The 121,896-nt window shown below is 37.8% G+C and overlaps 6 protein-coding genes across 15 annotated transcripts; 4 read left to right on the forward strand and 2 right to left on the reverse strand.

Annotated features, from left to right (window-relative positions):
- Positions 1-8,089: 8,089 nt before the first annotated feature.
- smu1a (SMU1 DNA replication regulator and spliceosomal factor a) lies at positions 8,090-16,947 on the forward strand. 2 transcript variants are annotated; one of them, XM_079839696.1, is made up of 13 exons: positions 8,090-8,211; positions 8,759-8,969; positions 9,079-9,231; positions 12,072-12,182; positions 12,323-12,451; positions 12,536-12,655; positions 12,738-12,854; positions 15,164-15,291; positions 15,364-15,490; positions 15,616-15,783; positions 15,894-16,046; positions 16,130-16,266; positions 16,372-16,668. In XM_079839696.1, exons 1-12 carry the CDS (start codon positions 8,186-8,188, stop codon positions 16,226-16,228), a joined length of 1,542 nt encoding a protein of 513 aa, XP_079695822.1. In that variant the 5' UTR covers positions 8,090-8,185; the 3' UTR covers positions 16,229-16,266; positions 16,372-16,668. The 2 variants fall into 2 exon arrangements, with proteins under 2 accessions (XP_079695822.1, XP_079695821.1); XM_079839695.1 differs by having other exon boundaries at positions 16,130-16,947.
- On the reverse strand, positions 16,825-39,568 carry elp1 (elongator acetyltransferase complex subunit 1). Its single transcript, XM_079839694.1, has 37 exons — positions 39,427-39,568; positions 38,668-38,847; positions 38,400-38,552; positions 38,226-38,307; positions 37,733-37,813; positions 37,528-37,613; positions 37,319-37,418; positions 37,149-37,239; positions 36,906-37,029; positions 36,721-36,814; positions 35,938-36,168; positions 35,616-35,786; positions 35,442-35,523; positions 34,438-34,593; positions 34,135-34,241; positions 33,891-33,994; positions 33,740-33,793; positions 33,525-33,630; positions 33,017-33,132; positions 31,380-31,453; positions 31,061-31,139; positions 30,769-30,848; positions 30,543-30,680; positions 27,421-27,506; positions 27,192-27,340; positions 24,651-24,774; positions 24,458-24,555; positions 22,717-22,918; positions 22,573-22,634; positions 22,406-22,468; positions 20,713-20,773; positions 20,515-20,628; positions 20,214-20,325; positions 19,772-19,899; positions 17,596-17,747; positions 17,170-17,242; positions 16,825-17,084 (listed from the first exon to the last, which is right to left on the reverse strand). Exons 2-37 carry the CDS (start codon positions 38,815-38,817, stop codon positions 17,017-17,019), a joined length of 3,951 nt encoding a protein of 1,316 aa, XP_079695820.1. The 5' UTR covers positions 38,818-38,847; positions 39,427-39,568; the 3' UTR covers positions 16,825-17,016.
- Positions 39,569-39,854: 286 nt separating this feature from the next.
- On the forward strand, positions 39,855-58,131 carry tbc1d2 (TBC1 domain family, member 2). Of its 3 annotated transcripts, XR_013818121.1 has the most exons (15): positions 40,074-40,205; positions 41,416-41,834; positions 42,528-42,672; positions 44,760-44,883; positions 45,935-46,044; positions 46,123-46,319; positions 46,417-46,797; positions 49,122-49,232; positions 49,515-49,687; positions 49,992-50,492; positions 52,469-52,589; positions 53,773-53,958; positions 54,134-54,255; positions 55,833-56,669; positions 57,816-58,131. XR_013818121.1 is itself a non-coding variant. In XM_079838310.1 (14 exons), exons 2-14 carry the CDS (start codon positions 41,424-41,426, stop codon positions 56,032-56,034), a joined length of 2,784 nt encoding a protein of 927 aa, XP_079694436.1. In that variant the 5' UTR covers positions 39,855-40,205; the 3' UTR covers positions 56,035-58,131. The 3 variants fall into 3 exon arrangements, 2 of the variants coding, with proteins under 2 accessions (XP_079694436.1, XP_079694437.1); XM_079838310.1 differs by having other exon boundaries at positions 39,855-40,205; positions 41,424-41,834; positions 55,833-58,131; XM_079838311.1 differs by having other exon boundaries at positions 40,104-40,205; positions 55,833-58,131.
- Positions 58,132-62,827: 4,696 nt separating this feature from the next.
- Positions 62,828-120,033, reverse strand: slc44a1b (solute carrier family 44 member 1b). 6 transcript variants are annotated; one of them, XM_079838317.1, is made up of 16 exons: positions 119,963-120,033; positions 103,237-103,326; positions 99,912-100,054; positions 91,193-91,329; positions 87,348-87,441; positions 87,081-87,250; positions 86,668-86,757; positions 85,081-85,247; positions 84,805-84,991; positions 83,916-84,084; positions 81,470-81,626; positions 79,990-80,073; positions 79,734-79,871; positions 76,813-77,049; positions 67,238-67,315; positions 62,828-63,040 (listed from the first exon to the last, which is right to left on the reverse strand). In XM_079838317.1, exons 1-16 carry the CDS (start codon positions 120,020-120,022, stop codon positions 63,017-63,019), a joined length of 2,025 nt encoding a protein of 674 aa, XP_079694443.1. In that variant the 5' UTR covers positions 120,023-120,033; the 3' UTR covers positions 62,828-63,016. The 6 variants fall into 6 exon arrangements, with proteins under 6 accessions (XP_079694443.1, XP_079694442.1, XP_079694445.1 ...); XM_079838316.1 differs by having other exon boundaries at positions 67,211-67,315; XM_079838319.1 differs by lacking the exon at positions 119,963-120,033 and adding an exon at positions 104,176-104,480.
- LOC307139380 (uncharacterized protein) lies at positions 104,560-106,150 on the forward strand. The gene is made up of 5 exons (XM_079838327.1): positions 104,560-104,670; positions 104,802-104,975; positions 105,072-105,275; positions 105,430-105,594; positions 105,697-106,150. Exons 2-5 carry the CDS (start codon positions 104,822-104,824, stop codon positions 105,807-105,809), a joined length of 636 nt encoding a protein of 211 aa, XP_079694453.1. The 5' UTR covers positions 104,560-104,670; positions 104,802-104,821; the 3' UTR covers positions 105,810-106,150.
- LOC307139375 (HMG domain-containing protein 3-like) lies at positions 106,869-113,324 on the forward strand. 2 transcript variants are annotated; one of them, XM_079838313.1, is made up of 18 exons: positions 106,869-108,545; positions 108,633-108,772; positions 108,892-109,096; positions 109,355-109,459; positions 109,540-109,730; positions 109,806-109,947; positions 110,136-110,777; positions 111,077-111,145; positions 111,250-111,318; positions 111,395-111,531; positions 111,607-111,726; positions 111,804-111,851; positions 111,929-112,012; positions 112,111-112,176; positions 112,664-112,724; positions 112,853-112,903; positions 113,125-113,189; positions 113,274-113,324. In XM_079838313.1, the coding sequence occupies exons 1-15, from the start codon at positions 107,936-107,938 to the stop codon at positions 112,682-112,684; spliced, it is 2,649 nt and encodes an 882-aa protein (XP_079694439.1). In that variant the 5' UTR covers positions 106,869-107,935; the 3' UTR covers positions 112,685-112,724; positions 112,853-112,903; positions 113,125-113,189; positions 113,274-113,324. The 2 variants fall into 2 exon arrangements, with proteins under 2 accessions (XP_079694439.1, XP_079694438.1); XM_079838312.1 differs by lacking the exons at positions 113,125-113,189; positions 113,274-113,324 and adding an exon at positions 112,999-113,043.
- Positions 120,034-121,896: the final 1,863 nt, after the last annotated feature.

Here is a 121,896-nt window from a genome sequence, read left to right on the forward strand (position 1 = left end):
TTTGAGAGACTTGTTGCACACCGCAGTAAGCTAGCCACTTAAAGTCTGCGGACCCTGTACAGGCCTCATTACGTATATACTTTCAATTTTAAATGTCTGTGGAGGAGCTCTGACCTCATATGTGGTACCATTTGAAAGCTTAGAGTCTCTACTTTCTGGAGACATGCATCACTTTGGCATTTGTTTTACACAAAGTAACTTATTTACACTAAATTACTCTGGTACCATTTCCGCCTGGATTCTGCCGACCCAAATTGAAAAGCGTCCTATACCCACATACATCTCTAAATACAAAATGTTGGTGTCATTTTACAGGAAACCCTTTAAAGTTACATAAACCACTGCTAAAAGTAATAAACATGTAAGTTGTGTTGTCTGAGCTGCCCCCCCCCCCCCCCCCCCCCCCCAAAAAAGAGATGCTTTTTGATTTTTTTGGTTATAAATTCATTTTTTTAAATGTGTAACTCAGGCCCTGTGTGCTCTAGCACCCTGCAGACAGTTGGGGCTGTTTCCACTATATTCCAGAAAAGACTGGAAAAAAGATTTGTGTGGATCATGTATGCAAGATTTATTCAAATGAATCTGAATGGAGGAATTTGACCTTTTTTATGTAATTTCCGTCTGCCCCATCCCCATATACAGTGGTATAAATGCCAGTGATGGAGTACTCGAGTCTGACTCAAGACTCCGTTCTCTGGACTGATGACTCGTACTTGGACTCGAGTCTCGAGGATATATAAAATCGGACTTGAGCATTCATCAAATGAATTACTTTGTTTCTGACTAAATAGGTTATAAAAATTTTATTTAAGATGTTACACTTTTCCTGTTCTGGGCTCCAAGACCGGCCGTGATAAATTTTTTCCCTCACAGACACTGCTACCGCTCGCTTTCCTTGCTTGACAACACACTCACTGACTGACGTCACTCAATTTACACCGCATTCTTGTGCATTATTCGCGGGCTGAATGTTGACATTTGAAAAATGCAGAAATATGTGCCCCGGATCGTGAAGTTCGCCTACAGATTTTGCATCTAATGCTGGAAAGAGCAGCGCTAAATGTTGTGTGTGTAATCGCAAACTTTAACAGACATCTGTCACGGATGCACCCAGAAAAGTATGCAAAATGCTTTCCATTGGCTAACATTAGCTTTTTTTTTTAAAAAACTATTATTGACTAATGCATATATGATAATAAACAGAGGAAGCTAGGGTTGGGCGATGTCATCACGCCTGCATTTATTTGATCAAAAATAATTTTGGATTGTTGGGGTTAAGGGTCCTCCCTTCAGATCCATTTTTATAAATCTTGATATCATGATACAGACAAAATTCTTTTTTCCACACTTTTCTGGAATTTAGTGGAAACCGCCCAAACTGTCTGCAGGGTGCTAGAGCTCACAGGGCCTGAATTACACACTTTCAAAACTGAATTTATAAGAAAAAAAAATCTAATAGCGTCTCTTTTGGGGGGTTATTACAGCTCAGACAACATATACTTACATTTAGCAGTGGTTTGTGAAAAATATGAAAAATCGTACATATTGTGCCTTTAATGAATGTTTATCTTGAATAGACAAAAGTGCAAACTCTGACTTCTCAGTTTTTGAGAAAAGTCCTGTAATCTGTGCCGCTGTAATGCCACACAGTTAAATCTGATATTTGTAAGAATGTGGGGGGGTTATTACAGCTCAGACAACATATACTTACATTTAGCAGTGGTTTATGAAACTTCAAAGGGTTTCCTGTAAAATTACACCAAACTTTGGAATTTAGAGACCACTGTATGTGGGTATGGGAAGCTTTTCAATTTGGGTAGGCAAAATCCCAAAAAAGGTCCTAGAGCTTAAGAGGCTAGATCGATGTTAGGCATGGTAAAACATGGTACTTGCTGTAAATCAAGAAAACAAGATTTAAACTTACTGTGTTGAGCTATAACAATGAATCGTTTTCTGTCAATGAATGTATCCAAACAGTTGCTCACCTTTCTAATAAAACACATAATATATTAAAGCGTCTTTGATGTTTCCGGAAATCGAGAGTAACGCGGGTGATGTCATCGATAGGCGATGCACGGACACGATCCATGTCCTGGTTAAATCGGCTTATTTCTCTGGATTTAAACATTCTTTGAAACATTCATATATATATATATATATATATATATATATATATATATATATATATATATATATATATATATATATATATATATATATATATATATATATATATATATATATATATATATATATATATATATATATATATATATATATATATATATATATATATATATATATTCATATATAGAATGAATATATATATTGAGTCTTCAATTGAACCACTTGATAACGTTCAGACTCTTCATTCTTACACATGACCTACTTTTAAACAATAAAGGCACTCAAGACAATGATCCTGATATGAGCAAAGCATTTGCTTGTGTCAGTGCTTTAGGCTTTTATGTAGGTGTTTAGATGACACAATAGTGCTTGTAGTTGATGATCAACACACTTTCTCTCTTTTTCTTTGTGCAATGAGACAGCTGCTTTATCACACGCTTAAAAACAAAAAACAGGCACATTTTTTACACTTGCAAGCAAAGCGAGTGCGATTGGCTATATGCAAAAGCTGCCAACATGATGCTATAATGTTGTGGAGGGTCGCAAGGTCATATGTGGTTGCTATTGTGTTCAGATTGGTTTTTAGTATGTGCATACTGGTCTAAGGAGGAAAAGCCAATTCTTGTGCCTAAATATGGCTCAATGTAAGTCTATTACACTTTATTATCTGCCAGGTGAAAATCATACGTTTGATCAAATGTTATTGAAGGGATAATTCCCCCAAAAAATGATTTACTTATCATTTACTCATGCACCCTTAGCCTATGTTGTACCAAACCTGTATGAGTTTCTTTCTTAAGTTGAACACAAAAAAATATATATTTTTTATTTTAGACATTACGTTTATTTTGATTAAACTTTATTAATTAAATAGATCATAATCATACTTTATCTCTAGAAAAAAGAAAAAGAAAAACCCCTGTAGAGCATGAAAGTGTGTCCTGCTGGAAAATCCAGCATAAACCATAAATAGGATTCCATGCTAATCCAGGCTGGTTTATACTGGTTAGTGTTGCTGGTTAGTGCTGGTCCAGGCTGGTTTATACTGGTTAGTGTTGCTGGTTAGTGCTGGTTCCAGGCTGGTTTATACTGGTTAGTGTTGCTGGTTATAGTGCTGGTTCCAGGCTCATGCTGGTATAGTGCTGGTGAACCTTGTGCTCATCTCTTCTCTTTTTTCTATTCTTGTTCTTTCTCTTATCTTCAGTGATTCCGCTTGTTAACCGCAGGTGTCATTACTAATGCTCAAACAGCATCTAGTGAATCTACGTTATTTCATTAACAGCAACATTGCTTCAGTTACTTTTGCTCTCTCGGGGCCATATGGAAACTGAGCAGTGTTTGTGTAACACTGGGGATTTTACTGTGCTGGAATCCAAACCAGCAAAACCAGCATCCCATGCTGGAATCCAAACCAGCAAAACCAGCATCACATGCTGGAATCCAAACCAGCATCCATGCTGGAATCCAAACCAGCAAACCAGCATCACATGCTGGAATCCAAACCAGCAAAATGGTAAATGGGCGTGGCAGTGGCTCAGTGGTTCATGTAGGTTGTCTACAAACCGGAAGGTTGTTGGTTCAATCCCCGGTTTCACCTGACCAAGTGTCGAGGTGTCCATGAGCAAGACACCTAACCCCAGCTGCTCCCCTCGAGCTGGATGGCGCCTTGCATGGCTGACACCGCCGTCGGTGTATGAGTGAGTGAATGGGTGAATGTGAGGCAAGATGTAAAACGCTTTGGATGGTCATGGGTCTGTTGAAAGCGCTATATAAATGCAGTCCATTTACCATTTACCATTACACCAGTGCACCAGCTTCCCATGCTGGGATACAGCAAACCAGCAACCAGCATCCAATGCTTCCCAGACAGCAACATAGTGTCGGCCCAGGTCCGGGCCACATCTGGTACATGTGGATTCAATGCATACCAGATGTGAGTCAGATTTGGGCCGACACTATGTTGCTGTCTGGGTGGATCCAGCAAACCAGCAGCCAGCATATGCTGGAATCCTAACCAGCAACCAGCATCCCATGCTAGAATCCCAACCAGCAACCAGCATCCCATGCTAGAATCCCAACCAGCAACCAGCATCCCATGCTAGAATCCCAACCAGCATCCCATGCTAGAATCCCAACCAGCAACCAGCATCCCATGAAGGAATCTAAACCAGCAAAACCAGCTGGAATCCAAACCAGCATCCCATGAAGGAATCTAAACCACCAAAACCAGCTGGAATCCAAACCAGCATTCCATGAAGGAATCTAAACCAGCAAAACCAGCTGGAATCCAAACCAGCAAAACCAGCATCCTTGCTGGAATCCTAACCAGCAAAACCAGCATACCATGAAGGAATCTAAACCAGCAAAACCAGCTGGAATCCAAACCAGCAAAACCAGCATTCCATGAAGGAATCTAAACCAGCAAAACCAGCTGGAATCCAAACCAGCAAAACCAGCATCCTTGCTGGAATCCTAACCAGCAAAACCAGCATACCATGCTGGAATCCAAACCAGCAACCAGCATCCCATGCTGGAATCCAAACCAGCAAAACCAGCATCCATGCTGGAATCCAAACCAGCAAAACCAGCATCCCATGCTGGAATCCAAACCAGCAAAACCAGCATCCCATGCTGGAATCCCAACCAGTATCCCATGCTGGAATTCAAACCAGCAAAACCAGTATCCATGCTGGAATCCCAACCAGCAAAACCAGCATCCCATGCTGGAATCCAAACCAGCAACCAGCATCCCATGCTAGAATCCCAACCAGCAACCAGCATCCCATGAAGGAATCCAAACCAGCAAAACCAGCATACCATGCTGGAATCCAAACCAGCAAAACCAGCATCCTTGCTGGAATCCTAACCAGCAAAACCAGCATACCATGCTGGAATCCAAACCAGCAACCAGCATCCCATGCTAGAATCCCAACCAGCAACCAGCATCCCATGCTAGAATCCCAACCAGCAACCAGCATCCCATGAAGGAATCTAAACCAGCAAAACCAGCTGGAATCCAAACCAGCATCCCATGAAGGAATCTAAACCACCAAAACCAGCTGGAATCCAAACCAGCAAAACCAGCATTCCATGAAGGAATCTAAACCAGCAAAACCAGCTGGAATCCAAACCAGCAAAACCAGCATCCTTGCTGGAATCCTAACCAGCAAAACCAGCATACCATGAAGGAATCTAAACCAGCAAAACCAGCTGGAATCCAAACCAGCAAAACCAGCATTCCATGAAGGAATCTAAACCAGCAAAACCAGCTGGAATCCAAACCAGCAAAACCAGCATTCCATGAAGGAATCTAAACCAGCAAAACCAGCATCCTTGCTGGAATCCTAACCAGCAAAACCAGCATACCATGCTGGAATCCAAACCAGCAACCAGCATCCCATGCTGGAATCCAAACCAGCAAAACCAGCATCCATGCTGGAATCCAAACCAGCAAAACCAGCAAAACCAGCTGGAATCCAAACCAGCATCCCATGAAGGAATCTAAACCACCAAAACCAGCTGGAATCCAAACCAGCAAAACCAGCATTCCATGAAGGAATCTAAACCAGCAAAACCAGCTGGAATCCAAACCAGCAAAACCAGCATCCTTGCTGGAATCCTAACCAGCAAAACCAGCATACCATGAAGGAATCTAAACCAGCAAAACCAGCTGGAATCCAAACCAGCAAAACCACCATTCCATGAAGGAATCTAAACCAGCAAAACCAGCTGGAATCCAAACCAGCAAAACCAGCATTCCATGAAGGAATCTAAACCAGCAAAACCAGCATCCTTGCTGGAATCCTAACCAGCAAAACCAGCATACCATGCTGGAATCCAAACCAGCAACCAGCATCCCATGCTGGAATCCAAACCAGCAAAACCAGCATCCATGCTGGAATCCAAACCAGCAAAACCAGCATTCCATGAAGGAATCTAAACCAGCAAAACCAGCATCCATGCTGGAATCCAAACCAGGGAAACCAGCATCCAGCAGGGTTATGTAATGATTTAAGACATTTCTCCTTATTTAGATCCTTTTTGGTATAAAGGGTTCTTTAATATTGATTAAAGAACCCTATAGTGTTCTATATAGAACCCAACCGAATCTTTTCTAAGAGTAAGGCTGCATGATTTGAGTTATCATTCATGTTTGTAGCGTAAACAGCCCATGATGAATTTCATTCCTAGTAGAACCAAATTAAGATTTAATGTCTCTTTTTCTTTCTGATGAACCATGGAAATAATACACCTGCCAGAAGGCCCTCAATAATGTACGAGTCTGCGTTCCCACATGCTCTTTTCTCAGGATATGAGTGGTGGGACTGTTATCAACGATGAACAGGCTCATAAGTCCAGAATAATATATAAGCTGGAAACAATACCTCTGGTGTTGGCTCCTAATAAAAAATGGCCCGCTTGTGGCCTTCAATCTATTTGATACCTATTGACTATACCTCAATATGCCTAAAACAGCTTTGTTGCTATGTGAAAAATGTCAGATCTCTGTTACTTTTTAGTCTCTGTGTTTAATGGCAAACATTGAAATTTGAATCAGCTAGAAGAACGAAAATACACTTAGGTGCAAATCACGCAGGTCTGTTTTCTGAGGTATAGGCCCAAATTGCACGTTAATACGAATGAACAAATAAAGTGCTATTTCGTGGTGGGCAATTAGATTTGCAGCAGTGAGCGGTTTATCTGGGCAGTTAAATGGCCATGGCGTTGTGCCCTCATAAGAGACCAGTATGTGAGGCGGATGCAGCAATAAACGCTTTAACCTTGGGAGACCTTCACTCACAGGGCGAGCTGGAATAAAGGCGTCTCTTTGGCTCTCTCTACAGGCAGACAGGGAACTGCAGCTCATTATGTGAACAGTCAGAAGTGATGCGTGGAGAGGATGGTAATGGCACACCGGCCCTAGGCAGAGCCTGGAATACAAAACATGCAATCACAGCAGGATTTTTCAAGTGCTTATGATCATTAGAGCCTGTGTTCAGATAGAGGACTCTTACTTCAGACTAATTTAGACTATGCTTGGAGGAAAGATTAAATGGCATGGATTGGATTGATGAGACATCGTCATAATAAACCATTTAACCCTAACCTTTTACACATGTAAAAGACAAACTGAGATATGTCAAATACTGTAGTGATTATACTGACATAAAAACATATAATAATTGTTAAGAGAGTTATTGAAATAATAAAAATATATATTTATAATTGTACAAATTTAGCCTACATGAAACAGCTCTGGTTTGCCCCACATCAAATTACAGGCAATTAGGATTGCTGTTAAAGAGATTGTTGTTGAAATTGTTTTTTAATCGCAAAATTGAGACTCAAATTTCATATTTAAGCTGCGTCATGTACCAGTGCAGTTGCCTTTGTTTCTTTTTTTTCTTTAAAGTAAGGAAGACATTTTTTTTTTTAAATGGTCTCATTTTTTCGTTAAATGAGTCTCTCACGGTGTTAATGAACTGCTTGGTTTCACTGAATAGCTTGATAAAACATTTGTTTATCAAATTAACATTTGTGAATATGAAATGTAATTGTATTATAATTTCAATCATTTCAAAACAAATAGTTTGTCGTTGTCTGTAGAATGTCTGGTGACGGATGTTTGTAGCCGCAAAATTGAGACTCAAATGTAATATTTAAGCTGGGTCATGTACCAGTGCGGTTGCCTTTGTTTCTTTTTTTTTCTTTAAAGTAAGGAAGAAATTATTTTTTTTAAATGGTCTCATTTTTTTTTGTTAAATGAGTCTCTCACGGTGTTAATGAACTGCCTGGTTTCACTGAATAGCTCGATAAAACATTTGTTTATCAAATTAGCATTTGTGAATATGAAATGTAATTGTTTTATAATTTCAATCATTTCAAAACAAATAGTTTGTCGTTGTCTGTAGAATGTCTGGTGACGGATGTTTGTAGCCGCTAGGAGTCGCTATTTGTGTTCAGTTCAGAGGAACTCACAGCCGTGGAGGAAGACGCGTGTGCCGTTCCTGTGTGTCTTTAGCTTCTGTCCGCACAGCAATATTAGCATTTTTCAATAATGTCTATTGAAATAGAGTCAGCAGAGTAAGTAGATTCAATCGTGTGTTTCGAAACCTCACATGCATGCTTACATTGTGTAATTTAACCGAGCACGTCTATTTTTGCAGGCTGATTTTTGCACTGTTTATGTGTTTGGTTTCTCTAGCTAACTGTGTTAGCATTATGGGGAGATTGTTTTGCACACAGTTTAGATATTAAATAATGTTTCTCTTTTATGTTTTGGTATTTAAAGTATTGAAATTCAGTCTGTTTAGTGTTTTGTCTGGTTTTAGTGGCAAAAACAGCTCTAGATTTCTCCGTTTTTATTTAGCCTAATTAGAAACAAACTGATCATATTTGTGGATATCATATGTCTTTTTTGCAATATTACAATAAAACAATATGCCTTTTAGTATTGTGTCTAGACATTGCTTTTCATTTGTTTATTTTTTTGGGGGGGTTAAGCATTGCTTATGACTTTCCAAACAAAACCTTTAGTTAATTTATCTCTGCACTTGTAATATAATATATTCATCACTCACCAAAGTCTTTCAAAGTAACTAAAATACATTCTTTTGTCATGTTTCTCCAGTGTGATCCGTCTGATCATGCAGTACCTGAAGGAAAACAACTTGCATAAGACTTTAGTGACACTCCAGGAGGAGACAACAGTGTCTCTCAACACGGTGGACAGTATTGAGAGTTTTGTGGCCGATATCAATAGCGGTCACTGGGACACTGTACTTCAGGCTATACAGTCCCTCAAACTCCCTGACAAGACTCTCATTGACCTTTACGAACAGGTGAGATGCAGAGAAGATCAGGGCTTTTTTTTATAAGTCAGCTGTAATGGTGTGGCTCATTTTGAGATTGGACACATCATAAGTGTTTTTTTTTGTGGTATTTTTACAGGTTGTTCTTGAGCTGATTGAGCTCCGAGAGTTGGGAGCTGCCAGATCTTTGTTGAGGCAGACGGACCCCATGATCATGCTCAAACAAAATCAACCTGAGCGATACATCCACCTGGAGAACCTTCTGGCTCGCTCATACTTTGACCCCAGAGAGGTAAGGGATCTGAAACTATGCACTGAAAACACCGGGTCATGAGCTGTTCATCTGAGCACTGTGCCACACATTGCTCTGAAACACAGCACAATATAACTAATTAATTAAAACGCAGCTTTTTGCAAGTGGTTAAACGCACTAAGCCTCATCACAATTTTGATTTTAGTTCCTTTGACAGATACTTTGCCAAAGCAGTGGTGCAAAACACAATGTTAGCAAGTTTTTATATTATGATAATTGTACAAATATTTTCGCTTTCTTATGAAACTGTGGCAGGTCACAGGCTTTCTCTTCAGGACACAATAACATTGTCGCTGTGCTAAATGAGTTGCAATGAGCAAATTCACATTCTCTATTTTAAAAAAAATCTTCAAAATGATGTATGATTTGTTTGAATTGGACAATAAAATGACCACCTGAGCTACATCTGTTTTGAAGTCGACAGTCAGCAAAGTCGGTTTTGAGCGAAATCTAGTTAAAGTTTTCTAAAGGTTCCAAAACAAAATCACCCAGCAACCTCACCTTTAAATCCCTGATAATAACACCAAATTTGACACACACCAAATATCTATAGGAAAATTATGTATTAAACTTTTTTCCATGATACCACAATTGTCTGATTAACATTAATGAAACAGATAGCCTATATATTAAGACCTACTGTACCGCAAGGACATAACATAATGCTACTTACTTACGGTAGATGTTTTCCCCCAACAGTAACCAAACGTTCACTTAAGACATAACAGTGTGAATACACCAAGACAAATAATTTGAAATAGTATAATTCTGTGTATATCGGGATTGCGCGCTGTCTGAGGCGTCTTTGTGCGCACTTTTCAGATCTGTCAGTCAATGCGAGTAAGATCATTTTCATGGACAAAGGAAAGGTACTCGTCTCTGAAAACGTACAAATTGCTATTTGGAGCATTGGGATTGCTAGCCGTGGGCTTAATGAACTAATATTTGTTAAAACCTCAAAATTGTTCAAAGTAGACATTTTCACTTGTTTTGCCTGTAGCTCGAAATTATCCTGTGCGCATTCTGACTCATTTTGCCAGCACGGGTCACACATTTATTTTCATCAATCATTACTATTGGTCACCCTTTACATTTGTCTAACCAATATCTAACCAATGAAAAGTATTAAATTACTTTTAAAAGTATTTTTTTTTAAGTATTAAAAAGAGGTTGTGACAATCATAATTCCATTGGATCCTTAAACCTTTAAACTCTATTGTGACTGAAGTATCGCTTACATTTTAGACCGTTTCTGCTTCTTTGCAATGCAAGAGTAAATAAACCACTGGTTGTTTGAATTTCAGTGTTTTCTTTACTCAAGAAGCACTATATATATATATATATATATATATATATATATATATATATATATATATATATATATATATATATATATATAATTTATAGGGTTGGGTACCAAAATCCGGTTCCAATATGGCACCGGTACTTATATAACCGGTATGTACCGGACCGAATCAGAACGCAGATTTCGGTTCCTCATTCCGGTGCCAAAATTCAAACGTGCTTTCGCGCTTTGGCTGGCACCATCACAACTCATGACAACTATTCAGTGTTTTCAACGACATCATGTTTATTTCAGGTTTCAGACATTTAAATGCTCATAAGTAGGCTAACATTACTAGCAAAAAACACACACTGATGTCTATGAAAGCGGCAATGACAATCCTTTCAGACGGTTATAATTTGACTAACGTTACATGTTTTATTCACATCAGATACATGCACATTATATAGTAACTATATTGTTTACTCTATTCTTCTTTCAGTTCACTGGTCACTTACTTTCATGTATTTCGTAAGACGAGAATGAACTCAAGTGTTGTAAATCTGACAGATCCGATTCTGAGGCGCAAACTAACATGGCGCCGCCCATTGCGCTTTATAGATCAACTAACACACATTCACTCACACATTTGAACATCAGATAGTTCTTGACACAGTTAAGAAGTTTGTGAATATTTTGAATAAAAAGAAAAAACGAAATAAACCCAATACAGCTGAGCTGTCAGCGCTATTGCGGCTGCTGTGTGTCATGTGAGAAACATGACGCGTCGTCATGGAAACATTAAGGCGATGCGTTCTAAAATATTTAGCCAGAGAATATGATCATATTTCAAAATAAAGCTGAAGCTCGAAGCTGGTTAGTAGCATACCAAGAATACAGACTAGGCCTACTGCTGTTATTACTGTTATTTAGAGTTATATTAGGCTTGTTGTAGTTGGGTTAGGTGGCTTAGGTTTTACTGTGAATTTGTAAATAAGTAAATTATAATTTGTAAATAAGTAAATTGTTTTGTATTTATTTATATTTATACATTTAAGTATACATTAAACTTTTAATAAATGGTTAAATTTAAATAAAAAATAAATAAATAAAAAGCCATTTAATGTCATCCACCTTGTTTTGTGGCCTTTTTTTTTTTTTTTTAAGTATCGGTTCACGCACCGTTTAGGCACCGGAACCGTTTTAAAAGTATCGGTTTGGCACCGGAATCGAAAAAAACCCAAACGATACCCAACCCTAATAATTTATTTATTTACCAAGTCACAGCAAATAATTGCTTAAATAGCCTGTGCATAGCATTTTATCTTTAATAACATGACATTTTGGCCAAATGACAAAAAAAAAAAGCTGACAGACCACATAGCTACAATAGACTTTATAACCTGTAAGGTGAAGGAAACATAATGTGATGCACTTACAGAAAAGTAGCAATTTTGGACATAGGTTTCCACCTGACAGCAACAATAGTCGCCTCCATTCTGAATGATTGCTGACCTGATATGTTTATTTTTAGGCCTATCCTGACGGCAGCAGTAAGGAGAAGCGTAGAGCAGCTATAGCTCAGGCTCTTGCTGGTGAGGTCAGTGTGGTACCGCCGTCACGTCTGATGGCTCTCCTTGGACAGGTGAGCAAAACTTCCCTTGCAACGGGATATTGGTGCATTAACCTTTGTCATATTACATACCCTGATCTGAGAATTACACTTAAAAGAATAGTTCATATTACTATATTTGATGGTAATTGTCTGTTTCTCTCTCTCTAAAGTCTCTGAAGTGGCAGCAGCATCAGGGCCTTCTGCCTCCTGGTATGACCATTGATTTGTTCAGAGGTAAAGCAGCTGTGAAGGATGTAGAGGAGGAGAGATTCCCCACACAGCTGGCCAGACACATCAAGGTACACTGACCAGCATCTGCCCTCAACAGTGACATGAGATGAAAGAAGATTTGTCACTCACCTCTGTTTTTTTTGTTTTTGTAGTTTGGTCAGAAGTCTCATGTTGAGTGCTCACGCTTCTCTCCTGATGGCCAGTATCTGGTCACTGGATCCGTGGATGGATTTATTGAAGTATGGAACTTCACTACTGGAAAAATCAGAAAGGTCTGTGAATCTACACTTCATCTGAATTTGTGATTATGGTTTATGTAAGTTTGTTAATGGATTATATGTCTCTGTTGGGCAGGATCTGAAGTATCAGGCTCAGGATAACTTCATGATGATGGATGACGCGGTGCTGTGCATGGCTTTCAGTCGGGACACTGAGATGTTGGCCACAGGAGCCCAAGATGGCAAGATTAAGGTCTCATACACACTTTATTGAAATCGGACAGATAAATAAAACCATCTTTATAGGGTTAAAAGGTATTTCACCCAAAAATGAAAATTATCCCATGATTTACTCTCCCTCAAGCCATCCTAGGTCTTTGACATTTTTCTTTCAGACGAATACAATCGGAGTTATATAAAAAAAAATGTCCTGGCTCTTCCAAGCTTTATAATGGCAGTAAATGGCAGGCCAAAATTTGAAGCCCAAAAAAGTGCATCCATCCATTATAAAATAATCCACATGGCTCTGGGGGGTTAATAAAGGCCTTCTGAAGTGAATCGATGGGTTTGTGTAAGAAAAATATCCATATTTAACACGTTATAAAGTAAAATATCTAGCTTTCAGCGGGCCGGCTTCCCTATTCAACTTACGGAAAAAGTGTAACTGGCACGATGATGACGTCGGATGTAGCGCAAGCGTTTTGAACTGTGAGAGGTGTTACACTTTCTGCGTAGAATGTCATATACACCTCGGATGGCTTGAGGGTGAGTAAATCATGGGGTAATTTTCATTTTTGGGTGAACTATCCATTTTATTTATTATTTTAGTCATCAATTACTCACCCTCATGTCATTCCAAACCCACAAAGCTTTCATTCATCTTTGGAACACGAATGAAGACATTTTTAATGAAATCTGAGATTTCTGTCCCTCCATTGAAAGTATATTCACCCAAAACAACTGTTCAAAACATTCATAAAGAGAAGTAAGAGATAGTAAAATAAATCTATATGAATAGAATGGTTATCCAAGTCTTCTGAAGAGACACAATCACTTTATATGGTGAGCAAGTTTATTTTAGGCTTTTTTAATTAGGTAAACGGAAGCTCAAGCATGCTTGCTTGATGCGCGAGAATGATTGAGGTTTATTGTGTTACCCCAACACGTTTGAGCTTCAACCAATGAGGTTTGTTCTCATGCGTCAATCAAGTACAGTTGAGCATCTGTTTATGTTCTCTGATATCAAAAATAAATACATTTTTGTTCTGAAGATGAACGAAAGCTATATGGGTTTGGAATAACACGAGGGTGAGTAAATGATGACAGAATATCACTAGTTACTAATATCTCTAGTTAATAAAGTAATTTGATTTCATAACTTGCATTACTTTAGCACTAGGGTTGGGTATCGAAACCCGGTGCCATTTAACTGTTGTGTAACCGGACCGAATCAGCAGATTTCGGTGCCTCATTTCAATGCCATAAGTTCAAACGTGCGTTTGCGCTTTGGCTGGTGCCAAGCCAGAGACGGACGCGCTCAGCGCTCGTCACATATCACAACTATTCAGTGTTTTCAACCACATAATGTTTAAGTTTTAAGTTTCAGACATTTAAATGCTCATGCTAGCATAAAATACACACTGATGTCTATAGCGGCAATGACAATAATAATTTGACTACGTGTTTTATTCATATCAGATACATATTATATAGTTTACTCTATTCTTCTCCCAGTTCACCGGTCACTCACTTTCATGTATTTCGTGAGACGTGGATACGTGTTGTGAATCCGACAGATCCGATTCTCTGAGGCGCAAACTAACATGGCGGCGCCCATCGCGCGTTATAGATCAACTAACACATATTTGAAAATCAGAATATCAGATAGTTTGTCATAGTTAACAAGTTCGTGAATATTTTGAATAAAAAAGAAATAAAACCGATACAGCTGAGCTGTCATACAGAGCTATTGTGGCTGCTGTGTGTCATGTGAGAAGCATGACGCGTCGCCATGGAAACAATAAGGTGATAAATATTTAGCCAGAGAATATGGTCATATTTCAAAATAAAGCTGAACCTTGAAGCTGGTTTGTAGCATACAAGAATACCAACTACTTTGCTGTTATTAATACTGTAACTGTTATTTAGTGTTAAATTAGGCCTGTTGTAGGTGGCTTAGGTTTTACTGTGAATTTAAGTAAATTGTGTTTCGTATTTATTTTTATTTACATATTTAAGTGTACTTTAAACTTTTAATAAATTGTTCAATTTAAATACTTTTTAAAGACATTCTTTAATGTAATCCTCCTTGTTTTGTGGCTCAAATTCTTTTTTTTAAAGTATCGGTTCAGACACCGGTATCGTAAAAAACCCAAACGGTACCCAACCCTATTCAGCACTGGCATTCAAACTATCAAAATTCAAACAAAATTTTGTGTGTGTGTATTTGTTTCTGTATTTGTTTATATTGTTTTTCATAAAATGTGATTTATTTTTACAGTAGGAAGGCGGCTGTATTTATTATTTTGAAGGATTGATTTATGGATTTTGTTGTTTGTCCAGGTGTGGAAGATTCAGAGCGGTCAGTGTCTGCGGCGGTATGAGCGCGCTCACAGTAAAGGCGTCACCTGTCTCAGCTTCAGTAAAGACAGCACTCAGATTCTCTCCGCGTCCTTCGACCAGACTATCAGGTGAGTATGTTATCACTGTCCTCTGCTTTAACCAAACCCACAGCAAAATTAACTTTTTTTTTTTCTCAACAGGATTCATGGTTTAAAATCAGGCAAGAGTTTGAAGGAGTTCCGAGGTCATTCTTCATTTGTAAATGAAGCCACGCTTACTCCTGACGGACATCACGTCATTAGCGCTTCATCTGATGGAACCGTGAAGGTAATGTTGTTAAAATTATTACCTAGCTAGTTCAATCTTTTTCTCAAATCTCTCAACTAAAGATCTCATATGTCAAATGTAAAGCTGAATATCTAACTTCTGGCTTTGCGTTTTCTTTCTCCCAGGTCTGGAACGTGAAGACCACAGAATGCACAAGCACATTTAAGTCTCTAGGCACCTCTGCGGGAACGGACATCACTGTTAACAACGTTATCCAGCTCCCCAAAAACCCAGAGCATTTTGTTGTGTGTAACCGATCCAACACTGTTGTCATCATGAACATGCAAGGCCAGGTGAGGATGTCAAGACTCCTGCTAATGAAACAGATGACAGTGTTGAAATGATTTGTGTCTGGCTGTGCATTATGAATCTCTGAGAAGTGTCCTTATGGTTTTTCCTGCAGATTGTGAGGAGTTTCAGCTCTGGTAAGAGAGAGGGAGGTGATTTTGTGTGCTGTACTCTGTCTCCACGTGGCGAGTGGATCTACTGTGTTGGAGAGGACTTTGTGCTTTACTGTTTCAGCACGGTCACAGGCAAACTAGAGAGAACCCTGACTGTAAGCCCTCTTATATATATATCACATTGAACATGCACAAAAGGGATTTGTAGCTGATTATTTGATCTGTGTCGTCTTCACAGGTTCATGAGAAGGATGTCATCGGCATCGCCCACCACCCACACCAGAATTTAATCGCCACATACAGTGAGGATGGGCTCCTCAAACTCTGGAAGCCATAACAGATGTGGCATCGACATGAGGATCCTAATTAGTTGGGGTGGGCAGGAGAATACAAATAGAATATTTTGCCTTTTTTAACCCTTTTTGTGTACATACCTGTTTTTTTAAGTGAAGTGGATAACTTTTTAGTTTTTTTCTACAGAGTCAAAATGGAAGTATCTGTAATTTATAGTAACAAGTTTTTGTTCTATTGATCCAACAATAGACCCCCCCCCCCGTTCTTTTCCTTTGTCCATTAAAACATTTGACCAAAAGTTGTATTTGTTGCATGTTGAAAAGATAAGAGCTGTAGATTAGAAAAATAGTCCAAACATCATGTGTGATTAATCTCAAGTAACATTTATAATCATAAAAATATTTTTTGTTGAAATACCATGAAAGCAATTTAAATTTCATATTTTTAATAAAATTAGTTTAATGGAATGTTTTTGCTAAGTGCTATGAATGAAGGTCAGTATCGTTTATTGCAATACTGAGGGATGAAATTAGCAATTATAGCCATTCAACATTACAGAAATATTAATAGCAGAAGTTAGTGTTATTTTTCCCACCCATACGAACTGATCAAATTTAATTTTAACCTGACAGAAAGAGTAACTTTGGATTTTGGGATTTAACATGAAACAAAACTGATACAAAAAAAAAAACATCACTGATTCTTATATACTGTAATAATTGACTGAACAATGAATCATTATACTAAATGATAACTACATACAAAAAATTTTTATAATCTTTATTTCTTCCATAATATATCATAAAACAATGCAAACATTTTACATGCGAACTATTTGAGAATGCTGAGTTTCCACTTGATGGTGTTTCTCATCTTGGGAGCAGTCAGGGCTTCAGCGTCTGAGGAGTGAAAAGGATAGTTGTAGATTTATAACATCACATGAATGAAACATCCTCACTGAAAGTTTACCCAGTTACTCTTTACCTTGCTGAGGCACAGCGGATCTCTGCTGCAATGATGCCATAATGCTATTGGCTGTTGAGTTAGGACCTGTGAGCTGGAGAGAGAAGAACCAAGTCTTTTAATGTACATACTTTATGCTTTCAAAATAATGCTGCTTCTCGTTACTTTTTTCACATGGGACGCGATTATCTAGTCATTGCTAACATTTCATTTGTAAGTAAAATTAACAACAGTCGAGAGCAAAAAAATGGGCTTTTGCAAATAAATAAAACAAGAGGTCGGAGAGAAAGCACACAAATGAGCATGTAAAACAATTACAAGTAACCAACATAGTAAATCGATTATTCCAATAACCTCAAGTTTCAATAACTTCAAGAAAAAACACTGCACTAAGCTGTAAAAGCTTTAACACAGGCCTGTGTGTGTGTGTGAGTGTGAGAGACTCACTGGAGTTTGGCCCTGCTGCAGGTTCTCACTCCAAATCTCTGGAAGGGCCGTGTCCATGAGCTGCAGCAGGTCACTGTACTCTCTCTGCAGGCTGCTGGCAGGACCGTCAAACTGGAAGAGCACCAGAGCTTTCAGCAGACTGTGAACTTCCTCTGCAGGGTCAGACAACAACAATCATCATCAGTGTGAATCACATGTACACAAACATACAGAATACAGCTCAATAATGAAAATCATCTCAATTCTGCATAGCTTTAAAGTTACACAGAGTGAAACTATGCCAAATTTAGCATTAAACTGTTATCCATACATTTGTTGCTATACACAGAGCCTACAACTAACCTTTAGGGGTCACTTAAGAAAATGTACTGGCCATAAATATTTTTAATTGGCCAAAACACCAACATTTTAGAATGAGAGTATAGTTCCTAGCCATATCGGTCTGGAAAATCACAACTTTTCATTTTCCGTTGGTCTTGGTACACGATGTAACTATACACATCACAACATGTAAATGGGAAAATGTTGGCGTTGTTTTGTCACTTATTGAGCAGTAGGCTAGCTGGAGCCATTTACCTCCAGTCTTTGTGCTAAGCTAGGCTAGCGGTGGGTGCGTCAGACAGAGATGGGGCACGCACGGAGATGAGAATGGGATGTATGCACTTATCAAACTCTGAGGGATACGGTGAATAAGCTAAAGTCCCAAAAAGTCGACGTGTTCCTTTAAGTAGCCTACTTTAAAGGATTAGTTCACTTTTAAATAAACTTTAAATAACCCAGCATATGTAGCATCACGAAAGACCTCTTAAAGGATTAGTTCACTTTTAAATAAACTTTTGCTGATAATTTACTCACCCCCATGTCATCCAAGATGTCCATGTCTTTCTTTCTGCATTCGAAAAGAAATGAAGGTTTTTGATGAAAACATTCCAGGATTTTTCTCCATATAATGGACTTCAATGGGCTCCAAACGTTTCAAGGTCCAAATGACAGTTTCAGTGCAGCTTCAAAGGGCTTTAAACGATACCAGACGATGAATAAGGGTCTTATCTAGCGAAACTATCAGTTTCTGTGAGAAACTGAGCAGTGTTTATGCTATTATTTTACCTCTTATCAGACGAACGTGATCATCTCTGAGCTCCGCCATAACTTCCGTGTTGCCTCAGATGTATACGTAGATACCTCATTAGCGCTTGCACGGATCAGTAGAATATGGCATCTACGATCAATATATATGACCACGCTCGTATTTTGACCTCACTTAGCGGAAGTTATGGCGGAGCTCAGAGATGATCACATTCGTTTGATAAGAGGTAAAATAATAGCATAAATAAATACGGCTCGGTTTCTCGCAGAAACTGATTGTTTCGCTAGATAAGACCCTTATTCTTCGTCTGGTATCGTTTAAAGCCCTTTGAAGCTGCACTGAAACTGTCATTTGGACCTTGAAACGTTTGGAGCCCATTGAAGTCCATTATATGGAGAAAAATCCTGGAATGTTTTCATCAAAAACCTTCATTTCTTTTCGAATGCAGAAAGAAAGACATGGACATCTTGGATGACATGGGGGTGAGTAAATTATCAGCAAAAGTTTATTTAAAAGTGAACTAATCCTTTAAGAGGTCTTTCGTGATGCTACATATGCTGGGTTATGAATTTAATAAGTGCTTGAAATAAAACAAATGGTGCTTGAAAAAGTCCTTGAAAGTCCTTGAATCTGGTGTTCATGAAAGAGTGGGAACCCTGAAGTAGGTTTTTCCAAGTACATCTAAGAGTAGTTTTCAGGGACAGAAATTAACATTTAAGCAATCAAATGTAAAATAACACTGTATAAATGAAAGTTATCGAGTCAAGTGCAGTGTGATTTTTCTTTATCCTTTGTTGTTTGATTAACATTAGCACTGTTCCAACACTGCGCGTGAGTAATTGTGTTCCCTTTTGAGTCTTCTTGTGCTTGAAAATTTAAATTGGCGTGCATGTGATGATGCAGCACTGGCCTGTCAACAGACCGGAGCATTGGTCCCGTTCGTTTACATTCATGTTTGCACAACATTGCATTGCTAGAATTCATAAAAATGTTCCCAGCCAACTGCCAATTGACATTTTCATATACTCGACAATGCCGTTTTTTACTCGCATTTGGTGCTTTTTTCAGTCTGTTGCGTATTCAGCTCACCTCTCATCTTATCAACAATGGTGATGATTTGAGTAAGTGCGTTCAGGAGGGCGATATCCTCAAATGGGCTTCCCTCCTTCAGACTGTGTTTCTTTCCTTCAGCTTTCCTACGATTCTTAGACGACCTCCTGCAGAAAAAAAATATCTCTACGTCAGACTTGAGCTGCTGACAAGTCGTGAGACACTGAAACATTTCAATGAGTGGTGTCAAACTCAGCTCCTGGAGGGCCACTGTCCTGCAGATTTGATCTCCAACCAGCTCTAACTCACCTGACTGGAAGTTTCTAGTAATCCTGAAAACCTTCATTAACTTGTTTAGGTTTCTTTAATTAGGTTTGGAGATAAACTCGCCAGGCATTTGCCCTCCAGGAGCTGAGTTTGACACCACTGATTTAAGTGACTGCAGTGTTTCTGTATTTGTGGTAGCAGTGATGTCACTCACGATGAAATGCGAGAGTTGCTGCGGGAGTATTTTGAGCCAAGATGGCTGCCGGTCAGGACACTGCTGGCCTCAGAGTAGAGTTCAGCATCCGCACAGTCGGCACCATCCTCATCTGAAATGGAACAGGAAGACACTGTCAGTGTACTGATGAACATTTCATGTGATTGAGGAATACATCAAAATATATGTACGCTACCATCAAAGCTCTTCATTAAACATATTCTGTAATATGTAATATTTTTTTCTTAAGGACACATCCAAAACATGATATAAATGGATATGATTAAAACTTCCTGTTTACCAAATAACTCAAGTCTGGCCTTGGCTTTAAGTTCTCGGACCACAGCAAGACGGTTTTTGTGGCGGATGAACAAAGCCTTCTGGGACTCCAGGAAGGACGTCTGACTACTGTAAGCTAAAGGCAACCAAGTACACAGTTAAGATGCAGCACAAAATACAATACAAAATAAACAGGTCAGTGCAAAATATGATGATTTACCTTCTAAAAGAGCAGACTTCAGATTGGTCTCGATGATGTCCTGTCTGTTGTGCAAATAAATCTGAAATAAAAAAAAGAAATAAAATTATGAGATGCATACATATATACATTGTAAACTACTGTTCAATAAGATTTTTAAATGTTTCTGAAAATCTCACCAAGGCTGCATTTATTTGATAAAAAAAACAGTATTATTGTGAAATATTGTTAAAATTTAAATTATCTGTTTTCTATTTGAATACATTTTAAAATGTAATTTATTCCTGTGATGCAAAGCTGAATTATCAGCATCATTACTCCAGTCTTCATTGTCACATGATCCCTCAGAAATCTTTCTATTATGTCTCATTCTAACATCTCATTCTAATATAATAAATTAAAGGTGGGGTCTAATGCTATTTCATGCATTCTGACTCATTTACACTCTTAAAGAGTTAGATTCTCATGCTAAACATGGCCAAAATCTCAAAAAATTAGTTGGACGTATGACAGTATTTCTGTGCCAAAAATACTCCTTCCGGTTTCTCACAAGTTTCAGAACATTTTTTTGAAGTCATAAAGTGTGATAAATCCTTGTATGTACACTTTTCCCGGAAAAGCGCACACACACGCCAACCAGAGCAGGAAAGAGCATGCCCATCGCTCGGGTAACGCAAGTCGGGAAGGCTTTTTTAACAATGTCACTAAAGAAGTGTGTTTTTGGTTGTGAGGGAAGAATAACCTTGCGTTGTTTTTCCAAGTGTGTTCCTGGCATTTTCGGCGACAAATGTTTTATAAGCAAGGCCTGTTGGATTTGCAGATAGTTGCAGGCGGCGAGACCAAGCTCAATCTTTTAAGATTGACCATTAGTCTGGGGAGTCTACACTGTATTTTCTACTGCACAAGAGGCGTGATCAATGGGCATAGTTTAAATGACTCTGTACGCAATTGGATAGTCCTTCAACCAATCAGACCAACGAGTCATCACTTCTCTATTCATCATCGTGTTAAACCCGCCAATAGCGCACCAGGTGGATAAGCCGATTTGTGATTGGTCCCTGCATATTTGTAACAGAAGCAGGGTAGAAGAATGTACAGATTTCCAGCCTGAACTGCAGGGCAAAATAAAAAAATTTTCCCAGTCTAGGCGGTGAGTGAAACTGCATCAAATGTCTGTGTTTTGTTGGCAAGCAGCACGTAAGTGCATACAATGTAAACACAAATGTATAGTGAATCAAAAGTTATCCATAATGCGATGCAGTGGCGTAACGGTTTTAAAAAGTGGGTGACTGGGGGAAGTCATGAGAAGTCATTTTTAACATGATAGTTTCGTCCTTAACTTTACATCTCCTAACTATAGCATAATACAATATTGTCAGTCCCGAGATTCTTCACATAGATTTGCATGAAATGCTTGTGTGCATTGGACGGAGTGGTCCAGTGGTAGAGCTAGTGTCCGACGAGCGTGTCTGAGGTTCGGTTCTGTGTGTGTGTGTGTGTGTGCACGTGATTCTTTAGCTCCATGCACGGCACGCCTGTATAGCTTATCTGTCTTTAATAAATAATTTATTTTCTTATATATGAAGGATGCAATACTACTCTGTAGGTACAAGATTAACATGAGATTGGCTGAAACTGTGTGTGTTATAAAACATTATAACCAAATAATAATAACGGTAATGGTAAAGACGGACACACAAAAGAACAGGCTCACCAATCTCAGTGCTTCTTCCCATGCAGCTCCCTGTATCAGAGCGGATATCGCCTCCTCACAGTCCTGACAACACACAGACATTAGCACACAGCAGACAGCATTCTTGGAGAGTCTTTTTTGAAGCAGAGGAGAACAGAACAATAATGACTAGGAAATATACAGTGTACCTTAGCATACTGCTCCAAACACAGTGCGGCTTCCGTGTGTCTTTTGGCCTCCAGAAGTTTCTCTGAAAACATCAGACGTACAAGATGGCTTACGGACATTCATAATCTCAGTAGGAAACATGGACACATAACAGAAATGTCTACCTGCCAGGTCTCGGGCGAGCAGTGACAGCTGCTCAGGTGGCAACGGGATGTGTGTTGCCACGGCGAGGGCATGTCTCCAGCTCGTGCAGCTGACGAAGGCCTGCAGGGCACGGGCCGTCTCTCCACATCTCCATAGCAACAGTCCTGCCTGCTCCGCATGCTGCTGCTCAACGAGATGCTCTGCATAGGCCACGCTCAGGGTCTGATGACAACACGGGGGTCAAGGGTCAAGATCATGTCAGCATTGCCATTTAAAGTTAATTGATTATTAAAAGTCATGGGGTTTCTATGCTCCTGTTTCTGAATGAATCTGATCTCTGTGTGCGAGTGACGTGTGTGTGTGTTTCAATGAAAGCAGCATGGTAATTAAACCGACTTGGAACTAAACCATTTCATTCCATACCTTCCAGTCAATCAGAATAGAGACAGAGCGACACGCGTCATAATCTGAAATCCACGCTCACTGTGGGGGGGGGGGGAATATAATGTATAAAACTGACGTTTGGATATTTGACTTAGCAGTGACTTAAATGTTTACTGCACACATAGGCATACTGAGTGTCAGGATCCCAAAATTGACCCATTCTTCCTGCTGATGCTTCACGTCTCATTGCCTGTATCCACTTTTGTCTCCTTAAATGCTTGTTTTTTTGAGTCGACAGCTTATAAAAACGTATTTCTGTGTTTTTTAGCTTGTTTGCTGTACACCCTGTCACATATCAGCTTTTAGACATTGTTCTGTTTTTTGTTGACAAGGAGGCAGCCTCACGCAATGCAAAGTCAATGGAGAGCGTTGGATTGTTTTCACCCCCGGTGTGGGCGTGGCCTAAATGCGTTCTGTCTCTATAAAGTATTCACACTAGTGTTGTCGTTTCCTAGTACTGGAATTTCCAACTTTGATATGATACCTTGAAAAATATCGATATCCAATACCATTTTCAATACCATGGGGAAAACTGCCATATATACCGGCATACAAATAATTTATTATCTCATAATGTTTTGATAGTTTGGGTAATTTTGTTGTAGTTTACAGACAGCAACAATTTAAATTGTTGAACTAGACTTACAAAAAAAAAAAAAAAGACAAGTAAATAGTAAGTAATATAATAAGAGGAAATAAACAAATTGCAAACAATAGCACAAAACATAAATTAAATAAATCAAATAAATCAAAATAACACTGGATATTTTTCATTGTAAAAATTTGATACAGATTAACGCTTCCAAATAAAGTCACACAAGTTATTCAGTCAAGAGCAGCGAGTGATTTTCTCTTCGTCTTTTGTTCTTCGATTAACATGACAGACAGCAGCCGGAATATTAGGCTGCTGTCACTTTAAGAGCTTATCCATGGATCCAATGTACTGAGAGTTATATTTGACTGTTTAAGCGCAATAAGCCAATTTAGTACTTGCAAGCTTGAGAGGCGGCTTTATGAGAGCGCCACTTATATAGATACGCATGCTTTGGATGTGAGTGCGAAATTTTCGTAAATGACTAAATTTATGTGCAAATTAAAATATTTAACTGGATTGAATGAGACGAGTGAATGAGATGAAGCAGTGTGTGAGAACTGCTGGTATTGGTGTATGGATACTGCAGAAAAGGATTATTGGAACGGTTTCAGATATTTCAGTCAAAATATTATTTTTGAAAACACTTATTCAGACAGACCATGGTATTGGTGGGACAAACCTTGACTAATGGACTTCAGAGAAAAACAAAATGTATAACTTGCCTTGTATTGCTCACTGTCTGAAGGATAGAGTTCAAGAGCATCGCTGTACAGTTTCTGATCTTTCACCAAGTTTAACAACTCTGTGAAGTGTTCTTCTCCTGGAAAACATGAGGCAGAGCAAGAGAAATGTACATTGAGACAACAGAGGATATTTGCTGCTGTATTCACTTGTGATGTCCTACAAGGCCCTTACCACACTTGCTGAGGTGATGTAAGGCCTTTCTGTATCTCTTGAGGTGTTTATCGATGGTGTAGTGCTGGTAGTTTGGCTCCAAGGTTTTCAGCATGTTCAGGAAGGGCAAGTACTCTTTAGGGTCCTACATGTTTGAGAAGAAGCCGATTAACCACTGCAAAACAGCATCTACAACAGGCGTGTGCTAAAACTACATCAATCTCATTATCAAAAAAAGCTGTTAACGCTGGAGTGCCTGTTGTAGTGTTACATCAGCTAATGCCTCATGTCTATTTTTAATGTGTTGTACATTCATTTTATAATATAAAATATGATATATTATAGGAATACAAATGTACTTATGTATATATGAAATTATCCATTTTATTAATTATTAATTTATTAAAATGTATTAGTCCATTTTATAATAAGAAATAATGCAATGTAATACAAATATGTGAAATAGCTGCTTATATATACACCAATCAGGCATTACATTATGACGACAGGTGAAGTGAATAACACTGATTATCTCTTCATCACGGCACCTGTTAGTGGGTGGGATATATTAGGCAGCGAGTGAACATTTTGTCCTCAAAGTTGATGTGTTAGAAGCAGGAAAAATGGACAAGCATAAGTTTGACAAGGGCCAAATTATGATGGCTAGACGACTGGGTCAAATCATCTCTAAAACTGCAGCTCTTGTGGGGTGTTCCCGGTCTGCAGTGGTCAGTATCTATCAAAAGTGATCCAAGGAAGGAACAGTGGTGACCCGGCGACAGGGTCAAAGGCGGCCAAGGCTCATTGATGCACGTGGGGAGCGAAGGCTGGCCCTTATGGTCCAATCAAACAGACGAGCTACTGTAGCTCAAATTGCTCGAGAAGTTAATGCTGGTTCTGATAGAAAGGTGTCAGAATACACACTGCATCGCAAATTGTTGTGTGTGGGGCTGCTTAGCCGCAGACCAGTCAGGCTGTCCATGATGACCCCTGTCCACCACTGAGAGCGCCAACAGTGGCACGCGAGCATCAGAACTGGACCAAGGAGCAATGGAAGAAGGTGGCCTGGTCTGATGAATCACGTTTTCTTTTACATCATGTGGATGGCCGGGCGCGGGTGCGGGTGTGTGTGGCTTACCTGGGGAACACATGGCACCAGGATGCACTATGGGAAGAAGGTAAGCCGGCGGAGGCAGTGTGATGCTTTGGGCAATGTTCTGCTGGGAAACCTCGGCTCCTGCCATCCATGTGGATGTTACTTTGACACGTACCACCTACCTTAGCATTGTTGCAGACCATGTACACCCTTTCATGGAAATGGTATTCCCTGGTGGCTGTGGCTCTTTCAGCAGATAATGTGCCGCCACAAAGCAAAAATGGTTCAGGAATGGTTTGAGGAGCCCAACAACGAGTTTGAGGTGTTGACTTGGCCTCCAAATTCCCCAGATCTCAATTCAATCGAGCATCTGTGGGATGTGCTGAACAAACAAGTCTTATCCATGGAGGCCCCACCTCGCAACTTACAGGACTTAAAGGATCTGCTGCTAACATCTTGGTGCCAGAAACTAGAGCACACCTTTAGGGGTCTAGTGTAGTCCATGCCTTGACAGGGCTGTATTGGGTCAGGGCTGTATTGGTAGTAAAAAAGGGACCAACACAATATTAGGAAGGTGCCAGATCTGAGTTATGTCTGATCGGTGTATATATTATATATTCATTATATTTATAGATTTGTATTTGTTCTTTTCTCATATATAATATAAATATCATATGTGAAAATCTAAAACATAATATAGTAATACTAATAATTGAAATGGCTGCTTATACCGTATGTGAAAAGGTGAATTGTATTCATTGTGTTAATATAATATATTATAATATAAATATCAAATGATGAATTGTATTCATTATATATTTACAGAATTTAATTTGTTATAATATTAAATAATGTAATGTAGTAATACAAATATTTTAAATGGCTGCTTATTTATGAAATGGTGAATTTTATTAATTATGCATTTAAAGATTTAATTTTGTTCATTTTAAAATATGATATGTGACCCTGGACCACAAAACCAGTCATAAGTCGCATGGGTATATTTGTGGCAATAGCCAGCAATACATTGTAGGAGTCAAAATTATTGATTTTTCTTTTATGCCAAAAATCATTAGGATATTAAGTAAAGATTATGTTCCATGAAGATATTTAGTAAATTTCGTACCATAATTATATAAAAAACGTATTATTAGTAGTAATATGCATTGCTAAGGACTTAATTTGGACAACTTTAAAGGCGATTTTCTTAATATTTGAATTTTTTTGCACCCTCAGATTCCAGATTGTATCTCGGCCAAATCTTATCCTATCATAACAAACCATACATCAATGGAAAGCGCATTTATTCATCTTTCAGTCAGATGATGTATACATCTCAATTTAAAAAAATTTACCCTTATGACTGGTTTTGTGCTCCAGGGTCACATATAATACAAATATAACAGAATATAAAATAACATATACTAACAGCGGAGATAAATCAGAGTGGGAATCTTCTGACTGACCTTCTGAGATTTTTCGGCCACCATGAGCACTAGGTCAAAATCATAGGTGCCGAGGGAATGCTCATACAGCTCATTTACATTGACAAGGAAGAGAAGATACTTCAGAGCTTCCTCTGCGCTCACGCTGTTGGAGCCGCTGGGTGCGTTCACTAAGCACAAAAGCACACAAATGTAACAGACACATAATCAAACATGTTTGTTTACTGGGCTTGAGTGAACTGAGGCTCACCTCGTAACTCATGGACCTTCTGTAGAGCGATTTCCAGTTCTGGTGTAGTTTTTCTCACGTGTGATGTAAGAATACATAAACAATATCTGTGTATAGATGAAAGCATCTCAGAGGAGAAAGAACAGGGCTTGGCATACACTGTGTGTGAAATGTGATCTAATCTCATTTGGATTCGAAAAAGGAAGTACAAGGACTATCCTATACTTCCTAAAATGTATTACAACATACAGTGCATTCAGAAAGTATTCACAGCGCTTCACTTTTTCCACATTTTATGCTGTTACAGCCTTATTTCAAAATTGATTAAATCCATTATTTTTTTCCTCAATTCTACAAACAATACCCATAATGAATATGTGAAAGAAGTTTATTTGAAATCTTTGTGAAATTTATTAAAAATAACAAATGAAAAAAAAAAAAAACACATGTACATACATACATTGAGTTCAGGTGCATCCTGTTTCCACTGATCATCCTTGAGATGTTTCTACAATTCCAAGACAGGATTGTATCGAGGCACAGATCTGAGGAAGGGTACGAAAAAAAAGACCTGCAGTATTGAAGGTCCCAATGAGCACAGTGGCCTCCATCATCCATAAAGTTTGGAACCACCAGGACTCTTCCTAGAGCTGGCCGCCCGGCCAAACTGAGCAAGCGGGGGAGAAGAGCCTTAGTCAGGGAGGTGACCAAGAACCTGATGGTCACTCTGACAGAGCTCCAGCGTTTCTCTGTGGGGAGAGGAGAACCTTCCAGAAGAACAACCATCTCTGCAGCTCTCCACCAATCAGGCCTGTATGCTAGAGTGGCCAGACGGTACATGACAGCCCGCCTGGAGTTTGGCAAAAGGCACATGAAGGACACTCAGACCATGAGAAAAAAAATTCTCTGGTCTGATGAAACGAAGATTGAACTCTTTGGCCTGAATGGCAAGCGTCATGTCTGCAGGAAACCAGGCACCGCTCATCACCTGGCCAATACCATCCCTACAGTAGTGCTGCAACTAACGATTATTTTTTCTGTCGACTAATCTAACGATTATTTTTTCGATTAGTCGACTAATCTAACGATTATTTTTCCGGGTTAATCTTATGATTCTTTTTTTAATGATTATTGTATTTCAAAGAGGGTAGTGAATTTGTATATTATTTTAACATGAAATCAATGAATGATGACAATATTAATTGTATTTCAGGAAGGGTAGTGTACATAGTATGCCATTTTATAATGAAATATATGAACACAAGAAGCTTTTTAAACATAATAAATAATGATACTATTCATCATAAAATGTATACAGAGTAGGCCTAATTAGGAAAAGTTGTTTACTATAGTAGTTGAGTATGATTTACTTATTGATTTGTGTCAATAGTAAACGAAAATGCACTTGTATTTATCTGCAAAAGGTTCACATACAGGAGCTTTGAGCATAGTTTTAATATAGTATAACTAGTCGTCTATTTTGAAGATACATGTGCATAAACAACGACTAAAGCTGCCAGAAGTTTTTGCCCAAACTTCAAAGACACATTTAAATGATTAAAGCTAGAGGCATATCTTAACTTTAATGTTACTTTAATCATGCAAACTACCTATATACAGCATGTTATTATGCATATGTGTTTGGGACAGAGAGGAACCAGGTCGCATTAACAGGAGATATATGCAGCCCATAATAAATAAAAGCACGAGACGTACTGGGGTCGGAGAAGAACCCCGGAAAATGTGACCGTCTGTTGCAATACACGCGCCACGGTTCAGCTGCGCGAGAGAACCATGGAGAGAACACTGGCAGCAGGGTTGCCAGGTTTTCACAACAAAACCCACCCATTCATTTCTCAAAACTAGCCCAAAACAAGCCCAATCGCGTTTCGGGGAGGTTCTCTGGTAAACATCGCGTTCGGGGGGTTAAATATGTGTGTTTTTTTTGCAGGGCTTCCTGCTAAAATTCTCATTCCCGGGGCTAAATATCACATAGTTGGGATCGCTTCAACCCACGGACATGAGACACAGCCCGCGGCAACAGTGTAGAAGTAGCCCAATTCCGCGGAAAAAAAACGGGACTTGGCAACACTGATTGGCAGTGTGAAAGCTCCCGCTCTCCACGCGCACAGCTTCTGCTCTGCACCTCGTGCAGTGTGAAACCGGCATTACAGAGCGAACAAAGCACAGTTTTACTCGGCTTCTGTTTAAAGTACTCCCACACTTTTGAATGTCGCGGTCTGGCTTTATATGATAAATGATCATTTTCACTATGCCCGGGAGCAGAAGCCGCCATTATTCTAGATCTTCTGTTCCATTCTAGAACGTAAATAATGTGCCGCCGACGCGTCGACGCATTTCACGCACGCACGACGCATTTCACGCAGTTGCAGCCCTACCCTACAGTGAAGTGGTGGTGGCAGCATCATGCTGTGGGGATGTTTTTCAGCGGTAGGAACTGGGAGACTAGTCAGGATTGAGGGAAGATGAATGCAGCAATGTACAGAGACATCCTTGATGAAAACCTGCTCCAGAGTGCTCTGGACCTCAGACTGGGGCGAAGGTTCATCTTCTAACAAGACAACGACCCTAACCACACAGCCAAGATAACAAAGGAGTGGCTATGGGACAACTCTGTGAATGTCCTTGAGTGGCCCAGCAAGAGCCCAGACTTGAACCCGATTGAACATCTCTGGAGAGATCTGAAAATGGCTGTGCACCGACACTCCCCATCCAACCTGATGTATCTTGAGAGGTCCTGCAAAGAAGAATTGGAGAAACTGCCCCAAAATAGGTGTGCCAAGCTTGAAGCATCATACTCAAAAAGACTTGAGGCTGTAATTGGTGCCAAAGGGGCTTCAACAAAGTATTGAGCAAAGGGTGTGAATACTTATGTACATGTGATTTTTTTGTTGTGATCCATTTTGTTTTTTATTTTATTTTGTTGTAATCAATTTGCAAAGATCTCAAACAAACTTCTTTCACGTTGTCATTATGGGGTATTTTTTGCAGTATTTAGGAACAAAAATTATGAATTTAATCAATTTTGGAATAAGGCTGTAACATAACAAAATGTGGAAAAAGTGAAGCGCTGTGAATGCACTGATACACTGTATGTAACATTTTATAACCGAGGAACTGACTTCTGTGGGTTGAGAGTCTCCATTGTGGACCGGAAAGCATCACAGATGATGTCCACCTTCTTTCCTCCTTTACCTGAAGCAGTACTGGGCGCTGAGCGTGAAGGACTTGGGTACATTGTTGTGGTTGTGTCTTCCTCTCTAAGAATGACAAAATATTTAAATTAATAGATAAATCCCAGAGAGAAAAAAAACACCAAAAGAGATTTAATCAATGCCAAAGACTTACTTGAGTTCAGTGAGGAACAGGTTGATGTGGTTGATGGAGTCAATCTGTTTCAGAAACATCTCGATGTTGTCAAGAAACACCTGGGAAAGGAATCATGGGATGGAGGTGGACGGCAGTGGTGTTATTCATTTAGTACTATTCTCTGAAAGGATTTGTATATGTATACTGCTGTCTACATAAAGAATTGCCTTCAAGGATAATAAAGTTCAGTAAGTAAAGAAATGCAATCTATGGTGTAGAAGAATGCCATTAGATGCTACTCTAAAAGGAAATGACATCAGAGGTCACTCACATTGGGATTGTGGTCATAAATGAGGTTGAGGTTGATCCTCAGCTTCCTCATGCACTCGAAAGCATCTTTAAATCTGAGACTGAAACAAACAACACATTAAAATGATTCAGTTTCAATCAAACCAGGCTAACAATTTATCCGTTCTTATTTATTTTTAATATATATTAATTAATAAATATATTTCACATTTTAAAATACCAATACAATACAATATATATTAAATACATTTTTCGATGTGGAATACAATTTTTTTTTAAAAAGACAAGTATGTTTTTGTTTATGTAGCACTGTCTGACGTTTTTTTTAAAATGTAAAATACCCATCAAGCCATTTTCTGAGCTGAGCAAGTACAAGAGCCCGATGATGGATGGTTTCCAGGTTCCCTCGTGGCATCTAAAAAACAACAACCAAATATATACTTAAACACACACCACCAAATATTCTGAAATAAATAACTAAAAACACGCATCCACCCACAACCACACTTACAGTACAAATTGACTTTTTTTGGAGAAAATGTGAATGGTGCTTGCCCATATAAACTTGACACCACAATGCCAGGATGCTGCAGTATGGTTACTAGGTGTTATCAGTTTTTAGCATGTTTCTATGCAGTTGCTAGGGTTTCTTGGCACTGGTACTAGTACTGGTACTAATTGACCTCAGTGCTGCATTTTACACTGTCGATCACAACATACTTCTTGACAGGCTGGAAAACTGAGTCTGGCTTTCTGGGATGGTCCTTAAATGGTTCTGGTCATACTTAGAAGGGAGAGGTTTTTATGTGAGAATTGGTGGCCATAAGTCTGAGTGGGCATCCATGACATACAGAGTCCCTCAAGGCTCAATTCTTGCGCCACTCCAATTCAACCTGTACATGCTCCCACTGAGCCAAATAATGGAAAAGAACCAAATTGCTTACCACAGCTATGCAGATAACACCCAGATCTACTAATCGCCCTATCGCCAAATGACTACAGCCCCATTGACTCCCTGTACAATGCATTGATGAAGTTAACAACTGGATGTGCCAAAACTTTCTTCAGTTAAACAAAGACAAAACTGAAGTCATTGCATTTGGAAACGAAGATGAAGTTCTACATACATAAAAGTAACTTAAAAGTTACTTTCCCTAGTAACTAATTACTTTTGATATTCAGTAATTGGTAAAGTAATTCAATTACTTTTAAAAGAAGTAACTAGTAACTGTAACTAATTACTAATTTTCAGTAACTTGCCCAACTCTGTTTATAAACAAGGCAGAATCGCGTGTGATTGGTAATAATGCGCAACGCGATTATAACAGATGCCTTTTGAGAAGCCCCGCAAAAAAGTGGCTAGTGGGAGTGACTGTGTTACACGCCACAGCTGAAATCCGCCCGCAAATGACGGGTTTTAAATGTCAAGCCCTGTTTATTAATCACTCAATGGCCTAAGACCTCAATACATTGCAGATGTGCTCACTGAATACAAACCTAGAAATACCAAGGGTTCACTCTAAGCAAGGAGAGCTTGCTTTAAGCCATTATGCCAGCCGCAGCTGGAACCAGCTTTCAGAGGAGATCAAATCTGCTCCAACATTAGCCATTTTCAAATCCAGACTCAATCACATCGGTTTAGCTTTGCATTTACTGAAGGAGCTCTGTGCTATGTCCGAACTGATTGCACTTTATGTTATATGTACTCTTTTTAAATATTTGTTTTGTTTTTATTTTATTTTTAACTGTTTTAATGCATTTGATGTCAATCTTTTATGCATCCTCTTTTTATTATTCTGTCCTTTTCATTTAAAGCACTTTGAATTGCCATTGTGTATGAAATGTGCTATATAAATAAACTTGCGGTGGCTTGCTCAATAGGTCCCCACCATCTATGACATTCTGATCCTTAGATGTGGCTCAGATCCCAAATCAAATATTTTCCTAAATAAATCATTCTAAATTACGTTCTGTTCACCTGCAGTATGAGTCTGGTGTCCTGGGGAACCACAGAAACGATACGAGAGCCTCTTTCCACCTTTCTTACAGTCTCATCATTCTGATTGGCATCTGAGCTCAGAGCTGTCTGCAGACCTAAGCAGGGACACCAATAATATCATGCGTGTATATTTACATTTATTTATCCCTATATTTAGATAAAACACTGTTCAAAAGTTGGGGGTCAGTATGATTTTTTTCATACGGTATGAATACGCGAACCGTTACACCCCTATTGATAATAATAAGAAATGTTTCTTGAGCAGTAAATCAGCATATTAGAATGATTTCTGAAGGATCATGTGACACTGAAGAAGAGTGGAGTAATAATTGCCCAATGCATTTTTGATCAAATAAATGCAGCCTTGGTGAGCATAAGAGATTTCTTTCGAAACAAAAAATCTTACCAACACCAAACTTAGAACAGTAGTGTATATTTATAAGATATATATTTACAAATTTAATGTCTTTGATGCGTTCTCATGTACCTTTAACAGAGATCATGCTGAGGTTGAGACAGTGGCACATATGAGAGTGTGTGGTGAGCAGGAGGAAGTCATCATAGACTACAAACGAGGATATGTTGGAAGCCACCTGTGGAAGACAAACCCTAATGAGTATAACACCCAAGATTTGCTCACTAACAGAACAAATGTATTGTAATTAATATCCTTGTTATCATTTTTGGGGTCCTCACACCTACCAGTGAGTCACCGATGTAGAGGTGTGATCTCTCAGTGAGGCCTATTAAATATTCCTATTAAAAGACAAATTCATATGAAGCATTCATTGTAATTTAAAGGCAAAGCATGACCGAAAAGTTAGTTCTGTCTGGAGAATATATCTATATTTACTTCTCCGCTGAGGGAACACAGCGCCGTCTGAACACAAGGCCGGGGAAAGTTGATGGTGTTGCCAGTAGAATCCTTCCATTCTGTTAGACTGAGCTCTGAAGAGTCTGTATTGAATATTCTAGCATTAATAGTCTTTATATTTGTAATTCAATTATTAATTTTCAAATTACATTAAAAATAAAAACAAAAGAGAAGACAAGTGATTAAACACAAATGGTGTAGAATAATTAATGAACTGACTGACCCATACAAAGTTTCCGGATCTGTCCATCTTCAAGTTGCAGGGCTACAGTGCCATTTCTGAGGCTGTGGCACAAGCTGATCACATGACCATCCACAGGAAAGTCTGACCTGAGAAATGACCAACCCCAAGAATTTAAGAAAAGGGGACACTATAAAAAGTGCAGTTAAAAAAATGCACAAGTTTTAACAATTCTCAGCCCCTGAGCTCATGTCTATGCTCGTTAGATCAGTCTGTCTCTGTGTGAGCTACACTGAATACAAATGTGAACAAGACCGGAGGAGTTAGTTATTTTAGCGGCAGTACCTGATCTCCAGCGTGTCCTTGGGGTCCTGGCTGTCTGATGGGGTGAGTTTCAGCAGGCGTGTCAAGCTTCCTCCGTGGGCCACAGCCAAAAACAAATCTTCACTCAACCACAGCAGCAAGCGCAGCGTCAGAGGTTCCCCGTGATCCATGGCGACCCTGCACACACATCTGCATCAGTACACCAAATACAGGATGCATGTCAGTTACACAGGTGAGCTCAATCAATCTGCTTGCCTGACTGAGAAAATGGCAAAAAAGAAATTACCAACAAAAAAACAACATAAAGCTCTACACAACCATGTCTCTGAGAAAACAGAGGAAAAGGCATTTAATATATATGTTTGATATTTTGCTCTGAGATGTTATTTCACTTAAATTTTAAAAATATACACATTTAAAATATACAATATACATTTTAAAATACACAATAAATGCTATATATTGTGCGCTACTATTCAAAGTACTATACTAAGTGTCATCGGCACATTTTTTAAAGAAATAAATACAAAAGAATGCATTTAATTGATTAAAAGTGACAATTTTGAACTTTCTATTCATCAAAGAATCCTGAAAAAAAATCATTAGTTTCCACAAAAACATTAAGCAGGAAAACTGTTTTTAACGTTGATTATAAGAAATGTTTCTTGAGCATCAAATCAGCATAATATAATGATTTCTGAAGGATCATGTGACACTGAAGACTGGAGTAATGATGCTGAAAATTCAGGAATAATTACATTGTAAAATGTATTACAATAGAAATTATTGGTTATTTTAAATTGTATGTTTTCTGTATTTTTAATAAATAAAGGCAGCTTTGATGAGCATAAGAGACTTTCAAAAAAAATAAGTATCTTACGGACCCCAAACTTTTACAGCTACATAGAAATCAAAGTCAATCAAAAAATATTCCTAATTCAGTGGCATCTTCTTGTTAAATAAAGATTGGAGAAACAAACATATGCAGAGCAGAATCCACTGTAACACTCAAAATCATCCTGTACCTGTATGTCTTTCTTAAGACTAATGGTTCTGAGATGACTTTAAAGCCAAGAACTTTTACACCTCCATTTTCAACTCCACCACCTGAATACAGGAAACACAAGTGAGAAATCCTACATAATATGATATTGACGTTTTAAATTCAGATACAAGTTTCAAATTTGAATGTGACTCACCTTCACCGTATACATAAATATGCCCATCGGCCGTGAGAGCTGCAAGCTCATTGGTCCTCTGGGCTTGAGAATGGAAGGTGACCAAGTTGACAGGAACAGGAAGCTGAAGTTCAAATGCACACATAGGTGGAGGGATCACACACTGGCGGAATGTAGTCACCAGAATTTTATCTGCAAAACACATGTTAGTTAAACACTGAAATCATTCACTTCACTCATCAATTGGACTAAAATGCCTTATTTAATAAAACAATTGAGAAATTATGCATTGTTTACAACATTTCAGAGCTTCGTGAAATTATTTAAAAGTTGGCACGCCCACCTCCATCAATCACGGCCACATTGGCGTTGTCATGGCAATCGTTGCCATGGCTACGCTGAGTGCTCCAGCCCCAGTCGTAGGTATAGCTGGCCCATCCTCGAGTCAGGAGGTGAAGACGCAAGGGCTTCTCCGGATCCCAACACACACACACCGGAGCCCTGAGGGGCTCATTGCCGAAATGCAAACTCTGCTTCAGATACCAGTGATAATTCCCAACAGTCCACAGCTGAACTGTGAAAGAAATAGGTCAGATGTTTAATACAAAACCTGACCCTTAAGTGGGGGCACAATTTAGCCAAAATCTTGTGATTATACATCAATATAATAAAACAATACAATAATAATAATTATTATAATAAACAAAATATTAATATATTATAAAAAACTACTCTAATATTTCATTGTAAGACAAAAAAAAAATAATAATAATTTTATATTACATTACAAAACTAATATTTATGGACGTCTGATTCTATTATTAACAAGCTCTTCTTAATACAAGCATGGGAATATGGTTGGAACATGTTGCTTTCCAAAATGCATGTTAAAGTGACTCAAAAAGTGATGATGTGAGACACTGAAAACACTGGTGGATATTAATAAGTAAAATGTAAAAACACTCTAAAACATGCAGCGCATATATTTATTAAATTAAATATGCCTTTTTGATTTGATATTCGCTCAAAGCCATATTGCGATTCCAGTTTTATTTTGATTAATCATGCAGCCCTAATCAGCACTGATTATCACTGAATATGCAAAGCAGTTTGATTTGCATCTTACTGTATGTGTTGGGATGGTTGTTCTCTCCAGGCTTCAAGTCCTCCATCCAAACACCTAGTACAGTAGAGTCACTGTTCCACAGCAGCTCCTTCACCTGAAAAACACAAAGCATTTTTACATTAATTCCCCATGATTTATAGCTTGAATCTTTAAAAAAATTATATATTAAAGGAGTTAATATCTACCAGGACCCGGTCCTTTCCAAAAGGCAGTGTAAAATCTCCATGCAACAGTCCGTTCTTTTCCATAAACACCACACTGTGTTTGTTAGGGTGTCGCTGTGTGGAAGCAATCAGGCTGCCAGAGGGTCTACAAGAAAAATACACTTCAGATCTAACAGCAATTTAACTGATAACGACGAAAATGACAGGTGAAAGTCGGGAAAAGGTCATAATTTCACAAGTTAAAAGACGTTCAGAATATCTTACTTCCAGCAGAGAGGGTGTTCCAGACCATTAACGACCTCGCTCGTGGCCTGCAGGACACATTCTCGGTTCCAGATACGAACCTTTCGAGCACCTGAAACAAAAATGTAGCTATACTTTAACAGTCACAAACTTTTCCATGAAACAACAACAGTAAAAAGGGAAATTCTCACCAGCCTTGGGACAAACAGCACTGACAGCAAAGAACTGCCCATCGCCACGCCAAGTGATCCTTGGCTTCCTGTCGTCCCACGCCAGGGCAGGCTGCACTTCCTGTGAAAGTGGATCAGAACTAGGTGAGAAGCAGCACGGTATCATACTTGCTGGCTGGAGTGGGTTGGTCTAGTAAAGCAGAACAATACTAAACAGAACAAAAACATACTGCTGCTTTCCGCTGGGCGGCTTGCTTGCCCTCAGAGCCATGAAACTGAGTCTCCTTCTTCCCCCAACCAACTGTGATGAACTTATCTGATGCACAGAAGCAAAATCACCAATCAGGTACTATATCTGCTCGTATGCAATGAACACAAGTCACCTGCATGAAAGCATGATATTACGCTTTATATGAAAACTACTATTGGCTATACCTTCGCCAAAGTCATCCTGATTGATTGCAACCTCAGTTATTGGCTCAAAATCCTTGGTCATCATGATAATGGTCTCCTGACCTGACATGCCATATGAGACACAATACGAAATGTCATTCAATGCACTTCTGTTTTGCACTTCAAAACAGAACTAACTGAGTTATACAGAAATATGATGAAAGGCCTGGTTTCACAGACAGGGTTTAGACTAAGCCAGGATTAGGCCTTAGTTCAATTAGGGCATTTAAGTAGCTTTTATAAACGTGTATTCGATTAAAAAAAAAAAACATTTCTGGTGTGCATCTTGAGACAAAACAATGGCACAGACATTTTAAGATATGAAGTTGCCTTCAGTTAAAATCGCTCAAACATGCATTTTGGTCTGGGACTAGCTTAAGCCTTGTCTATGAAACCGGGAGATAGTTAACTAAAGAAATATATAAATATATATATTATATTATGATTCTAAAATAACATTGCTAGAGATACAGACCTGTGGTCAGAGTCACCAACTCCTGGTCTGGGCTCCAAGTCATACCAGTTAGACCACTGTCCACACTGCCAACACATTCCAACTGTGTGAGAGAAATGAATAAAGCACAGTAAGAGCACACGTTTTATAAAATAATTTTAAATGTAAGAGCATTTAGATCAAATGAATGATCACCTGACTGGTGTTGAGGTTGTAGAGAATCACATCACCATTGGCAGTGGCCACACACACTGACTCCTGATCTGGAAGATCTTGTATCGCCACCACACGCCCACTGCCATCCACTGGGAGATAGTCATCTGTCGTCAATGAAACCTCTTTATAAACCTATGAAAGCATATTATAAGATTAATGGATAGCTATTTGGTAGTTGGTACTGGACACCAAGTCAGTCAGTCTCTCAATCTTCCGGGGTTCGAACTTAATTTTAATCTAGAAATACCTCTCCGGTCCGTGGGTCGTACTCTATAATGGCAAGTTCGGAGGCCACCAGCACTGTTCCTGCCTCGCTTCTGATGGAGAAACCCTGCGGGGATCCCGGGATAGGAAGATCCACACATCTGAAGCGCTGCAGCAGACTGAGGTTTCTCATTTTGGGTGGATGCCTTCAACAAGATGAGATCTGAAACAATTGTGCACCTTTTATATTACTGATTGAGTTGATTACAAGAAATATTCTAGCATAACAGAGTGACAAAGGCATTGTATCAACTTCATGAAGAGTCTCCTGGGATGCTTTTTAAACAGATAGGCTACTATGTATGCTAGATATTTGTTGGTCACTTCCCTTTACTAACAAAATAAAGTCTGTCCAAACTTTTGACTGGTAGTGTATAGCATGATAAGTATTACTTTATTCATGTAGCATGGCATTTACAATATAACTCGAGAAACTAGCATGGTATATGTGTAAAAACACGTTATACATCATGATTCTCAATAGAGTGCCACCAAACTGGGTAAAATAGATATGTTTAACTAAAGGTTCTTAGTTAAGGTTAGGTTAGCTTAGGTTCTTCTTTATAAAATAACTGATTTCAATATAAGAATAATGTAAAGGACAATAAAATGGAAAGTAAACGTTGATTTTCAGCCTGTCTTTATTATGGCACACAATCAAGTCAGTGTATGTCTAAAAGCAGTACGCAGCAATCGGTGCTGTTTTTCATAGTATTAAGACGCAACGATCAGTTACACTTACCTTGTTGTATTGTTATTCCTTTCTATATTAAGTAAATTATCACTTGAGACATTTCCATTCACAACACACGCACGTTGTTGTCAGTTTCAGCCTCTGTCGTCGTAGAAAAAGTGGCGCTGTGCGGTGACATGAACAGGCGCGCGCTCTACCGGCGTGGAGGAAACAGTCGAAGATTCAAATTCATTGCCACGAATCGGTTCTTTTGAACTGGACTCTTCAAAGAACCGCGATTCGGAACCTGGGTCATATTTATGGAGACCTATCTGGTCATTTTTTTCAATTTATTGTTAAAAAAAAAAAAAAGCACGGGTGTCCTAATTTCATGACTCTTAAGTCAGTTTGTTGAAGCTATAATTAATCTTTTATTAATATAATACAGTTTCCAATACTTTTTTGATTGGAAAAACAACAACAACAACATTATGGTTAGGTATTACGGGTAGGTCTCCCGTATATAATTACATGGCTGGATCACGATAGCCCTAACTGACTATTAAAAGTTTGCAGACTACGTTTCGGACAAGCTACACATGAAACGAGCAGTGTTTCAAAACTGGCAATCTTGACACGCCTGCCTAAAGACGCAATATACCCACATTTACATATTCCTGATGTGTGACATTTCCTGATTTCCTAATGCCGGCCGGGACTCTCTGTGAGAGATATGAATCATTCATGAAGTAAGTGTAGCGTGCGAGTTGTTTATATCTATAGTGCCATAGACGCGCCCAGGACAAGCACATGGACTAAAGAACCTTCAAAAGCTTTTTAAAGACAAGGTATGTCTTTGACTTTTACCTGCTGTGTGTAAATAGTGAACTTTGTTTACTTTCAGTTTATTTATCACAACTGACAGCGCGAACAATACACGCGTGTCACTAGCCTACCTCAGGTGTTGAATTACTTTACAATACAGAGAAGGGTAACGTTACCTTGTTTATTGTTTTATTAAGAACAACATTACCTTATATCATGTTTAACAGTCCATTCTTGTACATTAAAATAATTAGAAACTGTATTTTCTACTTGAATTGTATATAATACTGGTATGAACAGAAGCATAACCTGGAGTTGTAAATGCTGGTGATATTTAATCTAATGTGAAACCTTTCTATGAGGAAACTGAAATGGGTTAGCCTATATTGTGAAATGCGTTTGAGAGTGGTATTTGTAGTTCTCCATGCTTCTTTTTTATTATCCTCACCTTATTTTTTTTGTTTCTCTTGACCTTATTTATCAATGATAAGTGTAAGATTTAGTCAGTCAAAACAGTTTTAAGGCACTAATTTTGTCTCTGGAAAATAGGCATCTGTGACATTGTATTATGTTGAATATCACAGTTTCCTATTATTAATTAGGGATTAATGGACACATTAATGTTTTTAGATTTGTGGAGTAGATTGTTTTTTATTTAAGTAAAATTATTTTGTAATTAATGGGGTTGTTATTATTAAATTCCATGCTTAGATGTACATTTCAGGCACATATGCAATTCATTAAAACCTATTTTGAATTTAGTGTCGCTATTATGACACATCTTCAATGAAAATATTGGCAATTAATTAAGTCTTAGATTTAAGTTTCATTTCAAATCTATCTATCTATCTATCTATCTATCTATCTATCTATCTATCTATCTATCTATCTATCTATCTATCTATCTATCTATCTATCTATCTATCTATCTATCTTACATTTTGTGCTATTAGTACTAATTCACATATGTTTCTATTTATTTCCCTTAATAAAGTAATATGGCTGATATATCAACATCCTGCACATTCTAAATATGTTTAATTTAATAGTAAATGCACATTGTTCTTAAGCGGGGCATCTGCCCCTAATTGTTAATTTAGTGTATTAGTATAGTATACATATATTTTACTGAAGCTTTAAGTGACCACATCCTTCTGATGTAACTATGCTGATGGACATAGTTTAATTACTTGGAGAACATTTTGTCTGAAGTCACTTATTCTATTTGTTGAGGTAAACAGATGGAGAGCCAGGGAAGCTCCAGCACTCTACCTCCACCAAACATGCACGTATCTCCTGAAGATGAGTGTGTCGTTGCTGAGGAGACCCAACAGCAGACTTTGGGTCGGTCAGACACCAATATCCATGCTGCTCAGCCTGATGGGACCTCTGCCACCTTCAGAAGGACACCCACTCAGTCCGACAGTAAACTATGTGGCTACCTCAACAAGCAGGGTGGACCTCTTAAAGCCTGGAAGTCCCGCTGGTTTGCCTACGAGGAGAAGAGCTGTCAGCTGTTTTACTACCGCATGGCACAGGATATCAATTCTCTGGGTAAAGTGGACCTGTCTCGTGCCACGTTCAGTTACCCACTCCAGGGAGAGGAGGGAACCTTTCATATACAGACACCAGAGCGCACTTTCATTCTCAAGGTAATGGTATCAAATGGTTTGATTTGAAGTAACAGGCTTCCATAAACTGTGATTTTTGAATCAAAAACGGGGATGAGCTCCTTGGGATGGGATGGTAATTGGGACATGAGAAGAACATGAGAACTATACAGGGAAAAATGTTATTATATACTGTAATGGGAGGGAATATCTGGCTGTGTCAATGTCAATGTGACTTTCATGTTGTTCTATCTTCTGTTAAACATTAAGTGTTAAGTTAGGTTAAGGACCTGGGAATGTCCATAAAACATCTACTGGACTAAAATTAACCAACAAAAGTGGAACAAAGTTTTATGATTTCTAATAGCAATTCACGATTTAAATCATTGAAGATACTAAAGGCCAGTTGCTGTTCAAAAAACAAGCTTCAAGTGTATAAATGAAGGAGGAATATAAAGCCTTACTTCTTTCTTTTTTTCTCCAAAAAGCTTGTTGTTATCAGTAGGATCAAACAGTCCTTACTTTAAAAGGGCACAATGTTCACATGATTGCACTTCATATTACGTGCATCACATACTTGAGTATCAACAATGCTGAAATTAGGTCAGAGAGAAAAGGCTACTGGCGCTGCACATTTTGATAAAGTGTATTCTGAACCAAACATTTTTATAAATGTTTAAAATATGCCCACTTGAATATTAAATATGTGGTACTTCCTCCTCATTCTGTTTTCAGGCAGCTAACAGGGATACCCAGATGTACTGGTTGCAACAGCTGCAGTTGAAACGTGCCTTATACAGGGATCAGCATACTGAACATCAGTCCGTGCCAAGACCAGACAAGCAAAATGTGGCAAGCACACCATCAGCAAACTGCCCTGGTAAGACTTTGAGCTCTTCAGCGTAGTAATACAAGATCTTGAGGAAGGCAATTCAAAACCTAGCATTGCTCACATGAAAACTAACTAGCAGTTACGGCACCTTGGAAATTACAATGTTTATGAAATATGATCTGAGGGTGAATTTTCAGAGGAAAGTTTCGTTGTTTGTCATGTGATGCTAAATTAATAGAAAGTGAAAGATTACCAAGTCAGAACTCGAGGATTATTTCCAGAATGCTTGGAATCTGTGCACCTAAATAATGTTTTAACTGACAGAGGAGTTTCTTCACCTTCATTCAGATGATAATCTGAGTCTATTATATGTTACATACAGTATACTTGCTACCTACATTTGGTGTTCAAGATAACATCCCAATACATAGGCCATTGTTACTAAACAATGTTACTAAACCTGAGCATGAACACGGGACAGAGAAAGGAAAAGCCAAGGATAAAGGGAGGAAAGCACAAGATTAGCTCATTGGGAGCAGCTGAGAGCGACCAATCAGAGAGCACGTTACTCAGCTTGCTGCATTGTTTTAGTTTAGTCATCTATGATAGCCCAAGAGGGAGATTGCAACACCCCAGTCTGAAATTTTATTTGAAGAATGCTCACCAGGATTTTTACAGTCTCCCAACTATGTTTGCGCATGTATTGTCTAGCATATCTGTCGCATCAGGAGGGTGTGACAGGAAAAGAAATGTTAAGACTGGTAATCATCTGCAAACTTTAGCAATTCTGGAAAAGGGTGGGATGGATGTCGATATCCATCTTATTCACTATGCCGCAGGACAGCTATGCAACAAACTCTGGTTTGCAGCGCATATCAGTGCTGCATAGCACTTGGCTAACAATCTGGGGTTTGAACTGAACACAAAATGACTGCTGAGCTCAGTTCCCCTGAGCACTTAACCCAAGAGGAGGCATTTAAATGACTGAGCAAAAAGCCATTATCCACTCTCATCTGCTCAGAGAAAACTTTTCTATTAATATATAATGCTTTCACAGATCAGCACAAATCTAGAAGTATATATTCTTATTATAAAGTATCCCCAGAAATGTTAGATACATAAACGTAGAGCTGTGTGAAAACCAAACTTCTGCTGTCTGCCAGAGTGTTATTGTTAACTAAAACTGTTTCGTTAATGTTTATTGAAATAAAACAGAAACATAATAAAATATTAATTCATATATAAAATATAATGAATAAATAAAGTATAATAAAAAATCTGAGGGTGATTTTTCAGAGGAAATTTTAGTTGTTTGTCATGTGATACTAAGTTAATAGAAAGTGAAAGATTACCAAGTCAGAACTTGAGGATTATTTCATTTATTATTTCAGTTTTTTGAGGCACAGAAGCCTTTTGGGAATTACAGTGGAGGTGTGGCAGCACTGATTTGATATAAACTCTCTTTCTAATGTATATCTGCTACAGCATATGACTTATTAATGTTGCACATTGCTCCCTGTCTCCTCTAATTTACAATGCATAAATGCCCAATTTTCAAGAATCCAAGTAGGGTTGGACTTGTCGTTGTGCTAAAAGCACTTTATTCCTTTTACACTTCCAAACTCAAGCTCTGGGATCCAGGCTTTAGGAAACAGCTGTGGGATGAGACTCCAAAGCAGGAAATGAGGAAGTGAATGTCTGAGCAGCTGAATCTGTAGAAAATCTGAAATGCTGTACCACCAGCCAAATATAACCTAAAAGTGTCCTCAGAGACAGAAATAATATTTGTTTGTTTTACTCTGTGCTACAGAGTGGTTAGCATATGGATCTTTTAAACAGCACTTCTGTGATCATCAGGAATTTCAGGCATGCTGAGACATGAACTAGGTGGAGCCAGAGCAGAATATCACAGTTTCCATAAAGAAGCAGCCTCAACAGTAATAATCGAAATGAGAAATATACCAAATCAGCATATTAGAATGATTTCTGAAGGATCATGTGACACTGAAGACTGGAGTAATGATGCTGAAAATTCAGCTTTGCACCACAAGAATAAATTACATTTTATACTTGTTATACTGGACTATCAGATGTATTTAATGCTTTTTGAACATACTTTGTTTTCTTTTATACAGCTAACTTCTTGCCCATGGTGAAGACGCCTTCTGGCCTGGTGGGTGAAGAAGCTGCCATTCTGCCTGCACCAGGATTAAACAACCCCCTCAATATGTCAATCAAACATCCGCTAATTGAGCTCCAGTGAGTACACGTACTCATTATGTTTTCTCTGTCTGTTCTCACAAAATGGACACTGGCATCATGGCATATTTCTAGGGTAAAATTAAAAATAGGTCAATCTGCGTCAGCAACTTCCAACAAAAAGCAGTGTCACCCGAATTTCCTTAGAATTATTATTTTAGGGAAGTTAGACCCTTACTCTGTCACACTCATATACTTCTTGACATTTATATGTACGAGAGTAACCAAGTTGTTTTATGAGGGGTGCTCACACTAGACAAAATTAGAAAAGAAGGATATTCCATTAAAACATTAATAAATTATAATAAAATATAAAACAAATTATTACAAATGAATAAAATAACAAATAAATATGTGTATGAAAAGAAGAATGCACCATAAAAATTCACAACTTCTACTGAATTATGTGGGTTTTGCACTAGACTGTCAAATATAAGATTAGGAAGTGATTGTAGTTTTACGTCTGTCTCAGTGAGGATGTGGGAAGTTGCTTCTATTTCTGTATAAAACACATCATGACAAACACCGTTTCATCATCATCTGCAATGTCAAAAATCATTGATTACATAATAGACACCCAAAAATCTGAATAAATTCTAAGGCAAGCATCACTTTTAATATTGCTCGCATCACTCTATTAAACTTCAGCACAACTTGTCCTGCACCAACTGTGCTATGGACATAATCCAAATCATGAAATTTGTGCTTTTACTTTTCTTTTCTTTTCTTTTTTAAGTGATTGGACCTATAATTTTCACCTGATGGTTGATAAATTGGGCAGTGAAACCCTTCAGACTTAAATTGGAGGGACAAAGCTGTATCTAGAGACTTGAGTGGGCTCTGTTAATTTGATACAGTAAACAACCACCTAACAACATCCTTATAAACACTCAGAAGACTTAGAACACCTTAGCAACCACATGACAACCATCCACAACACACTTAACTTCATGTTGCAACTTTTACACTGGCCTTTTCTTCCAAAAATATGGTTGTTGTTGTTATTATTGTGAGTGATTTCTTCAGAGGTGTCTCTGTGTTTGACTTCCAGGAACACAGTGCACAGTTTCCTTAACCGGCAGTCACAGGAAATTAGACAAAGTGTTTTCCATATTTCCGACCCAAATGACTCCCAAAAAACACCCTCATCTAAGGCATCCAGTAAGCGCTACTACTTTCTCACCAGAAAAATAATAAATTGTTTTAAATGTAAATGCTCATGGCTGCCTTCCTCCTTAGCTTTAGCAGTCCCCACACCCGGATCTTCTCGAACCCCAGAGTCCCCTACGAATTCCAAGTGTGTGGACCTGCAAAAAAATCGTCTATCCACAGTGTCACTAGACAGAAAGAGCAACAAAGAAAAGTTCAAACCTCTGGACCTAGACACATCTGGACTTGAAAAACTTTCCCTGGCTGAAGAGGTCAAAGCACAGAAGGTAAAGTGAGGACATTAACCACACCTTCATCATTCACCTGCTGGATTATTTATTACTCCTATAATCAACTAAAACCTACATATGTATATGTTGTTAGGAGTTGGTGTTGCTGTTGCATAAAGTGCTGGAAGACGCTCAGCTGGAGAAACGCACCTGTGCTCAGTTTCTAGCTGCGGAGGGAGAGCAGGAGCGTTTGGAACTCCTCAGACACGGTGAACGGCGTGCGGCCAAACTGCGAGACCATCTGGAGTCCCTGCAGCAGGAGAATGAGAAACTATGGAGGGATCTGAACCAGAAGGACTGCCATATCACTGAACTCCAAGAGAGTGTCCAGCTCCTGATGCAAAAGAACCAGGCCAAACAGGAAGTGATATTGAAGCTATCGGAGAAGTTAGCCTGTGGGGAAGACCAGCATTACACAAACGGATTGGAAACTGAGACCTTCAAACAGCTAACACTGGAGAATGAGCATTTTAAAGTGAGAAAATTTTTTTTTTATCTCTCTCTCTCTCTCTCTCTCTCTCGCTATACATATAGGGGAGAGCGGGGCACAACCTAACGCTTTTTGACTTTCTCAGTTAGTGTAAATCCACTTGGGTTTCAGAGTATTTATTTTTTCCCACATTAATTGCACACATGTCTAGTACAATTATGTGGTTTTGTTTCATTAATACAGTGTACACTTTTTTCTTGATTTACTCCGAAAGAATGGAAGTGAAATGTGACAACATGCCCCATAGGTGGGGTACATTGTAACATGTGAGGGGCACAATGTAACATGACCAAATAACAGCTTAAAATGTTACCTGATATAATCAAAAAAATATACAAGACAAACTAAAATATTTTGTCAACATTTACAATTATTAACTTTTTAAAATAAAATAATGGCATTTTTTTAACCATTAAAAATATAAGCATTTTTGAGTTTGACTACAAACACATCGCTAAATACAGCTATACAGCATAGTTCAAAACATAATAATAATTAATAATTTCTGAACATTAACTCTCAGTCATTATTCACCCTTTTCTCATGGTTTCTCAAAAGAATTCATAAAAGTATAGAATATAATGGCATATTTCTAATAGGGGCTCATTGTAACGCAGTGTTACAACACACCCTGCCTGCACAACTGGGACTTAAACCGCTGCTCGTGTCTTCTGCTGGTTAGATCAGCATTAAAGAACGATCTCAACTGTTAAATAACAGATATAAGATTAAAATAATATCAGATTTGTCTTATTTTAAATAAACACAAAAAAAGAAATTTACTTTTGCTATGGTTAAATACATGTTCAGTAATATCCTCCAGAGATTTTTTTAATTTTGGCGCTATTTTTTTCTCTAAATAATGTTGATATGGCAACTAATAAATACACTAAAATACACTTCGTCATTCTGGCATGTGTGGAAAGGGTTAAAACATGCGCGTTGCAACTAACCCCGCGTTAGGTTGTGCCCCGCACTCCCCTATATAGGACACCCATCAAGCATAACCTTATGACAACTGACAGGTGAAGTGAATAACACTGATTATCTCTTCATCACGGCACCTGTTAGTGGGTGGGATATATTAGGCAGCAAGTGAACATTTTGTCCTCAAAGTTGATGTGTTAGAAGCAGGAATAGTGTAAGGATTTGAGCGAGTTTGGTCACTATCTATCAAAAGTGGTCCAAGGAAGGAACCGTGGTGAACCGGTGACAGGTTCATGGGCGGCCAAGGCTCATTGATGCACGTGGGGAGCAAAGGCTGGCCTGTGTGGTCCAATCAAACAGACGAGCTACTGTAGCTCAAATTGCTCAGGTTAAAGGGTTAGTTCACCCAAAAATTAAAATTCTGTCATTAATTACTTACCCTCATGTCGTTCGACACCCGTAAGACCTCCGTTCATCTTCAGAACACAAATGAAGATATTTTAGTTGAAATCTGATGGCTCTGAAAGGCCTCCATTGGCACAATGCACGGTTCACTCTCAAGACCCTTAAAAGGTACTAAAGACGTCGTTACAAAGTCCATCTCACTACAGTGGTTCTGAAATAACTTTATGAATCGGCGAGAATAGTTTTTGTGCGCAAAAAAACCCTAAATAACAACTTATATAGTGATGACGATCTCAAAACACGGCCTCATGAAGCTTCGAAGCGTTATGAATCAGTGAGTCGATTCAGCTGTTTGGATCGCCAAATTTCAGCAGTTTGGCGGTTTAACACACGATCCGAATCATGATTCGACTCACTGGTCATAATGATATGCCTGATCAGTGTATATATAAACTATTTACTTTTTTTCCTTTACATACATATGTGATGTGACAGTAAAGACAGTAAGGTAAAGATTTCTATTTTGAACGTTCTATTCATCAAAGATTCTTAAACAAAAAAAATGTATTCTGGTTTCCACAAAAATATTAAGCAGCATTATGTCATGTGGGTATGATCATGTGACACTGAAGACTGTAGTAATGATCCTGAAAATATGGCGTTGCCATCACAGAAATAAATTACATTTTAAAATATATTCAAACAGAAAACTAAATATTTCACAGTATTACAGTTTTTACAGTAATATAAATGCAGCCTTGGTAAGTAGAAAAATCTTAGACACTTGAGACACTTTTCAAAGATGGATATGTAATTACGTCTGCAAAAACTCTATGCTTTGTTTTCCAAAAATAATACTCTAAATGTGCATTTTTGCTGAAAAGTTTATCTGCATTATATGCCGATTCTGAAATGACTGTGCCAAGCATGATTACAGCTTTACTGTAAAGACAATAATGATCATATCTGTATTTCAGGATGATTTGAAAGCATATAAAACCCAGAACCAGTACCTAAACTCTGAGATCTACCAGTTGACGACACTTTGGAGAAAAAGTTCAGAACAGGAACAAAGTCTGATAGTAAAGGTGATTTAGTTTTTCTGTTAAGGTTTCTTGCACCAAAACAGTCATATTTTCTTGCTGCTGTACTATAAAAATGTCTTTACCCCTTTGTTCTGCTTGGCTAACCTCTTCATCTGAACACTGAATAAGTCTTTATGAACTGAGAGATTTGAGCTTTGAAAGTTAGGAAATTACATCTTTAGAACCTTATGGCATGATTGTTTGGGGAGGGGGGGAATCGATGGTAAATGTCACAAAAAAGTGTTTGAAACAAGATTTACTATAGCTTTACTGTGTGTGTGCCAGTGTGCTGTTTTAGAGGCCAATAACTGTCAGATGGAAAGCAGATACCTGGGAATCCTCCAGAAACTCCAGGAGAGTGAGGAATTGAATCCGGAGCAGAGGGAAGCAATCAAGAAGGTGATTAAAGATGTGGTTAAGGCAGACCTGAACGCTGCCATCAAACTAAATCCCATCAGGTAAACACAGTCCCATCAGTTCACCCACTATTCATTCACTCACCCTGTTCATATCTTCTTTGGAGATCTCAATTCTCACTCACACTTGGGAGTAGTTAACCATTCCAGACTTGGAGGGAAATAAATGACTTCGGTTCATAGACATACTGAGATTTATAAAGAAATTGCTCAGTTGTTGCTTAGATAAGGCCCCTGCTAAAAGAAAGTAGAAGAATGTTTATTAGGAAGAATAGAACAGTTCTCCATATAAATGTTTGTTCTGTATATGTTGGAAAACAAATTCACAATTCCCAACATTCTACAGTGATTACGATGATTATGGATTTAAGATCGCAGTAGACTACAAAGTCGAGGACCTGAAGCTCCTTGCTAAGATCCAGGCCCTGGAGATCCGATCCCACAACCTGCTGAATCACGAGGAATGCGATGGGCCATTGTTGGCTCGTTGCGCTCAGCTCCTATTCGGACGTCCTGAAGCTGAACTCTCTTCATCAACAGAATTGAAGGGTCTACTCCGGACAGGCTTACCACGCGAGTACCGCGTGAGGGTTTGGCGTTTTATGATACAGACTAGAACCAAGTCGTTAAGAGAGCGTCATCCCGACCGCTATCAGGAGCTGTGTGAGAAAAGCAGAGCCTCACCTCACCTGGTGCCCAGACAGATCCAGCTGGACCTGGATCGTACGTTGACCACCAATCAAAACTTTTCCCCTCCTTCAAGCCCCTTGATTCAAAAGCTGGAGAGAGTTCTACAAGCGTTCTCGTGGCAAAACCCCGCCATCGGCTACGTGCAGGGACTCAACAGGTAATTACAAGATAAGATCAAATAAAAAATTAAATAATAAATGTGGGGGTTGAGTATATGTTACAAATTCAAGATAAGATAAAATAAGATTAAAATAATAAAATACAATTTAAGATGGGGAATTGATTATACGTTACAAAACCAAAAAGTGACACATTTTGTAAGATTTACTTAATCATTTTTATAAAAATGTCTATTAAATTAATTTATAAAAAGGGCTTTTTTTATATGCTTAATTTTACATTTAATATGTCATAATTGAGTACACCCCTTTGACACTACAAAGTAGCACAGAAATGACATATTTTACCATCAATCTACAATTGCCTTGTCTGCCATGCTGAACACTGCCAACAAGCTATTCATTAAATGTATTAAATTAACAATGTAACAATGTGTATTCAATTAATTTATAAATAGGGAATTTTACATTTAATGTGTCATAATTGAGTACACCCCTTTAAAGGGTTAGTTCACCCAAAAAATTAAAATTACCCCATGATTTACTCACCCTCAAGTCATCCTAGGTGTATATGACATTCTTCTTTCAGACGAATAAAATCTGTTATATTAAAAAAAATCCTGGCTCTTCCAAGCTTTATAATGGCAGTGAATTGTTGTTTTTTGTCGTTTTTGAAGTCCATAAAAGTGCATCTATCCGTCATATAACTACTCCACACGGCTCCGGGGGGTTAATAAAGGCCTTCTGAAGCGAAGTGGTGCGTTTGTGTAAGAAAAATATCCATATTTTAAACCTTACAGACTAAAATGACTCTGGCGGTCAGCGGTACACAAGTCGACTTACGGCGAAAGAGTAACCTTTGAACTCTTGACGCATGCGTATTGACAAACGCACAAGAGCCAAACAAAACACCGGTCATGAATTAGAAGTCTAAAACGAGAATTTTTAAAGAGAAATGGTGGAGGATTTCGATATAAGAGAAGAGGGGCTTGAGTTTGTTGCCCAGCCCGATCTGCGAGAGGCGTCAAAGCTTGCGATGCTCCTATACATCGCGTCAGGTGTTCTTCTTTCGCCGTAAGTCGACCTGCTTACCGCTGACCGCCAGAAGCTGGTTATTTTAGTCTATAAGGTTTTAAATATAGATATTTTTCTTACACAAAAGCGCCACTCTGCTTCGGAAGGCCTTCATTAACCCCCCGGAGCCGTGTGGAGCAGTTATATGATGAATAGATGCACTTTTATGGACTTCAAAAACGAAAGTCACTGCCATTATAAAGCTTGGAAGAGCCAGGACATTTTTAATATAACACAGATTTTATTTGTCTGAAAGAAGAATGTCATATACACCTAGCATGACTTTAGGCTAATTTTCATTTTTGGGTGAACTATCCCTTTAACACCCCTAACTACATGTAAAGTGATATTTGGGTTACACTTTATTTGAATGTGTCCCTGTTACAGTGTAATCATAAATTTTATATTAACTAAGTAATATTAACTAACTACATGGACTTACTATAGAGTTAGGGTAGGATTGGGGTTTGGTTTAGGGTTAGTTGCATGTAATTATGCATAAAATATAGTTATTACATGTATTATTAAATACATATAAAATGTGTAACAAGGACACATTAATATAAAGGGTAACACTTTATATATGTTACATGTACTTATCATAGCAATAACAGTAAATCTTGCATAATTATATGCAACTAACCCTAATCCTACCCCAAACGTATAGTAAGTAGTACATGTTGTTAGTTAATATTACTCAGTACTGAAATGTATATTTACACTGTAACAATGACACCTTAAAATAAAGTGTTACCGATATTTGCCTCGTCTGCCATGCTGAGCACTGCCAACAAGCTATCCAGAACCAACATCATGCTGACCTTATTTAAACCATATCATGTGATATAATGACATCTAGTGGTCATTTAAGGGCCATGATGCCTACTGGATATGCAAAAAGAAAAGTAAATAGCACCCTCTAATATGCCACTGTGTGCAGACTGGCGGCCATTGCTCTGCTGGTACTGCCGGATGAGGAAGATGCCTTCTGGTGCCTGGTAGTGATTGTGGAGTACATCATGCCTCACAATTACTACACTAAAGACCTGCTGGGCTGTCAGGTGAGAACTTGAACATTTGAAATATTTATTATGAATCTTAAAATAAGCTTGTTTTACTTTAATACTTAATCCTAAAACTTGCTGCTTATAGTCAGTTTGAAATTTTCAGAAAAACATTTTTAAAAAATGTTTACCAACCAAACTATTAAACAGTAGTGTACAGACTTTGTTTTATGTTTTTGAAAGAAGTAAAGCTGCATTTACGGCATGCTGTATATCATAATGATTCTGAACTGTAAAAAGCTTTCACATGCTTGTAGAACTCGTCATTTTCTGAGAGCTAACACTTGTACTATCCGGCTGCTGTACCACCTGACCACTGCAGACTTGAAGCGGCGCTGTGCAGACCAATCAGTGTATGACATTGAAGTACAGTGAGAGCGGTTCGAAGGCATACAGAGATTTAGTTTATTATGTAAAATGTGATATTCTGCAATATTATCGCAATTTAAATTAATATATTCCTGCGATCATTCCTCCAGTCTTTAAAGTCACATGACTCTTCAGGAATCATTTAGATCAACCGTCATGCAGATGTGACGTTAAACCGAGGTCCTGACTCTCTGTGGTCATTAAATATCCCAGGATGTAGGGGTGTAGAGATGTAACCCCAGCATCTTGACCAAATTTGCCAACTGGCCTCTGTCCATCATCATGGCCTCCTAATCATCCCCATATATACGGATTGGCTTCATCACTCTGTCTCCTCTCCACCATCAGCTGGTGTGTGGTGGGCCTTCTGGCGCAATATGGCTGCCGTCACATCATCCAGGTGGATGCTGCACATTGGTGGTGGTTGAGGAGATTCCCCCCTTCCATATTTAAAGCACTATGAGTACCCAGAAATGCGCTATATAAATTATTATTAACAAATTATTATTATTATTTGAATATGCTGATTTGCTGCTCAAGAAAGTTTTCTTATTATTATCAATGTTGAATTGTGCTCCTTAATATTTTTTTCATGATTCTTGAATGAATAGAAAGTGCAAAAGAACAGCATTTATTTAAAAATAAATTGTAACAATGTAAAAATCTTTTGTCAATTTGAATGAATTTAATTTGTTGTTGCTGAAAAAAAAAAGAAAAGAAAAATGAACTAACCCCAAAGTATAATGTATATTCCTCAAGCTCTAAATGGGCCATCTTCATTTTACTGTCTCTCTCCCACACTTCTATCCAGGCCGATCAGCGTGTACTAAAGGACCTCATGTCGGAGAAACTGCCTCGACTCACGGCCCATCTGGAAGCGCTAAAAGTGGACGTATCGCTCATCACTGTTGAATGGTTCCTGGTGCTGTTCGTTGAGAGTCTGCCTACCCGCATACTGTTTAAAGTATGGGACGCCTTCCTGTATGAGGGCATCAAGGTACCTTGGATCTATGACAGAGCATTCTGAGAAATGGTGTATACATCAGTACTGGGTTCTCTTGAATTATTGAACAGATTACAAACTAATAATAGTTTGATGTTTCTCAATACTCTGCTGCTGAACATTATGCAGTAGTTTTGTTAACTGAATCCCCCGTTCATCTTTTTCATAGGTGATATTCCGATATGCACTGGCGCTTTTCAAATACAGAGAGGAAGACATCTTAAAGATTCAAGACAGTGTCGAAATGTACCAGTATCTCCGCATCTTCCCCAACACCATTGCAGATGGAAGGTGAGATGAAGGATAGAAAAGTACTATAAACTGTGTATAAAAAAAATAAGAGTAACATATACACTTACCTAAAGGATTATTAGGAACACCTGTTCAATTTCTCATTAATGCAATTATCTAATCAACCAATCACATGGCAGTTGCTTCAATGCATTTAGGGGTGTGGTCCTGGTCAAGACAATCTCCTGAACTCCAAACTGAATGTCAGAATGGGAAAGAAAGGTGATTTAAGCAATTTTGAGCGTGGCATGGTTGTTGGTGCCAGACGGGCCGGTCTGAGTATTTCACAATCTGCTCAGTTACTGGGATTTTCACGCACAACCATTTCTAGGGTTTACAAAGAATGGTGTGAAAAGGGAAACACTTCTAGTATGCGGCAGTCCTGTGGGCGAAAATGCCTTGTTGATGCTAGAGGTCAGAGGAGAATGGGCCGACTGATTCAAGCTGATAGAAGAGCAACTTTGACTGAAATAACCACTCGTTACAACCGAGGTATGCAGCAAAGCATTTGTGAAGCCACAACACGCACAACCTTGAGGCGGATGGGCTACAACAGCAGAAGACCCCACCGGGTACCACTCATCTCCACTACAAATAGGAAAAAGAGGCTACAATTAGCATGAGCTCACCAAAATTGGACAGTTGAAGACTGGAAAAATGTTGCCTGGTCTGATGAGTCTCGATTTCTGTTGAGACATTCAGATGGTAGAGTCAGAATTTGGCATAAACAGAATGAGACCATGGATCCATCACGCCTTGTTACCACTGTGCAGGCTGCTGGTGGTGGTGTAATGGTGTGGGGGATGTTTTCTTGGCACACTTTAGGCCCCTTAGTGCCAATTTGGCATCGTTTAAATGCCACAGCCTACCTGAGCATTGTTTCTGACCATGTCCATCCCTCTATGACCACCATGTCCCCATCCTCTGATGGATACTTCCAGCAGGATAATGCACCATGTCACAAAGCTTGAATCATATCAAAAACGTTTCTTGAACATGACAATGAGTTCACTGTACTAAAATGGCCCCCACAGTCACCAGATCTCAACCCAATAGAGCATCTTTGGGATGTGGTGGAACGGGAGCTTCTTGCCCTGGATGTGCATCCCACAAATCTCCATCAACTGCAAGATGCTATCCTATCAATATGGGCCAACATTTCTAAAGAATGCTTTCAGCACCTTGTTGAATCAATGCCACGTAGAATTAAGGCAGTTCTGAAGGCGAAAGGGGGTCAAACACAGTATTAGTATGGTGTTCCTAATAATCCTTTAGGTGAGTGTATATAAATTCATTGAGCCATAGTAAAACAAATCAATTTTCTGAGCAGCAGTCACACAAATAGAAACAGAATATGGGTCAGATGCCTCTGTGGTGTGGCTATTTTAAACGTTGTGCAACTGCTCATTCCTGCTTTTAGCACATAGATGGCATGGTTTCAAAAACAAAGTAGTAAAGCTTGTTTGGGGAGTGTCTTTCCAAACCAGAGGTTCCTACAGGAAATAAACATTTCAGCTAGTTCATTACTTAGTTTTCTTAGATGCTATCTCAATATACCTCATCTTCCTTTTCCACAGGAAGCTGACAAGCATTGCCTTCAATGACATGAACCCACTGCCCATGAAGCTGCTCCAGAACCGGCGCGCCGTGCATCTGGAACACCTCCGCGCTGAGATTAGAGAGCTGGAGAACTTACAGAAAGCATACAAAGCTGAACACGTCCAGTGCAAAGACAAAGAGCTGGACACCCTGGCTAGTGAAGATGAAGAGGAGGTATAGAGGAGTCACACATAAGCTCTTGATGCGTGTGCTGAATGAGAAACACTAAATAAAAACAACTCATCATTTACTCACCCTCATTGTGTTCCAAACTCTTATGATCAGTCTTTTTCATTTAGTAAAAGTGAAAGGAGATGGATTCTGTCCAAAAAGGCGCCATAAAACTCATGCATAATATTCCAAGTCGTATAAATTGCAAGAGGCACAAACCAAAAAAGTAATTAATTGGTGAAAATTTTGGCCAACTACTTTTTGTTGCTTTTATCAGGATGACATGAAGGTGCGTAAATGATGACAATTTAATTTTGCATAAGACAATGCACAAATGGCTTGAACAAAAGGGTCAATTCTTATCAGTAGGGGCGGCAGAAAGCTGCTCTGACCTCAGTATTGGGCATGTACAGGCCCTACATATTTGCACAGATGCGTATATATGCAACTACGCTACCGTTCAAAAGATTTGTGTCTAAAAGATTTATTTACAGAAATTAATTCAGCAAGGATGCATTTACATTGATCAAAAGTGACAGTAAAGAAATGCTGGGGGGGGGGGGCATATTTTGAATGATTTCTGAAGGATAATGATGTTGAAAATGTAGCTTTGCATCACATGAATAAATTATATTCTAAAATATGTTTAAATAGAAAACAGTTATTTTAACCCTCTGGTGCTCTTCGGTCATTTCTGACTGGCAAATGTTCTGTTTTGAAATGTTAAAAATCACAGCTTCATCGGAATAATATGAAACTTGGTGACTTTTCTAGCATTAGGTATGTAAACACAAAAAAATTGGGGTCATGATTCGAGCATTCTAATTGGTCGTAAAACAAAAGTAGCGTTCATTTTCTTCGGTCATAAATGACCGACCATAGGAAATTAATGGGAAATTGGCAAAAACACAAATTCTCTGAATATTTGTGTGTACAATCTACAAATCGGCCACAATGCTGAAAAAAAGTACACAGCTGTAAAGGGCTGACACTCTAAAACATCAAGAGTGTGATGTTGACACATCCACTCACACACACACCTATGAAAAACTGAACCTATGAACCACATTTAGAATTTTTTTAAATCACAGCTTCATCAGAATGATATGAAACTGGTGACTTTTCTAGCATTAGATATGTAAACACACACAAAAAAATTGAGGGCATGATTCGAGCATGTTAAGTGGTGGTAAAAAAATACTCCCACTTGTGCTCTTCGGTCAAAAATGACACCATAGGAAATGAATGGGAAATCTGCAACAACACAAATTCACAGAAAAAAAATCTATATTTTTAACAACAACAAAAGAAATCTAAAACTTTATAATAAATAGTCTTTGAGATTTTTTAAATATATATTCAAATCCATCAAAAAAAATGTGTTCAAAAGCGAACTAGGGAATTCTCAAGCCTCTCCATAGAGACCTCTAGTGATTACACACATGGATTACACACCTCTACACACAAAAGAGGGCGCTAATCTGCCTTCAAAAAAAATATTTTAAAGGCCTAGTCTCTATTTTAACCTGAAATACTGCAATAATTAAAAAAAAATACAAAAAAGAAATTTTGTATAATTTTCAATGGCAAAAATAGACCATAATTATTGCATAAATATTAAAAAATACCATAAAATCATCTCAAAATACAAAATTAAAAAGAAAAAATATTATTGAAGAAAATTAAATTGCACTGGTTTTACTGGGGTGGAGGAAGTTTAATTTTTAGGTGTCCGGTTACTTACGACCGTGAAGACAACCAATGCAACCCCTAAACGAAGAGCACCAGAGGGTTAAATAGTAAAACCATTTCACAATATTACTGTTTTTATTGTATTTTTGATCAAAGAAATCCAGCCTTGGTGAACAGAAGAGACTACTTTCATTAAAACATTTCACGACCCCAAACTTTTGAACAGTAGCGTATATAGAACCCCGTCAGCAAAGAATTGTTTTTAACTTTGAAGTGTTTGCGTTTTCTTAAAGATTTTGTTCTGCTACTGTATATAACACTTGCATACATATATTAGCCTCATGCACAGTTCTCAAACCAAAATATTATCCAGAAAACATGCACATAATAAATATAAAACTGTTTTTCACTCCAGTTTGTCTTCATAATTGATGAAAATCCAGCGTAAAGTCTGTCTGAACAGCGGACACTGAAGAAACAGTCATTTTTTCCCCATTTTATTACTTTAAAAAACAGGATACATATGAAATCATAAATATAAAAATCAAACAAATCAACAAAAACTTAGTTCAATGTTACAAACACCTTTACTGCAGGTAAGAGCTAATAGCTAATATCACACCAGAGGAGTAAACTGATGTATTGCCTATCCATGACTGTATCTGATAACAGAACCGGCCTATTCCCCCGTGTGACAAGAACAGAAGCACAGTTTCCCGAAATAAAGAGGAGAAACGGACTCACAATCTCACCTTGAAAAATAAAAACAGTGGCTTGTCGCATAATAAAGCTATTGTTCTATCGGTGTTAAGTCACATGTATTCTAATGCCAAACAGTTCACGTTTCTACAAAAATGGCTCATTGTTTTAAAGAGTTAGAAAAATCCCAGGTCAGGGGCATGCAGGTCGTGTGTGTGTGTGTGTGTGCGTGTGCGTGTGTGTGTGTGTGGTTATGGGTTTTACTAGCTTGCCTCTAAGCACAGCTCGTCTGTCTCTTTCTAATACACACTGACAGGACTAGCGATATCACAGCTGTTACTGAGATGCTTTCAGTGATTTAAAGAAAGAAGGAAAAGGCTGTGAACAAAAACAAGAGCTAACTGCTTGTCAGTTTGTGCACATTTGGCAATATAAAGTGAAGAGCCAAAGCCAATGTTCGAGGCCAAAAAGATTCACTGGTATCCATAATAATTTTAAAAAGAAAAACCTTTCTCAGGCAGTAAATGCCCATTGTAAGGTCAGTCCAATGATTTTGAGTCCAAAAAAAGCATTAAAAGATGTATCTCACAAAACCTGTAATTTTGCATAAATATAGATATATATATATTTTGCATTGTGACATTATTGTATGACAATTAAGCACAATTCTCAAGATCATCATAAATAAATGATAAAAAAAATAAATAAAATGCAATAAGGGATATACACGCACACATGTACGTGTGTGAATGTGTGTATACATGTTCTAAATTGCATTTGCACCTCATATAAGAGCACATATACCTGCCCTTGTGCTGATTTCATTACAAATATATAATTTATATAATAATAAAAATATATATTTATATAATACAAATAATAATTGTAAAATAATAATGAAATTGAAATGAAAATTAAGCACATTTTCGAATTATCATGAAAATAATGTCACAATTACAAATGCTTCGAATTTTCTTCATGCAAAATCATTTCTTTTTTGTTTTCTTTTGATTTCGGGGTGACATGTTTTTGTGAGATTCACCCTAAAAAGCAAGTTCCACCATTCATATTTAATCACAACCTGCTTGTTCAGTCATCAAGTTTACGTTACCTGATAAAACTGTGGGTTGCGTAACCAGAAACTGCAACGTCAAGCAATTAAAAGACCATTTTGTTTGACGGAGAAGATTCTTTTGAAACATTTATGAAACATCTCTATATTGAATGCGCTATAAGACGATTTGAACTATAAATGTTTTACAGATATCTTTAATTCATCTCTGCGTTTAATGTATGCCATCTTAGTGCAATATTTAACATGCTTTCAGCATAAGTTTTGTGTGGCGAATGTTAAAATCTCCTAGTTTCTTTTTTTTTTTCTTAATTCATGCTCTTAAGTACATCGTGTTCGTATCTGAACCCTCCCAAAAAACATCTCATTTTAACACAATTCACAACATTTCCCTCCAATGCAAGACACGAAAACATGGAATAAAACTAAAGGGGGAAAAAACTTCCTCAGTCAATATTTATCAATATGTAACATGACGTTCAAAACATCCATACAAAAACTGCACACATCACAGACATGTTTGCTAAATCGGACATTTGTTAAAAAAAAAAAAAAAGCAGATTCCTCTGTGCGTAAATAACTGATATATATTCTCCTCAGCCGCATCTACCACGTTCTGGCATTCGATGGGTTAAATTACTGTGAATGGTTAGATCTGTTTAAGGCTTCCGAGTCCTGTGTTGCACTGAACTGTGATCCAGCAGGGGGCGACATTCACTCAGTTGGTTAAGGCAAAATGCAAGTTTCATGTGACTATCCTCTCCCACTGTCTAGCAGAAAATAAAAAATTCAAAATACTTTGCTCGAGTAGGAAGACTTAAGTTTGATGCAGATATGAAAGTCGGTGCCCTTAAACATCTCACTATAGCTTAAAGCGACCAAACTCTCCATGGGTTGCAAAGCAAAAGAGAACAAATGCAAACTAAAGATACATCTACAAAACTACGCAAAAGCTAACATTAGTACATAGCTCACAAAAAAGGCCATTTTACCCCTACAGGTTGGATGAGGAATCACACCCATGAGAGATCGGCGCTTTATGCTGTGGATCATAGATGCTCATGCACTCAATTTCAGTCAAATGAGGCAAAGTCATGTTACTTTAACAACCAAAGACAATGTCCAAGCCACATTACAGCACCAGAATTGCCCCGCTGCTGATTTATGGACGGGAGTAGCCTTGCGTTTCTTTGAAGGATCAATTGCTCTGAATTGCTAATAAAACCATTTCTAGTGCACTACCGGTCAAAAGTTTTTGAAGGAAGTCTGTTATGCGCATTAAGGATGCATTCAATTGTTCAGAAGTTACAGTAAACACATTTATAATGTTACAAAATTTTTCTATTTCAAGTAAATGCTGTTCTCTAAAGAATTCTGAGGAAAAAGTGTCACGGTTTCCACAAAATTATTATGCTAAATGTTTTTTTTTGTTTGTTTTTGTTTTTTTAAGAAGTCTCTTATTCTCACCAAGGCTGCTTTTATTGGATTTTATTTGAAAAAAAAAAAAAAAAAAAAAGCGTAATATTGCAAAAAAAAAAAAAAAAAAAAAACATTGCTATAATATATTTTAAAATGTTATTTTCAGCATCATTCCTCCAGTCTTCAGTGTCACATGATCCTTCAGAAATTATTCTAATAAGCTAACATTTCTTATTATTATCAATGATAAAACAATTTAAAATTTTTGAGGAAACGGTGACTCTTTCCGCCACAGAATAAAAAATAAAATTCTCACAATTCTGACTTTTTTTCTCACATTTGTGAGTTTACATCTCGCAATTCTGACTTTTTTTTTATAAAGTCAAAATTGTGAGTTATAAAGTCAGAATTGCGAGATATAAAGTCAAAATTGTGAGTTATAAAGTCAGAATTGCGAGATATAAAGTCAAAATTGTGAGTTATAAAGTCAGAATTGTGAGTTATAGTCAAAATTGTGAGTTATAAAGTACAAAATTGAGAACTATAAAGTAAGAATTGTGAGTTATAAAGTCAAAATTGAGAATTATAAAGTCAGAATTTATAATTATAATTCTTAATTCTGACTTTATAACTCAAAAAGTCAGAATTGCGTGATATAAAGTTGCAATTGCGAGTTTATATCTCGCAATTCTGACTATAACTTGCAAATTCTGAATTTATAACTTGCAATTGTGAGTTTATAATATATCTCACAATTCTGAGAAAAGTCAGACTTACGAGTTACAAAATCAGAATTGCGTGATATAAAGTCAGAATTTCGAGTTATAAAGTCAGAATTGCGAGATATAAACTCACAATTGTGAGATAAACAGTTGCAATTATCTTTTACCAGATAAATGTTTGACTAAACATTTTAAACATTTGCTGTAAGATTTTTTTTTAAAAGAGAGAAATTAATGCTTTTATTCATTAAGGATGCATTCAATTGATCAAAAGTTAAGATATGTATACAATGTTTCAAGTAAATGCTGTTCATTAAATTGTCTATTCATCAAAGAATTCTGAAAAAAGTATCACTGTTTCCAGAAAAAATTATGCAGCATAACTGTTTTCAACAATGGTAATAATCAGAAATGTTTCTTGAGAATCAAATTCCGACTGGAGTAATGATGCTGAAAATTCAGCTTTGCATCACAGGAATAAATTACATGTTAAAACATATTCAAACAGAAAACAGACATTTTGATTCGTAATAATATTTCACAATATTACCGTTTTACTGTATTTTTTGTTCAAATAAATGTAGCCTTGCTGAGCATAAAAGACTTAATGCTTCCAAACTTTTGACTGGTAGTATAACTGACCAGGTGAAGTCACCATATTGTGTAATATATATATATATATTCTTTTTGTATGTGCTTTTTGTTGTATATGTCACTCATACTCATAGTCGAGTGGATTCTAGTTAGAAACCATTAACATCTTCCTCCCAGTTTAAGGTAACCCGACCCAGTTTCTTACAGTTCCAGCACTAACATCCACAGCAGGAAAAAAATATGACCTTTTTGACCGTTTTATCACAACTCAGAAACAAACTAAAATCACCACCATTGGAGGGAAAGCAACCAACCAATCTTTTTACACAGAAGTGAAAGGCATGGTAATGTTATTTGAGTTAAATAACACAACCAAGCATTTTTTCTCTAAAGAAATCAAAAGCGTAGATGCTTCAGTATTTGGATTAAAAGAAATAAAAAGAACAAGTGCTGCACTGCAGTATGTGGGTTTTTCATAAACCAAAAAAAAGTTTGTTATGAAAAATTGACAATAAAAACAGTGATTCTAGACATTATTAATACTGTGTTTCACTAGATGGCAACTGGGTTTTTTTAGTCTTATAAAAAGGACATCACTACGAAAAATGCATCAGGCTTTTTAAAATATGCAGCGCTCCAATATAAAGTGCTTCATTACATTGTTATTTCATTTTTTTACAGTTTCTTATTAAAATATTGTATTCCCTGGAGTGAAACCATAGTAAACATGTTACACATTGGTAAAAATAAACATTTTGGAATGTCTTTAAAAAGTCCCATGGGCTGATTTTGGTCAAGCAGAGCTTGTCCCGGGAGCCTACAGGAAAGAAACACGTCATTAGTCTTATTACTCCCAAACAAACCAACAACCAATCATCTGATCTGGATCTGGAGGAGTTAGTCCACTTCATCAGTTTTCAAGGAGCAGAATGCCAAAAAAATGGGTTGAACACCACAAAATGGCACTGCAAAATGAAAAAGCAGGTGAGAAGCCATGCTTATTGAGAGGGTGTTATGGCGGATGGTAAAACCTGTCTTGAAACCAGATTCTCCCTCCTAAAAACACACCAACAACATTTAGAACAACAGATTTCAGGAACACCGACAGTATATGGGTAGTTGACAATTAATGGGAACTTCTTCCGCATCAAGAGTTTAGGGTTAGATAAGGATTTAAAAGGAAAAGTGTATATTTTAGGCATTTTTCTAGAGACTTTCATGATATGAACATGTTTAGAACAACATGAGACATTTTTCATTTCAGGGTTAACTATCCCTTCAAATAATCTTGTGTAGAGACAAACAATATTGTAAAGGTTTTTTTTTATTTTATTTTTTTATTAAATCGAAGTAATGTTTTTAAAGTGCCCTTAAATGCTATTTTAAAGGCTACTAATTGTTTTTCGAGGTCTCCTACAATAGTTTTACATTAGAATTTTCTCATAATATACAGTCTTATTCAGATTCAGTCTCTCTAAACCCGCCTTTCCGAAAGACTACACTTCTCTGATTGGTCAGACGGCCCAGTCTGTTGTGATTGGTCTTCCGCTTACAACCAAGCCTGCAACCGAGTCCTGAAAACCCCCAGGTGACTGGAAGCAGTTTATGTAATAAAGCCCTGCCCTCTTCCATGTATTCTAATGAGACATAGACAAAATAAATCAAATTACACTTCAAAAAAAAGATGTTTTTTGTCATTTTAGGCCATTTTTAATCACGTTGGTGTTAGTTCAAGTGTTCGTTCTTTAGTTAGTTATTTGATACTATAAAAACTAGGGTGTGACGTTGTGATTGACAGCTTCTCTGAGCGATGTGGTCACTGAGGCACTAACGGAACTTTTTCGGGAACTTCGGGAGGAGATTGGAGCTTTAACTTTAATCTCTAACCTGTTTATTTCACAAAATGTTGTTGATTAGGCGGGAGTGTGGCCGGGACTTTGATATCGTGGCTCAACTACGCGCTCACTACTGCGCAGACTCGAGACCCAAGAAGTCAGCGGCATATTTGAACACTGGTGGCTTCAGTTACGTCAACGGAAGAAAGTGAAGGCGCGTCATCCGGCTTTTTTACAGTCTATACTTACAACGCACATCGGAAAGCAAACTCCCATTACAATATCCGAATTTCAGCTGCAGAGTCTTCCTCAGTGCTTGATTCACAGTGACGATGCCGTCAGCTTTACTGTATCAATTCAAGCACGAGCGCTCTTACATTGGAAGTGCATGTAAAGTGGATTTGCTTTTGCAGTGCAGAAAACAGTTTCTCCACATGTCGACAACACGAACCAAACTCTTCCAGTCTCAGCTGCAGATAGAGTGTTTGAGGGCGGGCCAAAGTAGACGTTGTTCTCGGGCAGCCAATGAAGACCATAGGCTGGAATTATGCAAATGTGTTACAAACCTACGTAGGTTCGAGCAGGAAGTATACTGACTCGTTTCGCAGTTCACAATCGGTTCTTTCCTTTGGGAGACTATAGCCACGTTTCCACCGCAGGAACTTCCCCCAGGAACTAGGAACTTTGGGGTGGTACTCGTGTGTTTCGACCGCAGGAACCAGGGTCTAAATGAAGTTCCGGGTAAATATTTCCCCCTCCAAACGGCCCTGCTCGCGAGGTAGTACTTTTTCAAAGTTCAGGATCTTTCGGGGGTGGGACTTGTGCGCTGAACATGCTGATTGGTTGAGCTCACGCAGCATTTTATTTCAACCTGCATTTTTAAAAGTCTTGCGAGGTTCGTTCTACGTTCAGTAAATATCGGTCTTGCTCTTTCTGTCCGATGGCGCGCATTCATCTCAGCACAATGTCCATAATAGCTGATAATAACATATGTTGTCTTATTTTAAATCTAGCTCTACGAGCTTTCAGAATACGCTTTAGTATCAGTGCTCGTCTCTTTTCAGCCGTTTTGTTAATTACCGCTTTAGTAGACCAATACATAACTAGCAAAAGCAGCGCTGCTTGAATCTCCTCCATACTTGTTATTGTTGCAGACAGTGACGCGCAAAAACGATTACTGTCCGTCGCTGACTGGGAGGAGCAGTCGCGCGCAGTCCCACGTCTCTGGACTAATTTGCCTAATCGTCACGGTACTTTAGACCGCAGTGGAAACATGACATCATGACTTTGCGTAAACATACACGCCACTTTCTAATGCCAAATGGCGTGTTATCTGTACGTATTTTGAGCTATCCGCATGTATGTCTACGCCGTGTGATTCCACGTGCATGTGTACGCCGAAACGAACATCATCTCTGCGTGTATGTCTACGCCGTGTGATGTAAATGGATTTATAAACATACTAAATTATGTTTTTTTGAAAATGTAAAAATGCAGAATGTTTCTTGTGATGGGTAGGTTTAGGGGCAGTGTGTGTGTGTGTGTGTGTGTGTGTGTGTGTGTGTGTTGGGTAGGTTTAGAGGTAGGGGCAGTGTGTGTGTGTGTGTGATGGGTAGGTTTAGGGATAGGGGCAGTGTAGGGGGATAGAATGAAACGGCGTTGATAAACACGCTAAAAAGTGATTATGCGTCTTGATAGCACACCAAAATAGCATACGAATTGACGTGTCATACATACGCCATTTCATGAGATCAGTCTGGCAGTGGAAACGCAGACAGTAGCAGGTCTGGGGGAAAAAAAAAAGTTCCTGGTACAAATTGTTCCGGGTAATTTCGGTGGAAACGGGGCTAATAAGTGTGATCTTTGAAACTTTGCAGAGCTTTTACATTCACAAGCAACTATAACACACACTGCATAAAAAAAGTAATATCCAAAAACAGCATAATTGGGGCACTTTAAAATACATATTCTGGACCATCTCTCAATTAGTGTCAGGAAAACCGCATGTCTAATAATAATACAAAAACTTGAAAAGTGTTGTATAATATAGTTTTAGATTGAATTCAAAGGGGTTCCTTAAAAATGAAATAGTCATCCTACAATACACTGAATAGTCGATTTTGAGAATATTTAATAGCATGTCACACAAAAGGACCCGGATTAACATTTCATGTCAACGACCCATATACAGTCAGCCCCAATCTTATCCTACTAAACAAACTAAACAAACCCAGTTTGAGTGTTTAAACTGCACAATTTGCAGTGGTTTATCCAGTAAGCCAAGAGTTAAAGGGATAGTTCACCCAAAAATGCCCAAATGATTTTCTTCTGCTGAACACAAAAGAAGATATTTTGAAGAATGTCAGTAATCAAACAGTTGATGGGCCCCATTCACTTCTACAGTATTTTTTTTGTCCTACTATGGAAGTCAATGTGTCCATACCCACATTCTTAAAAATGTCTTTTTTGTTCAGCAGAAGAAAGAAACTTGTACAGATTTGGAACAAATGTAGGGTGAGTAAATGACAGAATTTATATTTTTGGGTGAACTATCCCTTTCTAAGTGTCACCAGCTAAATTGCTAACTGAGAATTGTGGAGAATCCCTTTATAATATAGATCATCATATGACTATCGATGTGAGGGAGTCTTTCCCTTCCTCTCCTCTTGTTTTTCCAGCTTTGCCGTTTTAATGATCTTTCCTCCGAAGAGCAACATGGTGATTTTAAGGCCACAGATATACAAGTACAGTTTATAGCTGCCATATGAGTTCAAGACAGTCAGTAAAAAAGAAGAGGCAAGAATGGAATGAAAAAAAGATGAAAAAAATAAATAATCCACAGAAAAATAGATGCTCATGCTCTGTTAGTGCGGTGCATAGAAAGATGGATGAAATGATGGAAGGAGGTGAGGAAGCATTAGTCAGCATGCAGCGACAGGCACCGGCGTGTTCTGGAGCAATGTGACCAAGAAGAAGAGGGTGGAGGTGGGCAGGCAGACAGACAGGAAGATGATCATGTCTTGTGTGAGGCAGAGCACCAGATTGTGCTCCGTCAGGGCCCAGTCCAGCAGCACACACAGCAGCAGGTAGTACAGGTGGAACTCCTGCAAGTCCTGCCATTCCGCCCCTGCCACACCCACGTCACCACTCACCATGGCCTTAACCTCCGTCAACTCTACCTCTTCCTTGGGACGGGCACGCTTGCTGCGCCCCCGCTCCTCCATCGCCATCGACTTCCTGCTGTTCTCCACAAACTCCTGCAGGAGATGAAAGTAATACATCAAACTTCAGTCCTGTACAGCTGCTTCCTAGAGGCTTGTTTCCATGTCTCAGGCTGAATTCAAGTTTGATTTGCATAAGAAGCATTAAGACATTCTAATGATGATCACATTTAATATATTTTAAATATATATTAGGGCTGGGCAAATTAACGCGTTTACGCTGGCGATTAATTTTTTCAGCTTAACGCATTAAAAATATTTAACGCAAATAACGCAGCGTCCGTTTTTATATCCATTTTTGCTTAGCGTTACATGATCATCATCTCTTATTCATGTAAATGCTTCCAAGCGCGCGACAAGACACAAGAGAGCGCGCTGTATGCCAGTGTCCTGTCTGTGTCTGTCTGTGTGTGTGTGTGTGTGTGTGTGTGTGTGTGTGTGTGTGTGTGTGTGTGTGTGTGTGTGTGTGTGTGTGTGTGTGTATGCATCTCATGTCAGCTAATCAAGGGACACTGACACACACACACACACACACACACACACACACACTCGACGCATAGAGAGACTCGCGGCAGTTTCCTGCTCACATCGAGTTCTCTTTTGCTCTTGAACAAACAATAACACAGAGGATTTTGAGTATTCTCATATTAGGAGTCTTAAATTAGTTAAATAACGTCTTAATTGAACTTAAAGAGTTGTGAGGAAATGAGATGCGCGGGACAGTGTGTGAGATCCGCGGCTGTTCTTAAAGTGACAGTAGCACTGATGATGTCATTAATGTTCATCAAAGAACAACGGGAACAGAGAAAATTGTAGCTTTAATGATGATTCATCAATATTTCATTTATTATTTATGCAGTTAAGGAAGGTTTGATAACTATTACATTTCTGTATATATATAACAGGGAAGGCCATGGGTAAATATAACATTTATTATTTTGGGTTTATGTAAAGATTGTTTTAAGTTCACTTAAATTAAAAGTTGTTTTTTTAAAGACTAATAAATGTTGAAATTGGGAGCTTTCAGTTATACTGTAATGTAACGTTATTAATGTTTGATAGAGACATTAGTATCAGTGATACTGGCCTTCATTCATAAAAAGATGACAATACAACACATATTTAAAATATGCTGTCTTTAAATTGTTTATACATTAATTTGGAGAGTAACTGAAATTATTACAATATCAAAATATTAAAAACTTAAAATATTAAAAACTTGCGATTAATCACGATTAATTACAGAAAAAAATGCGATTAATTAGTTATTTTTTTTTAATTGATGCCCAGCACTAATATATATATATTTTTTTTTTTCTTAACCTATAAATCTATATACACTGCCCGGTCCCAAAAAAGTTGCTGTTTGGATTTAAATAGGCAAATGCGTAAGAGTATGGGACCTATTATGCAAAATTAACTTTTATAAGGTAAAAATCCACCCAATTCTTTTTTTATAATCCCCATCGATCATTATCAATCTCTCATAATGCGCTGTTTCATATTTCAGTAAGAGTAGAGAAACCCCACCCATGACTGTTGATCATCTGCCCTTTTAGCATAGACACACCCCTGAGTGAGAAGCACTGAGACCGCATTTCTGTTCACTCGCTGTATCAGTCAGCTAGAGTATTACAATGTCTGCGCCAAAAAACATTACAAATATTCTGTTGTTGGATGTACCAACGAACATACGAGTCTCCATTGACTCCCGACATCCGAGCCACTGAGGACACCGAGGTTGATTTGAATTTTTGAAGGAAATGTGCTGAAGAATGTCGGTAAAATGTTATACATTTGCGCAAATCATTTTACGCATGGTTGCTTCACCAACGAGGGTTAGTACAGCAATGGATTTGTGAAAAAGTTAGTAATCAGTACTGGTTTAACCCCCAGTCCGACGCACCTGATCATTAAAAATATTAGGATGCAAGTTATTGACGTTTTAAAATTTCACATTTAAAAGGTCCCATGGCATGGCATTTTTCTATTATTTTATAATGTTTCCTGAGGTGTACTTCTATTGTTAGTATGATTTTTACATCATAAAATGTCATAATTTTGAAATAAAAGGCATTTTTCCTATACTGATGTTTGCCCTCTGGCTTGAATGCCCTGTTTCAAGGGGCGTGTCTGCTGTGAGACTTCAGTAAAAACGGCCACTGTTGTGATTGGCTGACATCTTTACATTTGAAATGAGTATCAGATCTTGTAGCAGAGGGGGCATGGTTTAACGAGGTCTAGTACGAGCAGGCACGAGCACAGGCAGGTTATTGGTTTATTTCTAGTCGGAGGGGCTGTCACTCATGTCAGAAAGTTAGTAACTTAAGTAAATGATGGATCAGCACTGACTCGAAACGCGAACAGTTTAGAACGATTCAGTCCGATTTGGTGAACTGGTTCGATCGGTTCACTAAAAAGAACCGGTTCAAAAGAATGATTCGTTCGCGAACCGGACATCATGGACCAGAGACGGAGCGATTGCTAACAAACAAATTTATATTGTACTGAGTTGTGAAAGCGCTGTCAGCGCGAGTTTATTGTGTTTGTATCTGAGAGTTCTGAATAAACACGAGTCTCAGTCACGCCGAGTCTTTGCCAACTTTGTAACATGCAATGTACCATTACAGCTGTCGAGATGAACGAGTTACGAGTAAGTGTTGATTATAGCATTCATTTTCGATATTTTCCTATCATATGAAAAGCGTCAGTGACGCGCATTGAGTGCACAGCGCAAACAAAGACACAACAGCAGTAACCGAATGTAATCCAGTTTATTGTGGGGGTAGCTGGCTAGCATAGCCCGGAGACCCCCACGTTTACCCCCCTTCTGCTTATTCTCGCGCCACGTTTGGCGCCTCCGCTGTGGGCGAGATGCAGTACTGGGGGTCGGGGATGTTGAAGGCCGACCGATCAGTGCAGCCCGAGCTTCGGCGTGAGTGAGGTTTATCTCTAAAGGTGTAGCTCTACCGATGTTGAGCAGAACTGACTGTATGAGTTACTCACGACTGTATTACATTTTAGAACAGATAGACGCGACAAGGACGTACAAAAACACTGACTCACAAGATAGAAAACACTGTTCTGTCGGGAGAGAGAGAAGCCGCAGCGTGTGCACGAATAATACAGTTCTGTGTGAACTTGAATAATTAGCTACACATCAGAAATCACTGATCACAGATCAGAAGGAACAGAAAAAAGACTTTTGTTTTCATTTGTACATCCAAAAACTGAGAAACTGCCAGCATTCACTCATTCACAAGCCATTATCTCTCGAGGACAAATATAGCTCTTGCATGGGCGTGCCAAATTCTCTGGGCGGAGGAAAGGGAGGAAACCGTTCCTGTTATGAAGTCATAACAGGAAAATTCCAGATCAGCTCGTTTGGCCTGTCATTTTCTCAAAGGCAGAGAAAGACAGACAGAACTCGGTTTACACTGATCAAAATTTCTAGCCACTTGGGGACAATATTCAGGCTAGGGGAACTCATATTAATGTTGAAAAACCTCATAAAATTTAAATTTCATGCCATGGGACCTTTAAAGAAATCTAGTGTTTGGTCATATCTAAATATTTATTAAAATGCAAAACTGCAATACTTTTTTGAGCAACTAGATTAGATACATGTATATTTATTAAAGAGCCATAAAGGCCCCTAGTGGGTAATAGCATTACAAATGAAATTTTTTTTTTTTTTTGCCACAAAATGACTCTAATTTGCCTCTTTGCAGTGGAATTCTCTATTTTAACCTTAATTACTAAACAAATATTAGAAGAAAAATATTTTAAGTGGTCCTTAATTGACAATAATTATTGCACAAATAGTATTTAGTACCAAAAGATTAAATAAATATTATTGAACTAAAATATATAACATTTATTTAATTGAAAAATAGTTAAGGTGTATAGTCACATTTGACCATCAATGAGTATGAGTGTGATCAATTAGTAAGGAATACCTGAGGGCAAAATATAAGAAAAACATTAACATTAATGTTAACAATGTTGCATCTCCATCACTCTCCATTATAAAATTATCCTGTAAATGTGGTTGACGTAATAATCAATGCACACTATGCTGTACTGTTTACCAAAACTTGCTGCAAACATCTGTATAGTGAAGCAGTTGTCTATCCGCTTAAGCCATTCAAATGTATTGACACAGCGCTAGAAGTATTGAGCGCTCCATGAACCACGTGACCGCATGCGCCGCCGGGAGATGAGAGCATGCCGCAACTCCGTTTTTCAACGCCTCTGGCTTTAACATTATGCCACATTAGCACCAAAACGCTATTTATTGTTTGAATTTCGCATTAAAACTTAAAAAAAAAATGTAAAAGCTTAGACTTAGTCAAAAGCAGGTTTGGCAATTTGGCGTGAGATCAAGTTGGGCAGAGTGAGACCGTGAGACTGAGCCTGAAAGCGTGTCTCACGCCAAATGCGTGAAAGTTGCAACCCTAAGTTAGTTTTAACCGAAAACGCTCACCGTCTGCTTAATTCATAAACACACATTTATTATGCATTGTATAGATTAACATGACGGTATATGCTAGTCGATGAGTAGAAGCAACGCAACTCCACAACAACTAACGTTACATAAATGTATCCAGTCCACTAACCATTCAAAATTGTGCAGTCTAAAAGTTGCAACCTCTTCCTGAGTCTCTCCATCTGTGTCAGACTCCAAACACACAAGTCTCCACTCCACAGCCGGTTATTTCTGACATTTCGGCTGTGTGAGATTCGCCTGTTTAGTTGTTTACAGAGTATGCGTGTAAAGGATCCGCTTTAGGAGGAGAGACACCCACAAAAACGGCACGTTTTGCTCACACCCAAATAGGGGCAAATTTGACAAGCTATAATAAATGACCTGGGGGGTATTTTGAGATGAAACTTCACAGACACATTCAGAGCACACTAGAGATGTATACTACATCTTGTGAAAAGGGGCATAATATGTCCACTTCAAGAGTCAATGACTGGATCATTATTGCAGTGATTATTATGTTTCTATGCATTGAAAGTCTTTGGGATGTGCTGGAGGAGACTTTACAGAGTGCTATACAAGATCTTGACCAAAAATGTATGCACCTCTTGATGGAAATAAATATTGTGATGTTATTTCCATCAAGAGGTGCATACATTTTTGGCCATGATGTGTCTTCCTACTTGTTTGGCTATCACCAGACCAAGCTCAATTTAAGATTGAACATTGGTCTGGAGAGTCTGCTCTGTATTTTCTCCTGCACAAGAGGCGTGACAAACGAGCATACATTAAATGACTCTGTACGCAATTGGACAGTCCTTCAACCAATCAGACCACAAGAGGCATGATCAGCGGGCAACGACCCATTGTGTTAAACCCGCCAATAGCGCGCCAGGTGATTAAGCCGGTCTGTGATTGGTTCCCACAAAAGTGTAACAGAAGCAGTAGAAATTAATGCACAGGTTTCCAGACTGAGTTGCAGGGCGAAATCAAATCGCCGGCAGATCAGGCTGGGTTTACCCAGTCCATCTTCCTACATGGTTGTTTAAGAAATTAAAAGCTACACACTCCATCAATTAAGGTTCGAAGAACTGTTGCCAAACATATAACATGCTAGAAACATAATAATCACTGCAATAATGATCTATTTATATATCCACATTTTCGTTAAATATAAGATTTTTGTATTTAAATCAGCATAAATTAAATGCAGAACAAATACTACAAACACACACACCTTCACAGTATTTTAATGCATTAAAAATTAATGTATTACAGTAATGAGAATCACCACTGAGAATAATTGGAATTATAAAACATCTGGATGCATGATCAACGGACAATTTGGGGGAATATGTGCTTGATTATTATGAAAATATTATCAAAAACAAACGTAATTTTCCTAAAAATGTATAATGTCTGTCTATTGCAGATGCATTGCAAAAATGCTAACAATAAGATGCTTCTAAAAAAACAATTAGTTTTGTTGATAACTTTACCTTGTGGAATGACGATTTTGTGAAATAAATAATTTGTGGAAATCATCTGCTGTTGGTGCTATATTATGTCAGATCGTTTTCAAAGAGTATTCCAAATTTCTTACACCAGAAGATAGGGCTGTAACGATTTGCCCAAAAATAAAAACCTCGATTAATTGAACATTTTACCTCAATTACGATTAATGAACGATTATTTTTCTTTCTTTTTTTTTCTTTTTTTTTGCCCTCACAAGGTTTTTGAGTAAGTTCACTGATAAGGTTTGTACTGTAAATATGTTCTACATATTTATATATAGAACAGGTGGATTTTTTTTTTCTAATGAAAAAATGCATTTCTTTGTGATTTTAAAATACTTGAAGGAAACGGTTCACTTTCAGCAGTTATTGTCTATGGGGCAGATTTCTGCTTGTTGTACATCAGATACAGATAAATTAGCACAGTAGGCCTACATTACATTTATCTGAATGCATTAATGAGAGAGAGATTGTGTGTGTGAATTACTCATACCCAGAGGTGGGTAGTAACGAATTACATTTACTTCGTTACATTTACTTGAGTACATTTTTTGGGTAACTTGTACTTTTAGAGTAGATTTAAAGATGGGTACTTTTACTCTTACTCAAGTAAATTTCTTGTGAAAAAACTGTACTTTTACTTAGTTACATTCGGTGGCGTTCCTCCGTTACTGTCAAATGGTAATAATTATATTATATATATTAAAATAAGTGAATAACTTTCGCAAGTCTCGCGAAACGTTGGAGAGGCTGCTTCGCGAGAGGTTGCTACGCATCACCCGCTTATAATTAGCGCGCGTTTAGTCGGAAGATGTGTGTGAGCTACGGGAGGCAGATTGCCCGTGGCCTCAAGTTCAGTCTATGTTTTCACTCCAAGATGTCAAAAAGAATAGTTTCATAATGCGATGCATGTTGTGTGCACCAAAACGAACTGACATCTCTCAGCATACAAGAATTCCACCCTGAAAAGAACATGTAGCGGTAAGTGTCACAATGATGCCTATATTTGAACACTATTAACGGTCATTTGGTAACTATGGGAAATTTTCCCTTATTATAATACTATTTCACACACTGTCCGAGTGTTTTCCTCATATGCGCTCTTGTGCAAGCAATGAATCGTTTGAATCCTCCAAACAATACACGTCCACGAACAAACGTTCTCATCTTCACATTTACATATCCTTTTCTTCACAAAACGAAACAAATTGAATAGCCTAATGTGACGTCTTGCATTTATACACAAATCCGGACAGACACCTGTCTGAAGTGTAGAAAATACATACAAATAAAAACAGTATTGTATTTTATTCCTACCTAAAGAATAGCCTATATACTTATACAAATATAAGAACAAAGTATGTTTTAAGAAGAGCTCTAGTTAGCCCAGCACACCATTAATTTACACTGTTTAACCATTAATCACACACACACACACACACACACACACACACACACACACACACACACACATATATATATATATACATATATATATATATATATATATATATATATATATATATAAGGTTCATTAGTTTACATTAGTTAACATGAACTAATAATGAACTGCACTTATAAAGCACTTATTTATCTTTGTTAATTTAAACATTTACTAATGCATTATTAAAATATTGTTAACATTAGTCAATGCACTGTGAACTAACATGATACTGTATCATAAATAAACCATGAACAGCTGGATTTTTATGAACTAACGTTGACAAAGATTAACTAATGCTGAACAGAGGTGTTGTTCATGGTTAGTTCATGTTAACTAATACATTAACTAATGTTAACTAATACAACCTTATTGTAAAGTGTTACAGAGAGGTGTGTGAAAGCTCTCCAAGTAGCCTGAAATTCAGGGTTTTCGCTTATCAATCAGATCGAAAGTAACTAGTAACTAACTACTTGAGTAGTTTTCTCATCGAATACTTTTTTACTCTTACTCAAGTAAATATTACGATTGTTACTTTTACTTTTACTTGAGTAAATATTTCAGTAAGTACTTGTACTTTTACTTGAGTACAGATTTTGGCTACTCTACCCACCTCTGCTCATACCGTCTCTATTCATTATGAAGCTGTGGTTTGTACTTCAAAGGTATTAAAATGTATGCCTATAACGGTTGAGTTTCTAAGCTACTTTAGTGACTTTACTTTAGTCACAGGACAGCGTTGAGACTGCGTTTCTGCGCGCATTCTTCGCGTGATGTGCGAGCTTCTGTCTGAGTGTTCGTTTGTCACAATATATCAGGCATTAGTTCAACATAATACACATCTGATGGCCGAAACTCGCTTTAATGTTCAAACTGGCAGGGTTTAAACCACATACAAATGACAAAGCTTTGTGAGGACCGGTGAAAGAGGTCTGCCTTCAGGGCGCGCGCTGTCAGAGATGCGACACGGCTCGGCTCTCTGTGTCACAGAAAAAAGCTGAGCACTGAACGGATACATTTTCCGTATTGTTGTTTTTGAATAGTTCTATAAATTCTATAAATGTTTCAACTGGTTCTATAAATGTAACTGGTTCTATAAATGTTGAAACTGGCAAGCCTTTAAACTCATGTACTTGACAAACTTTATGAGCACGAAAGTGAAAGCGATCTGGCTTCAGGGCTTGCGCGCGCCGTCTGTGTGTGTGTGTGCGCGCGTGAGCGGTAGGCTATATGAAGAACGGCAATTAACTTACCTGTATAAACTGTGTAAAACATGCAGTTACTATAGTGATTCTGGGCATCTAAAAACACAGATAACCGCTCCTGCATCTCTCTGTGTGCCTGCAAACTGCACTTGATGTGACTGACGGGGCGGAGTCACGTGAAAACCGAAATAACCGACATGGAAAAAATACGTCGGTTAGAGGTTCTGAATGTCGGTTTCGGTTATTTTCCGATTAATCGTACAGCCCTATCAGAAGACCATTTTCAAGCAGACTAGGGTACAGTTCCTTAGTGTGCAGTTGGAAAACAGCCTCCCCACCAAAAATGAAAATGTTCTGAAATGGTGCCAATAATTGCAGACTGAACAGATCTTTTTAACCAAAGCAGCTCTCAGAACGAAAGCAGTTCCAAAGTCAGTTGCTGTGCTACAACCTTTACGGCTAGTGACTGCATATCTGAAGGGCCATGATTCTGTGCAAAACCTCAAGGCTCAAACCTTCTCTTTTGATTCCACAAAGCTGTTGGCTACACGGTTTGGCTGACTATGTGAAAAGGAGAAAGCAGCTTTCATAAGAGTGTGCAAGAAACCAGCCCCCCCTAGCAAAATCAACCAGCTTTTCAAAACAAAAGTTGAAAGTTGTCCAAAAAGAATATCTGGGACACCATCTGAATCTTAAAATATTAACGTATCGAAGCCAGCAGAGAGCCTGCATTCAAAAGAACGAACGAAGCTACAACACAAAACAGAAACGTGACTCAGATGGCAAGTGCGCTCTCAACACTGAGACTATTTATGGTGTTCTCATCCAGAACACAGAAGGAGAGATTGCACAGATAGTCTGCAACCTTTCCTTCAGCGCCGACTCACCATCAGGGCCTTGTCCATGTAGAACTCCCTCCCAGGTGTGCCATTGTTGTATTTGGTGTCGATGGCAAAGCAGAGGAAGAGCACGTCCACCACGATCTCGAAGATGGACAGGAAGCAGTGCGCCACCAGGAACGCGAACAGACAGACGATGATGAGCGGCAGGACCCACTCGGTGTAATCTCTCTGATAGTTCAGCGCTAACACCCCGGTGAACGCCGTGCACGTCACGATCAGGATCTGCACAACAACCAAGAAAAGATTTTGGTTTACAGCATGGGTTGCTAAACCGTCAGAAAGATGGTGAAACGGCTGTACACTGGTGCAGTCCATGGGTGTCCAATCTCGGTCCTGAAGAGTTTAGCTCCAACCTGCCTCAACACACCTGTCTGGAAGTTTCTAGTCTGCCTAATAATGCCTTGTTTGACTGGTTTAGGTGTATTTGATTGGATTTGGAGCTAAACTCTGCAGGACAGTGGCCCTCCAGGAGCAGAATTGGACACCCCTGGTCCAGCCACACCAGCATAAACCAGCTTGAACTACCATGAGAATTCATGCTGGTCTAAACTTGTGTAAGCTTGTGACTTTTAGGCCCTGTTTACACCCGGTATTAAGATGCATTTTGATCGATCGGATCAGAAGTAGACGAGGGAGACACATACCCGTTTACACCTCGTGTTTTAATCCGTCTCTTTTGTCCACTTTCAACCACTTCTGTCCTTAGGGTGGGATGAGGGGTTGCTATGAGTGGGTAAATAGCCTTGTACAGATCTTTCGATCTAATGGATGAAATATACTCATGAACTTAACATATGAATGCGTGCGGATAAGACGGAAAAACATACGGAGAGCCACAGCAGTACTTTTTTCAAAGTTCAGGAACTTTCGGGGGTGGGACTTGGCCGCTAAAATTTCTGATTGGTTGACTCCACGCAGCATTTTTATTCAACCACCATTTTGAAAGTCTGTTGCGGTGCGTGCAGTAAGAGTTGTTTGCTATTTGAATCAACAATGGACTTTTAAAATGCGGCCGATGGACCGGCTTTATTAAGCTTATATGCAGAGGACAAAATCCAGAAGGAACTGGAAAGTCCTATGTCACCTATGTGACCAGGGGTCAAACTGGGGTCCGGGGACCCCAAGGGGGCCGCAAAGGAGTGACAGGGGATCCGTGGAAAACCATAACAAATTTAAATAAATAAGATTAAAATAAATAAATAAGCAATGAAATGTTAAATTAACATATAAAACATGCACAAAATTAAATAATAAAATAAGTAAATAAATAAATTTGCTTAATTTATTACTTATACATTTAATTAATTAATTTATTAATCTTATGTATTCATTTGCTTATAAGTGTAGAGAAACGTACGTATACAATTAAGTAAATAATTTACCATTCAATCATTTATTTATTTTCATTTAACATATGATAAAAATGTAAAATGTAAGTAAATAAATGAGATTAAAATAAATATATGTGGAAAAGCCTAGAGTAAAACTGTGAATATAATAATAATAATAATAAAAATTAATTAATTAATTAAATAATTAATTATCTTAAATAAACCTATATAAATAATTAAGTACTTTCCTATTATTTATAAATATATATATTTGATTTAAAAAGTGATTAAATGTTAAATTAACATATAATAAAATGTTTTTTAAAAAATAAAATTAATTAGATTATAATTAATAAAAAAAATATTAATCTATTAAATTAACGATTAATATACATGAATAAAAATTGGATTTAAATATACAAATAAATTATTCAATTAACAGTACATTCGTATAGTGAGTAGAAAAGATTCCTGGGACAAATTGTTCTGGGTAATTTCAGTGGAAACGCGGATCGCGTTAGAAATCAGGAATGATGAAAGAACAGAAGTTTTTCATCTTCAAACCAAACTTGGGTCTCCAGCAGACAAAGTTTAAATCCCATCTGGCTAGCTCACTTCCCATGTTTACCCGATAGATCAGTAGCCGGAGAGTAGGCGGTGTTTTGTGGCGGTTCGAACACATTCAACCACATGAGCGTTTACACTACGAACGCAATCCGGTCAAATTCGGTTTTCGACAACCTCTAGAAGTGATCAAAAGTGGACAAGCTCAAAACATTGTAGACCCCGTTTACACCGGTTTTTAGTGTCGTCCACTTGTGATCTACCAAAATGCATCTCAAGACCAGGTGTAAACCGGCCTTAGTTCATGTCTGTAATTTAAAAATAAATATTAAAAATAAATAAATAGAATAATTTACAAAAGGTTTTTAATGTTTATCTTCTAAAACTATATCTGTTCATACGATTTACATTTTATAACAGATTTATTATTATTAATAAATAACGGTTTTGCTGGATGTAGGACGTATACTACGATTCAAAAGTTTGGGGTCAGCAAGTTTGTCTTTAAAGAAATAATACTTTAATTCAGCAAGGATACATTAAGTTGATCAAAAGTAACAGCAAAGATCTTTTTAAAGACATTTTAAAGGCAATAAATGCTGTTCCATTCAGCTTTTTATTCAGTAAACAATCATGAAAATGATCATGCTTTCCACTAAAAAATATTGCTTTCAACATTTATAATAATTGTTTATTGAGCAGCAAATCTGCATATTAGAGTGATTTCTAAAGGATCACATGAGTTTGAAAACTGGAGTAAATATGCTGAAAATTCAGCTTTGCATCACATGGATAAATTGCATATTAAAATAGAAAATATGCATTTTAAATTTTAACACTATCACTTTTTACTGTATTTTTAGACCATTTTAAAAATCATGCAGAGCCCAAACTTGAATGTTAGTGCATGTCATCATACAAAAGAAACCACTGAATGGAACAGTTCACCTTGCATTATTTATCTTTCTTTAAATATTCAACTAGCACTATCAATACTCATCAGTCCTTCACCTTGCCCAGAAAGAGAACAAAATCTCCAACGGTGTTGATGGTTGCCACCCTAAGGGCGTTTTCCACCAGGATCATGAAGGCATCACGGGCCGAGGTGCAGAAACTGGTGCTGTTTATGGCCGTTGCCGCATAAGCATTCTAGAAACAGATGACAAGAATGAATACATCACAGTTCTTTTAATAGAGCACAAAGAACATCCCAATGAGCTACGATTTGTGCCTCGGTTTGCAGAGAGTAATCCATCAACTGACCTACCTGATTCAAATAGTTGAGGCACTTCTCCAGACACCACAGACAGCAGATACAGGCCTTCAGCATGCAGCGTGCACAAGCGTTTTCCTGTGGGGCGTGTAACATGGAACAGAATCAGAGCAAGCGCAAACGTTACCCACAGTGGATGTGTGTTGCACATTTGTCAGCCGCTTCCTTAATGCTCCAAATCTGCCTCTATAAAGCTGGTGCTGATATCTATTAGAGTTCATTATATTCCCAAGATCCCCAGCCATATATCAAGTAAATGATACGTCACCTAAGTGGAGCCCAAGAGGACAATAATAAATAGCTTGCAGCATTAACTTCGAAAGACACCCACCCAAAACACTAGAAAATGCCAAAGTAAGTATTTAGAAAAACATTTTCAGACAAGCAAAGTAATGATCATCTGACTGCTGACTCAAAAAGCCACAGCAACCTTTTTCAATGTAAGCCATTATATATAACTAGTGTTCTTCAAGACAGCATGAAGTCAAAATTGAGCATATTTACTGACAGTTTGTTTTAGGGGTGTCACAATATTTCGCAATACAAAAATGCAATCAAGTTTAAAGAATTTTAATGTAAGTACTATATTATATATAATGTTGAATATAAGGTATAATAATGCAATGGGGAATATTTGTGGGTCCTGATAATGCCAAATGTCTTATGTTTCCAGTAAAAAGCAGCCTACGTTATTTTAAATATATCTAGTCAGTGCAAGCATATTCGTCTAAAATAATTCTGTTGACAATGACATGACAAATAAAAATCTAAAAATAAAATCTAATTCAAAATATGAACAAAAGCTATAATAGCGTATCAATAAAACTGATAGAACCGTCTCCACCATGAAATAACTTAAAGGGATAGTTCACCCAAAAATGATTTACTCATCCTCAAGTCATCCTAGGTGTATATGACATTCTTCTTTCAGACGAATAAAATCAGAGTTATATTTAAAATGTCCTGACTAATCCAAGCTTTATAATGGCAGTGAATGGCAGCCCAAAAAAGTGCATCCATCCATTATAAATCCACACGGCTCCAGGGGGTTAATAAAGGCCTTCTGGAGCGAATCAATGGGTTTTTTGTTTACACGTTATAAAGTAAAATATCTCTATATTTGGATGGGCTTCAAATTTTGTGCTGCCATTCACTGCTATTATAATACTCGGATTAGCCAGGATATTTTTAATATAACTCCAATTGTATTCATCTGAAAGAAGAATGTCATATACACCTTTAAATTACTATGTTTAGTATATAATACTAGCATTATACTCCTAGACAACATCTTACTATTAGTTAATCGCTTACGTAATTGTCCAAAGCACAACATAAGCACTTTTTTGTCCTAATGAAAACTGCCTGCCATTAGCATAAATATGCATGACGTCAGTTAAGATTCTTGCAACAAGAGAGATTTGCAATTTAGATCCAACAACCCAAGGACATGTCAAGTGAGCTGTGTCCCTACCTTGCCTTTGAGTTGGTTGTGGATGTACATGAGAATGAGGCGTGGGATCTTGACAAGGGTGATGATGAAGGAGCCCTTGGCCACAGTGCCCAGGTGATACCGCACCAGCCGAAGCACTGATGACAGGATGGGTGTCACCGGGAGTTTGGTTTTGTCCCTGAATGGACATGAAATAAATTACTCATCTTTCAAGGTTATAGCTGTGAGTTATTTTAAGAACAACTACTTCAAGAACAACTCCGTGAATACAGGATTAGTTGAAGACAAATGCAATTACCCCATTATATAGGGATGCACCGATGCCACTTTTTCCAGACCGAGTCCGATACTTTTATTTTTAGTACTTGATACCAAGTAACTGATATCTGTATTGTCATTGCATTTTTAATTTTTGGGCAAGGAAACCAAAAGAATATGAATAAAATGAGTTTGCATAGCAAAAACATTCCCTTCAGTTATTTTCATGCCTAATTATACCTGTTAAAATATATTGTAGGAGCTACTGTAACTTTCACTGCTCATATTTTATCTTTAATTTAACAGTGAATATTTAAAACTTCTCCAACAGGGCTCAACCAGTAAAGAGTGATTTTCTCAGTTTTTTTGTAGTTAGATTAACATTGAGGACAAAGATAGCTGTAGGTATATTAGGCTGCTGTCTCTTTAAGAGCTGCACGTATCCAACATACTGTTATATCATTGCTCCTTTTTGCAGTGCAAATTTTGTTTGGAAAGATGAAGATAGTAGGCTACTACGTTTTCATCCATTATTTTATCTACGGGTCACTATACATTACAGATTTCTGCTCATTCAAAATCAGATACAGATAACTGTAAGCAGATAAGCACTGTAATGCTGTGTTCACACCAAACGCAAATAGAGCATCAAAATAGCGCGTCTACCGCGTCTAGTTGGATGCTTGAACATTTTGAATCCATTCGTGCGTCCACAGCGAATTGGACGCGCATATAAATTGAGCGTTTGAAGCGAAATAGACACGCGTTCAAGGCGCTCCAGGAGAAATATGTCATAAAACACCACTCTGCCTCTTTTCATTTTCATTAAAAATATATATTAAACATTAATAGCCACACAAATGTGGTCCAGGCAACTCCTACATTATCTTCACTGCATGTATATTTAAATATCCTTAAAAAAATAAAGTTATGAAACTTCTCTTTGCCCTCAGTCAAAACGATTTGGCAGACAACAAATGATAGATTCATGAGAGCAAAGATCGCCCATTAGATCCACACAAGACAAACCACTACAGGACATCAGAGCCAGCGGCAGACGTCAGAAGGACTGGCTGAGGAAAGCCTGCTCTCGCCGGGTTAATGAGCGCTGACCGCCTGGATGTCTCCAAAAACTCAAAAAACGCAATTTAAAAAAAAAAAAATAACCGCTCTCTTTATAAATAAACCACAGATTTGAGCTTTAAACTACATTCTCACCTGAAAGTCTTAAAACTACATTTTGTGACACAATAGTAGTATTTTTAAATTATGCAGGGTTTCTCATCATGTCACTTTACCACGTGATAGCAGCAAGCAGGCTCCTGATTGGTTAACACGGCGCGAATGACGCTTCAAACGCGTGAATGCACAAAAAGCACCACTCGCGCGTATTCGTGCGTATTCAATTCGTGTGAACTGGGCGCGCGAATGAGGCGGAATTGCGTCCATCGCGCCGCACGAAACGCACCGCAGGACCTCCAGACGCACGTCAACGCATCTTTACATTGAAATCACTCGCTCCAGACGCTCTATTCGCGTTTGGTGTGAACGCAGCATAAGACTACATTTGTTTGAATGCATTAGAGAGAACGCTTGTGTGTGTGTGAATATGTGCTACCTGCTTAAAATGTGCTTTCACCCGATCATATTCAGTATGTAGAAGGTACAAAAAAAATTCTTGAACTAGAACATCCCGCTCATGTCCGTCGCCGTCATCATAACCTTTACACTCTTTCTGATTTGAATGATCCATCTGTATCAAGCTAGTCAGCCCCGCTGCTGGCCGTCGTGATGCTCTAAGCACAAACTTTATGATGCCCGCAGTGGAGAGAGCATTTTTTTTGTGGTGCCCCCCTGAGCACTTGGTGCCCTACGCAAGGTGATACGTGATGCGCGTGGTGGGAGTAGAGGCACTGAAGCTAGTTAAACGTGTTTAACGTGTGTGTTCTGGATAAAAATGCAGTTATATTATGGGCCGTTGACATGAATTGCACTCGTGATGGAGCGATAGTGGAGCGCTCTCGAAGCGAATTAAAACCGCGACGCTCCGACTTTTAAAAAATCCGCTCCTCACTCCATTCAAAATCACGCCACTCCACTCATACTCTGATTCCAACAGCATTTCTCAGAAATTGTTTACTGCACCTTTAACAACAAAATGTTGACCAAATGTTGGCATTTGAGAAAAATTTTCACTGAAAATACAGACCTTGTGAAATAGTAGGTTACCACAGCACCGGCTACGGTCATCTGCTGACAGGCCAGAATGAACTCACTGATCCAGATCAGTCCCACTGCGTGGTACCAGGTCATGTACTGCAGCCCTCCAGTGAGCCTGAACTCAACCAAGCCAGTATCCTCATTTTTCTCTGGGTTCCCTGTGGACAGGACAAGCTGCAGTCTGAGATTTTGGCTTTTAAAGAACTTTCTGCAATAATACACCATCAAATTGAGAACGAGGCGTCCAAGCAAAGTCGCTAATTTGTGCTGGAGTACGTAAATGTCCCACATTATCTGTTCAAAATTACTTGTACAGAAAGCTATTTTAAGCCTTGTACACATTATATCCTGTGAAAAAAAAATGCACAGCAAAGCAATTCCTAAAATTATGTTAACATGCCCTTTTCCATATCTTCCAAGCACACATTTTTAAGGGATGACCTATTTAACTATATGAGTGATGGTATAAATCTATACTGTTTAATCTGTTTTTAAGCACAAATACAATTTAAACTGTTTAAGTGAAATCAGATTTAGTTCTTTTTTAAACGCTTTGAATATATTTTTGGAGAATAAAAAATAGAACAAAATAAAACGAATAAAAACAAAGCAAAATTATTTGGTTTTAGTACATTGTAGGTTCGTTTTTCAAGCAAAAACGAGAAGTCTGACAACATCTACCCACCCTCAAATTACCCACCTTACTTTCTTTCTTCCTTGGAAAACAAAATAAAAAATTTAAAACAATGTTCATGCTGTTTTTCCCCCATACACTTAAAGCACTCTGTGATGAAAAATGATGGAAGAAGCATGTAGAACATAGTTAAATGAGTTTTTAGGTTAAATATCCCTTGAAAACCCAGACATCTTCATCTCACCAGTGGTGCCGAGAAAGAGGAGGACCATGATCCAGTAGACCCAAAACAGAGAAAGAGCGAGGAAGGTGCAGAAGGGCTGCAGTGCCAACAGCGGCAGGTGGATAAACACTTTTCCTGCCACGTGGAACAGGGCGATGGTCAGGGCAACCCTCTTTCTCATAAACAACATCAGAAGCAACAGAATTCCCTGCAGGAGCAGAAAGATGGAAATTAGCAGCATGACACAGCCAAAAACACTAGCCGAGGTGACATTTTCTCATATATCTGAGAGCTTACAGTGAACACAGTCGCTGAGACTGCGTAGATGAGCAGTCCTTGAGCGTGGTCTTTGGTGGTCTTCATGCCACCATTGGGTTCTTCCATTTCCCTCAGATCCTTAGACATGGTCTCATTCATCGTCATTCTGTAGTCTATATATAACCACCACAGAACGCTGGTGCCTCCTGAGAAAGAACGCATGCCAAATTCACATTCAACACTGCAAAAACAGGATTCAACTTTGTGTGGGACTAGATTACTGTGCATCCTTTTGGAACAGATACATAATAATAATTATGGCTGACAGTCAATATGACCATATGAAGAATGATATTATAAATCTATATCGTTTAGTCTGTTTTTCAAGCAAAAATATAATTCACACTAAACTTTGGAAATAGAATCATAAATTATCAGAATTATATGATATCTTGTCTCTGCCATGAAAAAAAGGGTATTCATTAAGAGGATCTGTTTTGTTTTTTTTAAGATGTGGCTCCCTTTTATTGACTAATTGTTGATAAGTGTGTTTTCTATATTTTTTTTATATATTTACTTTTTCTTCCAAATGTGTGTGCATTTATCGCTTCTATATTCGGTTATTTTAAATTAATGGACAGTATGGACGCTATTGATGGTGAGGGTTGGGGGATTGTTAAATGTGATCTATATTGTAAAAAATCAATATAAAATAAATTAAAAAAAGAAAAATTATAAGTTTAAGTAAATTACAGTATTAAGATGTATAATAGTTTAGTAGCCTACTTTTGAAACTGGCAAAGAATATATTGTTTGAGAAAAATCGAAGAAAAGGAAATTAAATCGAAACAAATAAAAATAAAAATAATAAAACAATAAAATCACAAATAAAACAAAATACAATAGAAAAAAAATTAAATAGTAATATTAAATATAAAAAATAGAACAAAATTATAAAATAAAACAAATTAAAATATAACAAAGTGAAATAATAAAACTAGTGGAAAGTGGAAAAAACGAAATACAATAGGATATTTTTAAACAACAAAGTAAGTAAAGTAAAAATAAACAATAAAATTAGATCAAAAATTCTAAACAAATTACAATAGAAACATTTTTAAAATAATATTAAATAGAAAAAAATAAAAATACATATTTTATGATTGTTTTCGGTTTTTCTATTTAATATTATTTTAAAGATGTTTCTATTGTATTTTGTTTTGACATTTTTTATCAAATTTTATTGTTTTAGTATTTTAATTAGTTAGATTTTAATTTGTCTTATTTTATCTTTTTTTTCATTTTATTTTATTGTATTATTTTATTTCATAATTGTATTCTATTTTTTATATTTAATATTGTTATTGTTATAGGACAAAAATAGAACATATTAAAATAGAATTAAGTAAAATATAAATAAAAAATAAATAAATAAAACTGGTATGCTCATATGCAAATATATTGTGCATCCCTAGTCTCCTTGATAACTGGCTAAACTGTTCAGTTAATCACTCAGATTGCACTACTGTGCTATATTGCTCTCAGGAATAGTACGTGCAAATGAAGAAAGGAGGGAAATTATTCTCAGCTAAGGAGGTGAGAAAAGATCAGAGAAAGCAGACTTGCCCAAAGAACCCAGAACCACCATTGCAGTGAGGATCCAAACCAGGACAGCAGAGATGTAACGAATGATCACCATGAGGATCATAGACAAAACTGCAGCATGCACAAAACAGGATCAGCGGTTAGAGGAACAAAATCAGATTGAGATATTCTTTTAAATGTGTTGCAAATGCGGTTTCATGTTATCTACTTCAGCCTTCATCTGATAGTGGCTCAGAGCACTGCAATAGTGAGCCTTATATTTAGATGCTTGTTTGTTAATGCGTAATAGTATAGAAGTTAATCATGGACATGGTGTTCAATTGATTTGGATATCAGGGACCGTAATTATCCATTTCAACTCATTTTACAGATAAACACACAAGATAATTGAATCAAATGTGCCTCAGCAGCAGCCAGAGAAAGTAGACGGTTACCTAACGCCAGCAGGCACAGCCCAACAATGATTTCTTTGCTGGCCGCCACCCCGGCAATCAGCCTGTTTAGCATGCTGTTATCACTGACAAACGTGACCACCGCTTCAGCAAACTTAGCATAGCAGGAGATATCCACCGGCGTGCAGCGGTTAAACACTGGAAGAGCTTTGCTGCAGATAGAAAAGGCCAGAGGATAGAGGACAGATCAAGGAGGAAAAGAGCTGCGGTTTATAGGGAGAGTTTGTTTGTCAAGAGTTTGTTTCATACCTCTCTGGTACTGGAAGTTTGGGACACTTTTCGAAGCGCTCCGGAAGTTGTGGGTACTTATGACCAGGTAACTCATACGAACAAAGCTCAGACCCTAAAATAGAACAAAAAGATGCATTATATACAACATCACCCCTATAATGCTACCTTAAAGGGATAGTTCACCCAAAAATTTGAATTGTCATTTACTCACCCTCAAGTTGTTCTAAACCTATATGAGTTTCTGTTAAACACAAAGAAGGTATTTTGAAGAATTTTGGTAACTGAACAGTTCTGGCCCCCATTGACTTCCATACATTTTTTTAGAACAACTTGAGGGTGACTAAATGATGAGAATTTTTATTTTTGGGTGAACAATACCTTTACTATGAACAATAAGTCAAAACAATAAATTGAGATTAGTCTCAATAAAATGTAACAAGCTTCACTAGGTGAACGGACTAGTTTAAAACAAAATGGTCAACGAGCTCGAACCAGGTTGTAACATGTAACACACTATACTTTTATTCAGCAAGGATGCATTCAGTTGATCAAAAGTGAGAGTAAAGACATTTATAATGTTCAAAATAATTAACTAAAATATATAATTTATACACTGAACAAAATTATAAACGCAACACTTTAGTTTTTGCCCCCATTTTTCATGAGCTGAAATTAAAGATCTAAGACTTTATCAATGTACACAAAAGGCCTATTTCTCTCAAATATTATTCACAAATCTGTCTAAATCTGTGTTAGTGAGCACTTCTCCTTTGCTGAGATAATCCATCCACCTCACAGGTGTGGCATATCAAGATGCAGATTAGGCAGCATGATTATTGCACAGGTGTGCCTTAGGCTGGCCACAATAAAAGGCCACATTTTAAAAAGTAGATATTACATAATACTGTATTGTGTGTGTGGGGTGGGGGTGGGGGGGGTCCAATAGAGATCGCTAAGACATGTGACCAAATGGGCGGCAACGTCATCAGAATGCAAAGAATTATGGGTACGTTTGGCCCGTTTACATGGCCTGGCATAGCAGGCTAGTGCACCCATATATATACAAATACATGATATTAAGTGTTGTTAGTGCGTACACACACACACACGCAAAGTTTTCAGAATTCAAGTCGCTGCAGTCTTTTTTACAGATGGATGGGTCTAGGACCTGGAGATTGTAAAAGTGGGGCAGAAAACTGTCGTCCGTTCAAAGTTATGCTAATGTTTTAAGCACCACACTCCTCGCTCTCTATCATCTATCTGCATGCAGTCCGAATTGAACAAACCTGTCTGTGTGTGTGTGTGTGTGAGTGAGGGCGGCTACACACTGCAAGGGTGGCGTGTCCGTTTTTATTTCGGCTCCCATGTTAACAGGTTAGAGCGTGCACACTGCCTGCGTGAGACGCGGAAAACGCGTGCATGCTGGAAATAGAACAGACGCCTATCTTTCACGCGACACGCACGCGTGTTGGAAGCGTTTAACATGAAGTATAGGCCTTCCACTTCGTCACCTAGCAGCAGCATCGCCGCGTCAGACACGCTTCTGGTGTGCAGACACAGAAAACGCCACGCTTGCAGTGTGTAGCCGGCCTGAGAGAGGGGGGAGCGGGCGCAATCGAACAGTGGACACTAAAAATATACTCCGTCATTTTGTTCATACAGGACATCATTCAAACTGCAAAGTGTTTACTTATATTTGTATATCCCGTTCTTAAGCTTTATGCCACTTCTATCGTGAGAACGACTATTGCAGTTTATAACACAGCAGGTAGACGGCATCTTGAACACTGCTTTCTTCCCTCCATGCAAAGAAGTCTGGCGACCGGCGCCCGTTGTGCCGCGGATTCCCAAAATGCTTTGCGTTTACCACTGGGAATACGTCATGATGACGACACATTAGCAATCTCTATAAAAAAGTCCAAATCTGGTGCGACCACCATTTGCCTCACAGGGTGCAACACATCTCCTTCGCATAGAGTTGATCAGGTTGTTGATTGTGGCCTGTGGACTGTTGGTCCGCTCCTCTTCAATGCCTGTGCGAAGTTGCTGGATATTGGCAGGAACTGGAACACGCTGTCGTATACGCTGATCCAGAGCATCCCAAACATGCTCAATGGGTGACATGTCTGGTGAGTATGCTGGCCATGCAAGAACTGGGATGTTTTCAGCTTCCAAGAATTGTGTACAGATCCTTGCAACATGAGGTGATGGTCGTGGATGAATGGCACAACAATGGGCCTGAGGATCTCGTCACGATATCCCAGTGCATTTAAAATGCCATCAATAAAATGCACCTGTGTTCGTTGCCCATAACATACGCCTGCCCATACCATAACCTCACCGCCACCATGGGCCACTCGATCCACAACGTTGACATCAGCAAACCGCTCACCCACACAACGCCATACACGCCGTCTGCCATCCGCCCTGTACAGTGAAAACCAGGATTCATCCGTTGAAGACAACACGTGCCAAAGTGCCAGAGGCCATCGAATGTGAGTATTTGTCCACTCAAGTCGGTTACAACGACTAACTGCAGTCAGGTCTAGACCCCGATGAGGACGACGAGCATGCAGATGAGCTTCCCTGAGACGGTTTTTGACAGTTTGTGCAGAAATTCTTTGGTTATCCAAACTGATTGTTGCGGCAGCTGTCCGGGTGGCTGGTCTCAGATGATCTTGGAGGTGAAGATGCTGGATGTGGAGGTCCTGGGCTGGTGTGATTACACATGGTCTGCGGTTGTGAGGTCTGTTGGATGTCCTGCCAAATTCTCTAAAACGCCTTTGGAGACGGCTTATGGTAGAGAAATGAACATTCAATTCACGGGCAACAGCTTTGGTGGACATTCCTGCAGTCAGCATGCCAATTGCACACTCCCTCAAAACTTGCGACATCTGTAGCATTGTGCTGTGTGATAAAACTGCACATTTTAAAGTGGCCTTTTATTGTGGCCAGCCAATAATCATGCTGTCTAATCAGCATCTTGATATGCCACACCTGTGAGGTGGATGGATTATCTCAGCAAAGGAGAAGTGCTCACTAACACAGATTTAGACAGATTTGTGAATAATATTTGAGAGAAATAGGCCTTTTGTGTACATAGAAAATGTCTTTGAGTTCAGCTCATGAAAAATGGGGGCAAAAACAAAAGTGTTGCGTTTATAATTTTGTTCAGTGTATGTTAGATTAAAAAAATTACTAAAACTAAAATTGAAATTAAGATAGATTTATTTAAAAAGCAAAAGCACAATATTTCTACAACGAAAAGTGAAAGTATACGAATAAAAGCCAATTCAAATTATTAATAAGTGCTAGTACAGGATATAAATAGCACACTGGTATCAGCCACGGTCAGAAAGTGGTTTTAGCTGGACTTTTCAGCAGGAATATGAAACGAGGTCACTAAATCAGTCAACTCACTACGCATTTAATATGAATGTGAACTCCAGAAACATAATGAACTGTCCTCATAAGCAGATGCACAGAAAAGACAGAGAAACACCAGGGAAACAATAATGTCATTCATATTCCCCCTTGGTGTCAGATGGAACGTGTCAAACCCTATAGACAGCAAGACTGGACTGTAAACAACAGAGACCCTACAGCAAGATGGGTCAGTGGAATCTTTGTTTAAGTAACTCCCGGGTCTTATTGGCTGTGCCTGACAGGAACATATGTCTATGTCTATATCTATGTGTGTGTGTTGTGTGCCCCTGAGTAAAGAACACTGTGAAAAGACACACACTGGGGGTCATGACCATATATGAGGAACGCCTTTGTCTTTCCCATGGGTAGATGTCCTGGCATTATATCTGTGACAATGACATACATGCCCACAATAGCTAACTGGGCGACCAACTCACCATTCATCATGGCAAACCTCTTGAGGTCGTAGTAAGTCGCCAGTTCCTCTGTGGGACATTGTGACACACACAGCGCCATGGACTTAATCTTCCTCTGAATGATGTCTATGTTGCATGGATCCAGGAAAAAGACGAATCTGTGAATAAAACCACAGCAAAGTCTCATTTTTCAAGACAGGAAGAGTATCTAGCCTCAAATCTGATGACAAACAAAATACCAAAACAGGTTGTTTATTTCATGGAGTCTGATACCACAGTGGGACTTAAAACACAGCATTGTGCGATAAAGATCAACTCTGAACAGCAGATATTTTTTGTCACAGGACCGTTCAGCCCAGTTTTTTGGCAGAGGGGAACTGAGAGCTTGTTTATGAGCCAAGCCTCCTCTGTGGCAGTGGCTTTGCTTCATCTTTTCATGTGGTGTGAAGTGGGCACGGCGCCCACGCGGGGACGAGGGATCTATTGTCTTGTGTGCTCAGCACAAAAACAGACTGTCAGTAGCAGGGGAAGCACGCGTTTGAGGAAAGAGCACTTCAGCATTAGCACAGATCCTGTCGAAACAGCCTGGCCACAGAAAAGGTTTACAGTAAGAACGGAGCCCAGACCTGTCCTCAGGGAAGTCTAATGTGAAAAGATTTGACAGGAAAAGCATTCAGATATGCAAACTACAACTTCAGCCACCTGGAACAGGTTGATCTTTAACAATATAGGATCATAGATGGAGACAGAATTAATGTTTTTTTTTTCTAGAATCACAAAAATGATGAATCATGGAAATTTACAGGCAGTCCCTCCAGAAAAACGTGATTATGCGATCGCATAATTCAATGCATAAACAGCCAAAGTCCGCATATTTATGCAGGGGCCGCATTTTTTTCAAATATGCTGCACTTTCGCCGCATAAATTGCCGATTTCCGGCTACAAAATATGCAGGGCTAGCATGATTTCATAATCCCCGCATTTTCGTTGCAAAAAAGTCACATATATCTTAGGAGAAAGTTGAAAAATGTTGCATTTACTTCACACAAGAGAAGTTCCTTTCCCCCTATTGCCATGGGAACGTTATGAAGTGACGTAATTACGCGACGTGAACATCAACGAAAAGCTGCAAACCCCGCGATGAAACCATGATGAAGCACGCAAATCATTCTCATTTGCCAACAAAAATAAGCGCAAAAGACCACGCAAAGCAGTTTCCCGGTGTGTTACATGACAGTGGGGGGGAAATCATTTTCACAGTAGTTTTGTAGTTTCATTCAGGAGTTGATGCAACTTTACAGTTGTAAGATTGCACTTTTTTGTTACCAGTGGGTTAAATCATATTAGTTTCAAAAACCTTACAGATGTAAGTATAATAGTAGTATGCAAATTTACATTACAGTAAGAGATTGCACTTGTGCATTGGAAGCACTTATTTTAACAGAAGATGTCTTTTTTATAGCTTCTTCTGTAAACCAGGAAGCACACATTTAATTTTTTAATATTTTAGTTATAGCATATTCCTTTTGTAAAGCTACAGAACTTGTTTGACTCATCAATGTTTTGTAAGTTTGAGCCAAGTGTTTATTAAAGGGTTAGTTCACCCAAAAATGTAAATTCTGTCATTAATTACTCACCCTCATGTCGTTGGACACCCGTAAGTCCTCCGTTCATATTCGGAACACAAATGAAGATATTTTAGTTGAAAGCTGATGGCTGAGAAAGGCTTCAGACAGGCCTCCATTGGCATTCAGTACATTGACACTTCCAAGATCCATGAAAGGCACTTAAAACGTCGTTACAAAGTCTATCTCACCACAGTGGCTCTACAATAATCTTACGATGCGACGACAATAGTTTTTGTGCGCAAAAAAAAATCAAAATAACACCTTTATCCAACTTGTTCTCGACTTCCGTGTATGCCTCCACGACGCATGCGCGAGAATATGACGCAGATCCGGCGTTCGGACATATGACCCAGAAGCGATTTGTTTACGAGCAGAGGAAGACGCGCGTGTCTAAGCTGTTGGATTCTACATTGATCGTGCTTTAGGTCTCGGCGTAGTGCTCAAATGGGACTAAAGTGTGCATTCCATGGATTCCCGAACACCGGCGCTACGTCATATTCTCGCGCATGTGTCGTGGAGGCATACACGGAAGTCGAGAACAAGTTGGTTAAAGGTGTTATTTTGATTTTTTTTTGCGCACAAAAACTATTGTCGTCGCATTGTAAGATTATTGTAGAGCCACTGTGGTGAGATAGACTTTGTAACGACGTTTTAAGTGCCTTTCATGGATCTTGGAAGTGTCAATGTACTGAATGCCAATGGAGGCCTGTCTGAAGCCTTTCTCAGCCATCAGCTTTCAACTAAAATATCTTCATTTGTGTTCCGAATATGAACAGAGGACTGACGGGTGTCGAACGACATGAGGGTGAGTAATTAATGACAGAATTCTCATTTTTGGGTGAACTAACCCTTTAAGGTCTGAAATAAAACAAGATGAGAACTTAAATATTCCCAGCACTTTCTGTGATGTAGTATGCTTGCTTATCATAGGAAGTAATAAGAAATGACTCTTTACATTAAGGTAGTAGCCTTGAGAGAACAGGGTGTTGGGGAATCCCTTTTCTCTTTTTCAACAAACCACTGCTTTTACAAGTTCCCGCAATTTCATCGCATAAATATCCTGCATATTCCATCGCAGGTTTTAAGAAAACGTGCCGCAAAATCAAGGATTTTTGCCCGCAATCACAAAAAAAATCCGCATTTTTCTGGCAAGACTGTACAAGGACAAATACATATGTTTTATAATAAAATATTAATTTACTGCATAGACATACACTATCATTCAAAAGTTTGGGTTTGGTAAGATTTTTGAAAGTAGTCTCTTATGCTCACCAAAGCTGCATTCATTTGATCAACAACAACAAAAACAGTAAAGAAGACTTATATTTTGAAACATTATTAGCATTTCAATATATTTTAAAATGTAATTTATTCCTGTGATGCAAAGCTGAATTTTTATCATTACTCCAGTCTTCAGTTTCACATGATCCTTCAGAAATAATTTAAATATGCTGATTTTCAGCATTCTTTGATGAATAGACAACACAGAATATAAAACACAGACAAATCCACTCAGTAATATCATTGCGCCGCTGCACTCATGGTTCAGCAGAAAAGTTCCATGATTATTACGCAGGAATGAGAGTATAGTTCCTAGCCATATCGGTCTAGAAAATCGCAACTTTTCATTTTCCGTCGGTCTTAGTACACGATGTAATTATACACATCACAACATGTAAATAGGAAAATGTGGGCGTTATTTTTTCACTTATTGAGCAGTAGGCTAGCTGGAGCCATTTACCTCAAGTCTTTGTGCTAAGCTAGACTAGCCAAAAAAACCTGGAGTGTTCCTTTAAGCATATACCTTATCCTTTAAGCATATTGATTTTAAAATCTTGATGCTTACTTACAAGGCTTTACATGGGTTGGCACCACAATATTTGTCTGAGCTTTTAATCCCCTATACTCCGACGCGTAATCTTCGTTCATCTGAAACTGGTCTTTTAGTTGTTCCAAAAACTCGTCTAGGACTAATGGGTGATAGGGCTTTTTCCTCATCAGCTCCAAAATTATGGAATTCTTTACCGATTGAGATAAGGCAGCTCAATCCCTTTGCATTTTTAAATCTTGCCTTAAAAACTCACTTTTTAGGGTGGCTTTTTATTGAACGTTTGTATCAATTTTATAGTTTTTAATTGTTTTTGATATAACATTTTTCTTTTTAATCATTTTTCTTTTTTGTTTATTTCTACTTTTGTGTACTATGTTTTGTCTGTTTCTGTAAAGCGCTTTGAGATGTACATTTAAAGGCGCTATAGAAAATAAAGATTTATTATTATTATTATTATTATAAATGATAACATCATTGCCATAGAAACCAACGCAGGTATTCCGGAAAACGAAAGAGCGGCATGGACCCACAAATCGAGTCTGAACAGTTGCTATACACAAATGTTGATCATTTTAGATCAGATTCCAATTGGATACACAAATAATCAGATTTGGACTGACAGTGAACATAGCCTAATTCCTTGCTTCATTTCATTCACTCCTTGATGATATAGTGCACTCAACTGCCATACACTATTGACAGTAGGGTTGGGAGAAAAGGTCGATGCATCGCGATTCCAACGACTCAGAATCGATTCTGTGTTCAATTCAAACGGCCACTTCACCACTGTGCACGCGCGTTGATAGGCGAACGTTCGTATGCTGGTGAATTGGCTTCGTTTAAGATAAAATGGACAAACTACAACCTGCTCAGGGGCGTCGCACCTGTGGGGACACTTTTCCCGGTGAGAGGGTTCAACACCCGCATGTTGTATGCAGTTTTTCCGCAGCACAAATGCCTTACAGCAGTCGCTCCTCCGTTTCTCTGGCCGCTCTGTGTCTGCACTCGCAGCGGCTGCCTCCCCATTTAAAAAATGTATTTTGCTTATTAAATGCAAAGTTTTTAATTTCAAAAGCATTTCTAAATTCAGTTCATATTTCCAACAAATTAAATTTTGAGCCAAAAATAACAAAGTGGTGCTCAAGTAGGCTATAAGGCGCTTTTTAATTAATGCTTAATAACACTCCTATGTCTCCGATGCGGTGGCCGGGACATAAACCTACCAACATCCGTGGCATAATTTTTGGAATGACTTATCGAATATTGTTGAACTACTGCACAATGTTTCAAACGAATGGAAAATTCTGAACAAAGACTTAGTTTTGGTGAGTGATTCGTTAAATGTCTCTAACATGACTGTTGCAGCTCGGCAGGTTCTCATGTGAGATGTTATGCGCACACACTGAATTTGGCTTCTCAGCGAGCACTAAAGTTGTTTTTCTTCTGCATTAGCCTGTTTTAAAGATTTTTTTGTGGCTCTAACCAAAGTAAACTTTTTTTAGCTTTTAAAGACATTTTTTGTTCAAATGTTCTAAAGAAACTAAACAGTTCTCAATTTACAACTATACTTATAAGTGTGACAATTTTTCATTCTTAATGATTGTTCTTTGCAATTGTATGGCTTACCATGTTTCATTCAGAGCTTGTTCATCTTGAATATAACTTTGTTAATAAAATAAAAGTATTGAAAGAAATCTTCATAATCCTTTTTAATATGGCAATACTGTCAAACAGATATTCTAACTAAAAACAAAACACATATTAGCTTCAATTTTGGTTCAAATGTAAAGTTCATGTGTTTGCACAGCAGGATAATTAGTTACCAAAAATGTATGTTAAGAATCGTTTTGGGAATCGGATCGTTACTCCCAGAATCGGAATCGGACCGAATCGTTAAGTGCCTTACGATTCCCACCCCTAATAGACAGTGCCGCCGCTCCCATTACGTGCATCACGCGCTGCGTGTAGGGCACCAAGTGCTCAGGGGGGCACCACAAGAAAATGTGCTGTCTAATTATGGCTCAGGAACAACAGAAATTATGAGAACAATTATGACAAGTCCAAGAGCTAATGTCTTTCTCTTTCCTTTGATTCACACAGGCACTTTCATTAGACAATGTGTCCGCAGGGAATAGCGACGGCAACCCAGGTTCATTGGAAAACTGTTCCTGTGGAGATGTTTCTGAAAAATTATATAACGTTGCTTCTTGTACATTTTACAACACTCACAAAGGCACTTTCAAAATTAAAATGCTTGTTCAGTTTTATCCCAAACGGATGAAAGTGAATTTGGCAACATTTATTAAGCAGGTTGTTGTACGCCTCAGCACGTACACAGCAATTCAGAAATTAAATGTCTGGTGAATGGTGCTACAAGGTTAAAGGGGACCTATTATGCAAAATTGAACATAAATGTGTCGGCAGTGTGTGTACACAATCACCCTATAAAGGGGAAAAATCCACCCACTCTTTTTTTTTTTTTTTAATCCCCATAAATCATAAGCAGTGTCTCAGAATATGCTGTTTGCAGTTTCTATGCAATGTGATGCCACATTACACAGGCCCCGCCCATGATGGACTCCGCCCTATTAGCATAGCCCCCGCCCTGAGTGAGCTGTACGCCATGTTTATCTTCTCACCACAGCATTTAACAGCAGCATCCAAGTAAGAAATTTATTCTTTTTATATTAGTTTTAGTAATATAGTTATATAATATGTAAGTTTTACTAATATGTACTAGTTTTAAGCTACTAAAGTTATTCAATCAAGAGCAGAAAGTGATTCTTTACTTGATTTCTTCACAGACATTTTAAAATCACTGTTTTCTATTTGAATTTGTTTTAAAACGTAATTTAAAACAACATGAGGTATAACATGAGTAAATAAAGACAGAATCTACTTTTCCATGTACTATCCCTTTAAAAGCTTTAAATAGCATTTGTGTAAAGCCTAAAGGTAATTTAAAGTGCCCCATTACACTATTTTAAAGGATCCTGATTTGTTTTGGAGGTCTCCTACAACAGGTTTACATGCATCAAAGGTCAAAGTTTCATTTCTCATAATATACATTGCACATCACCACATTTTTCAATGATTCTCAAACGACTCGACAGAATCAAACTCTCTAATTTTATTAGTGGTGTCAACAATAATCGTTTCGGCAATGCATCGCAATGCGGGGCATGCACGATTCAGCATCGATGCGGCTAAGTGCCATAATCGATTATGTCATAGTTTATTTTCTGGCCTTGAGTTGGACAATAAAGTTGTGAAGTTTCAATTACTTCCGGGGTCATAACAACAACAACAACAATCAAGATGGCTGAGGCGGAGGGAGATTACTGATGAATTAAAACACTTATGTTCACTGCTGGAAAAAGTTGGCTGTTATTATTGCTTTATTTAATTTCAAATGGTTCTAAAGCAGAGAAGAGAAACATTTCTCATTCAAAGCACTGAAAGAAGTGATTTATGTTTTCTTTTTCAGGTTTGAAAATGCCATATCCAATACCCTGTACCATTCAATTAAATTTTATTTAATGACATTTATGTCAAAGATACAGGAGAGTGATAATACACAAATAGCAGCCAATACAATCTTTTGTTCAATATCTGACTGCTTGTATTGCCTCATGACTGATTAAAAATTTGCCTTGTTGTGTGCAGTAGAATTTTGATGCATCGCAATGCATCGTAGAATCGAATTGAATCGAATCGTTACCTGGTGAATCATAATCGAATCGAATTGTGAGGGCAGTCCCAATGCACACCCCTAAATTTTATCATATCAATCCAAGCACGAGTCCGATGATGAAACATTGGAAGAACTAGTTGTTCTCCCGAACTTCCAACGCAAAGGGCATTTCTCAGTGATACGCTACTCAGTATGAGATGTTGCAAGTGTAATTCCTCACCATCAGCATTAAGTGAATGTCCATCAACAAACCCATGTGTTTCAAATTTCTAATTTATTGCAGTGCGCATGTGGGAACTGTATCGATAACTGTGCATACGTTAGCCGAGCACTAATGTGAATGACTGATGTAACAAACGTTTGTAAAACAAATCTTGCTCCATCCTTTATCTTTACTTAAAGTATTAAGAACGACAGACAATCTGCATTAATGGACACAGTTTTAGGTAACAGTGGCCCACAGCTGCTTAGCAGAAGTATTGCAGTAAGACAGTAATAACGTCGATTAGTCAGTAATAGTTAGCCGGTTAGCCGGAAACTTGCACAATATAAAACACAAAACTACGCATTTTGAACACACAGTAGAAAATATATACATCAACAATTATTCATATTTACAGGTTGTGATTCTGAGGAGCTGGTCCAAATATACTGGGTACTGACCCATCTTTCAAGAGCAAGGGTTTTGCAAATCCTGCGTTGAACTGCAAGATTTGCAGTTGCAATCTGCAAGGCTGGTCAAGTTGTTCGCGGATGGACAACGTACAACATAGGCGGGCATTATGCTAATGTATTTTCTAGTGACGTAGAACCATCACCCAGCGGGATTGGAAATACAAACAACTCGTATAGGCGTTTTAGAATCGATTCTTTCTTTTGGGAGTCAATAGCTTTATTTATCGTGCACTTTCGACTTTTCTAGTTTGCAGGACGTTTACATTCACAAACAGCTATATTACACACTGCATTAAAGGGAATACTCGAAAAACCATAATAGGGGCAATAATGCAAAAGTAAACCGCATGCCCTCCGCCAGCACAGCCATCTCTCTGACAGCTTTAGCAAGACATTTTCAAGCCATTATTAAGTTCACGTCTGCTCTGACAAGTCAGTGAATGCTCCACCAAATGAATCTCTCTGCCTCGTGATGAGTCAGATCTCAGACCCATCTCTAAAAAGCTACGTACAAATTCAGTTCAACCACACCAGAGAGCCCAAAAAAAATGTAATTTGACAGTGCTGCAAATGAAATGGCCTGCAATACCTGTCTTTCCTGCAGGCTAGCACCCATTAAGGGCCGCACACTGTGACAGTACCCGTCCTCAGGGCCTGTACTGAATTATTCAAGGCTCTATGTGTGTAGCTCAGATAGTCCTCAGCCATCTCGAGGTGAAACGCCAGCCGTTTGACATTTGCATTGATGTGATAATCAAAGGGCAAGGAGCTGGAGTGCTTTGATTTCACTGCTGACCACTTTACGACAGAGAAAAATGGGTGTGCAATGAGGATGAGAAGGGGAGGAAAAATTAGGATAGGGGATGGTGTAAAAAACAGGAGAGAGAGGGATGAAAGGCCAGCTGACTCACTTTCTGTCAATATGGTCGAGACCGCTCAGCCGGACCCCTTCGATGGGCTCGTTGCGTTGCCCACACGTGTTCCCATAGCTGTCATATCCGAAGACGAGCCGCGCCGCCCCTCCAGTCGCGATGGTAAACCCACAGATGCCACACTGGAATGAGAGTGAATTAGCAGGAATCAGGAAAGTGTTTGTTTAAAAAAACCTACAGGCAAAGATGTGGGAAAAACTCCTTTGCAGCAAAGGCTAACAAAAAATATCAAAACCTAATTATAAAAACTTTCACCACTAAATCTAGAGATTCCTGTGATTTTCTTCATTTGGTCAAAAGTCAGCATCTTCGTATAAGACACGTTTGTTGAGACATACACTAACACAATGTCCAAAAGTTTCCAGTGACAGGCATTTTGCATGCGTGAACACAACCAGTCAGAAAATGTACTATACAGTTATGTGGAACAGGATTTTGAAGCAGTGAGATTTCACACTGGGTGGAGGTACCCTGCAAAACACCACAGAAATAGAAACCAAGTGACGCTCGGTTTGGATGAAAACTCGGATTTTCATTGGAAGAGATTTATTGCTCATTATTGCTATTTAATGCTTTATTGCATTGCACTGGTTAGGACATTTCGTTCAGAGTCAGTGTGTAGAGCTAAACTAAAGGTTCCCATACTATTAACTCAATGAATTTCCATAATGTTAACAATTGTTTGTGGATGATTCATTAAAAAAATGAAAGAAAAAAAATTACAAGGTGACAAAAACCCTATAAATCAAAAAGGTAATTTAAAGCAGAAAAGCTGGGCCATAAAATATATCCTTCACTAAAAATGAATTAGTATGGTGGAATGTTGAATTATATGGCTATTTACTAAAAAAAATAATAGCCATTAATTATTGCTAGTAGTTATTTATTCCATTTTAATTCATTTATTTTATTGTTTTATTATGAGAGTGTCCAGGAACATTGAACTCCACTTAGTCCTGATTTATTTCTGTTTATGTTGTTACAGTGACCATCTGCTTGTACACTATCCTGCTTATTACAAAAATAAATGCATGAAATACAGTAGAGCACCCACGCAATCTTATTCCTAACTGACAACGATTAGGCTGTGTCTATTAAACCTTTGACAAGTACGTTCACAGCGGACATTCAAATCTGCATTAGCGCTGCCGCTCACCCAGAGAGAGCAGTTGTCATATATAGGCATGAAACAGGTTCACAAACCTTTTTATCAACCACACAGTATCATTATTTCTTCTTGATATATTTCTTCTAATGTCTTACAAACATTCAAATTATCACAGAGGTTCTGGGATAAAAGTTAATATTTCACATATAAACACTGGTATCTACGGTGTTGAGCAAAATAGAGAACGCTTCATGCTCAACGCTTCAAATAAAGACTATGAGCAAGTCATTGAATCATTCATTCAACCCGATTTTTTTAAGGGTGCAGTGTGTAAATTTTAGCGGCATCTAGTGGTGAGGTTGTGAATTGCAACCGCCCACTGCTCACCCCTCCCTTTCGAAGTACTTAGGCCGCATTTACACTGCAGGTCTTTATGCACCATTCCGATTTGGTGACTATAACGACCCGCTTACATCTCTTTTAAAAGCGACCCATATCCGATATTTGCATTTACACTATACACTGGTGAAACAGCCTAAGACGTTCTGACCCGGAAAAGAAAGTAAAACAACGTGATATGCAATGGACGCAGAAAAAAATATTATTCAATGTTTTGCTTTCCGCACTATCTTTAAAGGTCAGCAAAACATTGCTCTCGTAAGGCTGAGAAAAAAGAGGAGAGCCTTTGATCGCAATCTGTGTCCACCTGAGTTGACGTCATTCGCCTCCGTCCCTTTTTCAATGACGTACGACTCGCAATTACTAGGGAATATCCGATTTGACCACTTACATGGCAGACGCAAATGCACGTATCCGAATCATATCGGATTTATTACCACATAGAAGTGAGGCCTGAATCCGATCTGAGGATATCGGAATTCATGTGTTTTTTTCCTGCTTACACGTTCACATGTCATATCCGATCTGTGTTCAAGGGACCGGAATTGGGTCACTTGAACCATGCAGTGTAAAAGGGGCCATAGAGAAGCTACGGTGGCCGACATAGGACAAAGATGCCGTCGTCTGAGAGAGCAGAGAGTAGCTAGCGCTCTATAGAGCAGTTTGTCCAGTTAGGGCTACTGTAGAAACATGACGGCACAAAATGGTGACCTCCCTGTAAGGGGACCCGCAGTGTATGTAGATAGAAATGACTCATTCTAAGGTAATAAAAACATAACGGTTCATTATGTAAGGTCTTTATACTCCACTGAAAACATAGTTATGTATATTATATTACATTTCTGTCAATAGATTCTCATAAATACTACACACAGCAAAAAATATTATTTAACATTATTAAATTATTTTTTAAATAGACTGCAGCAATTTAGAATCACTTTTTTTCTGTTTAAAATAGAGATCAGATTCTCCCAAAACAAAATAACGTAATTTAATAGAGGTTCTGACCAAATGTTAATTGTTGCAGTCTATTTGAAATAATTATATATATATATATATATATATATATATATATATATATATATATATATATATATATATATATATATATATATATATATATATATATATATATATATATATATATATATATATGTATGTATATTTATTTATTTATTTATTTTTACTCTAGAAATGACTTTATAAACTAATAACTTTAGTTTAAATGAATGATTAAATGAGTCACTCATAAAGACTAGATTAATTACTGGATGAATCAGCGTTTTTGAACAAATCTCTTGAATGAATGATTCAATGACAAATGCATTTTTTAGCAGTCACTTACTGGTGTAATAATGTAATTGATACAATCTGTATTTGAAACGTCAAGTTACATTCAAAAGGTGATTTACTCCATTTTGCTCACTACCGTAAACATCAGTGTTTATATCCAAACTATTAACTTTTATCCAAGTTCTTCTGTGATGATCTGAATGTTTGAAACACAGAAATAATGAAGCTGTTTCATACCTATGACTGCTCTCTCTGGGTATTTGACGGTTCTCTGAGATTGTACTTTCAAAGGTTTAATAGACAGAGCCGAATCATTGGCATTTAGGAATAAGATTGGGTGGGTGTTTCAATCGAGATCGCAATCTTTTAATGATTAATTGTGCAGCTCTAGCACAAATATATGTAAATGCACAATTACATGAACACGTGTGACCAGAAGCACTTTCACAACATGCATATAGGAACATAATATTGTATAGAAATTATAGTGAATTGTTGACATACCATTCCCACAAGGAACAATGTAAATAACAGGAACCATGGCAGATCCGTGCAGCTTCGGTCCTCCAAAGGTTTCCATTCTCTTTTTGTCCTCTGCAAAAGTAAAAACACAGTGCTTCTTGTTCAGTCACGCTTAAACGGATTATCATGATTAAAATAAAACGCCTTCACATTAAAGATAAACTGATAATCCAGTTGATTAATACTGTCTACCGATGGTTCTTAACAATTGTGTTTACTGATAAATCATGCCTTTCGATAAGTCTTTGAAAAAAAAAAAAAACATTAATACCACATTGCGTTCAAAAAGGGAAGGTGTTTTTTTATTAATAATAATTGTATTATTTGATTATTATCTATACCTTCAATACATGTATTATAAAATAAAAAATATAGCACAATAAATAAAATCTGCATTATTTATCGGTTATGAAACATTTAAACAAAATGAATCATAAAAAAATGACATTATTCAATCTCTTCTTTACATAACTACTTAACACGCTTCAAGTGTTAATTAGTAATGTCATTTGAATGTAACAAAATGTACAATCAATTACACATAAGCATCGACCACATTATATCCAATTATAAGTAACACCCTTTGTGTGACCAGTGTGTTGTAAACGGACAGCAGTCCCTGTCAACATGTAAACAGTGTTATGATGATCATCAGTGTGTGCTGCTGACAAAGGTCTAACGGTTTGTCTTATGATGCACAGGCGAAATCACCATCATATAATTGTCATGGTCAAATGCATGCACCGTTATGTGCGGCCGCATAGGACATAATAATAGGATTACATGCAGCGCAAAAGACAGTACAGCACTTCACTGGCCCGTCAAAGGCGATCAGCCGTGAAACAATGGAACAATGTATCAACACATCCTCTCGAGATTCGGTACACTGTATCGCGTATTGTCGCGGGCAGCATCGCTTACCTCTGCGCTTTCACAGCATCCCATTGCCGGAGGGAGGTTAGGACCGCAAAAAAACTAAACGCTACACCGCAGGAAAACAATAACCCCAACTTGCAGGGAGTTGACGGTGTGTTTTTTACCCTGCATTAATCGCGCGCGTCGATCACATGAATCTAATCGGAGGGCTTTCCCCGGATACACTGCATAATAACGTTTGTTCTCGCCTCTCGCTCCAGGTAAAAGGGATTATTACTTTAGGATTTATCGCCCAGCACTTCCTGGTGGGTTGAGCAGGTGTAGCCGGAAAAGAAGAGTAACCCCAGAGTGCAGTCTGGACGATTGGGGCGGGGCGACACATCGAGGCGGAGCGACACGTGTCGCCCCGCCTATATTTTATTTTCCCGCCTTTGACATTTTGCTCCGACCCAGCAGGGGGCAGTTTACGTCGAAACCTATGGCAGAACGGTAGAAAGCAACAGCAGTAATAGTAACGAGACAGCAAGTTGATTGAACGAGGTGAGTAAAATGGCTGTGTAAGTTAATATAGCTATATTTAAACGTTTAGCACGGTGGTCGAGAGTCGAATCTGGAGTATAATTTCTGAAGCATATCCCATAATAAAATTAAACTGTATTTTTCTACTTTAGAAAATCTTTTCTATAAAAACATGACGCACCACACCGTCGTAACCAGAGCAGAACATGAGGTGTATATGAAGTCTACTCATAAACTGTGCCCATTTTGTGACTTTACGAACTCAATTGCTCACATGGTACAGATCCATGTTCGTAGACATTTTGAAGCAGCAGTAAAATACAAAGGTTTGTGGTTTTTTTTCCCAAACTGGTTATTTCTATTTACTACTATAGTTATAAATTAAGTTTGCTTGGTAATGTGCTTAGTTCTTACATTTTCAGATTTCCTTATTATCAAATGCAGCGGCCAGTGCCGAGCAAGGTCACATTTTCACTGCTGTTTTTGTGAGAAGACCGTTATTAATAGGTCACAATTAATGACTCACATATCAAGCCACCCTGAACCTTGTGATGTCGGTGAACCAGGAGTTGCTTCACTCACTACATCAGACAATCATAAGAATGTCATGAATAAAGACACCACAGGTAATTGAATAGACAATAGCAATGTCTTTCGTTGTCTTAAAACTGTTTAAATATTTTGATTTAGAGATTTGAGGTCGAGCGATAAATTATTTGATAATTCAATGTTTGAATCACTTCATCAAATTATTTATATGAATAATTTTTCATTTTGTAGTGGGTTTGAGCATACAGCAGGAGCACATCCACAACACCTCCGGAACAAAGAGGTTTGGATCGGACTCCTGCATGCGAGAGAGCCCTGCATTGAAAGTGCGGAGGATTTGTGACACAGCAAAAAGACAAGATCCCACATCGATAACTCTCGCTTCTTCAAACAGTGGTCAGACTTCTTGACAAAAACAAAATATTACATTTTTGTTTGGCATAATCCTCTGCATGTAGAGTGATCTGTTCTATCTGGTATTTCTTTTATTGCTTTAAGGGTCTCTTCCAAACATGGAGACCAAGCCAGCAGTTACAGCTGAATCAGAATCCGAGCTTCAGTGTGGAAATGTCAAAAGTTCTACAGGTAACAGACTGGTAAACGTATACTAATCAGGGTTGCAGTGGTACAAGATTTTAACGGTACAATTAGATTAGATTCAACTTTATTGTCATTACACAAGTACAAGTACAAGGCAACGAAATGCAGTTTAGGTCTAACCAGAAGTGCAATAGCAGCAAGTGCAGGATATACAATGGTTGCGTAAGTGCAGGACATAAAAATGTTCTGAATATATATAAATATGTATAAGTAGAGAGATGGTTATTACTATAAGCAGAACTGAATTTACAGATGAATATATACAGTGAATAAATATACAGATGGCTATTACTATAAACAGAATTTACAGGTGAATATAACAATAATATGGAGGACGAGAATACTTAAGTATAAATAAATGAATAAATAAATAAAAATGCAGAATTAAATAAATGTAGAAATGCATAAATGAATTAATGAATAAATTGTCATGTATCATTTTGAACTGTGCTATTTCTGTCTCATAGGCAGTCCTAACCTCTCTCAATGCAGGATTGGTTTAACAGGATTGCTATCATCGCTACACTGTAGTACTACTGTGGATACTAAGTTTATTATAATTTTATATATATATATATATATATATATATATATATATATATATATATATATATATATATATATATATATATATATATATATATATATATAATTATTAGGTTTTTGTAAAGTTATAGTTCACCCAAAAATGAAAATTCTGTTATTTACTCATCCTCACGTTGTTCCAAACCTTTGTAAATTTCTTTGTTCTGCTGAACACCAAAGAAGATATTTTGAAGAATGTTGGTAACCAAACAGTTAATGGACCCCTTTGACTTCCATAGTAGGGAAAAAATACTATGGAAGTCAAAGGGGTCCATTAACTGTTTGGTTACCAACATTCTTCAAAATATCTTCTTTGGTGTTCAGCAGAACAAAGAAATTTACAAAGGTTTGGAACAACTTGAGGGTGAGTAAATGATGACAGAATTTTCATTTTTGGGTGAACTATCACTTTAAGTCCCATTGATAATGATTTGCATTTAACAGGATATAGATCATGCACCAAGCGACTACCTTCTATTTAGTTTGGAACGTGTAGTCGATGATTTAGTTCAGCTCAGTGCTGACATGGATGTAGACTTGAATCGAGAAGGGTCTTGACCGCAGAGCCACAGTTTTACCCCAACTAACGTTACAGTTTAATGCTGCTTTCACGTGCTATCTGAAATGTCCTACTTCCCACTTCTGAAATTGTGATTACGAGCTCATTACATTCAAATTTTGACTTGAGAGGGCATTCATGTCCCATCTTTTAGCTAGGAAACTAATATTTACTATATAATACTATACAATTTACTATAATACTATTCCAAGTTGTAAGTCGCTTTGGAAAAAAGTGTCTGCTAAATGCATAAATGTAAATGTATTTACAATGATTCCGATAGCATGGGAAGGCATGAACTTTTAACCATGAAATGTTATACCGCTGCAACCTTAATCCTACTGTATAAAAGGCAGTATGCACAGTGATCTTAAAAACATTAGCCACATTAAGTAGTAAAGACTTAGTAAAGGTTGTTGTTGTTGTTGTTGTTGTTGTTGTTGTTCTTGTTCTTGTTCTTGTTCTTGTTCTTGTTCTTGTTCTTGTTCTTGTTCTTGTTCTTGTTCTTGTTCTTGTTCTTGTTCTTGTTCTTGTTGTTGTTGTTGTTGTTGTCGTCGTCGTCCAACTTGTCCAGTAAAAGAAAACCAAGGTCTGAGGACTGCTGCTGTGAAGCCTAAAACGGTTGTGTGTGTGCACTGTAATCTGACATTATTAAAAAACAACTTAAGAAAGCACATCCAAAGACGACACACAGAATGCAAGGAGACTGTATCATCCCTAAGGTATTTAAGATGCCAGTGCGTTGATGGCAAAAGTGGAATTTTTGCTGTTGAAAAGTCTTTCCATGGTGCATCCACTCCAATCCACGTCTTGAAAAATACCTGGGGACAATCACAAAGGTCGGAGTGTGAATTGGATGAGTGCTGCATTACTAGAGACTTTGCCCACAGAAGTGGTATTCGGCCATTTGAGTGTGACCACTTGCAGTCTTTATCCTATTGTCCACGTGTTGGTCAAATTCAGACTGATCTTACAGAAGACACATTGTGTGTGATGGTTGACCAGAAATGGTTTGGAGAGGCAAGAAAGCAACAATTAATTAATCTGAAGAAGGAATCTCAGGCCGAAGGAGTTCCATTGTCAGTGTCTGTACAAATAGGAGACCAACTCAACAAATTGCATGTGTCTGTGTTTGAAAAAAAACGCTCATATTACAGCAGACTTGGCAGAGTAATGGTCTCGTATGATGTTAAGAAAAACTCTTGGTACTGCCCTTGCTCAATGCCAAGGAAATCTTGTATTCACAAGGCTGTTTCAAAGTGGCATCTCTTTCACCATCACAAAGAGTTGTTCAAGAAGGTGAAAAGTGTAGAGGAAGTTCCACCTGAATCACCTGAAGGAAAAAAAAATGACAACAGCTATCCACCATCTGACTCCAACATCAAAGAAATGATCCACTACATGATGACACACAAAAAACTTCCCAGTGAGCTTCCCAAGACCTTACTAAATCTTTCCAGAGATGCAAACTCCAATCAGTCCTTTCCAAGACATCTGATTCCCACAGAATTGAAATGTACCAAGTGTAGAACCCAAAGCTTAAGTGATCCAAGACTCATCACAAAAGATGCCAAGATCCTGACGTTTTCTGGTGTAATCCAAGGTATGTGTGATCATTGTTACATTTAACATGTGCTTTCAGATATTTTTCATGGATATTTTAGAATCATGCATTTATTTTCTACTTTAGGAATATCAACTTACTACAGACAGTGCCCAAACTGTGAAATTACATATAGGTACCAAGAGTGGTCAGACGGGCTGCATAATTTCAATGACCATATTCTTTTATCATTACACTTATGCGTGTTCCTAAGAAACTCTGTACAGGTATGTCATAGTCCCAGTTCGTTGTTTTTCTATTAATTTTACATGAACTTTTCAAGTTGCTGTTATTGATTTAATTCATTCAATCTATTTTTTTTTTTTTTAACTATTTTTAATTTCAGAATAGTACTGCTGTAAGTAGGGTAATGGAAACATTACATGCAACTGAAGGTGGGCCTTTCCCTAAACCTGAGCTTGTCCTACAAGCTTATTTGCACTTTGAGGCCATGACGGAACTAGATTACAGTTACAATTGTGTTAACTGTGGGCACTACCCTAGTGTAGTCATAATGGATCTCCACAAGAAGGGAGCCTTTGGCATGCCTGGTACCTTTTTAATTTATTTATATGTTATAGTATAACTGATCTATTTAAATGTGTGTTTATAACTGTATTTTTTAATCATGTCCACATTGTTAATGTTTTTGTTTAAGACTTTTTTACATAAACCTATCATTTCATAGAGCTTAATGAAAAAAAAAACATTATAGATTCATAAAATGCAATATAAATGAATCTAATCTAAATGTATCCTTTTTAAATACTATGTTCTATGTTTCATTTAATTTTATTGATTGATTATAGTGAGTGAAATCGACCCCCCTCCGCCAAATTATGATGGCCATGTGGATAGTGAGAAGTTTTGGGAGGCAGTAACAGTAGAGATGATAAGCCGAGGTTTTTATACAAGTATGCCTTGGATCACTTTTCCGATATACAATAAACCCAAGTTTATTTCTTTACTGCAATTTAGCTTATTTCCTTATTAGGTGGGAGGACGAACCCCTTCATTGTGCACCCAAGCTACAGCTTTTGGGCTCCATGGATTGGTGTTCATACTAGGTCATCCAACATGGTTCTCAATACAGAGAATGCAAAGCTTCATGTTTCACAAGACTCAACTGAGGATGACATACCACTTACAGAAGAAAGGCTTGCTGATGAGCTGCTAAATCTCCGGGTATGGTTTGTTAATTGAGATGTTTTGTTCTGTAATTATGTGTAATTTATAGTTGCCATTTTTCTTTTTGTTTAGATTGGAGAAATAAGGGCCCTTTGTAAGGGGTGTGGAATAGATCACAAAGGTTCTAAGATGGATTTAATCATCCGGCTAAAACAGAGGATGTCAAATAGAGTCACCTACAACAAGGTTTTTGAGAAAGTGTGGGGTGCATCTGGTAAGTCAGACTGTACAGTTGTGTATTAGGGTGTGCCACAAGTATTGATATGTTATTGTTTACATATAATATGTAAATACATAAATTGTATACATTTGCTGTTCAAATTGAGGTGAAGTGAAGATGTGGGGTTCTAAAATGTATAAAGACAGACATATTGAGTATTCATCGTTTTTTTCCCCCTTTAGGTGGCTGGGCTGTTATAACCTGCCCTTGTGGGGTTGTGTATTCTGTTAAATTTAACATCAGAGCAGAGAGCCCTCGTGATTATGCTGACCTCCTGCTTTCGTGGAAACATGTACCCAATGTTACAGTGTACGACTACCCAAGGGGACTAGCCTCACATGCAAACCAACGTTCAGAGAATTTTTTTCATCCTTTTTACGGTCGTTTACTGCATCCATCAGAAGAAAATATCAAGGCGGCATCTGAAAATGACTTGGAAGTCAGTTTGCCATGGCTTAACCACCGAAAAGAACCAGCTGATCAAGATGGTCACCCTGTTACTGGTTCATCTGACCACTACGCGTTGTGTGATGTGTTCCATCAGAACAATAGCAAAGACGTTAGGGATTCCTTGAGGAGGATTGGCCTTGTCCCTGAGCTTGCTGGAAAAATAAACAGTCAGACAGCTGAGCAACTCTTTTCAGATATGAAGAAAAAGAACTACTTCCTGAACATGATGAAACCATCATCCCACATTTTCATTGCAAGAAATATTTTGCACCATAAAAATGTTGCACGTAACAATAAGGTTGTAAAACAGTTAAGAAAACTTGCTGATGAGAACACCGAATTACAGTTTGATTGCAATGGAAAGATCATTTTGGGTAATAAATTATCACTGTGTTTATATATATATATATATATATAATTTTTTTTTTTTTGTGTGTATGTATATATATATGTGTATATATATATATATATATATATATTTTTTTTTTGTGTGTATATATATGTATATATATATATATATATATATATATATATATGTATATGTATATATATATATATATATATATATATATATATATATATATGTATATATATATATATATATATGTGTGTATATATATATGTGTATGTATATATGTGTATGTATGTATGTATATGCTTCTGTGTATTTTAGGTGCAGCCTTGGCCGTGAATCCTCAACCCTCCAACACAATTAATACTGGAGCATGCAGTCAAATTTCAGGTATGAATGTAATGTTGTTGTGGTAGGAAGATCAGTCATCTATGATTGAAAATATAAGATGCACACTGCGAGAGAGAGTGTATGTATATGTTCATGTGTTTTAGATGCATCCTTGGCCGTGAATCCTCAACCCTCCAACACAATTGATACTGGAGTATGCAGTCAAATTCCAGGTATGAATGTGCTGTTGTAGTAGTAAGTTTATGAAGTGATAATTCATGATGTCGTCATTGTCGTTTTTTATTATAGCTGCTGTCCAGCCACCATGCGAAGAGCACACATGTCAAAGTGGGACTACAAGCCACAAGCCCTTCTGGGCCGTGGAGGACATGCTTCCAAATAAAGCAGTGTGGGGTCAACCGTTACCAGAACATCTTCAGAAAATGGTAGTCATTTGTTTGTGGACACTAAAAATCTTAACATGATCATAGTTTATGCTTGCTTAATTTTTTTTTTTCCAGGTTGCACATGTATTGGACCCTAACAGTGACCCGGAGGAACGTATTGCGTCTGTGGGATCAACTGTGTTGTTGCGTTCTGATTTCATGACTTTAGGATTGGCAGAAGAAGTTGAAGCAACGGTAAAATACATTTTTATAAGTAAAATTAGATTAAAAATCTCAAAGGAACTGATTTTTTTTGTTTTATTAAATTATAGATTTTGAAGTGTTGCCTAAGAATCGTTGAGAACATCGCTTTCCGCATGGTAAGGTAGCAGTCTCAAGGATTTTATTGAAAACAGGATACATTTGTATGTATCTGACACTTGTTCCTTTGTTACAGGATATCAATGTGCATGTTGCTAATCCCTACGTGGTAGCGACCTGGCTTCCGCCACTTTCTTGTTTTCCAGAGTTGTCCCTTCCGGTGAGTTCTGGAATGTTTTATCTTGTGAAAGATTGTACTGTCATTGAATATAAACATTATAGTTTCTAGGCTCTGATATGTTTGTACATACATTTTAGGCTAATGTGAGCCAGACGGACCTTGTGGCTCTGCCAGCCTGGCTACCTGGCCACTGGCTACTGTGTGTAAGTAATGTAATTCAGATGAGAACTAAGTTAACAGTTAGTTGTAATTTTAGCACTAATATATCCAATAATGTGCTGTTGAATTTAGTTTATTTGCACATTACAATTAATTACATATACAGTAAACCATTTCAGAGATGTTTGTACAAAGCATTGCATGTGCGTTTTACAGATTATGAAACCAAAGACAAGAGCCATTTATTTTCTCGATTCCATGCAACAAGCAGCATTTGGACCATACATTGACACATTCAGGTTATAGAAGTGTTCAGAATGAGTTCAGAGTTTACGGTTGTTCTGTTTTAAACCGTAACCTCTATTTTTGTTCAAGAACTTTATTTTGTGTTCATTGGAGTTTTCAGTGATGTGCATGAACAGTTATGCAATAACAAACCACCTATGACACTTGTTTGCAAATGAGATGTAGATAGGTTAATTGATATGGACAACTACATCCCTAACAATTGTACATAATTTTTCTTTACAGGAACATTGCAAAACTAATTGACAGCCGAGAGTGGACAGAGAAAGCTGCGATTACATTTGAAGTGAAACATTATATTTAAATGAAAACAAAAGTCTATTTCATTACAAAAATATTTAACATTAACAACTGATGTGATTTAGAATCTGTGATGGTAAAAGTATGTGCTTTTTTTTACTCCAAACCTCACAGGGAATCCCAAAGCAGATGGGTGGAAACAACTGTGGGATGTACATACTGATGGTAGGTTAAATCAGAATAGTTATTTTAGTTAAATTTGTAAGCTCATAACATGCTAATAACATGCACATTTTCTTGTTATTTGTGGATTCTAACAGTACACTCTGTACATGGCTTTGGGGCTTAGATTTGATTTTACAGAGGTATGTCATAACCATGTGACATCTATCAATTTAATTGAATAGACATACATGATGATTGTATATATTTATTTTGTTTTTCAGAATGACATGCCCCTGATCAGGAGGTGGTGGTGTGCTCTTATACTGGACAACTTCACTCTGCAAATGTGTGTAGCTGTTTGCATGGTCCTACATTAAACAATACTCTTTACTATATCCACCAATCTACCTCTTGTCACTTGTTCTTTTAGCGCTCAACCACTGAGGGGAGGAGGTTCACCAAACAAAAGCCAATGTCTACAGGGACAGTCCGACAAAGCAGGTTATTTATTTGTGCACTAATAATTATGAATTGAGTGTTCTTTTTTTAGTCTAGGTTTTTTTTTCTTTTTTTCTAAATATTATAGCTACATAATTGTCAGATATGCAATGGAAGGGATGTACAAGGATTCTGTTGGTCATCCAATAGCAGCGTTTCCACTGTTTGGCCAAAAGCGACACGCCTTCACTGTCACTTCCAGGCCTTGCTCGTTCCTCATTCGGGCTTCCTCAGGGCCAGGGGTTTCTGGGCCTCCTAATAACTTGGTCCAATGCGGGCCAACTGGGGCTTGAAAAAAAAATTAGTTCTTCTGATGTTTCGTCATCGATTCGGACTCTCGCTGGAATTGATATAAAATCAACATCATCCTTACTGTCTGTACAGTGTACAATAGCTGATCTTTTAAGAAGCCTCCTGATTGAGCTGGAGTTCCATTATGGTAATAGGCGTTTATTTCCGAAATATGCGTTGTACGCGGTAGACCATTCACAACAGACTGGGCTATCTGACCAAATCAGACCAAAGTAAGCTCATGAAAATGAGGGAGAGAGACTGATTCATCCATAGAGTCATTTGAGTCGTTATATTATGAGAAAATGAAACACTTTTTTTGACCTTTGCATGTAAACCTGTTGTAGGAGACCTCCAAAACTAAATGAGAACACTTTAAAAAAAGCATAATGGGGCACTTTATGCAATCAAACTGCCCCAAATGTTTGTTTTGCGATCTCGCTGACCTGATGATGAAAATGCAGTGATTTTGGTCTCTGTGCTACAGGTCCAAAGCTCTTAACTCCGCCTGGTCTGTTGAAAGCCCTTGCTCACACTGGCCTGACAGTGGGAAAGTAGCTAATGTGTGTTAATTATATGATTATTATAAAAGAAAATTAATCTTTTTTTTTGTTTTTTTTTTGTTTTCAGATCTTGCTGTTGTGACAACAATATATCAGGTTTGTCTGGACCAAGGTTGTCTTTAGTCAATGTTTTTTTTTTTTTCAACAACTTTTATATACAAGTTAACATTTATGTTTTTGTTTCAACAGCTTCCCCTGGAAATCCTTTCCAACGTCCTCAAGGAAGTTATTTTAACAACTGGTGATTCTGCATATTTGACCCTTTCACTGGTATGCAGGAGGTTTAGGGATGTGGTCACAGATGAAGTTTTTCGGAAAGCTGCACACTTTGCCTGGCTAGACAGTATGTTTTTTTCCCCTCCCTTGTACAATGAACATATATTCAGATTTTCTGTGGTATGATGCATTTAAACTCAAAATCTTTATTTATCTCTCCTGTATTTTTTCGTTACACTTTAAGGTGTGGTCAACTGGAAATGTTTCTCTCAGGACTACCGCAAAGAGTTCAGAGAGATGTACAGCATCAGGGAATGCTTGGACTGCAGAGCCCTTTTCAAGTCCTATCCACCAGGGTATAGGGGAAGAGGTAGACGAGGTGAACTGCTGGGCTTCTACTCGGAAGATGTTTGCACAGGATTTTGCTCCCAGGACTGTTTTTTTGCAGCAGGAAACACATTGATGTGTTGAATCGATAACTTATGCAGAAGGGGAATAATGAAAAGCTATGGCAAACATGTATCACATTTTTACAGTTTTAGTCATTTCAATCTCTCTGGTTCTTTCTTTTGTATAGATTCCATTCTGCTGTTCTTATATTTGATGCTAACATTTGCTATGTATTAAAATTTAACGAATCAATTCTTCATTTGCTTTTGAAAATTCTGTGCCATATTTCAGTAACCAATGATTTTAGATTTTTTTTTCAAAGGGGTTTAAATATATTGATTTATACATTTACTATGTAAATTCAGGATTGAGATTTTCAGTAAAGTGCAGTAATAAAGAAAATGAGAGTCCTCCTGTCTTTTTTTTAAAGCTCTTAAGAGAATAAAGAGATTCTCCCTTTAAAAAATAACCATGATTTTATTATAGTAAAATAATGTTTTTTGGTGCATTAATTACTATTTGTGGAGCCAAAGAAAGTTAAAACTAGTTTTTGTAGCAAAACCATTGTTAATCTGTGGTTACAATAGTTTACAATATTTTTTTATGTGGTTACTACTATTGTGGTGTTCAGAGACTTGCCGTGTCATAGTTTGCTATATATATTTAAGGTACATGTACATATCCATACTTGGCATTATATTACTGTGTCGCTAACTTACAAAAAAACAGAGTAATGACGAGGAGTCTACACCTATCGAGAGGATAATTGAAAATTAAACAATTTATTTTTATTCTGTTTGTTGTAATCCACCGCTCTTTCTATTTCTACTTCCACGGAATTGTGGAAACGCAACAATGACGAAAAACGCAAAATGTATACAAGTTTATTCGTCTGTTCTCTACTTCCGCATTCCAAGGCTGCCCATGGCGTCATACTTCTCTACACCAATAAGCTCATCTTAATCAGAATCCAATAAACATTGAGGTGGGCGGGGCGACACGTGTCACCCCGCCCCAACGTGTCGCCCCGCCCCATCGTCCATACTGCACTCTGGGGTACTTGGAAAAGAACGGCAGCCGTCCATTCACAGCACGAGCTGGACGAGGCGGATCTCGCGCTGAATGTAGGGACGCTGGAGGAACCCGGGAAGTTTAAACCGCTCTGCTTTCACTCGGGAATAGTATTTTTTTTTTTTTAAAGGGATTTTAAATGGTTGTAATTCAATTTAGATATATTATTTTATTTTATGTTTATATATTATATACATATATTCATAGCCTATAATCATATTTTAAAACATTTTTCAAAACGGTATGCCAATATTTCTGACCTTAAGCACCACTAAAATATTTAGAATGATTGTTCATTATTTTTAACAATGTTTCCAGTTACTACAGTTTCTCAAAACCATGGAAAACCAACCCATAAAAGTAATTTCTATTTCTAGAGTGTAATCTGGCTGCGAGATATGTGTGGATGTGCCACAGCCTGAGAGACAACAGATGAATGTGTGTGTAATGTGTGTGTGTGGTGTGGATGTGCCACAGCCTGAGAGACAACAGATGAATGTGTGTGTAATGTGTGTGTGTGTTGTGTCTGACCTACCGTCCACCCACCTCAGTACATGTGAGTGTGTGTGTGTATGTATATATATATATATATATATATATATATATATATATATATATATATATATATATATATATATGTTAAAATACTGTGGTATCAAATGTTCTAATTTGTTACACTGTTTATTTAAGTTTAAGTTATGTTCTAATATTTTCCTGTATTATTTTGATGTTTATTATTATCATTAATATTATTATTAATGTTCATATATGTATAATTGTTTATGTTCATATACGTATGTATTATTATTTATGTTTATATACCTAGCTTTGGCAATATTGTATGATTTACATTTATGCCAATAAAGCAATTTTGAATTTGAAATCTCTGATAAATCATTTTGAGGCACTATTTGTGCTTCCTCAGATTGTCACATTGGATCGCTTTGAAGAATCTCTACACCCTTTTGAAGGAGCCACAAATAGTTGTGTATAGGAACGGCATTACTAGGGGTGTAACAATATATCATGTCACAATATATCGCATATACAAAAATGCAACAATCTGTATTGTAGATCGTGACAATCTGTATTGTGTACAGTTCACCCAAAATAAAAATTACAGTGTGAGAAATTTTTAGAGTATTTTTTGTGTCAGTACTAAATTAAACTACTATATATAATGTATAATAATGCAATGGGGGAATATTTGTGGGTCCTGATAATGCCAAATGTCTTGTTTCCAGTAAAAAGCAGTCTACATTATTTTAAATATATCTAGTCAGTGACAGAGTGCAAGCATATTCGTCTAAAATGATTCTGTATTTTCAGCTTCAGAATCATGAATATTTTTATTCTGCCGTCACCATTGTTCTGTGCATTGGGTTAATATCATATCATGAGTTCAGTATCGTGAGATGTATTGAAACGTGACATGAGGTTATCGTTACACCCCTAGTCATTACATATTGTATTACATTATAATTTCACCAAAAACATGTCATATTTTCATTATTGTAATATCTTTTAAAACATAACAAATATTATTATTACTAAATACTGTAAAGGAATACCAATGCTTTGTTTAATAGCAAATAGAATAAAAAATAATAATAATTGCATGAATATTTAAATGTTGCATTTCGCAGGAAGTTTAATTAAGACTGGATTTTGATTTTTTTTAAATGTACTGTAAGGAAATACTTTTAAAAGCTATTACAATACATTATGAGCTCAAGATTGTATTACATTTTGAGAAAACTTTTACATTATGAACATTTTATTATTATAATAATGTAATACTTATTACATTATGCGCAGTTATTACATTATAAGTTGCTACCACATCACAGGAGGAACCACTGACAAAGTTCTTGAAAGAATATATTTGTTCTATTTTGTACTTGTCCTTTTGGAAAGAGTGTCAAGAGGTTCTCCAGAGGTTTGAGCCAGTGTGTTGCAATCTGACACTCCCAAATGGAGCCTCAAATATCCTTTTATTTTTAAAACATGGAAAGATCATGGAAATTCACTGTTGCAAATTTGTCGGAACTACGGTCATTTTTACTTCTGTAAAATAAAAAATAAAAACATTCACTCGTGTGCCTAATCTTGAGACAAAGTCTGCAAAACTGCAAGCACATTATCTGCTTTACACTCAGCTTGCAATTGTTAAACAAACATTGTGCAAAACTCTATACATGTTTCTCTACATTAGACACATCATTCAAATGTCTATATTGTGATGATGTGTCTAAATTCATACGGGGCGGGGGCAGTTGTGGCCTAATGGTTAGAGAGTCGGACTTGTAACCCGAAGGTTCGAGTCTCAGGTCCGGCAGGAATTGTCGGTGGGGGGGAGTGAATAACCAGCGCCCTCCTCCACCCTCAATACCACGACTGAGGTGAGACCCTTGAGCAAGGCACCGAACCCCCAACTGCTCCCCACATGTGGCTGCCCACTGCTCTGGGTGTGTGTTCACTACTGTGTGTGTGTGTGTGTGCACTTGGATGGGTTAAATGCAGAGCACCAATTCCATGTATGGGTCACCATACTTCACCATACACCATACAATCATTCACCATACAATAATTTCCCGATTACCTACACCCGACAATCGTGTGTGAAAACACTCATACATAACTTGATCACTTAGAAATCAAAACTCAATGCTTTCAGAAAGAAATACATTATTTTAACCCTCTTGGATTTCTGTTTATAGTGTAGGCCTAAATATGCTAATTTGATCATATCAAAACTCAATGTTTTGAGAAACAAATAAAAATGTCACTCTTGCGGTTCTGTTTGTTTCGTAAATATATACTGAATATACCTATAAGTCATCACCTTTATTTCTATGGCGCTTTATACAATAAAGATTGTTTCAAAGCAGCTTCACAACAGTAACAAATTCTGCTCTAACAAGCCAATAGTGTCATTATTCAACTCAAGTCAGTTCATCAATTGTTCAACAATTGTGCATGCATACTGTATATACAGTGTATTTGTGCCCATATACAAACTCCTGTCCACTCTACTGCACACTGAACAAGCAAAAGACACAAGATAGCAGTGTTTTACATTTTTTACATCAGTGTGTATGTTTGGCATCTATGTGGCAAATAATTTGATGGTTTGTGTGTAGTTACTGTACAAAAACACCATTTCTAGAAGAGTTTTGAATGAAGTGTTTGCTTTTTCAAGAGATTTGGGATGTTTCGCATGTTGTGTGCGTGTTTTGTGGCTTTGTGTGAAGAGTTTAGAGAAAAAGAGCCATATTTTGAGAAATTCGGTGTAAGCAATTAAGTAAAATTGTAATCATAAGCATTCATATCTTCTGGTGATGAAAATTTCACATTGGCTGAGAGTCAAAAGAAGAAAAGATTTGGCTTTGACCCCAACCAGACCTTAATGCATATGCCTACAGACTGCTATAAAAACAGGAGCAAAAGGTCAGTGCTGCTTGACCACTATGAGCAGCACAAAAACACAAACGTCAGACCATATGGTCATCATCACCACCCAGTTGGGAATCTGCGTCACTACTGACTCTCAGTGTGCTAGTCACTGTAAAAAAAAACCCAACTCTTCATACACTTTAACTGGAAATTAACTGCCTATCACAATTTTGACTTTGAACACCAATAAACATTACTAGAATAATAGTAAATTACCATTAGCCTACAGCAATAATTGATAGAATTTGTAAGAATAGTTTGAGAATTCCTGAAAACAACTCTCAATGTTGTAGCCTAGCCCAATGCAACCCAATACAGTTTTATGTAAACTTCCCAACACTTAATTGTTGCCTTAATTTCTACATTAAATCTAATTGGTGGACGTCACAACATGCCTTGAAAGTTCATTACACTTTCAACTTAAATACTGATTGAGAAATTCCGTAAAATCGAGTAGAACTGACAGAAATTGTGACAGGTTAAACAGATGTAAACAAATATTCATTTGTATTGCTGTGTGTAAGACCGTCTTTTTAGAAGAAACGAGCACAGAACCGAGAGGAATTATTATTTCGAAGCTCTAATAAATCTTAGAAGTTCTAAACTCGTAAAACGTATTACAACAATGTCCCACCTTTAACCAGCTGGACCTCGGCCGATAGGAGCTGGATGTTGACCGTCTCACCTCGCTCATCACAGCGCTCTGTCTGTGAGGGGTAGAGCCTCAGCTCAGAGACCACAGAACAGCTGCATTGTTCCATTGTTCTCTATAGTACCAGGGAGAGAGTGAACATAGTGAGTTATTGTGTGTGTGTGTGTGTGTGTGTGTGTGTGTGTGTGTGTGTGTGTGTGTGTGTGTGTGTGTGTGTGTGTGTGTGTGTGTGTGTGTGTGTGCGTGTGTCACGGAGAGAGAAAGGGAGAAAAAGACAAAGAAAGAGGAGGGGAAAAATCCTCACAAATTACTGTAAACAACAGAAGTGATTTTGTTGTCAAAACTGACTGTACTTTAATGTGTCTGTCCACTAGAGGGAGCTCAGACACAACAAACAGAATCAAAACGGACCATTTTCATTCCAGGAATAAATTAACTGTATACATTTAATAAAATAAAAGACAAGTTATTTCAAATTGAAATAATATTCTACAATGTTACTGTATTTTTGAGCATTAGAGACTTCTTTCAAAAAACAATAATAAAATATTAGAGCCCAAACTTTTGAACGGTAGTATAGCCTATATAAAATACAATGAATGGGGTCCAAAAGTCTAAAAAAGTGGGAAAAAAAATTGTATTGTTATCATTTAATCTTTTAATTTATAGTTATTTTTATTATATAAAGTGTATATAATTTATGAATTATTATTAAATTAAAACAATCATATGTATTATATTATTTAAAATTATATAATTTGCACATCAATTTTAGTGAAATTTAAACAGTGCAGAATCTTCCATATTTAATCATTTTATATCATAAAGTAAATAATAAACTTAAAATGTAAAAAAAAAATTATATTAACATACATAGCATTCAGTTTATTTCCATATTCTCTCAAATTGCGGTGATCTCAGACGTTTGGACCCCTTATTCTAATGTATAGCTATTGTACATTATAAAATAATACAATTCAGAGTTTTCTTAAATTTTGTGTTTTTTTTTTACTAATTCTTTTCCAGGTACTTAGTCAATGTCAGTATGTGAAGTTATTATTATCTCTCTCTACGTGCGTGGTACTGTAAATACTAGGGTCATATAACCACAATTATCTCTCACAGCTAGGTGGAACATTCAATTTGCTTTCCTACATATTTATGTGCAATCTTCAGCAGTTTTAGAGAATGTCTCCACGTATTATGCAGCAATTACACATTTTTAGAAGAGATTGTGAAGTCAACATCTGTAGGAGGCTGTTTGCTTTGCTCTTATAAACATAACAGGCCTATTACTCCTTAAACCCATGTTGAACCTTCCCCTTGAAAGTGAAAAAACAGCATTGACGTGTCTGTCACACACTTCCTCAGTCAGCATGTTTTGCTTGTTTATCAGTCCATTCTCAGCTTAGGTGGTATTATTGTTCCACAAGAGCCTTTACTCCATTTCTGACAAAGAGTAACGTGATATTTGTGTTTCATATTCCAGCTCTGTGCATCTAGCATTCCATTCCATGTTTCATTTTCTAGAAAGCATCAGTCCTGCTCTTATTTTATGGATGTGAAACAGTGAGAGTGCGCCGAAGGTGGTAGGTATTTCCCCTCAGGACACATAAATGACTCACTTCACTGAGAAAAGAAACTGCATGCTAACCTCTCGATAGCAACTTATAGGAAACGTAATGTTTTTCAGAATCAATCAGGTGCAATAATAAATATATATATATATATATATATATGAATTTGTTTATAAGGGATATGGCATGGGTGTATTTACCCAAAAGTCTTTTTTGAAATGCTCAAATGAATTCACATACTTTTGAAACAATTTTCACTCAGCAATTGCTAGTAAACTTCTCATATAATTAGATTGTGTAGAACATGTGTTCCCTGAGTTTCTGAAGGATGTATTACAT

Source organism: Gobio gobio (assembly GCF_949357685.1).
Source record: "Gobio gobio genome assembly, chromosome: 16".
In the NCBI taxonomy this organism is placed as follows: domain Eukaryota; kingdom Metazoa; phylum Chordata; class Actinopteri; order Cypriniformes; family Gobionidae; genus Gobio; species Gobio gobio.

Excerpts from the sequence above, each read along its gene's own strand:
- smu1a (XM_079839695.1), top strand. The coding sequence starts at position 8,186 with ATGTCTATTGAAATAGAGTCAGCAGA. Across the intron at positions 8,970-9,078 it reads TCATTGACCTTTACGAACAG|GTTGTTCTTGAGCTGATTGA; the intron begins GTGAGATGCAGA and ends GTATTTTTACAG. Across the intron at positions 16,047-16,129 it reads AACTAGAGAGAACCCTGACT|GTTCATGAGAAGGATGTCAT; the intron begins GTAAGCCCTCTT and ends TCGTCTTCACAG.
- elp1 (XM_079839694.1), bottom strand. The coding sequence starts at position 38,817 with ATGAGAAACCTCAGTCTGCTGCAGCGCTTCAGATGTGTGGATCTTCCT. Across the intron at positions 33,631-33,739 it reads TCTACATCGGTGACTCACTG|GTGGCTTCCAACATATCCTC; the intron begins GTAGGTGTGAGG and ends TGTCTTCCACAG. Across the intron at positions 22,469-22,572 it reads GTTTGGAGCAGTATGCTAAG|GACTGTGAGGAGGCGATATC; the intron begins GTACACTGTATA and ends GTGTGTTGTCAG.
- tbc1d2 (XM_079838310.1), top strand. The coding sequence starts at position 41,424 with ATGGAGAGCCAGGGAAGCTCCAGCACTCTACCTCCACCAAACATGCAC. Across the intron at positions 46,798-49,121 it reads TGGAGAATGAGCATTTTAAA|GATGATTTGAAAGCATATAA; the intron begins GTGAGAAAATTT and ends TCTGTATTTCAG. Across the intron at positions 50,493-52,468 it reads TACGTGCAGGGACTCAACAG|ACTGGCGGCCATTGCTCTGC; the intron begins GTAATTACAAGA and ends CACTGTGTGCAG.
- LOC307139380 (XM_079838327.1), top strand. The coding sequence starts at position 104,822 with ATGACGCACCACACCGTCGTAACCAGAGCAGAACATGAGGTGTATATG. Across the intron at positions 104,976-105,071 it reads AGCAGCAGTAAAATACAAAG|ATTTCCTTATTATCAAATGC; the intron begins GTTTGTGGTTTT and ends TTACATTTTCAG. Across the intron at positions 105,276-105,429 it reads CATGAATAAAGACACCACAG|TGGGTTTGAGCATACAGCAG; the intron begins GTAATTGAATAG and ends TTCATTTTGTAG.
- LOC307139375 (XM_079838313.1), top strand. The coding sequence starts at position 107,936 with ATGGTTGACCAGAAATGGTTTGGAGAGGCAAGAAAGCAACAATTAATT. Across the intron at positions 109,097-109,354 it reads GGGAGCCTTTGGCATGCCTG|TGAGTGAAATCGACCCCCCT; the intron begins GTACCTTTTTAA and ends GATTGATTATAG. Across the intron at positions 111,852-111,928 it reads AGAACATCGCTTTCCGCATG|GATATCAATGTGCATGTTGC; the intron begins GTAAGGTAGCAG and ends CCTTTGTTACAG.
- slc44a1b (XM_079838314.1), bottom strand. The coding sequence starts at position 120,022 with ATGAGCGAGGTGAGACGGTCAACATCCAGCTCCTATCGGCCGAGGTCC. Across the intron at positions 91,330-99,911 it reads CTCGACCATATTGACAGAAA|ATTCGTCTTTTTCCTGGATC; the intron begins GTGAGTCAGCTG and ends TTTTATTCACAG. Across the intron at positions 87,442-91,192 it reads GAGGTTTGCCATGATGAATG|GGTCTGAGCTTTGTTCGTAT; the intron begins GTGAGTTGGTCG and ends GTTCTATTTTAG.